The sequence below is a fragment of the Rhinatrema bivittatum genome, chromosome 12 (assembly GCF_901001135.1).
Source record: "Rhinatrema bivittatum chromosome 12, aRhiBiv1.1, whole genome shotgun sequence".
NCBI lineage: Eukaryota > Metazoa > Chordata > Amphibia > Gymnophiona > Rhinatrematidae > Rhinatrema > Rhinatrema bivittatum.
Genome location: NC_042626.1, coordinates 71,389,101 through 71,533,279, shown reverse-complemented (window position 1 = coordinate 71,533,279; position 144,179 = coordinate 71,389,101). Strand labels below are relative to the sequence as shown.

The 144,179-nt window shown below is 47.8% G+C and overlaps 1 protein-coding gene across 3 annotated transcripts; it reads right to left on the bottom strand.

The window, feature by feature from the left end:
* Window positions 1–51,295: 51,295 nt before the first annotated feature.
* Window positions 51,296–141,631, bottom strand: SMARCE1 (SWI/SNF related, matrix associated, actin dependent regulator of chromatin, subfamily e, member 1). Of its 3 annotated transcripts, none has more exons than XM_029572424.1 (11): window positions 141,533–141,631; window positions 138,856–138,906; window positions 123,434–123,477; window positions 97,746–97,850; window positions 91,989–92,069; window positions 91,130–91,259; window positions 90,522–90,695; window positions 88,200–88,372; window positions 61,435–61,536; window positions 60,815–61,025; window positions 51,296–52,301 (listed from the first exon to the last, which is right to left on the bottom strand). In XM_029572424.1, the coding sequence occupies exons 2-11, from the start codon at window positions 138,860–138,862 to the stop codon at window positions 52,057–52,059; spliced, it is 1,272 nt and encodes a 423-aa protein (XP_029428284.1). In that variant the 5' UTR covers window positions 138,863–138,906; window positions 141,533–141,631; the 3' UTR covers window positions 51,296–52,056. The 3 variants fall into 3 exon arrangements, with proteins under 3 accessions (XP_029428284.1, XP_029428283.1, XP_029428285.1); XM_029572423.1 differs by lacking the exon at window positions 141,533–141,631 and adding an exon at window positions 141,240–141,445; XM_029572425.1 differs by lacking the exon at window positions 141,533–141,631 and adding an exon at window positions 141,146–141,235.
* Between the last annotated feature and the right edge of the window lie 2,548 nt (window positions 141,632–144,179).

The window sequence follows — 144,179 nt, the reverse complement described above, 5'->3', positions numbered from 1 at the left end:
GCACCAGCCCGCTCTCCCACCGAAAGAGACAAAGTAACTGTGCCCTGCATCCCGCAGGGAGCACAGAAGAGAAGGCCTGAAGAAAAATCACACGAATGTGATGCAGCTGACAAGGAAGGTACACTCCCTGCGCAGAGGCTAGGGAGAAAGACGAGGGGACCACTGCCAGGCATGCACCTGTGCACTGATGGGAAAGAGGGAAGGAGGGAGGGGAAACCGTAACCCTGCCAGCCAGCAGGGGCCTATTTCAGACCGTACGAAAGTGCCTGGGAGAGGGGCACCAGCCCGCTCTCCCGCCGAAAGAGACAAAATAACTGTGCCCTGCATCCCGCAGGGAGCACAGAAGAGAAGGCCTGAAGAAAAATCACACGAATGTGATGCAGCTGACAAGGAAGGTACACTCCCTGCGCAGAGGCTAGGGAGAAAGACGAGGGGACCACTGCCAGGCATGCACCTGTGCACTGATGGGAAAGAGGGAAGGAGGGAGGGGAAACCGTAACCCTGGCGGGGGGGCTGTGGGGTTGCTCCCGGTTGCCCAAGCGGGACCCCGAGGCTGCCAGCCAGCAGGGGCCTATTTCAGACCGTACGAAAGTGCCCGGGAGAGGGGCACCAGCCCGCTCTCCCACCGAAAGAGACAAAGTAACTGTGCCCTGCATCCCGCAGGGAGCACAGAAGAGAAGGCCTGAAGAAAAATCACACGAATGTGATGCAGCTGACAAGGAAGGTACACTCCCTGCGCAGAGGCTAGGGAGAAAGACGAGGGGGGGGGGGAGGAGGGGACCACTGCCAGGCATGCACCTGTGCACTGATGGGAAAGAGGGAAGGAGGGAGGGGAAACCGTAACCCTGGCGGGGGGGCTGTGGGGTTGCTCCCGGTTGCCCAAGCGGGACCCCGAGGCTGCCAGCCAGCAGGGGCCTATTTCAGACCCTACGAAAGTGCCTGGGAGAGGGGCACCAGCCCGCTCTCCCACCGAAAGAGACAAAGTAACTGTGCCCTGCATCCCGCAGGGAGCACAGAAGAGAAGGCCTGAAGAAAAATCACACGAATGTGATGCAGCTGACAAGGAAGGTACACTCCCTGCGCAGAGGCTAGGGAGAAAGACGAGGGGGGGGAGGGGACCACTGCCAGGCATGCACCTGTGCACTGATGGGAAAGAGGGAAGGAGGGAGGGGAAACCGTAACCCTGGCGGGGGGGCTGGGGGGTTGCTCCCGGTTGCCCAAGCGGGACCCCGAGGCTGCCAGCCAGCAGGGCCTATTTCAGACCGTACGAAAGTGCCCGGGAGAGGGGCACCAGCCCGCTCTCCCACCGAAAGAGACAAAGTAACTGTGCCCTGCATCCCGCAGGGAGCACAGAAGAGAAGGCCTGAAGAAAAATCACACGAATGTGATGCAGCTGACAAGGAAGGCACACTCCCTGCTCAGAGGCTAGGGAGAAAGACGAGGGGACCACTGCCAGGCATGCACCTGTGCACTGATGGGAAAGAGGGAAGGAGGGAGGGGAAACCGTAACCCTGCCAGCCAGCAGGGGCCTATTTCAGACCGTACGAAAGTGCCCGGGAGAGGGGCACCAGCCCGCTGTCCCACCGAAAGAGACAAAGTAACTGTGCCCTGCATCCCGCAGGGAGCACAGAAGAGAAGGCCTGAAGAAAAATCACACGAATGTGATGCAGCTGACAAGGAAGGTACACTCCCTGCGCAGAGGCTAGGGAGAAAGACGAGGGGGGGGAGGAGGGGACCACTGCCAGGCATGCACCTGTGCACTGATGGGAAAGAGGGAAGGAGGGAGGGGAAACCGTAACCCTGCCAGCCAGCAGGGGCCTATTTCAGACCGTACGAAAGTGCCCGGGAGAGGGGCACCAGCCCGCTCTCCCACCGAAAGAGACAAAGTAACTGTGCCCTGCATCCCGCAGGGAGCACAGAAGAGAAGGCCTGAAGAAAAATCACACGAATGTGATGCAGCTGACAAGGAAGGTACACTCCCTGCGCAGAGGCTAGGGAGAAAGACGAGGGGGGGGAGGAGGGGACCACTGCCAGGCATGCACCTGTGCACTGATGGGAAAGAGGGAAGGAGGGAGGGGAAACCGTAACCCTGCCAGCCAGCAGGGGCCTATTTCAGACCGTACGAAAGTGCCCGGGAGAGGGGCACCAGCCCGCTCTCCCACCGAAAGAGACAAAGTAACTGTGCCCTGCATCCCGCAGGGAGCACAGAAGAGAAGGCCTGAAGAAAAATCACACGAATGTGATGCAGCTGACAAGGAAGGTACACTCCCTGCGCAGAGGCTAGGGAGAAAGACGAGGGGACCACTGCCAGGCATGCACCTGTGCACTGATGGGAAAGAGGGAAGGAGGGAGGGGAAACCGTAACCCTGCCAGCCAGCAGGGGCCTATTTCAGACCGTACGAAAGTGCCTGGGAGAAGGGCACCAGCCCGCTCTCCCGCCGAAAGAGACAAAATAACTGTGCCCTGCATCCCGCAGGGAGCACAGAAGAGAAGGCCTGAAGAAAAATCACACGAATGTGATGCAGCTGACAAGGAAGGTACACTCCCTGCGCAGAGGCTAGGGAGAAAGACGAGGGGACCACTGCCAGGCATGCACCTGTGCACTGATGGGAAAGAGGGAAGGAGGGAGGGGAAACCGTAACCCTGGCGGGGGGGCTGTGGGGTTGCTCCCGGTTGCCCAAGCGGGACCCCGAGGCTGCCAGCCAGCAGGGGCCTATTTCAGACCGTACGAAAGTGCCCGGGAGAGGGGCACCAGCCCGCTCTCCCACCGAAAGAGACAAAATAACTGTGCCCTGCATCCATCCAGCAGGGGGCCTATTTCAGTCCGTACGAAAGTGCCCGGGAGAGGGGCACCAGCCCGCTCTCCCACCGAAAGAGACAAAGTAACTGTGCCCTGCATCCCGCAGGGAGCACAGAAGAGAAGGCCTGAAGAACAATCACACGAATGTGATGCAGCTGACAAGGAAGGTACACTCCCTGCGCAGAGGCTAGGGAGAAAGACGAGGGGGGGGAGGAGGGGACCACTGCCAGGCATGCACCTGTGCACTGATGGGAAAGAGGGAAGGAGGGAGGGGAAACCGTAACCCTGCCAGGCAGCAGGGGCCTATTTCAGACCGTACGAAAGTGCCCGGGAGAGGGGCACCAGCCCGCTCTCCCACCGAAAGAGACAAAGTAACTGTGCCCTGCATCCCGCAGGGAGCACAGAAGAGAAGGCCTGAAGAAAAATCACACGAATGTGATGCAGCTGACAAGGAAGGTACACTCCCTGCGCAGAGGCTAGGGAGAAAGACGAGGGGACCACTGCCAGGCATGCACCTGTGCACTGATGGGAAAGAGGGAAGGAGGGAGGGGAAACCGTAACCCTGCCAGCCAGCAGGGGCCTATTTCAGACCGTACGAAAGTGCCCGGGAGAGGGGCACCAGCCCGCTCTCCCACCGAAAGAGACAAAGTAACTGTGCCCTGCATCCCGCAGGGAGCACAGAAGAGAAGGCCTGAAGAAAAATCACACGAATGTGATGCAGCTGACAAGGAAGGTACACTCCCTGCGCAGAGGCTAGGGAGAAAGACGAGGGGACCACTGCCAGGCATGCACCTGTGCACTGATGGGAAAGAGGGAAGGAGGGAGGGGAAACCGTAACCCTGCCAGCCAGCAGGGGCCTATTTCAGACCGTACGAAAGTGCCCGGGAGAGGGGCACCAGCCCGCTCTCCCACCGAAAGAGACAAAGTAACTGTGCCCTGCATCCCGCAGGGAGCACAGAAGAGAAGGCCTGAAGAAAAATCACACGAATGTGATGCAGCTGACAAGGAAGGTACACTCCCTGCGCAGAGGCTAGGGAGAAAGACGAGGGGACCACTGCCAGGCATGCACCTGTGCACTGATGGGAAAGAGGGAAGGAGGGAGGGGAAACCGTAACCCTGCCAGCCAGCAGGGGCCTATTTCAGACCGTACGAAAGTGCCCGGGAGAGGGGCACCAGCCCGCTCTCCCACCGAAAGAGACAAAGTAACTGTGCCCTGCATCCCGCAGGGAGCACAGAAGAGAAGGCCTGAAGAAAAATCACACGAATGTGATGCAGCTGACAAGGAAGGTACACTCCCTGCGCAGAGGCTAGGGAGAAAGACGAGGGGACCACTGCCAGGCATGCACCTGTGCACTGATGGGAAAGAGGGAAGGAGGGAGGGGAAACCGTAACCCTGCCAGCCAGCAGGGGCCTATTTCAGACCGTACGAAAGTGCCCAGGAGAGGGGCACCAGCCCGCTCTCCCACCGAAAGAGTCAAATAACTGTGCCCTGCATCCCGCAGGGAGCACAGAAGAGAAGGCCTGAAGAAAATCACACGGATGTGATGCAGCTGACAAGGAAGGTACACTCCCTGCGCAGAGGCTAGGGAGAAAGACGAAGGGACCACTGCCAGGCATGCACCTGTGCACTGATGGGAAAGAGGGAAGGAGGGAGGGGAAACCGTAACCCTGCCAGCCAGCAGGGGCCTATTTCAGACCGTACGAAAGTGCCCGGGAGAGGGGCACCAGCCCGCTCTCCCACCGAAAGAGACAAAGTAACTGTGCCCTGCATCCCGCAGGGAGCACAGAAGAGAAGGCCTGAAGAAAAATCACACGAATGTGATGCAGCTGACAAGGAAGGTACACTCCCTGCGCAGAGGCTAGGGAGAAAGACGAGGGGACCACTGCCAGGCATGCACCTGTGCACTGATGGGAAAGAGGGAAGGAGGGAGGGGAAACCGTAACCCTGCCAGCCAGCAGGGGCCTATTTCAGACCGTACGAAAGTGCCCGGGAGAGGGGCACCAGCCCGCTCTCCCACCGAAAGAGACAAAATAACTGTGCCCTGCATCCCGCAGGGAGCACAGAAGAGAAGGCCTGAAGAAAAATCACACGAATGTGATGCAGCTGACAAGGAAGGTACACTCCCTGCGCAGAGGCTAGGGAGAAAGACGAGGGGACCACTGCCAGGCATGCACCTGTGCACTGATGGGAAAGAGGGAAGGAGGGAGGGGAAACCGTAACCCTGCCAGCCAGCAGGGGCCTATTTCAGACCGTACGAAAGTGCCCGGGAGAGGGGCACCAGCCCGCTCTCCCGCCGAAAGAGACAAAATAACTGTGCCCTGCATCCCGCAGGGAGCACAGAAGAGAAGGCCTGAAGAAAAATCACACGAATGTGATGCAGCTGACAAGGAAGGTACACTCCCTGCGCAGAGGCTAGGGAGAAAGACGAGGGGACCACTGCCAGGCATGCACCTGTGCACTGATGGGAAAGAGGGAAGGAGGGAGGGGAAACCGTAACCCTGCCAGCCAGCAGGGGCCTATTTCAGACCGTACGAAAGTGCCCGGGAGAGGGGCACCAGCCCGCTCTCCCACCGAAAGAGACAAACTAACTGTGCCCTGCATCCCGCAGGGAGCACAGAAGAGAAGGCCTGAAGAAAAATCACACGAATGTGATGCAGCTGACAAGGAAGGTACACTCCCTGCGCAGAGGCCAGGGAGAAAGACGAGGGGGAGGAGGGGACCACTGCCAGGCATGCACCTGTGCACTGATGGGAAAGAGGGAAGGAGGGAGGGGAAACCGTAACCCTGGCGGGGGGTGCTGTGGGGTTGCTCCCGGTTGCAGCCAACAGGGGGCCTATTTCAGACCGTACGAAAGTGCCCGGGAGAGGGGCACCAGTCCGCTCTCCCACCGAAAGAGACAAAATAACTGTGCCCTGCATCCCGCAGGGAGCACAGAAGAGAAGGGCAGCCAGCAGGGGGAGCCTATTTCAGACCGTACGAAAGTGCCCGGGAGAGGGGCACCAGCCCGCTCTCCCACCGAAAGAGACAAAGTAACTGTGCCCTGCATCCCGCAGGGAGCACAGAAGAGAAGGGCAGCCAGCAGGGGGAGCCTATTTCAGACCGTACGAAAGTGCCCGGGAGAGGGGCACCAGCCCGCTCTCCCACCGAAAGAGACAAATAACTGTGCCCTGCATCCCGCAGGGAGCACAGAAGAGAAGGCCTGAAGAAAAATCACACGAATGTGATGCAGCTGACAAGGAAGGTACACTCCCTGCGCAGAGGCTAGGGAGAAAGACGAGGGGACCACTGCCAGGCATGCACCTGTGCACTGATGGGAAAGAGGGAAGGAGGGAGGGGAAACCGTAACCCTGCCGGCCAGCAGGGGCCTATTTCAGACCGTACGAAAGTGCCCGGGAGAGGGGCACCAGCCCGCTCTCCCACCGAAAGAGACAAAATAACTGTGCCCTGCATCCCGCAGGGAGCACAGAAGAGAAGGGCAGCCAGCAGGGGGAGCCTATTTCAGACCGTACGAAAGTGCCCGGGAGAGGGGCACCAGCCCGCTCTCCCACCGAAAGAGACAAAGTAACTGTGCCCTGCATCCCGCAGGGAGCACAGAAGAGAAGGGCAGCCAGCAGGGGGAGCCTATTTCAGACCGTACGAAAGTGCCCGGGAGAGGGGCACCAGCCCGCTCTCCCACCGAAAGAGACAAATAACTGTGCCCTGCATCCCGCAGGGAGCACAGAAGAGAAGGGCAGCCAGCAGGCGGAGCCTATTTCAGACCGTACGAAAGTGCCCGGGAGAGGGGCACCAGCCCGCTCTCCCACCGAAAGAGACAAAGTAACTGTGCCCTGCATCCCGCAGGGAGCACAGAAGAGAAGGGCAGCCAGCAGGGGGAGCCTATTTCAGACCGTACGAAAGTGCCCGGGAGAGGGGCACCAGCCCGCTCTCCCACCGAAAGAGACAAAGTAACTGTGCCCTGCATCCCGCAGGGAGCACAGAAGAGAAGGGCAGCCAGCAGGGGGAGCAGGTGAAGGCGGAAAAAAAACTACAAATCCCAGGTTCCTAGAACCACCTCCTGACCTGTAGGGAGAGCCTGGAGGTGAGCAGGTGTCAGACTCTGACACTAATGAGTCACACAGGTGAGCCTGGGGAGCTAGAGGAAGAGGGCGGGCCTAGGTAGCGGCAGTGGCCAGAAAAAGCCAGTGCCAGGAAGGAAAGGAGAAAGGAAATGGAGGTAGGTTCTGGGGGATAGGAATCCTCCAGCTGTCTCAGGGGCACAGCCTAGCCTGAAAAGGGAAACAGAGAACCTGTACCCTAAGGGAAGTTAGGGCAGGGGTGTTTGCTGGTGAACTGGAGAGCCGAGGGGGGGCTCAAACAGTACCTTTGCTCCAGCACCTGTGTTAAGGGGTTAGACTGCTGGAGAGCGGGGGCAGGGTCATTTGTGCAGCTCCTGAGGTGACGGAGCAAATGTACTAGACTCAGCTACTTTGCTTTATAAAAATACTTTGAGGAACCTCTCTCTCTCTGTGTTATCTTTGGGGGTTGGGTGACTGCTTCAACCCCACGCCATACAAAGAGAACCCAGAAGCCCAGCACAACCAGGGCCGGCGGAGACCTGAACCCAGGGAGTCCTGTGAGACTGAGGGACTCCAGGGATATCCAGGACTCGCGAGGGGCCTGAACCGGAGGCAGCGGAGCGGCACCCAGGGCAGCACGGGCGGTGAGCCTTCACAGAATATATCAAAGAAAGGCGAGTCCAAATCGGGGTCGCTTCTATACTATTGGATGAATACAGCTATTTGAAGATTAGAAAAATGATTTTCTGATGATTGCCCTGGGAGTGCCACGGAACAAGCATGGAAATCTCGTCCCTTGAAGCAGGATGTTAAGAGTGGGGGTCTGAAACGCGATCGTGTTGGGTATTGCAGATGAGTATCACTGCGGAATTACTTTGCTCTGCATTGGGATTGAAAAAGTGACTTTGCTACTTAGCTGACTTTAAATTTGAATATGTCTTTTGGAGCTCTCATCAGTTGAACGGAAAGAAAAATTTATGATAATATTGAAAAATTATAGAAATTCATAAAAAAAATATAAAGTAAAATGGACCTGAAACCACAAAGAGAGTCTGGTATGATACCCTGACCCTATGAGTAGTGGTCTTACAAAATTATACTGTTCTATATAGTATGATAGCTGGAACAGGGTATCTAAAGGAGAAACCAGGTATACCAGCATTTTGATATATTGTTTACATTTTGGTTCCTGGAATACACACGGTGTGTGAGAGCCGTTGGGTGTGATCAATATTTCCAAAGACCATGCTAGAAGCGTCCTTCTCACATGCCCAGGCTTTAGGAATGGGGATTTTCCATGACCCCCAAAGGCAGCAAGCAACTGGTGCTGAGTATCTGTGATGAGCTGCTAGCATCGCTCAATCACTCAGAAGCAAAGAGCTGAGGGGCGCTATGCAGGGCAAGGGGTTTTGTGTTTACTCCATGCAGCAGAGAAAAGCCACATCAAAAAATGCACTGAAGGTGGAAAAGCAGACGTGCGCACGGTGAGAAGCTGTGTCTTAGAAACAGGGCTCATCTGAAAAGGCAGAGAATGCCGCCCCAGGAAGGTTGGGAGCATTAGATACAAGACGAGATGGGTCACTCAGTCCCTGCAGTGGCTGGACTGAGAGCGCCTGGATTCACCACCGACTGCCAGTTTAGAGCACTTGGCTTCCAAGATTGCCTTGCGGCTACACCAAGCTATTTCTTGGCTGACAGATACTGAATGTGTGAGCAGCTGTTAGCAGGTGAAAAATACCCTGCCTGATGCCGGTCTGATCTGACCAGTGTCACCATATTAAGCAAAATAAGAACATAAGAAGTGCTGTGCTGGGTCAGACCAAGGTCCATGGAGCCCAGCATCCTCCGGCCAATTTTAAAAGGCCCATGTGCGTAAACATCAGGGGTTACGCACGTGGCCGGGCCCTGCGCGCTCCATACGTATTTTACATATTTTATGCCTGGCCACGCGCGTAACCCCGATATGTGCTGAAGTGCTGGGCCAGAAGAAAGGGGCGGGAGGGGGCAAGGGGCGGGCCAGAGCAGCGCCATTAGATGCTGTCCCGGGACAGCGCGTGCTGGCAGCCGCCTGGCGCATGGAAGATACTTCTGCTCCGGTGGAGTAGTAAGTATGAAAACAAAAAAAAAATAGAGGATAGTTAGGTTTAGGTTAAGGGTCGGGGAGGAGAGGAGAGGAGAGGGGAAAAGTTAGGAAGGGGACTGGACTAGACCCGATCGTGTCACTGCTCATACTTAATAAAATCCCCCCCCCCCCCCACGCCAGTTGCGGGCCCCTGCACATGCGTGCACGGATGTTAAAATCCGGCATGCATGTGTGTACGGATATCACATTTTATAACGTGCTCGTGGCGACACGTGCATGTTATAAAATTGGCACGTCCATGTGCGCGCCAGGAACCACGTGCATAAGGATGTGCATGCGCTGCTTTTAAAATTGATCCCTCTGTCTCCATCACTGGCCAATCTAGGTCACAAGTACCCAGCAGATCCCCAAAGCTGATCTGTTTCTTGTATCTCCCTCCCAGGGATAAGCGTTGGCTTTTCCAAGTCTTGTTTGTGGATTTTTCCTTCAGGAACTTGTCCAGCCCTCTTTTGACCCTCTGATTCTGCGCCGAGTGAAAAAATACTTCCTACAGTTTAAATCTGCCGGTTGCTAGTTTCATGGGTGTCCCCTAGTCTTTGTGTTGTTTGAAAGCTTAAATAACCACTTCCTATTTACCCGTTCCACCCCACTCCTGATTTTATAAATCTCAATCCTATCCCCTCGCAATCATCTTTCTTCCAAGCTAAAGAGCCCTAATCTGTTTACTCTTTCTCCATTAGGGAACCTTCCACCCCCTTCTCTGTCTCATTTCTCTGTCTTTGAGATTTGGTGACAGAACTGCCCCCATTACTCAAGGTGCAGTCGCACCGTGGATCCATCCAAAGGCATTGGGAGATTCTCAGTTCTGCTCTCTATTCCTTCCCAAATTATTCCTAACATTCTATTTGCCTTTTTGGCTGCTGCTGCACACTAAGCCGAAGATTTCAAGGTATTATCCGCAAGGACTCTGAGATCCTTTTCCTGGGTGGTGACTCTTAACATGGAACCCAGCATCGTATATCTGTAGTTGTGAATCTTTTTCTTACGTGCATTACTTTGCCCTTATCCAGATTAAATTGCATCTGCCATTAAAAAAACCCATTCTCTTAGTCTCGCAAGGTCCTTCTACAGCTCTTTACAATCCGCTGCTGTTTTAATGACTCAAAACAGTTTTGTGTCAACTGCAAATTTGGTCCCCTCACTTGTTCCTTTCTCCAGAACATTTATAAATATGCTGCTAAGTAGCACAGTCCCAGTGCAGACCTCTGGGGCATTCCACTAATGACCCTTCCCCATTTTGAAAAATCCATCAGGTCTAGAGGACGCGTATAAAGAGCAGGCAGCAAAACACTGCACGGAGTGGCAGTAGCCACAGAGGCATTCACGGAGCGGGATGCCAGTGGCCAGTGGTTGGTGTTCCACCTTCACGGAGCAGAAGGATGGAGGGCTGCCATCTCCCAATTAAAAAAAGAAAAAAAAACAAACAAAAAACAAAACAAAACAGGGATGGGTTCATGGGCTATAGGTATTACCAATTATTAGGCTTATTCAATTACCAATTATTAGGCTTTTCAATATTTGATGATAGTTAATGTGACTTTCAAGGCATACTTCACTTTCAATGCATATCCAGCATAGCTCCCTGCTTCAACGGCAGGGGAGAAGAAAAACTGATACTTCACGCATATCCAGCACAGCTCTCTGCTTCAACGGCAGGGGAGAAGAAAAACTGATACTTCACGCATATCCAGCACAGCTCTCTGCTTCAACGGCAGGGGAGAAGAAAAACTGATACTTCAAGCATATCCAGCATAGCTCTCTGCTTCAACGGCAGGAGAGAAGAAAAACTGATACTTCACGCATAACCAGCACAGCTCTCTGCTTCAATGGCAGGGGAGAAGAAAAACTGATACTTCACGCATATCCAATATAGCTCTCTGCTTCAACGGCAGGGGAGAAGAAAAACTAATACTTCACACATATCTCTGCTTCAACGGCAGAGAGCTATACTACCGCTTACCCAACTAATCAAACTGCTCTCTGCATTAATGGTGGGGGTGAAAGGGAAATAGAACCAAAGGATATTAAGAGCCAAGAGAAACAGATAAGTATGAAAGGAAAGAAGAGTGAAGCTTGCTGGGCAGACTGAATGGGCCGATTGGTCTTCTTCTGCCGTCATTTCTATGTTTCTATGACTATTCTTAACCTGGAATGTCCTCCCAGAAGAGGTGGTGAGGACAAAAAAAGTAAATGACTTCAAAAAGGCAGGTGATAGACACTGCAGAGCCCTAAATACTACATGTTGGAAATGAAAAAAGGGGAGCAGGGGGGAAACCTGTATGGAGCTGCAATTACTACTCTTAACAGAAAGCATGAGAGTAACCTGCACAGAGCGGCTGTTACTACCCTTAACGGTAACATGAGAGTAACCTGCACAGAGTGGCTGTTGCTACCCTTAACGGTAACAGGGGGTGACCTGCACAGAGCGGCTGTTAAAGAGAGCGGCTGTTACTACCCTTAACAGAAAGATGAGAGTAACCTGCACAGAGAGGCTGTTATTATCCTTAACGGTAACATGGAGTGACAAGCACAGAGTGCCTGTTACTACCCTTAAAGGTTACATGAGAGTAACCTGCACAGAGCGGCTGTTACTACCCTTAATGGTAACATGGAGTAACCTGCACAGAGCGTCTATTATTACCCTTACCATTAACATGAGAGTAACCTGCACAGAGCAGCTGTTACTACTCTTAACAGTAACATGGGGGTAACCTGCACAGAGCAGCTGTTACTACTCTTAATAGTAACATGGGGGGTAACCTGCACAGAGCGGCTGTTACTACCCTTAACGGTAACAGAGGTTGACCTGCACAGAGCGGCTGTTAAAGAGAGCGGCTCTTACTACTGTTAACAGTAAGATGAGAGTAACCTGCACAGAGAGGCTGTTATTATCCTTAACAGTAACATGGGGGTAACCTGCACAGAGCAGCTGTTACTACCCTTAACGGTAACATGGGGTGACATGCACAGAGTAGCTGTTACTACCCTTAAAGGTAACATGAGAGTAACCTGCACAGAGCAGCTGTTACTACTCTTAACAGTAACATGGGGGTAACCTGCACAGAGCAGCTGTTACTACTCTTAACAGTAACATGGGGGGTAACCTGCACAGAGCGGCTGTTACTACCCTTAACGGTAACATGGGGGTACCCTGCACAGAGTGGCTGTTACTACCGTTAACAGTAACATGAGAGTAACCTGCACAGAGCGGCTGTTACTACCCTTAACAGTAAGATGGGGTAACCTGCACAGAGCGGCTGTTACTACCCTTAACGGTAACATGGGGGTACCCTGCACAGAGTGGCTGTTACTACCGTTAACAGTAACATGAGAGTAACCTGCACAGAGCGGCTGTTACTACCCTTAACAGTAAGATGGGGTAACCTGCACAGAGTGGCTGTTACTACCTTTAACAGTAACCTGGGAGTAACCTGCACAAAGAGGCTGTTACTACCCTTAACTGTAACATGGGGGTAACCAGCACAGAGAGGCTGTTACTACCCTTAATGGGAACATGGGGTAATCTGCACAGAGTGGCTGTTACTACCCTTAACAGTAACATGAGAGTTACCTGCACAGAGCGGCTGTTACTACCCTTAATGGTAACATGGGAGTAACTTGCACAGAGAGGCGATTACTACCCTTAACAGTAACATGGGGGTAACCTGCACAGAGAGGCGATTACTACCCTTAACAGTAACATGGGGATAACCTGCACAGAGCGGCTGTTACTACCCTTAACGGTAACATGGGGGTAAACCTGCAAAGAGCGGCTGTTACTACCCTTAATGGGAACATGGGGTAACCTGCACAGAGCGGCTGTTACTACCTTTAACAGTAAGATGGGGTAACCTGCACAGAGCGGCTGTTACTACTCTTAACAGTAACCTGGGAATAACCTGCACAAAGAGGCTGTTACTAACCTTAATGGTAACATGGTGATAACCTGCACAGAGTGGCTGTTACTACCCTTAACAGTAACATGGGGGTAACCGGCACAGAGCGGCTGTTACTACCCTTAACGGTAACATGGAGTAACCTGCACAGAGCAACAGTTACTACCCTTAACAGTAACATGGGGTAACCTGCACAGAGCCGATGTTACTACCCTTAATGGTAACATGGGGTAACCTACACAGAACGGCTGTTACTATCCTTAACGGTAACATGGGGGTAACCTTCATGGAGTGGCAATTAATACCTTAATAGAATGCTTGTGGGTAATCTACTAACATAGAACATAAGAACATAAGAACTTAAGAACATAAGATATGTCATACTGGGTCAGACCAAGCCTCCATCAAGCCCAGTATCCTGTTTCCAACAGAGGCTAATCCAAGTCACAAGTACCTGGCAAGTAACCAAACAGAAAGATCACAAGCTACTATTGAAATTAATTACCATCATAGCAGTTTATGGATTTATCCTCTAGGAACTTAACCAAACCTTTTTTATATCCAGTTACACTAACTGCTGTAACCACATCCTCTGGCAGTGAATTCCAGAGCTTAAATGTGCGCTGAGTGAAAAATAATTTCTTCAATTTGTTTTAAATGAGCTACTTGCAAACTTCATGGAGTGCCCCCTGGTCCTTCTATTATCCGAGAGAAGTAAATAACCAATTTACATTAACTTGTTCAAGTCCTTTTATGATTTTGTAGACTTCTATCATATCGTCAATCGTGGGATAAACACTGTGGATCCATGAAGTGTAGAGGACGTGAATGAAGAGTGGGTGGCTCGCAGGAATGACGGCTACTGCCTGGAGATAATACCCTTATTCAATAAACATACACACGGTTAATGCAACTTCAACATTGCTCCAAGCTTCAATGGCAAGAGGAAATGTGGAAAAAGATTTGCATTCACAAAAAACGGGGAGTAGCTTGCTTGTTATGGCAGTTACTACCCCAAACCAAATAAGCCTGATACTTCACTTTCAATGCATAACCAGCATAGCTCTCTGCTTCAACGGCAGGGGAGAAAGTCTGATACTTCATGCATATCCAGCATAGCTCTCTGCTTCAACGGCAGGGGACAAAGTCTGATACTACGTGCATATCCAGCATAGCTCTCCGCTTCAACGGCAGGGGACAAAGTCTGATACTTCTTGCATATCCAGCATAGCTCTCTGCTTCAACGGCAGGGGGAATGAAGAAAAGTGGATCTATATACAGACAACAACCAACAAGGACTGAATTACATAGTCTGGGTAAACAAATAAGCATGGGTGTAGCTTGATTATTGCGGCGGTTACTACCCCTAACTAAGCTAGATATTTCACTTAGATGCAGTTCCAACACTGCTCTTTGCATTAATGGTGGGGGTGGAAGGGAAATAGAACCAAAGAGTTACTAAGAGCCAAGAGTAACAGAAAAGTATGAGAAAAAAAAAGTGCGAAGCTTGCTGGGCAGACTGGATGGGCCATTTGGTCTTCTGCCGTCATTTCTATGTTTCTATATGTTTCTATGTTTCTATGTCTCTTCTCCAAACTGAACAGCTCTAACTTCTTTAGCCTTTCCTCATAGGGCAGCTGTTCTGTGCTTCTTATCAATTTTTTCTCCAGTGCAGCTGTATCCTTTTTGAGATGCGGTGACAAGAACTGCACACAGTGTTCAAGGTGCGGTCTCACCATGGAGCGATACAGAGGCATTATGACATTTTCCGTTTTATTCACCATTCCCTTCCTAATAATTCCTAACATTCTGTTTGCTTTTTTGAATGCCACAGTACACTGAGCTGACGATTTCAATGTGTTATCCACTATGATGCCTAGATCTCTTTCCTGGATGGTAATTCCTAAGATATAACCTAACATTGTGTAACTACAACAAGGGTTATTTTTCCCTATATGCATCACTTTGCACTTGTCCATATTAAATTTCAACTGCCATTTGGAAGCCCAATCTTCCAATCTTGCAAGGTCCTCCTGCAATTCATCACTATCTGCTTGAGATTTAATTACTCTGCATAATTTTGTGTCATCTGCCTCACTCACTGTACCCTTTTCCAGATCATTTATAAATATATTAAAAAGCACCGGTCCAAGTAGAGATCCCTGAGGCACTCTACTGATTACCATTTTTCTACATGGAACAGCACTTACTATCCTTAACAGAATGCAGGTGGTAACCTTCATGGAGCAGCAGTTATTACCCTTAACGGAATGCATGGGGGCAACCTGCACGGAGCGGCAGTTACTATTAACAGAACGCATGGTGGTAACCTACACAGAATGGCAGTTATTACCCTTAACAGAATGCATGGAGATAACCTGCATGGAAAGGCAGTTACTACCTTAACAGAATATATGGGGGCAACCTACACGGAGTGGCAGTTACTACCCTTAACAGAACGCATGGGGGTAACCTACACAGAGAGGCCGTTACTACTTTAACAGAATGCATGGGGGCAACTTGCACAGAGTGGCAGTTACTACCTTAACAGAATATATGGGGGCAACTTGCATGGAGTGGCAGTTACTACCTTAACACAATGCATGGGGGAAACTTGAACGGAGTGGCAGTTACTACCTTAACAGAATATATGGGGGCAACCTGCATGGAGTGTCAGTTACTACCTTAACAGAATGCATGGGGGCAACCTGCACAGAGTGGCAGTTACTACCTTAACAGAATGCATGGGGGCAACTTGAACGGAGTGGCAGTTACTACTTTAACAGAATATATGGGGGCAACCTGCACGGAGTGGCAGTTACTACCTTAACAGAACTCATGGGGGCAACCTGTACAGAGTGGCAGTTACTACCTTAACAGAACTCATGGAGGTAACCTACACAGAGAGGCCATTACTACCTTAACAGAACACATGGGGGTAACCTACACAGAGAGGCCATTACTACCTTAACAGAATGCATGGGGGCAACCTGCATGGAGTGGCAGTTACTACCATAAGAGAACTCATGGGGGCAACCTGCACGGAGTGTGTGTTCTACCGAACTTTCAATAGGAACGAAAAATTGAATATCGTCAGCATAAAAGAAAAACGTAACAGCTAGTTCATTAAGAAAGTGACATATCGGTAAAACAGATAAAACGTAACACCCAGTCCATTAAGAAAGTGACATATCAGTAAAACAGATAAAACGTAACAGCTAGTCCATTAAGAAAGTGACATATCGGTAAAACAGATAAAGCGTAACACCCAGTCCATTAAGAAAGTGACATATCGGTAAAACAGATAAAGCGTAACACCCAGTCCATTAAGAAAGTGACATATCGGTAAAACAGATAAAGTGTAATACCCAGTCCATTAAGAATGTGACATTTATTTATTTATTTATTTATAACTTTTATATACCGAGGTTCAATTAACAAGATTAATTATCACTTCGGTTTACATTACAACCAGCAAAATAACATAGACAAAGTCTTGTTTTACAATGAACAGGGAAGAATAACATGGATAAAACAATGAACAGGGTAGAAATAACCTCGAAAACATAAAATGGGTGAAGCAAGTATAGAGAATAGGTTTGTATAACTTGGACGGAAACCAAGGAAATTAAAGACGGGAACACCCAGTCCATTAAGAAAGTGACATATCGGTAAAACAGATAAAGCGTAACACCCAATCCATTAAGAAAGTGACATATCGGTAAAACATAAATATTAGAGAGCGTAGCAGACAAAGTTGAACCTTGGGGTACTCCTGTATGAAGGGGTATTTTATTGGACATAGAGGCTATAACAGTAAATAAGATGAATTCCATTTGTTTCCAATTCTGTTTAATTGCGTAAGTGAATTTAACAGAAGACCAGGCATCAGGTTCAGACTACCAAAACTTGCTTGGCTTGAAGTGACCAAGGCATGTAAGGCTTAGTGACTCCAGAGAGAGGCTTTTTATGGTAAATCTGTTTTTATTGTTTATCATATAACAATGAACATTACCAAAGCATAACATTTGGTACATAATATACATCCTATTACATCCTATTATATAAATAATTCCTTACCTCTACCCAATGTCTTACCCCCCCTCCCCTAATCCTTCCTCCCTCCCATCCCTCCCTGCACCGAAGAAGATCAACTAAAGTACCATAAGGTCCATATTTCAGATATCTATACGATTAAGAAATAGACTTTTCGAATCATGTGGCAATGTTTCAATGAAGGGAAGCCATACTGCGTTTATTGCTCTTTTTGTCTTGATCGACAGATGCTTATTAGCCAAGGTTTCCAAGGTTAGTAGATTTATTATAGAGGAACGCCAGAGAGGATCTTCATTTTAGATTACAGCTTTTCCTTGCTGAATGAGATGCGGTTTGTTTCCTAAAGACATTGGGGCGGATTTTAAAACCCCTGCGCGCGTAAATCCTTCTGGATTTACGTGCACAGGGCCCTCGTGCGCCGACGCGCCTATTTTGCATAGGCCGCCGGCGCGCGCAGAGCCCCGGGACGCGCGTAAGTCCCTGGGCTTCTTGTCGGGATGACGCGGCGTTTAGGGGGTGGGCGTGGCGTTTTGGGGGCGGCGATGGGGGCGTGGTTTCGGCCCGGGGGCGTTGCCGCAGCCTCCAGAACAGCCCCCGGGACCAGACCACGGAGCAGGGCAGCCAGCCGACGCGCGCAAATTTACGCCTGCTTTCAGTAGGCGTAACTTTGCCGACAAAGGTAAGGGGGGGTTTAGATAGAGCCGGGGGGTGGTTTAGGTAGGGGAAGGGAGGGGAAGGTGGTGGAAGGGCGAAGGAAAGTTCCCTCCGAGGCCGCTCCGAAATCGGAGCGGCCTCGGAGGGAACAGGCAGCGCGCGCTGGGCTCAGCGCGCGCAGGTTGCACAAATGTACACCCCCTTGCGCGCGCCGACTCCGGATTTTATAAGATACGCATGGCTACGCGCGTATCTTATAAAATCCAGCGTACTTTTGTTCGCGCCTGCTGCGCGAACAAAAGTACGCACTCGCGCAAGTATTTAAAATCTGCCCCATTGTGAGAAGCTCTGCTTTAGAAATATACCAATGCAGTGAAGCCTGTTCTTGGATATAAAAAATGAATTGTACCATTTACACAGGAGACTGTGTAACATTGATTCTCAAGAGCCCCTGATGCAGCCATAAGGCGGAACTTTGGCCAGAGTCGGGCACTTTCAATATTGCATAATAACATTTTTTCCAAGGCATCGATCTAGCTTTTGTTTTTCTTCACCTTCGTGTCTTTTCTAGACCGTCTACTGTCTTGTTTTGTGGGCAACTTCCCCTAGCGCCTCCTTTTTACCGCAGCAGCCCATTTAAATATTAAATCAGGACCAGGGGGAGGTGGATCGGCGCGTTAGGAGAGCGGCCGCTCAATCATGAGTGCCGGTTTTACGCGCAGCGATATTGCATCGGCCTGATACTGACTGTTCCCTGAAGAAGGACAAGATTGTCCAAAACAACGCACCCATTTCGGGCTAATGTGGCACATCTCGTGCATTTATAAGAAAATGCCAAAACAATGTTTGGCTTGACAAGACTGAGATATGTCCTGTTTCGCCATACATTTAAAAAACTGTTGACATTGCTTTGGACTTGATATTTTATTTGTAACAAAAAAATATATTTTTTTTTTCAATTTTTTGGTAATTTGAAAACCAACAATTAGATATAAGATGGAGAAATAATCTGTGTGCGAACATACATCACACCTATTATGAAGGTCACATAATTCATTATAATTATTCTGCCTAATAGAGGTGGGAAGGAATATTATTATTATGGGTATCTCTCTTGCATCATCCTCAGTGAAGACCGAAGAAAAAAATTAATTTAGTCTCTGTGCTATGGCTTTGTCATCCCTTTTACTCCTTCATCATCTAATGGTCCAACTGACTCCCTCACAAGCTTTTTACTTCCAATAATACCTGAAAATGTTTTTATTATGAGTTTTTGCTTCCACAGCAAGCTTCTTTTCAAATTCCCTGATTGCCTTCCTTATCAATGCTTTGCATCTGACTTGCCAGTGCTTATGCTTATGCTGTTTCCTGTTTTCTTCATTCGGATCCCTTTTCTTTTAGATATTATAGCCTCTCTCACCTCACCTTTTAAGCATGCCAGTAGTTGTTTAGCCTTCCTTTCACCTGTACTAATGCATGGAATACATCTGGTCTGGGCTTCCAAGATGGTATTTTTAAACAACACCCATGCCTGATCTAAACTCTTAACTTTACAATAGCTCCTTTCAGATTTTCCTAACCGTTTTCCTCATTTTAATATAGTCACCTTTTTGAAAGTAAAGTAATATTTTATTTTTAGAGATATAATGTATTAGGCTGTTTTATATTTATTTTTACTGATCTGTTTTTTAGTTTTTATTTATTTGGTTTATGTTTTTAGATTTTTAGTCCAGATTGATTTTGTTATTTGAACTGTATATATAGGACGTTTTTACTGTTTTATTTTAGGATGCTTTATTTAGTGTTGTTTAAGAGCCCCACGACTCCATGAGGGAGTGGGGCACAATGGGGGCGGGGAAGGCAAGGCGGGCGGGAGCCAAGGGAGGGAGTGGGGGAGAGGGGGGGCGGGCCCGGTGAGTCTGGATAAAAAGAAAGTTCAGAGGGTGTAGCTCCCTTTTGGTCCAGGCATCGCCAGATTACCTTTGTTTCCCGCCCACCCTCCCACGAATTTTGTCTTGTTAGCTAGAGTAGTTAGAGTGAGTTAGGAACCTGTCGCAGCCCTTGGCGTTGCGCGTGACGTGGTGACCAGCAAAAGCGACACTCCCACCTTTAGATTTCGTAGGTCATGGCCCGGGGGCCGGTGGCCCTTGGACCACTAGAACAGGTGGCTCCGACAGGAGCCAGTGGCCCAACATGGACCCTCGACACTTCAACGACCAAGAGGGGTGAGGGGTGAGTACTGAGGCGATTGGACCAAATGACCTGACTTCTACGGTCAGGTCACAGGTAATGACGCCATGGCTTCCACAACCAAGGGGTCAGTGGCAGCCCCTGGCTTCTACGGCCGAAGGGGTGTGCATGTGCCTCAGCGAATTATGGGATTAGCACTGGTTAGCAGGGGAGCGCTGTCACTAAGAGTTCAGCTTTAGCTAAGTGAACAAAGTTTTGGGATTGTTTATTATTGATAATGTTGCTTGTTGTTGTATCAATTTATTATTGTCTATTACTTGTGAATGTAATGCTTATGGGCTGCGGCCATTAATTTGTCCAAACTAATAAAACTCTCGTTATCGAATACTGAGCGGCGTGAGTCTTTGGAGAGCCCCTTCGGGGTATGGGAGGGGAAGGGGAGGGGGTTACAGACGCACCTTTCCACTGCCCACATTGTGATAGCGTGAGCAAAAAAATTGTAAACTATTATGTATGTTTTGTTGTAACCCGCCTAACATTTTAAATAGGTGGGATATAAGTTGTATAAATAAATAAATACAATAATGTAGAAGGCCTAATACAAGGAGCAAATGGCTGTTGTCAGCTTGGTGCCTTTTCCAGCCGTGGCAGCCTGTTCGACCTTTGCTAAAGCAGATTTGCTGAGAACTGGAAGGGTGGGAGGCTGTGCCTGCACAGGAGAGAGTTTCTGTTACATACACGCTTCACCCATTTACCGGATACTCGAGGCTGTTTTGCTGTCACCACGTCCTCTCTCATACACATGAAACTCAGAAACGAAAAATTTCAGTGAAACAACAACGCTGAAGAGAAAAAAGCTGGGGAGCTCCAAGAGAACAAAAGCAGATGAGGTGGAGGAAGCTCCTAAAAATCTAACCTCAAGTAATTTAGATGGGCCTTATAAAAGTAAAGCTGGTACTAGACCCCCTCGGACCTGCAGTCACTCGGTCACATTTACACCGTGTAAATGCGCACAAGAGCTTCCGTGATAAAACCTGGGGCTCCAGGACACAACACCCCCATCTCTTTACTGTAGGCACAAAAGTCAACAAACAAGTTGTAGCGGAGACCGTTTTATCAGATTAGCTTTATACATCTGTGACCGGATTTTGAGAGCCTACTTAAGCCGGGGGTCTTCATGGCGAAGGTCATCACAGGATCTTCCATTCGAGTGGGTTAATGCAGCTACCACAGTGCTTTTCTGTACAGCTACACGGGATCACCAATTTATTGCTGCTGGTCCAGGGAATGTTCTGATCCATATGATTTTAGCCAGTTAGGATCCCCTTGTTGCCTTTGATTTTTTGACTTGGGGGATCCTAACTGGCTAAAATTCTGAAAGATTTTTTTTTATTTTGCCTTCAACTGGATCTCTTTAAACAGATTATCCAATGGCAGGTAGCTGAATAGAGGTTAAACAGCCCATGAGTTAGTCTATGCCAGCAGTGCCAGAACCCAATAAACGGCTTAAGCTGATATTACCATGCACAGGCCATCAGCAGGAACCCTAAGGCCACAGACGACAGTGCTCTGTAACCAGCACTGGCGTGCTCAGACAGAGGAAGGCGGTGCTTTCCGGCTGCTGATGTGAGATTCTTGGGTAGATTATGGGTCAGGTGAAAGTGGGTCCAGTGGCAGTAGATGCACGTCTGTGGTGAGAGTGGTGGCGTCTTCTTCATGGCACTGTCACAGCAGAGTGTGCACGCAGCATTTCGGCCCAGCATTGCTGGAAGTGCCTCCAATTCCTTGCTGCAGCTGCTGTGCAGCTTCAGGGCTTTGGCTGTGGTCACAGGTGCCAGCTGCATCCCTCAAAGCTTAGCTTGTCTGCTTCTTTACTGCCAGTAATTCTTTTTTTGAATGTTGCTGCCAAGTCTGCTTTTTTTGTACATTACATTTTTTTTAAATTAAAGGTACGCCACTTTTATAATGACTACACCTTCATTTAAAAAAATCTCTTGACTCCACTTTTAGTTGTCCATGTTGTATTCCTGCTGTATGTGTATCAGTGTGATGCTGACCTGCTCTTCAGCTGTCCGTGCTGTATTCATGCTTTACCATATATCAGTGTGATGTCTGTGTGGGGATCTGATGACAGGGAGCACAGGAATGCTTGTTTTGCTGAGATTCACAAATAATTAAGTGGGAGGAGCTTTCAGAAAGGAACATGGAAATCTGAACAAAAAGGGGAGGGGCTTAATTATTTTGCTGATTTAATTTGTTAAATAAATTATGGGTTTTTTTAGAAGCTACCGATGATGTTTCTTTAAGAGTGTTTCTAATTCTGGGACTGAGAAGTTATGAAAAGTGACAGCATGTGACATAAAAAGCAGTGCCATCCAAACCTAATGCCATGCCAGCATGATGATTTTAATCCAGTCCTGGTTTTACAGAATCCCATGTCCCAATAGTTCTGACAATTAGCCTTTTCTGGGTTTGGATATAAAATAATGGAATATCTTACTGAAAGTTCTTCAACAAATGCAGATATAGTTGATTTAAAAGAAAGGCATATTTAAAAAAGGAATAATGAATGAGAGGCAAAACCACGGAGAAGGGAAGTGAGACAGAGGTGATTCACATTCACATCCACCCTATACGGTGCATGCAGACCTGAGAAATCCACCCACTGATCTCCCGAATCAGCACATGACCACCTATCGAATCTCCATGCGGGCAAAGAACAGAAGAAGTGCCATGCTGGGGGAGCCCAGTGATCCACCGAGCCCAGCATCGTGCTCCTGCTGTGGATGGCTTTCAATATTCTACTTGACTAATAATGTGTTATGGACTTTTCCTGCAGGAACTTGTCCAAACCTCTTTTAAACCCCGCTATGCTTGTCGCATTGACCACATCCTCTGGCAACAGAATCCACAGCTTGATCGTGCACTGAATGAAAAAGCACTTTCTACGATCTGTTCTGAATCTGCTGGCTGTTAGTTTCATGGAGGGTCCCCTTGTTTTTAGTATCATTTGAAAGGATAACAGCCGTCCTCTATTTACCCGTTCCACCCCACTCATGATTTTATAAACTTCTATCCTGTCCCCTCTCAGCCGTCTCTTTTCCTAGCCTGCATAGCCTCTTATCACAGGGAGCCATTCTATCCCCTTTACCATTTTTGGCATCCATCTATGTACATTTTCTAGTTCTGCTATATGTTTTTTTAGATGGAACGACCAGAACTACACACTAATTTCCTCCACAGGTTCCCAAATCTCTCCCCATTGAAGCCTATTTTTCAGGGTATCCAAATTAAGCAAATTAACTTAATTCATAGATAAAACAAATGCTCTATTGAGCTAGAGACAGTTCCATTTGGCGCCATCAGATGATGTCACCCACACATCGTGGTTAATTTAGCCCTGCTTGTCAATGGAGATTACTTACTAGCAGGCCGGTGGAGCGCACTGTTAACCGGCATTTGGACGCACGTTTTCGACGCGCTAGCTTTACCCCTTATTCAGTAAGGGGTAATAGAACGTCGAAAATGCGCGTCCAACCCCCCCGAGACTAATAGTGCCCACAACATGCAAATGCATGTTGATGGCCCTATTAGTCATTCCCGCGCGATACAGTAAGTAAAATGTGCAGCCAAGCTGCACATTTTACTTTAAGAAATTAACGCCTGCCCAAAGGTTGGCATTAATTTCTGCCGGCGCTGGGGAAGTGCACAGAAGTGCACAGAAAAGCAGTAAAAACTGCTTTTCTGTGCACCCTCCAACTTAATATCATGGCGATATTAAGTTGGTGGTCCCAAAAGTTAAAAAAAAGTTAAAAATTTAAAAGCAGCCTGTGGCTTGCGGGTTGAAAACTGGACGCTCAATTTTGCTGGCGTCCAGTTTCCGAACCCATGACTGTCAGCGGGTTTGAGAACCGACGCCGGAAAAATTGAGCGTCGGCTGTCAAACTCGCTGACAGCCGCCGCTCCTATCCAAAAAGAGGCACTAGGGACGCGCTAGTGTCCCTAGTGCCTCTTTTTACCGTGGGCCCTAATTTAAATAAATTAAGTTACTGAATCGTGCGCACAGGAGAGTGGCCTGTGCACGTGTCGGGAGAGCGGGCACTCGCCTGCTCTCCCACGATTTTTACTATATTGGCCCGTAGGTTAATTTATGTATAGTGCTGTCAGCATATCCAGTGATTTATGGATTAATTTAATGTGCTCACTAAAATCCTGAAGGACTTGATAACAGGGAGATTAAGTGACTGGCTCAAGGATACATAGCAAGTGATGGAGATAGGATTAGAACCTGCTTCTCAAAGTCTGCCGCTCAGTGCTGACATTTGTCAGCTGTTTAGTACACAGAAAGTGCTTGTGACTACAAAAAGCTTCTGTAGACAGTGGTAAGGCAGCTCCCATCCATCAGCAACTAACCTTATAGTACAATAACCAGAAAAGACATGTCAACCAATCACCTCAATGACTCAAAACAGGATCAGCCTAATTAAAAGAAGTATAAAACAAATACAAGGAAATAAGAACAGTTGTTTATTTTGGGATTACAGTCAGAGCCTTAGGCCTGTGGTACATTTGGCAGGAGGTGAGCTAAGGCTGCAAGTTATAGCAGATGCTGTTTCATAAGGATAATCCACAGGCCTTGTGATTACATGACAAGCGACATCTGGATACTCTGCATCTGGGGCTACCTGTGAACAGCGGCTGCCGAGCCTGCCAGAACTGTTAGCTTCAGACAAACTGTTATGCCTGATGGGAAATAGAAATGACTTTTTATGTGCTAAAAGTCTTACACCCAGCACCTGCTGACAGAGACCGGAGTCTGAATGCAAGTGTTAAGAAGCTATTCTACTATACTGGCAGCTTGGGGTCACTCTCTGTTCTCCCCCTTGGGAGACTCAGCTCTCTTTTTGAGTTGGGAAAAATGACCATGATCTGCTTTCCTTCCAGCTTAATCCATGTCAGTAGTGTAGAGAAGGGATGATGAGTGTGTCTTCTTGTACAAGCTGAGGGATGGATCTGCTGAGCATTCACTCTCAAAGTCTTATTCAACCTTAGAACTGTGTGTGCACAAACTCTCTATTTGGAAGTGCACATCCTGAGCTCATGTAATTTCATCTATGAAGTAATTGAGTGTAGCTAGAGTGGTCTTGGTCCTGCACATGACCCATCTGTAGCCAGGACCTCCCTAGCTGAGAAGGCTCATATAGATCATTAGCTCTATGTCAGCATCATCAAAGATAATACATTATGTGAAGGAACTAGTATTTGCAAATAAACCGACCGATGTGAGATGATAGTCCCAAAGCTGTCACAGTGGTGCCGATAGGTAGAACCAGGGAGAGAACAGACTATATGAGCTAGGCATTTTTGATCTGTTTGCTTGCTCATTTTTTGAGAGGGTAATCAAATTAGATTATGGCAGAAGTTAATGCAATGTGTATCCAATGCTCCAAAACCAAGCCAATGGTTGGAAAATTTAGCTAAATTGTAAGGGTTGAAGACATGAAGAATTATAAAGTAGCCAACTATGGTCCTCAAGAGCCACCAACAGGCTGGGTTTTCAGGATATCCACAATGAATATGCATGAAATAATTTATATGCACTGTCTCCATTGTATTCAAATCTTATCTCTTGACAACTAAGTTCATTTTTGGCTTGAGGACCAGTATTGGCCAACTCTGTTGAACGGAAGGGAAGCTCTGGCAATACATTAATCTGTGCTTCTTAACTGTCAGGTTTTCAGGATATTCACAATGAATGTGCATATAAGAGATTTACATAAGAACATAAGAAGATGCCATACTGGGTCAGACCAAGGGTCCATCAAGCCCAGCATCCTGTTTCCAACAGTGGCCAATCCAGGCCATAAGAACCTGGCAAGTACCCAAAAACTAAGTCTATTCCATGTTACCATTGCTAATGGCAGTGGCTATTCTCTAAGTGAACTTAATAGCAGGTAATGGACTTTTCCTCCAGAACTTATCCAATCCTTTTTTAAACACAGCTATACTAACTGCACTAACCACATCATCTGGCAACAAATTCCAGAGTTTAATTGTGCGTTGAGTAAAAAAAGAACTTTCTCTGATTAGTTTTAAATGTGCCACATGCTAACTTCATGGAGTGCTCCCTAGTCTTTCTATTATCCGAAAGAGTAAATAACCGATTCACATCTACCCGTTCTAGACCTCTCATGATTTTAAACATCTCTATCATATCCTCCCTCAGCTGTCTCTTCTCCAAGCTGAAAAGTCCTAACCTCTTTAGTCTTTCCTCATAGGGGAGCTGTTCCATTCCCTTATCATTTTGGTAGCCCTTCTCTGTACCTTCTCCATCGCAATTATATCTTTTTTGAGATGCGGCGACCAGAATTGTACACAGTATTCAAGGTGCGGTCTCATCATGGAGCGATACAGAGGCATTATGATATTTTTTCTGTTTTATTCACCATGCCCTTTCTAATAATTCCCAACATTCTGTTTGCTTTTTTGACTGCCACAGCACACTGAACCAACGATTTCAATGTGTTATCCACTATGACGCTTAGATCTCTTTCTTGGGTTGTAGCACCTAATATGGAACCCAACATTGTGTAATTATAGCATGGGTTATTTTTCCCTATATGCATCACCTTGCACTTATCCACATTAAATTTAATCTGCCATTTGGATGCCCAATTTTCCAGTCTCACAAGGTCTTCCTGCAATTTATCACAATCTGCTTGTGATTTAACTACTCTGAACAATTTTGTGTCATCTGCAAATTTGATTATCTCACTCATCCTGTTTCTTTCCAGATCATTTATAAATATATTGAAAAGTAAGGGTCCCAATACAGATCCCTAAGGCACTCCACTGGCCACTCCTTTCCACTGAGAAAATTGTCCATTTAATCCTACTCTCTGTTTCCTGTCTTTTAGCCAGTTTGCAATCCACGAAAGGAAATCGCCACCTATTCCATGACTTTTTACTTTTCCTAGAAGCCTCTCATGAGGAACTTTGTCGAACGCCTTCTGAAAATCCAAGTATACTATATCTACCGGTTCACCTTTATCCACGTGTTTATTAACTCCTTCAAAAAAGTGAAGCAGATTTGTGAGGCAAGACTTGCCTTGGGTAAAGCCATGCTGATTTTGTTCCATTAAACCATGTACTGCTTCCATTGTATGTAACTCTCAGGCATAATCATTGTGGAAATACTGAAAACCTGACTGTATTTCCTGAATACTGGGTTGAGATCTTCTGGCTTTAACCTGTCCTTCTGCTCTTTGATGGAAGAACCCAATGAATCTTGAGGATTTGTATGTCAGTCCAGGGGTCCCCCTCCAAACCAGTCAGTTCTTCAAGAGATCTCTATTGAATATAGGAAAATTGGTTATTACCTTCTAATTTTCATTCCTGGAATACCATAGATCAGTCCAGATGCATGAGTTTTGCCTCCCAACTAGAGGTGGAGACAGAGAAGAAAAGGATTACTGCCATAATGCTACTTAAAACAGCATGCCACCTGTAGTTCATCAGTATGACCTGTACGCAAGCCAAGATGAGATGAAGCCATAAACCAACTCCCCTCTCCAAACTGAGAAAAGGAAAGATCAAGCCCTTTAAACTGCAGCCCTTTGTCCTAAAAAAGAATTGAAAATTCCCAAACCAAAACAAGCAACTGCTTTATAATCTCCGCACTGAAAACAGAGCGGTCTTTTCAGAGAGGGCAGGACTGTGGATTGATCGGTGGTATTCCAGGAACGAAAATTAGCGGTTAGAACCAATTTTCCATTCCTGTTCATAACCTAGATCAGTCCATATGCATGAGATGTACCCAACCTCCCTTAAACTGGGCGGGAACCTGAAAGACTTGTTCACAGTGTTAAGGCCGCCAGCCGCGGCAGCCCGCGACCGGGGCCGACTGTCATGGCCGCCGGCCGCGGCAGTCCGCAGCCAGGACCAAACACTCACCCGCAGCATCGGGTCACTGCGGAGGCTCCTGTAGGAGCAGGGAGCCTCCACTGGCGTTCTCCTCGCGGCCATGGCCGCTGCTTGGCCAGCCACGGGGCTCTGCTCAACGCTAGGACTCCGCCCCCTTCTCAGCTGCATTAGAGCCGCGCGTGCGGCTGAAGACAGGATTTAAAGGGGCCACGACAGGAAGTGTCGTGGCTCCCTTCTGAAGCACCTCCCTCAGGTTCAGGTATTTAAAGGCAAGATCTGCTCCTCAGACCTTGCCTTGGTATTGAGGTTTGATCCTGGATCCTGTGTTGGTGTCCCTGGTCTCCGTTCCAGATCTTCGTCCCGCTCCTGTTCTCCTTCCTCGTTGGATTGATTCTTGGCTCCTGACCTCTGGACTGGCTTTCGTTCATCTCTCGGCTTGACCTTGGACTGGCTGCGGACTCTTCTCCTGGATTGCGTTTAGACTGGCTGCGGACCCTTCTCCTGGATTGCATTTGGACTGGCTGCTGACCCTTCTTCTGGCTTCGACCCTCGGAACGGCCTTCGACTACTCTTCAGCTTCTACTCCTGGACTGTCTCGACCTGCTGGAGGCGCCAGCCGTCTGGAACCTACGACCTGCAGGAGGCACCTGAATCCAGACGTATCTTCAGTTTTCAGGGAGTCTCCTAAGTCCCAGCGGCCGGGTTCCTATGGGCTCCTCCTTGGGGAACCGCGAGCTTCCAGGGCGAAGTATCCAACCGACAGGAGAGTGTTCAAGCCTTGCCCTCGTTGGTAGGGACCAGAGAGGGTTTAACCCCTCTTTGGCAGTGCTAACCCTGCCTTGGAACAGGGGTCCACTTCCGGTTTCGCAACACACAGCACACTCTCTCCAAAACTGGCCACTTCTGGAACCTGAACATCCAAGTCCATAATATGTTGTGAAATTGTGTATAGAAGACCAGGTCGCCACTCGACAGATCTCCTGTGGAGATACCACTGGCACTCAACTCAAGATTCTGCCTGCACCCTAACAAGAATGGGTCTGACGCCCTTCTGGAACCAACACTCCTTGCAAATATGAGCTGATACAATGGCCTCCTATAGCACTTGAGCAAACGTGGCTTTCAAAGCATTGTTCTCTTTATTTGTTCTCTCAAACTGAACAAAATAATAAAGGATTTTACCCAACAAGTGAAGCTCCCTCGCATGTGGAACAGAAGGGTCCAAATTCTGAAAACAAGGGAAGTTCCACTGTCTGCCTAAGGTGGACGTCTGAGACTACCTTCAGTAAAAAGGAAGGCACCGTGCAAAGACACCACATCCTCTGGAAACTGAAGGAAAGGGTCCCTACAAGACAACACTTGCATCTCCTAAATCCTCTCGGGCCAAAAAAACTTTCACTAGGAAGACCACATGAAATGTAAGGTCCTTCAATGATGCCCTCAATGGCTTGAATGAAGAGCCACAAAGAATCCGCAACACCAGATTAAGGTTCCACAAGAAAAACACTCTTTTTGCCAGAGGACACAAATGTTTCACTGCTAGAAGAGAACAGACCACATCCTGATGCAAAGCCAGTGTATTACCATGCACCTTACCTCAGAAAAAGCTCAAGGCTGCTACCTAGACTCTTAGGGAATTGAATGCCAGTCCCTTTCATTAAACCGTTCTTCAAATAAAAACCAGAATATGAGACACCAATGCCCGAAGTGGTACAAGCCCTTCTCCAAGGCACCATGTATCAAACACCTTCCACACCCAAACATAGGCAACAGAAGTGGAAGATCTCTTAGTCTGCAATGGAGTGGTACTGACTTCCTCTAAATAACCTCTCAATCGCCAACAGTTCCTTTAAAAAGTCAGGCCATGAGACGCTGCCTGATCCAAGATTAGTGTGTGATGGAGTAACTTGGAAAAATGCCAGAGCCTTAGAGGATGGTCTACTGACAGAATTACCAATCTCGGTGGGTGCAGCTACTCTGGAGGCACCAGGATTATGATCACTCTTCCAGGATGCATCGCAATAAGCCTTAGTACCCTTCCTATTTGTAGCCAAGGAGGGAAGATGTACAACAGAACCCTGCAGGGGGCATTGGAGAACCAGTGCGTCAAGTCCCTCTGCTCAGACCTCCCACTTCTGACTTAAAAAGTGGGTTGTTTTGGCACTCCGTGTCAATACCATCATGTCCAGCTGCGGAATGCTTCACCTGGAGCAAATGAGCACCATTGCCTCCTTCCGCCAGCTCCCATTCTCCAGGGTCTAGCCCTTGTTGACTTAGAAAGTCTGCCTGACATTGTCCACTTCGGCACCATGAGACACCATCAGCGCCATAAACTATTGTTCCGCCCATCAGAATTCCCAGGTCTTCCGAAAACCATAAGACCCCTGATCCCCCTTGGAGATAAACAAATGTATGTTGCTGCATTGTCTGATAGAACTCTCACAACACGACCACACAACCATGGAAGAAAAGAGTGTTGTGAACCACCCCCAACTCCCAATAAATGCTAGACTATGCCTCCTCCATTGACCACCAGCCTTATGCTGCTTGACCAGGGCAATTGGCTCCCCAGCCTTTCAGACTGGCCTCTGTAGACACTACCACCCAATGCGGGTTCTCCAATTTGACATCCAGTTCCCTGTGCGTACCCAAATCAGTCCAGACTCCTGGGTTTTGCCTCCCTTCCAGCAGATGGAGACAGAGAACGTTTCACAGGCACTGCCTCTTAACCTGGTGTGCCACCTGCATCTCCTCAGTATTTCTCTGTCTCCAGCAGATGGAGGTGGTGAGAAAACCTGCAGTTCTGTACTTGAGCAAAAAAAAAAAAAAAGCACAAAGGAAGATTTCCTCCCAGGAGCTTGTCAGGTCCTGGTGTGAATGAGCAGGAGATGGGAACCCCAATTTTGGCACGAACCTCGGGGGCGTCCCCCGAAGATGATGTCACCCGCGACGGATATTTAAGGTCTTGGAATTTGCTAACACATCGAGTTAGCAAGGACAAGGATTGACAACGGACTCGCTTTGTCTGTATAAGCTACTCTGCCTCCTCGGACTTACCAGAGGTACCTGCTCCTCGGGGGCCTTGCTCTCTCCTTGTTTTTTCAGGTGACAGTCTGGAACCGGTACTCGCTCCTCAAGGGCCCTCATCCCAGACTTACTTCGTATACTCTCTGCCTGGAAGTCTTCACTATCAACTATCTCAGCTACATCAGTGAGTTACCATCGTTCTCTTTGAGCTTTCCCTGGAACCAGGTACTCGCTCCTTGAGGCCTATACATTCCAGCTCCTGGGCTTCATTGGGACATTGTGTGAGTGTTACATCTGCATAACCTGCCTACTCACTATATCTCAGTCTCTCTTCAGCTCAGCCTCCAGGGATCGCTGTTCCAGTATCTGAGGGACTACAGCCCAGCCGGGCTTGCTAGCTCACTACTGCCATCTCTGGTGGTTCAGTATACTGTCTAATAAAGAACTAGGGTGTGTTTGTCTCCTAACTCTGAGCCTGACTGGTGGTCCCTCTTGGGATCATTCCCCGGGGGCATGGTCATCTGCCACTGGTCCAAGGATCCACCCTCAACTATCTGATTGCTCTTCCCATCAGGCATCAGATCAATAACAGATTGCTAACTCCTCACGGAGAATAATAACACAGAGGCTACAAGGGTTCGTACGGTCAGAGCTCCAGTGGTACAAAGAGCTGCAGATGACTTTTCCTCTGAAGAGTTCAACCAGGGACTACCCTCTGGGGAACTGCCTCTCGGTGACCTTCCTCCCCACAATGGCCTAGATCAGGAGGAGCTGGGGAAGGTTCCCACTAGGTTGGGTGACGACCTGAAGTTTGTGCGCCTGTTTCAGACATAGGAACTGGGTTCTCTGATCCCACATGTCCTGGTGGAGTTGGGAATAGTGGTTCCATAGGAGGAGCCAGTCCAGGAAACAGTGGATCCGGTCATGGCTGATTTGAGGAGCATGGCTAGGACTTTTCCTTTTCATAGAATGGTTAAGCAGTTGATGGTCAGGGAGTGAGACACTCCAGAGACTGCTCTAAAGGTTAGCAGGGCTATGGACAAGCTTTATCCCTTGCCTGAGGAGACCCTGGAGTTCTTGAAGGTGCCGAAGGTGGACACTTCTTTGTCGGCGGTTACCAAGAGAACCACCATTCCAGTAGCTGGGGTGGCAGCTCTGAAGGATCTACAGGACAGAAAGCTCAAGGTGCACCTCAAAAAGATTTCAGTCTCTGCCCTGGCTATCCGTGCTGCGGTGTGCAGCAATTTTATGTTAGGGCAAGCCTGAGATGGGTGCAGCAGCTACAGGGTGCCAGGGATCTCTCACCCCAGGAATCCGAGCAAGCAGAGCTCTTAGAAGCAGCGGTAGCCTACGGAGCCGATGCTTTGTATGATCTTATTCGCACCTCTTCTAGGACAATGGTCTCTGCGGTATAAGCTAGAAGACATTTGTGGTTGTGGAATTGGTCAGTGGACATTTCGTCAAAGGTTCAGTTTGGAGTGCTTCCCTTTAAGGGCAAGCTCCTTTTTGGAGAGGACTTGGAGCAGTTGATAAAGCAGCTCAGAGATAATAAGGTGCACAAGCTACCAGAAGACAAGCCTAAAGGGCCAAAGGGGTTTCTGCCGGTTTGCTCTCATTTTCGAGGCCAAAGGCATTTCCATCAGAGCAGGGCTCTGGGCACAGACCAGAGGCAGACCTTGGGGAGGTTCCAGTCCTGGTCTCAGTCCTTTTGTGGACTCAGAGCGAACTGAGAGGGCTCCAGCCAAGGGTCTAGCGATGCAAAATCCATGCAATGAAGTGAGGCTGACCCACTCCTCAGTTCCAGCCATCAGGGGTTGGTTGACTTTTTTTTTTTTTTTTTTTTTTTACGAGGAGTGGGTCAAGATCACGTTGGACCAGTGGGTTCTAAGCATCATAGAACAAGGCTACACTTTAGAATTTGCGTGGCTGCTAAGAAGCCTGTTCATGGTATCCCCCTGTGCTTCTCCTGCAAAGAAATTTGTTGTCCAACAGACCATCCAAAGGCTAAGAATGCTGGGGGCCATCATTCCTGACCCATCAGGAGGAGAGGGGGGACAGGAAGGTATTCCATTTATTATTTTGTGGTACCAAAGAAGGAAGGGAGATTTCACCCAGTCTTACACTTGAAGAAGGTGAATGCGGCCCTTGAGGTCCCCCGTTTCAGGATGAAGACTCTCAGGACTGTCATAGCAGCGGTGCAAAGCGGGGAGTTTTTGGCTTCCCTGGATCTCATGGAGACGTGTTTGCATATTGGGATACGCCAAGATCATCAGAGGTATCTCAGGTTCATGATCCTCGGGAAGCATTTTCAGTTTTGTGCTCTCCCGTTCAGTCTAGCCACTGCTTCGAGGACTTTCACAAAGGTAATGGTGGTGGTAGCAGCAGCCCTCAGAAAGGAGGGGGTGTTGGTGCATCCATATCTGGACAATTGGCTCATTTGAGGGAAGTCGGAGGACCTTTGCAGACAGATAGTAGAAGTGGTATTGCACCGCTTGAGATCCTAGCAAAGAGTCACCGCTCCCCTTCACAGGTTCTGGATTTCTTGGGCACACGATTCGATACCCGTGTGGGCAAGGTCTTTCTCATGAAGGAGCGGATTCTCAAGCTACAAATGCAAATTTGGAACCTGTTGGAGACCTAAGTGCCCAGGGTCTGGGATTACTTGCAGGTCCTCAGCTCCATGGCCTTGACCTTGGAGTTGGTCCCGAGGGCTTTTGCTCATATGAGGCCTCTACAGAAAGCATTGCTATCCCGCTGGGATCCGATTTCAGAGCAGTTTCATCTTCTGCTACCGCTTACAGAGTTCGCCAGGTCCAGTCTTTTGTGGTGGCTTGCCCAGGACAACTTGTGCCATGGGGTGGACCTTGAGGTGCCTCATAGGATGGTAGTGACTACCGACACTAGCTTGACCGGTTGGGGGATGTGTGTCAGACCTAGTTGGTGCAGAGTCAATGGTTAGCGGAGGAAGCGACCTAGTCCATCAATCGCCTGGAAATGAGGGCAGTGTGGCTGGCTCTCAAGGCGTTTCTGCCCCTTCTGCGGAACCGAGCAGTCCGAGTTCTGTCAGACAATGCGACAAAGGTGGTTTACATCAACTGTCAGGGAGGTACCAAGAGTCGAGCAATTGCTCTGGAAGCAGAGTTGCTGATGTCCTGGGCAGGGCTGGTGCAAGGGTATTAGGCGCCCTAGGCGAAACGTCAGCTATGCCGCCCCCCCCCCCCCCCCCGCCTCCACACACAATTAACTTACATTGTGCATTAATGAAAATAACGAAGTCTGTATTTATAACAGAACACTTATTTGACATTTTTATGCCATGTAAACCATTGAGATGATGTCTTATCGACGGTATAGAAACTTTTATAAATAAATAAATAAAAATAAATAAAATAAACATAAACCAAAGCTATACTTGTTGCTCAAACAAAAAAAGCAGACACATCACATAATATTAAATAATTAAAATGGCAGTCAATCAAGAAAAATAAACTTAAAAAGCCATCTTTACTTACCCCCTCCAGCAGCTCTCCTACTCCCCTTCCCTGCAGGCCGTGGCACACACCAGAAGCAGCAGTAGTGGCTAAGCTCTATACTCATGGTCCTCTTCCTTAAGGCCCATGTCTCTCACACACACACCATATCAGTCATGCCCCCATGACCAGTTTCTGTCTCTCACACACCAATCATCTCCCAAACAGTCTTTGACAAACACACCAGTCACCTTCCTGAACAGTTTCTCTCATGCCATACACACACAGGCTTCCCACTCCCGTGTTCCACTTACATATATGGGCTTCTCACTCTCATAATCACTTTCTCTTTCTCACACACACTCACCAGTCTCTCACTCTCATGCTTGTTCTCTCCACATGCACAGGCTTCTCATTCCCATAATCACTTTCTTTCTCTCACACACATACACAAACACACACACCAGTCACCTGATCTCTCTCATGCATACACACACACAGGCTTCCCACTCCCATGTTCTCTTTCAGATATACAGGCTTCTCACTCCCATGCTGTATCTCACACACTCCCAGCTTTCTCACTCCCATGCTCACTCTTCACATGCACAGGCTTCTCATTCCCATAATCACTTTCTTTCTCTCTCTCACATACACACAAACACACACCAGTCACCTGTTCTGTCTTACATATACAGGCTTCTCCCTCCCATGCTGTGTCTCACACACACCCAGGTTCTCACTCCCATGCTCACTCTCTTCACATGCACAGACTTCTCATTCCCATAATCACTTTCTCTCTGTTACACACACACACACACATACACCAGTCTCTCTCTCATTTCCATGCTCGCTCTCCAGGTGCACAGGCTTCTCATTCCCTGAATCACATTCTCTCTCTCTCACATTCACATACACACCAGTCACACCGTCACCTTACCAACCAGTCTCTCTCTCATACATGCACACACACACAGGCTTCCCACTCCCATGCTCTCTCTCACATAATCAGGCTTCTCACTCCAATGCTTTCTTTCACATACACCCCCACAACACCAGGCTTCTTACTCCCATGCTTTCTCACATACCCAGAGTTCTCACTTCCATGCTTTTTCTCTCTTTCACTTTCACACACACACACACACACACACACACACACACACACACATCAGTCACATCCCTGACTGTCTCACACTCTCACACATCAGTCATCTCCTTGAGCAGTCACTTTCATTGTCTCTCACATATACACATACATCAGCTCTCTGACCAGTTTCTCTCAATCACACACACATGCTCTCGATCAAATACATTCTCTCACTTACACACAGGCTCTCAATCACACACACATTCTCTCAATCACACACAGGCAGGCTGGCTGCTTCTCTCTCTTTCTCTCACTCACTCCCCCCCCCCCCCCCCAGCACAAATGGTAGCTGCAACAGCCTCCTCCTCCAGCCCCCGCAGGCCAAAAAGGAAGAATCCCATCGGCCGCGGGAGGCTCATGCTGCTGACTCCTTTCCCGATTACCGGCTGCTTCAATTGCTCGGGGGCCGATGCTGCTGTCGCCGCTATTTTTTTCATTCGGCACTGCTCTTTCTCCTTCCCGCGCATCACTTCCTGTTCCAGGTCAGGGGGGGGCGGGAGGAAGAAAAGGGCAGCCGCGGATGCCACAGCTTTTTTTTTTTTTTTTGCACTGCTGCCGTTCCCGCTGGGCTTGAACGTGTTGATAGCCCGGCGGCAACGGCAGCAGGGAAGAAAGAGCAGCGGGAGAGACCGGGCGCACGCGAACCACTGGGGGAGGTCAGATGGGTCTTTTGGGGTGGGCTGCCGGCAGCGGCTCTTTTATTTTTATCGGGGGGGGGGGGGGGGGGCGGCGGCTTAATGCAGCTCTTTTCATTTTACCGGGGCAGCGGCTGAGCGCGGCTCTCTTAATTTTACCGGGGCAGTGCCGCCCCTGGGAAGCTGGCACCCTAGGCGACCGCCTAGTTCGCCTAGTGCTTCTGCCGGCCCTGGTCCTGGGCGGAACAGAATTTGGCCTTGATAATTGCGTCGCACATAGCAGGGGCAGACACCGTGCAAGCAGATTTTCTCAGCCGTCTACAGTTGGATCCAGGAGAATGGGAGCTTTCGGAGCAAGCGATGTCCCTCATTATTCACATGTGGGGCATGCCTCATATAGACCTGATGGCAACCCCAAGGAATGCCAAGGCACCTCGTTTCTTCAGTCGCAGAAGAGAACACAGAGTGGAAGGGGTTTGATGTTCTAGTGCTGCCTTGGCTGCATGATGTTCTAATTTATGTTTTTCCCCCTGGTGGGCAAGGTCCTAAGAAGAATAGAGGCCCACCAAGGGAGGGTGATTCTCATGGCTCCCGAATGGCCACGATGGCCTTGGTTTGTGGATCTGGTCAATCTAGAAGTGGATGGTCCCTCGAGGCTGGGCTATCTACAGAATCTTCTACGACAAGGCCCTATATTTTCAGCTCAAGCAGATCGCTTTTGTCTAGCAGCTTGGCTTTTGAAAGGAGGCAATTAAGGAAGAAGGAATATCTGGAGGATGTCATTTCTACTCTGCTGCAATCTCTTAAGACTTTTACTTCCTTGGTGTATGTCTGGGTTTGGAGAGTCTTTGAGTTTGGTGTGCGGATTAGGGGGTCAATCCTCAGCAAACTTCAGTAGCGCAGATTCTGTCTTTTTTACAGAAAGGCCTAACCAAAGGTTGTCCTTTAGCTCCCTTAGAGTGCAGGTGTCGACCTTGGGCTGCTTGCGGGGCAAGGTACATGGAGCAAATTTGGCAGCGCATTGGACGTGGTACGGTTTCTCCGCAGAGTGAAGCATTTGCTCCCCCCGTACGTAAGGTGTGTCCTTCCTGGAGCCTTAACTTGATCCTCAAGGGCATGTGTGAAGCTCCATTTGAGCCTCTTAAGAGAGCCACCATGAAAGATTTGACTCTGAAGGTAGTTTGCTTGGTTGCCATTTGTTCAGCCAGAAGGGTATCTGAGCTTCAAGCCCTGTGTCATTCTTCAGCATTAATCAAAAATATTAAAGAAGACTGATTGAGCGGACTCTCTAAAACCCCACTCCATTACTGGGCGGGACTCTGAACTGATCTGTGGTACTACAGGAACGAAAATTAACAAGTAAGAACTAATTTTCCTTTCCCTGTACGTACCAGGATCAGTCCAGACTGCTGGGATGTACCCAAGCTGCCCTAAAAGGGGTGGGGCCTGGAGAGTCCGGCGCGGAGCACACTGCTGCCGAAGGAATCCACCTTCGGATCCCGGACATCCAACTGGTAATGTCTAGCAAACGTGTGCAATGATTTCCAAGTAGCTGCCCGGCAAATCTCTTGGGGCGAAACACATTGGCTTTCTGCCCATGATGCTGCTTGTGACCTAAGAGAATGCGCTTTAAGGCCCTCTGGTACTGGGCGCCCGTGACTTATATAAGCAGAAGCAATAGCGTCTTTCAACCAGCGGGCAATAGTAGTCTTAGAAGCTTTAGACCTTTTCTTAGGTCTGCTCCACAACACAACACAACACAACACAACACAGATCAGACAATCTGAACAGATTGGTAACCTCTAGGTACTGTAAAAGGACTCTACAGACATCCAACCTCCGCAGATCCTTATCCTCAACAGAAAATGCTGGCAACTCGATAGACTGGTTGACATGAAATTCTGAGACTACCTTCAGAAGGAATGAGGGCACTGTTCGAATAGAAATCCCCGAATCAGAAATACGCAGAAAAGGCTCCCGACATGACAAGGCTTGGAGCTCCGAAACTCATCTAGCCGAACAGATAGCCACGAGAAACACCATCTTAAGCGTTAAATCCTTCAACATGGCCCGCTTCAAAGGCTCAAAGGGAGACCCGCAAAGGCTACGGAGAACCAAATTTAAACTCCATGATGGACAGATCGCGCGCACTGGAGGCTTCAAGTGTTTGGCCCCTTTCAAGCACCGTGCCACATCTGGGTGAGCCGCAATGGAAGCACCATCAACCTTACCCCGAAAACAGCCCAAGGCTGCTGCCTGCACTCGGAGTAAACTGTACGCCAAGCCCTTCCGTAATCCTTCCTGCAGAAAGGCCAGAATGTGACCAATAGGGGCTTGCCGCGGGGGCAAAGTCAACATATGGCACCAAGAATCAAACACTTTCCATACTCGAATGTAGGCGATAGATGTAGAAGTTTTTCTTGCCTGTAGAAAGGTGGTGGATAACCGCCTCTGAGTAACCCTTCTTTCTTAATTGTATCCTCTCATAAGCCAAGCCGCTAGACAGAAGCTGTCTACCTGATCGAAAAATACTGGACCCTGATGGAGTAGGTTCGGCAGGTGACAGAGGCGCAAAGGACCGTCCACCACTAGATTGACCAGATCCGTGAACCACGGTCTTTATGGCCACTCCAGAGCCACTAGAATCACCGGTCCTTGGTGAGATTCTATGCGTCGTAATACTTTTCCTACCAACAGCCAAGGAGGAAACACATAAAGGAGAATGTGGGATGGCCAAGGAAGTACCAGGGCGTCCACCCCTTCTGATCCGTGATCCCTTCTGCGACTGTAGAAACGGGATGCCTTGGCATTCAGACGAGTCGCCATTAAGTCTAAATGGAGGGTCCCCCATTGGCTTGAGATCAGCCACATCACTTCCTCGGATAGCGCCCATTCTCCGGGATCTAGCCGCTGACGACTGAGAAAGTCCGCCTGAATGTTGTCGACCCCGGCTATGTGAGACGCAGCAATGCGGGCGAGATTGCGTTCCGCCCAGACCATTAACATGTCCGCTTCGTCGGCCACGGGGCGACTTCTTGTGCCCCCGACGGTTTATGTAGGCCACGGTGGTCGCATTGTCGGACAGAATTCGTACTGTCCGGTGACAGATCAGGGGTAGAAATTGCTGCAGTGCCAGATGAACCGCTCTGGTCTCCAAGCGATTGATGGACCACTTGGTCTGTGCCTGTGTCCAAAGACTTTGCGCTGATCTTGACTGACAAACTGCCCCCCCAACCGGAGAGGCTGGCATCAGTCATTACAATTATCCATTGAGGATTCTCCAGGTCCACTCCTCAATGTAAGTGATCTGGAATTAGCCACCAATCCAGACTGGACCTGGCCGGTTCCAGTAGAGGCAATGGAAGTTGAAACTCTTCCGACTTGGGGTCCCAACACGAAAGAAGTGCCCTTTGCAAAGGTCTCATGTGCGCAAAGGCCCAAGGAACCAATTCCAGTGTAGATGCCATAAAACCAAGAACTTGCAAATAGTCCTACACTACGGGTGAGGGAAGAGACAACAGGCGCCGTACCTGAGACATCAACTGGTCCATCTGCACCAGAGGGAGTGAAACCTTGCCGCCAGCGGTATCGAAGCGGGCTCCTAAAAACTCCAACACCTGGGAGGGAACCAATTAGCTCTTGGCACAATTGACCACCCAGCCCAGGGACCGTAGTCAGCGCAATACCGAACGAACCGCTCCCTGCAAAGAATCTCTGACTTTGCTCGTATAAGCCAATCGTCCAGGTAGGGATGTACCAAGATCCCTTCCTGTTGAAGGCTCGCTGCCACTACCACCATAACCTTGGTGATCACGCGGGGAGCTGTCGCTAGCCCGAAAGGTAGGGCACAAAACTGATAATGTTGTCCCATGATCATAAACCTCAGAAACCTCTGATGTTGTGGTTGGATTCCTATGTGGAGGTAGGCCTCCATCAAATCCAAAGAAGCCAAAAATTCGCCTTTGTGGACAGCCGCAATGACCGATCTCAACGTCTCCATGCGAAACCATGGTACTCTCAACGCCCTGTTGACCTGCTTGAGGTCCAATATTGGCCTGAAGAAGCCCTGCTTCTTGGGTACTATGAAATAGATGGAGTAGCGACCAGTCCGGCGTTTGGCTCTGGGAACCAAAACAGTGGCCCCGAGAGCCTTCAACGGGGACAACATTTGGAGGACAACTTGTTGCTTCTGCGGGGGTCCGCAGGGTGATTGTAGGAAGAGATCTCGCAGGGGTCGAGCAAAATCCAAAGCCTAACCATAATTTATAATATCTAGAACCCACTGGTCTGAGGTAATCTTGACCCATTCCTCTCGAAAACGCAAAAGTCGACCCCCGATCCTTGGAACCAAGGAATGGGCCGGCGCCCCTTCAGTTTCCCCCACCCTGCCTCTCACCCCACCAGTCCCCCCCCTCCCCTGCCACTGTACAAAGTTTATTAAACTCTTACTATATTCTGTAAAAAGTTATGCTAATATATATGTTATATTATTATACTATCCTGTAAAAGTTATATGTACTTGATAGTTACTCAATTAAGCTGTTACACTGTATCATGTCATTATAAGGCTAGCCTTAGACATCTTGTTAAATGTAAACCGATGTGATATGTCAAATCGAATGTCAGTATAGAAAAATAAATAAATTGTTGTGGGCAAAGGCATGGGTGGCTGCAGTACACTGAGGCCGTCTGCCATGAAAGGAATACGCCCATGATTGTGCCCGAGTAGCCGATTGTCGAGGATTGTAGGAAGAGGAACCCCTATCAGTCCGGAAATGGTGTTGTCCCCGAAAACGGCCCCTGAGGGCACCAAGTGAGCAGCCCGACCTGGGTTTGTCCTCTGGGAGCTTGTAAACCTTGTTGTCTCCCAAGGCCTTTATAAGCTGTTCGAGTTCATCTCCAAATAACAATTTCCCCCTAAAAGGGAAGGAACCTAGCTGAGACTTGGACGAGGCATCCACCCACCAGTTACGTAGCCATAGAAGTCGCCTGGCAGACACCGCCGAAGACATAGTGCGTGCCGAAGTACGAAGGCATCAGCTGTATAGGCTACCGCCGATTCCATTCGGTTTGCCTGCTCGACTTCCCCCGAGGCAATGTCCTAGGCCGTGAGCATCTGTTGAACCCAACGGAGGGTAGCCCTTTGCATAAGGCTACTACATACTGCGGCTCGTACCCCCAAGGCAGACACTTCAAAAATCTGTTTAAATAACAGCTCCAGTTTCCTATCCTGGAGGTCTTTGAGTGCTGTGCCTCCCATCACAGGGATAGTAGTATGCTTTGCTGTGGCTGTGACCGCCGAATCTACCTTGGGAACCTTAAGGAGGTCGAGCGAATCATTGGGAAGTGGGTAAAGCTTCTCCATAGCCCTGACAACCCTCAATGAGGCCTCAGGTGTCTCCCATTCATGGGTCACGAGCTGGAAAACCTTTGGATGGAACGGAAAAGTTTGGGGTGGAGCCCGAAGACCCCCCCAAAACTGAATCCCCTGGGGAGTTATCCGACACCTCTTGAGGAATAGGGATCTCCAGTTCCTGAAGTTCATGGGAGATTAAAGGGTCCAGTTCCTCTCTGCAGAACAAGCGGAGTACCTGTGGATCATCCCCCTCCACCGGGGGCATTATCTATTCCATCCCCCAGCCTGGGTGGAGGGATCCAGAAGTTCCGGATCCGCTGACCCCACCCCCGGATTCTGCCGTGTAGTGCAAGGTTCAGGCCTCCCCTGATCCTTGGAAGCTCTAAAACGTTTAGCCTAGATAGGAGACTGGAATTCCCCATCAGCCTCAGCTTTCATATATGCCTTGTGTAAAAGGCAAACAAACTGAGAAGAAAAGGGGTGCTGCCGCTTTAAAGGCTCCCCCGAAGGCATAGGCAGAGGCGGAGCCGAGGCATCCTGCAAGCCGCGCGGTCTTTGAGGACTGAGGGCTGGCAGGGACAGAGGGGAAAGATCCTCCCCCTCCTCCGACGAATCTGCTTCCCTGTCGGCTGCAGGCAAGATGGCCGCTGCTCCCGCACTGATCGGGAGCTAGGCAGGTCTCTGCCTGACAGCTGACTGCCGACCACACGGACCCGACAAGGCCACCCCCTGAGCTGAATTTGACCGGGTCAAAGGCCCCTCGCCCCCAGGAGCAGAGGCCTTTGCAGGAGTGCTGGATCCCCGGCTCTCCACATGCTACCACACGACCTCAAGAAACAAGTGCAGCAGCCGGGTGAAATCTCCACCCCCTCCGGAGGCCCGGGAGACTTTGAGCAGGCAACGGCTGACAAAAGGAATCAATCAAAGGTAAAAATAAAGTGTTTGAACCCCGACTTGCTATGTATCTATTTAATTTTATTTTACCTTTTCTAAGTCAGTCTTTTGTGGACAGCCAGGCCATAAATAGAAGACTTAAAACATTTCAGATCTGTCCAGGGAGGGGGAGAGTGACTGGCCCACTGGTAAGTTTCCCCCCTCCGCTGACCGGGTCAGTAATCAATTTTTTTTCCCCGGGAAATTAGTTGCAGGGTAATGCCCTGCCTTGCCTGCCAGAAGATAGCTGCTGCTTCACTGTAAACTCAAAAATGTCCTTTTTTTTAATAGTAAAGTTTGATTTAGTCAAAGGTTGTCGGAAAAAGAGAAATCAAACTTGACGGGAACAAATCCTGGGAATTTTAGACAGAACCAGGACCGCTGGAGTCAAAGAAATAATGAGGGATCACAGTTGGCACACCAGGTTATATGGTGGATGCTTTTCAGCTTTTCTCTGACTCCATCTGCTGGAAAGGAGGCATAACCCAGTAGTCTGGACAGATCCTGGTACGTTCAGGGAATAGTAGTTGCTGTTGGAACTCCTCTGACTGAGGGGTCCAGTGGGACCAACATGTCCTCTGAAGAGGCCTCATATGCACAAATGTCCAGGGAGTTAGACCTAGCATAGACACCATAGAACCCAGGACCTGCAAATAATCCCAGACATTGGGTACTGAACGCTGCAATAACCAGTGAACCTGCGACTGCAACCAGCACCCAGACCTCTGTAAGAAACACTCTGCCTAGTCTAAGTACTCCAGCGACTGGGCCAGAAACAAGTTGCTCTTTGTCAGATTCAACACCCAGGGTCTGTAACATCTGCATGATGAGTGAAACCGCCTGCTGACCTAGTTCCTTTAACTTCGCCTGAATTAGCCAGTTGTCCAGATAAGGATGCACTAAAATTACCTTGGTGAATATCCACAGTGCCGGCACTAACCCAATCAGGAGTACATGAAAATAAACACTCTCCCAGAATCATGAAGCAAAGGAATTCCTGATAGGAATATGTAAATATGCTTCTATGAGAGCGGAGTAGCCAGGAACTCCCCTTTGCGGATGGCTGCAATCACAGAACCTAAAGACTCTATCCAGGAATGTGGCACTCAGAACCACATTCACCTTCCTCAGATCTAGAATGGGCCGATAGGCCCCTTCTGCCTTTGGGATCACGAATTAGATGGAATACCGTCCTCCGCCCTGCTCCTCTGGAGGCACAGGAATAATCATCTCCAGATGATGTAAACAATCTAAGGTGGTGCGAATCGCCTCGTTTGGCATCGGCAGTGCATAGGGAACTCATGTAGTCCTCACAGACCTTCTGAGCAAATTCCAAGGCGTAGCCATCTCTGATAGAAACATAGAAACACAATGGCAGAAAAAAAAACTGTATGACCCATCCAGTCTGCCCATCAATCCAATTAATGACTATGAGGATCCACTGGTTGATTATCTTGATCCTCTCCTCACAAAACAGGGCCAACTGCTACCCCTATGAGCTTTGGAGAACATAAGAACATAAGAAAATGCCATACTGGGTCAGACCAAGGGTCCATCAAGCCCAGTATCCTGTTTCCAACAGTGGCCAATCCAGGCCATAAGAACCTGGCAAGTACCCAAAAACTAAGTCTATTCCATGTAACCATTGCTAATGGCAGTGGCTATTCTCTAAGTGAAATTAATAGCAGGTAATGGAGAAGAGCGAACCAGCCATGCTGCCTTAAGCACACTTACTTTGGCACCAGTACTGAAGCTGCCATGGGAATCCAGAAAGGACTGCGGCATGGCCTGAGAGGAGGATTTCCTGCCTGGCAAATACTTCTTTGGAAGCTTTTGTTCCTCTTGGGCTCAACTGTGGGCAATGGACCCAACCAAGTACCTCTCCAGCTGTTCACCAAAGACTTGCCTGTAAAGGAAAAACTGCTAAGTTGTTACTTGGACCTGAAGAGACTTCTGCTTGAAACAGCGGACCTCAAATTCCAGAATGAAAGTGTGCAGCCAGTCATACAAAGCTTTCACAGTATAGGCTCTCGCAGCCTCCAAACATGCTGTAGGCTTGAACGAAAGAGAGGCTCCTGCCCCTTTTCCTAAAGCTGTTGAAACACAACACAAACAGGCCTGTACCATCACCTTTGTGCCCAAGACCAAAACTTCCCAGCACCTTTTGAAGAGATATTCCCGTGTACACCCTGGCACTAGGATACGCTAGGCTGCAACTCCAAAAACCTCCTGGAGAAGGGCCCCAAGATTTTGTCCCTGGGGATCCTTGAGCCATGCTCTTTTCAAATTGAAGCAGACACCAAGGAATCTCCATGTGACACCTTTTCAAGCAGGGTGTATAGCGTCACCATAGCTTTCTTCCCTTTCTGCTGTGCTCAAAGTAACCTGTTTCACAGAGACCAAGCTTATAGCTGCATTGCGATAAGAAAGAATTTTATGGATCCTCTTACTTTCTCCAAATGGAGATCCACTTCTTCAGATTTTGGCTGTCCCTCCAAATCTTCCCTGTTGACTGTGGTCCCCTAGAATCTGGCTAAACACAGCCAATGACCTATCTTTTCAAAGGAAAGGAGATCTGACTACCTTGTGCCCCCAAAGACCTCCCCTTAGGAGCACCACCTCCAAGATCCTTTCCCATGCCTGATGAAACATTTCAGATAGGATACCACCAAACCCACTCAGGGAGAGAGGAAAATCACTAGAGTTCTCCTGAAGAACCAAAGGAGATCTGGGTCAAGAATAGGAAAATTAGTTTCTTACCTGATAATTTTCGTTCCTGTAGTACCAAGGATCAGTCCAGACTGCTGGGTTATGGCTCCCGTCCAGCAGATGGAGTCAGAGAGAAACTGAAAAGCACCCCCTAGATATACCGGTGTGCCACCTGCGATCCCTCAGTATAATCGATATCAAAGCAGAAGGAACGAAACCAAACCCTCCGCTGAATAAACAAACAATTTAACTCAACCACTGACCAGATCAAGTAGTAACATTGCCCTAAGGACACAAACAAACCTGTCTCCCTATGTAATAAAACAGAAACGAAGTTGAGAACAACTTACCATATAAGATGTAGAGCAGATGTAGAGCATTGTTAAGAAACGAACAACACAGATAGAAATACGAGCAGACTCTCTGGAAAATGACTTGGGCTGGCGTCTGGACTGATCCTTGGTACTACAGGAACGAAAATCATCAGGTAAGAAACTAATTTTCCTTTCCCTGTACGTACCAGGATCAGACCCAAAAAACAGCAGGGTAGGCGATCCAGTGAAGCCGTAAGGAAATAACAAAATGTGGATGCCACAAGAAGTCTTTTTCAAATATTTATTGTAGGAGACGTTAAAATCATATATTGATGCCCGACTCTGGCCGAGTTTCGCCACTGTGGGTGGCTGCCTCAGGGGCTCCCCAAGGACTCATTCGACGGACCACGAACATCTAAGTGATAATGCCGAGCAAACGTATGCAAAGATTTCCAAGTGGCAGCCCTGCAAATATCCTGGCAAGAGACAAACTGACTTTCAGCCCACGAAGTCGCCTGAGAACGCAGGAAGTGAGCCTTAAGCCCATCAGGAACAGACTTACTGCAACCAATGTATGTGGATACGATTGCGCTCTTCAACCATTGGGCGATAGTTGTCTCGGATGCCTGAAGACCCTTCTTGGATCCCTGCCACACACAAAGAGGTGATCCGACCTCCGAAAAACATTAGGGACCTCCAAATACCGCAGGAGTACCTGGACATCCAAACGCCTCAAGTCCCGACCTTGAGAAGAATGGAGCTCCTCCTCCGAAAAGGAAGGCAATTCCACCGTCTGATTAGCATGAAAAGCCGATACCACCTTTGGCAAGAAGGAAGGTACTGTGCGCAAAGACACTCCAGACTCAGACATACGCAAGAACGGTTCCCTACATGAAAGAGCCTGCAGCTCCGAAACATAACGCGCTGACGAAATCGCCACTAGGAATCCCGTTTTGAGAGTTAAATCCTTCAAAGAGGCCCTCTTAATAGGCTCAAAAGGGGCCGTGCATAGACCACAGAGCACCAAGTTCAAGTTCCAGGAAGGACAGGGAACCCTCACCGGAAGACGCAAGTTCCTAACTCCACGCAAGAAACGAGCAACATCTGGGTGACACGCAAGAGAGGAACCTTCAACCGTACCCCTCAGGCAACCCAGAGCCGCCACCTGAACCCTAAGAGAACTGTAGGCCAACCCCTATTCAAACCAACCTGCATAAAACGTAAGGATATGCCCTACAGGAGTCTGTCGGGGCGAAATCTTTAAGTCACCGCATCCAGAGTCAAAGACCTTCCATACTCTAGCATAAGTAAGAGTAGTCGAGGATCTGCGCGCCCGAAGGAGGGTAGAAATATCCGCTTCTGGATAACCTTTCATCCTCAACTGTCTCCGCTCATAAGCCAAGCCGCCAGACAAAAGCGATCCGCCAGATCGAAAAATACCGGACCCTGGCGAAGGAGCTTCAGAAGATGGTCTAGATGCAATGGCCCGTCCACCGCCAGATTGACGAGATCCGCGAACCGCGGGCGCCTTGGCCACTCCGGAGCCATGAGAATAACCAGACCCCGATGGGATTCTATACGCCTTAACACCTTTCCCACTAGGGGCCACGGAGGAAACACATAGAGGAGGACATGAAGAGGCCACGGAAGCCCAAGCGCATCCATCCCTTCCGATCCGTGTTCCTGCCTTCGGCTGAAGAAACGCGCCACCTTTGCATTTAGCCGAGTCGTCATCAAGTCCAGGTGCGACAACCCCCAACGCTGGGTTATGAGATACATCTCTTCAGCCGACAGCTCCCATTCTTCTGGGTCTAGGTGTTGCCGACTGAGATAATCCGCCTGAACATTGTCCACTCCTGCAATATAGGTGGCAGCGATATGGGATAAATGACGTTCCGCCCAGGCCATCAACAATGACGCTTCAGCCACCACTGGACGACTTTTTGTGCCCCCTTGCCGGTTTATATATATGCCACAGCGGTCACGTTGTCCGATAGAACTCGCACCGCCCGACCGTGTACCCTCGGGAGGAGGTGACGCAAGGCCAGACGGACCGCTCTGGTCTCCCGACGATCAATGGACCAAGTGGCCTGGCGAGACCACGCCCCCTGCACCGCTCAGGACTGACACACAGCCCCCCAGCCGGATAGATTGGCCTCCGTCGTCACGACTATCCAAGGTGGAGGTTCTAGGTCCACCCCTTGCAGAAGATGGTCCAGGGTCAACCACCAAGCGAGACTGGACCGGGCCGGTTCCAGCAATGGTAACCCCATGTTGTAATCCTCGGACCTGGGATCCCAACGAGAAAGAAGCGCTCTTTGTAAAGGCCACATATATGCAAAGGCCCCTGGTACCATCTCCAGAGTAGAAGCCATATGTCCAATGACTTGTAAATAATCCCAGGCCGTAGGTAACGGGAGATCCAACAGGTTCTGCAATTGTGCCATCAGATTGACCATTCGCTGATGCGGCAGGAACACTTTGCCTACCAAAGTATTGAATCGGGCTCCCAAGAACTCCAAGTGTTGGGTCGGTGTTAGCTGGCTCTTCACGAAGTTGACTACCCAACCTAGCGTCTGAAGTTGCTCCACCACCAACCGAACCGCCCGTTTGCACAATGCTTCCGACTTTGCCCGGATGAGCCAAATGTCGAGATAGGGATGTACCAGTATTCCTTGACGGCGTAGAAAGACTGCAACGACCAGGAAAACCTTGGTGAACACCCTTAGGGCATTCGCTAACCCGAACGGAAGGGCACAAAACTTTAAATGGTTCCCTAACACCATGAACCTCAGGTATCTCTCATGACGCCCCCGGATTCCAATGTGGAGATAGGCCTCAGTTAGATCCAAGAAGCCAACAATTCTCCCTTGTTGACGGCCGCAATAACAGACCGCAGCGTCTCCACACGAAAACGAGGAACGCGTAAAGCCTTGTTTATCCTCTTTTAATCCAATGTCGGCCTGAACGTGCCTTCCTACTTTGGAACGACGAAGTATATGGAATACCGGCCAGTCCTGCGTTCGACCGGTAGAACTGGTATTACCGCCCCCAGTGTCTGTAACCGGTCCAAGGTTTGGGCAATAACCAGCTACTTTCCGGAGGACCGCATGGCAATATCATAAAAGGATCCCGGAGCAGACGAGCAAAATCCAACTCGTAACCGTGACATACCACGTCAAGGACCCACTGGTCCAAAGTTATCCTGACCCATTCCTCCCAAAACAGGGACAACCGACCCCTGATGCGCGGAATGGAGGAATGGGCCTGCGTGCCTCCGTTGTGTAGCTTTGTTGGGGTTAAAGCCCTGCGAGGATCCCATTCGCTGAGACCGTCTGCCCCGAAAGGAAGGAGTCCAAGATTCCCAAAGGGTCAAGGCTGTCAGGGCTTATCCTGAGGCAACTTATAAATCTTGTGGTCTTGATCCAGCTCGACTCCAAACAACAATTTTTTCCCTGAATGGAAAAGAACCCAATCGTGACTTAGAGGAAACATCCGCCGCCCACAGCATTTGCTGTGGAAGCAGGACACTGAGAAATTATAATGAACAAATAGGAAACCACCTGTGGAGACAGGACCATATGACTTTTTTTTTTTTTTTTGCAAAAATGACATTCTGTGCCTTTAAATCTGCATACAATGCATCGATGCTGTCCTCTGCAGCTAAAATCTGAGTTTTGGAAGCACAGCCTCTTGAGATGGCTGCTGACTTTCTTACTGTGGCAGACAATATCCCCATCAGACACTGTGACACGGATTAGTTGCACGTGCTGAAGTGCCATTTCGCTTGCTAAAACCTTTTCCCTTGCTATTGCAAGGGTCAGCGCAATGCTCTACAACTTAGCTGAGCCAAACAGATAGCAGTGCTCCTAGTTCAACTCTGATTCTGCTTGCAAGGTTGACACATTTGCCCTATGATTTATGGAGGAGATGACAAATGGGCTTGTAGAAATTTCATACATCTTAATGTTTGGCAATGCTGCTGAGATGCAGAAACAAATGATGGCTTTTTTATATATATATATATATATTTTTTTTTTTTTTAACACAGGCAAGAAAATAGCTTGTTTCTATTTAGGGATCTCAAACCTATTGGCTGCCAAAAAGAACGACAGATATTCTGCATAGGAGTCCCAAGCACTGGGCTGTTCCACATCAACATCCTGAATGTGCCCAAGTGTGGACATAGCTGCGGGTGAATGTGTGGCTTTGATTTCAAAGCACGGCTTTGCCCTTCCAGTGTTGGCCGATTGTGCCGGACTCACCGATCAAGCACTGCACGCTCCTGCTGTTACTTGTATACCATAATAGTAGCCGGATCCTACCCTCATCACTAGAAAATAAGAATAAAATCGTAGGAAGGGCGAGCAGATATGTACCAGCTTTTATTATGTATACCTGTCAAGGCTTATCCTCCCTGGAAGGGGGGGGCCCCGAGGGGCATCGCAATCGGGCGAATTGTGCGAGCTGAAGGCAGGCGGAGATAATGGAGGGGAATCTTCCGCCTCCGATGCTGCTCCCACCGTCGGCAACGCGTGCAAAATGGCCGCCGCCTCCTCTATGGGAGGCAGGGCTGCCGATCGAGAGCAGAGCACTCCCCAATGCCGCGCTGGACAGGCAGGAGAAGAAACGCTGCGGGCAGCGCTCGGCCCCCGAGAGGGTCCCTCGCCCCCGGGAAGGCATCGGGAGCAGAGACCCTCTCGGGAGAGTCGCGCCCCCGCCCCCCGCAGGCCGAAGAGAGCGGCATGCCGAGCAGCGCCGGAAAGACACACGGCTAGAAAATCGCACCAAAAAAAGAAACTCTACCTCCTAAATAAAGCAACGCGCCGGGTGAACCAGCCACCCCCTCCGAGTCCCAGGGCTGAACCGCGGCAGACCAGGGCTGCAAGAATAAGCCCACTGCCTGCCCCCAACAGGACTTAAGCGGCTTTTTTTTTTTTTTTAAAGAATGTGTCTGCACCTAAAAGCCCCCTTCAGAGGAAAACCTCTGGAATACTGCTAATGTGGGGGGAGGGTGACCGGCCCACCAGTAATCTTTCCCCCGAGATCCACTGGGACTAACTAGCTCCGGGCAAATGGTGTGAGGGCATTGCCCTCTGAAGCCTGCCGCAAACCTGCCTCCTCGCTGCGCGGGAAATCCAACAAAGGAACGAGAGACTAACGCGTCCTAAAACTTCCTACTTCTCATTTTATTTTATATTATTTTAAAAGTATAACAAACTAGTTGATCTAGTCAGGGATAGTATAATAACCAAACCTGGATAACCAATTAGAAAATATAGAAGGACCAGGACCAGATTGCCTCTCAATCTGCTGGAGTCAGAGAAAATACTGAGGGATCGCAGGTGGCACACCGGTATATCTAGGGGGTGCTTTTCAGTTTCTCTGACTCCATCTGCTGGACGGGAGGCATAACCCAGCAGTCTGGACTGATCCTGGTACGTACAGGGAATCTGCATTTTTTTTTTTAAACAAGAATGTATCAGATACTGAAACTACAAGCTCCAAAGAAACAAGCCCCGGAGGCTTTCTTAAGCAGAAAACAGGGGTCGCTGAGGGCGTAGGCTCAGTCACATGTCTCACCACTTGCAATAGAATGTGTTGGGGGGGGTAGAGGGGGGATGTGCAGTTTCAAAATGACAGGATGCAGCCCTCGCAATGCACTGCAAAAAGAAGTAAAATGAAAATGTGAGGACAACTATATAGCCCTAGGAAACCAGAATCCAGGAGTCTCTGAAGTTTCTATCAGTTTCAGGCACATGCTGTGTGTCAGCCTGAGGCCCTGCAGGCACAGCTGGGGGCACCGAGGCAGAGGTTGTGCTGAGCAGGGTGCCATGTGTCTGAAGAGAACAGCTTTATTGGGTGGGTATCAAATTGTTTTTAATACTGTATTTGTAAAGTTTTATGTTTTACACCACTCTGAGCGTGCTCTAGTACGAAAAAATGAGAAGTACCAATTAGTTTAGTGTTCACAGTAAAGATACAAACAATCATTTCATGGTTACTTTTATTTTATTTAAAAAAATGAACAGTTTCATCATGTTGTCTTTTATATTTTTATTTTAAGAACATATCACCCATGCTGCAATAAGAAACTCCAGCACAGCTTCCCTGTAACCTGAGTGGTTAGGTATCTGCCTCCTTCTCTGGGTTTCAGAACAGTTAGACAATGCAAGGTATTAGCATATTCCAGAAAGAAAAGCACAGCTCTTCATGAAGACTCAGTGTTACCATCTAAAAATGTCAATCTCATGCTAGTATCTGGACCCAAACAGTCTTGGATGTGTGCATGCAGGCTAAGTACCCAGGGCAGGAGTATAACATAACATTTCTGCAAGTTTTAATTAACCAATTACATATAAACAAATTTAGAAAGGCCATCAAGGCTTGAAGGCAGCAAAGCCTGAGGAGGTGCAACCAAAGAATGTTTTTTTTTTTGAGGGGAGTTTGTGCTTTTACTATTTTTAATATTAAAACAGGAGTCTAAAATCACCTGACATGCTCAGAGGAAACCCTATCACAATTCTCCTTCTGCACCAGCACTAAGAATAATTCTCTTATGGTGATGGGGAGACAAGCAATGCCACCAGGTTAAAGTCAGATTTCTTTACCGGTTATTATAACAACAGCAGAAATATAGGTACATGCCTCATTCCCTCTTTAGACAATGTAACAAGACAAAATACATAAAACTATTTTGCAGCAAGAACAGTACTGAGCAGGGGTGAACCCTGCATGGAATGGCTGAACTTATTCCTTCTTCTCCGTGTCCTCAGAGGTGGGCTCTGTTGGCAGCTCCTCTGCTATTGCACTGTTGCTATCTGAGCCGGTGTTGCTATCGCTTGTTCCTTCCTCCATCGTGCTGTCCACAGCCTCCTGGCCGCTCTCTTTGTCTTCTGGGGTGGATGTCCCTTCCTCACCATTCTGCTGACTTTCCATTGCTTCCTCTTCAGGAGGTGGAGGGGGAAGATTAGGTGGTGGTGGCCGGGGCTCTTCTGTAATGACAAAACAAGTGGGAAAGAAGGGTGACATTTCTAAGCCCAAAGCAGAACCTCAAACACCTTCACAGAAGAGCTCATGAATACTGAGTTACTTGTAAGGCTTACAGGTTTACTTTTCTCAAAGTCAGACAGCAAGGAAACAGAAGTGAGATCATGGATGCTATGGCTGAATGTCAAAATAAAGCTTATAATGTCTAAAAGACAGAAAGTTGACAAAAGGAATGCCCGTAGCACGTTGTCTTTCTAATTTTGTTTTGTGCAGATGGGTTCAGGAATGCTGCTGGACACGGAACCGGCTGTACCGGCTGCAAATGCTCATTCCTCATGTACACATTGCCTGCTGTTACTAGCCCTGCAGGGAGTACTTACTTGCCTCTGTATCATCCAAATCCTCCAAACTGTAGTCAGGAGTTAGGATAGTCTTTGTCCTAAAATGTAATAGTTTTATTATTTTTGTGGGCTAGAGCTTAGGATCCTTCAAGAGCATGTGTCCATCGAAATATGAGTGTAGGCTTTTATTGAAAACAAGTCATCTACCAAAATATTTCATCTTCGGTTTTCTATTATCAAAAGGTCAGGTTTAACCTCTAGAAGAAACCTGAATGCAAGTGCAGGTTGAAATACTTTTTACATACATTGGAGTAGTTTTGAGCTTAAAGAACCAAGGGAGGGGTTTGTAAGAGTTTTAAACTAGCTGTAAATGCAGTACAACACAACATAATGATTTACTGTACCCTAAAGTCTCCTTTTGCTAATAGTGCCTGAATTAGCACAAATCAAACTTGTGAGCAGTAATGGCACCATTTGAGGCATTAAGCTATGTCACTGTCAAGATCTACCAACTGGGAGTCTGCCTCTGCCAAACCAATGAAGGGCAGCAGGGGGACCCAGGCATACCCTAGACCTAGTCTTGAAGCCCAGTTAATTCTGTGACTGAACGTCTTAATTTCACTTTTCCTATTTGTTTTTGTTTTTTTTTTTTTAAGACCTGGGCTTATACCGTCCTCCTTTTATCAGCCTCTATTGGCTGCAAACAGGTATTCTGAGCCCTGAAGGACAAAGGCCTGTTCCAAATCCACTCTGGTCTACCCAAGTCATGGAGATATAGGAAAATTGGTTCTTACTTGCTAATTTTCGTTCCTGTAGTACCAAGGATCAGTCCAGACCGCTGGGTTATGCCTTCCTTCCAGCAGATGGAGTCAGAGAAAAGCTGAAAAGCACTCCCTAGATATACCGGAGTGCCACCTGCGATTCTTCAGTATAATCAATATCAAAGCAGAATGAAGTTAGTAAATTAACAACCAATGACTAGATCAAGAGAATTTAGCTGAACAACCACCTGTGAAAATTATGTACAGGACAAGAGTACGGATTGAAATGCTTCCATGGATAAGCCTGCTTGAAAATCTTCAGAGAGAAAAAAAACAAAACCAACCGAGCGGACTCTCCTGAACACTATACCCAAAGGCGGGTGTCTAGACTGATCCTTGGTACTACAGGAACGAAAATTAGCAGGTAAGAACCAATTTTCCTTTCCCTGTACGTACCAGGATCAGTCCAGACCGCTGCGATATACCCAAGCTGCCCTAAATGGGGTGGGACACAGAGAGTCCCTCTCGAAGAACACTGCTGCCAAAAGAATAAACATCCGGAGCTAGGACGACCAAATGGTCATGCTTAGCAAACGTATGCAAAGATTACCAAGTAGCTGCCCTGCAAATCTCTTGTGGCGAAACACATTGGCTCTCTGCCCAAGATGCCGCTTGAGATCTGATCGAATGAGCCTTAAGACCATCTGGCACTTGCTGCCCATGACATATGTATGCCAAGACAATAGTGTCCTTCAACCATCGGGCAATAGTAGTCTTTGAAGCCTTACACCCTTTCTTAGGACCGCTCAATAAGACAAAAAGATGATCTGACAATCGAAAAGCATTAGTCACTTCCAAGTACCGCAGAAGTATCCTGCAGACGTCCAGTCTCCTCAAATCCTGAGCCTGAGGAGAATTCCTATCCAAATCTGGAAAAGCTGGTAACTCAACTGACTGATTTACATGAAACACCGATACAACCTTCGGCAAAAAAGAAGGCACCGTCCGAAACACCAGAGTCCGAGATTCGCAAGAATGGTTCTCTGCAGGACAACACTTGAATCTCCGATATTCGTCTGGCCGAAAAGATAGCCACGAGGAACACCGCCTTCAATGTTACATTTTTCAACGTAGTCCGCTTGATAGGCTCAAAGGGAGGACTACAGAGCCCATGGAGAACCAAATTTAAACTCCACGAAGGACACACTGCATGCATCGGCGGGTATATATGTTTGGCTCCCTTCAAAAAACGCACCACATCCGGATGTCCTGCAATGGATGTACCATCAACTTTACCTCTTAGCCTAACGCTGCTGCCTGAACCCGGAGCGAGCTATACGCCAGTCCTTTCTTTAAGCCTTCCTGCAAGAACGTGAGAATGTGCACAATAGTGGCCTGGCGCGGGGACACCTTCATCCCACTGCACCAGGAATTGAAAACCTTCCACACCCGAACGTAGGTGAGAGAAGTAGAGGTCTTTCGTGCGCATATTAGAGTGGTAATCACAGCATCTGGATAGCCCTTCTTTCTCAACTGTCTTCTCTCATAAGCCAAGCCGCTAGACAAAAGTGAGCCGCCTGATCGAAAAATACTGGACCCTGTCGGAGTAAATTCGGTAGGTGACAGACGCAAGGGACCGTCTACCGCCAAGTTGATCAGGTCTGCGAATCACGGCCTCCGCGGCCACTCAGGAACTACGAGAATAACAGGCTCCCGGTGGGACTCTATTCGCCTTAAGACCTTCCCCACCAATGGCCAAGGAGGAAACACAGAGGAGTACGTCGTGAGGCCACGGAAGGACCAGGGCATCCACCCCTTCCAACTCGTGCTCCCTTCTGCGACTGAAGAAAAGAGCCGCTTTCGCATTCAGCAGAACCGCCTTCAAATCCAGCCGGAGGACTCCCCACCGGCGAGTCAAGAGCCGCATCGCCTCCTCGGACAGTTCCCATTTGCCGGGATCTAGCCTTTGTCGACTGAGAAAATCTGCCTGGACGTTGTCCACTCCGGCTATGTGCGACGCCGCCAACCGAAGCAGATTGCGTTCCGTCCAGACCATCAACTTGTCCGCCTCTGTGGCCACCGGCTGACTTTTTGTTCCCCCCTGACGATTTATGTAAGCCACGGTTGTCGCATAGGATCCTTACCGAACAATGCTGGATTAGCGGGAGAAAACGGTGCAACGCTAGACGAACTGCCCTTGTCTCCAACCGATTTATGGACCACTTGGACTCCTGCGCTATCCATTGACCTTGTGCTGATCGTGACTGACAGACTGCCCTCAACTGGAAAGGCTGGCATCCGTTGTCACAATCATCCACTGTGGATTCTCTAGATCCATTCCCTGCTGTAAGTGATCAGGGATCAACCACCATTCTAGACTGGCCTTGGCTGGATCCAGAAGGGGCAAGGGCAAGTGGAACTCCTCGGACTTGGGGTCCCAATGGGAAAGTAACACCCTTTGCAAAGGCCTCATATGAGCAAACACCCAGGGAACCAACTCCAGAGTAGACACCATAGAACCAAGAACTTGCAAATAGTCCCATACCTTGGGCAACTGAAGGGCCAAAAGATGTCGAACCTGAGACAATAGTTTGCCCATCCTCTCCCGAGGCAGGAAAACCTTGCCCACATACGTATCGAACCGTGCTCCCAGAAATTCCAACATCTGGGACAGTATCAATTGGCTTTTGGAGAAATTGACAACCCATCCGAGCGAATGGAGGCGATGAAAAACCGACTGCACCGCCACCTTGCAGAGCTCTTCCGATCTCGCCCGAATGAGCCAGTCGTCCAGATAGTGATGAACTAAGATCCCCTCCCGCCGCAGACACGCTGCCACTACCACCATCACCTTGGTGAAGACGTGGGGAGCCGTCGCTAAACCGAACGGCAGCGCATGAAACTGGTAATGCTCGCCCAAAACCATGAACCACAGAAACCTTTGATGATGCTCTCGGATTCCTATGTGAAGGTAAGCCTCCGTCAGATCCAAAGAAGCCAAAAATTCACCTTTGTGAACGGCTGCAATGACTGACCTCAACGCCTTCATTCAATAACGAGGGACCCGTAGAGCTCTGCTGACTTTTTTTTAAGTCCAATATCGGCCGGAAGGAGCCCTCCTTCTTGGGGACTACGAAATAAATGGAGTACCTGCCGGTCCGACATTGTTCAGTAACACCGGGACAACCACTCCCAAAGCCTTGAGCCGAGACAGGGTTTGGAATATGACCTGTTGCTTTGCCTGAGACCCGCAAGGAGACACCAGGAACAGATCCCAAAGCGGGCGAGCAAAATCCAAAGCGTAACCATGTTCTATGATATCTAGAACTCACTGGTCAGACGTAATCTTGACCCGTTCCTCGCGAAACAGGGAGACGAGACCCCCGATCTCGGGAACAGAGGAATGGGCTGGCGTACCTTCATTGGGAAGCCTTGTTGGAGGAAAATCCTTGGGAGGATCCGTCGCACTGAGGCCGTCTACCACGAAAGGAATGAGCCCAAGCCTGAGACCTTTGCGACAACTGCCAAGGGGCAAAAGACGAGCCCCTACCCATACGAAAATGGCGCTGACCCCGAAAACGACTCCGGGTCGCACCAAAAGGGCGAGACGGCCTGGGCTTGTAAACCTTATTGTCCCCTAAGGATTGAACCAGTTGTTCCAGATCATCTCCAAATAATAGCTTGCCTCTAAACGGAAAGGCGCCCAGCTGAGACTTAGAAGAGACATCAGCCAACCAACTGCGGAGCCAAAGAAGCCACCTTGCCGAAAATGTCGAGGACATCATGCGCGCAGAAGTACGAAGAAGATCGTAAAAGGCGTCCGCTGTATAAGCAACCGCTGCTTCCATGCGGTCGGCCTGTTCTGCCTCCGCTGGAGGGAGCTCTTGAGTTGTGAGTAATTGCTGAACCCATCTAAGGGTAGTTCTCTGCATAAGACTACTACTGACAGCCGCCCTAACTCAGAGGGCCAATACTTCAAATATCCTCTTGAGTAGAACCTCCAGCTTTCTATCCTGGAGGTCCTTGAGAGCTGCTCCTCCCATTACTGGAACCGTGCTGCGCTTAGCGATGGCAGACACGGCCACATCCACCTTAGGGATCTTGAGAAGATCCAAGAACTAGTCCAGCAGTGGGTAAAGTTTTTCCCATGGCCCTACCAATCCTTAGGGTGGGCTTCAGGCACATCCCATTCCCGGATCATAAGCTGTAAAAGCATCGGGTGGAAAGGAAAAGTTCTAGGAGGGGCCCGCAGGCCCGACAAAACAGGATCCGTCACCGGCCGCGGAGCCTGAATATCTAGTTCCTGTAGCACATGAGGAATCAAAGGGTCTAGCTCCTCCTTATGAAATAACAGGAGCACCCGTGGATCATCCCCCTCTACCGGAGCGGCATTGTCAACATCATCGCTCATATCCACTAGGGAGGGGTCCAGAAGCACGGACCCCGGAGGAGTGGAAGGCGCCGGTACCTCAGCATTAGGAGTGGGATGGGAAGGCCAGGTCCTAGGAGCCCCTTGATCCTCGACAGGCCTGGGGATCTTAGCAGGAGGAGAATATTGCCCTTCCAAGTCTGCCTCAGCCTCCAAATAAGCTTTGTGAAGCAGTAAAATAAACTGAGAAGAAAATGGGTGCTGTCTCTTTAAGGCCCTCCCCCCCCCCCCCCCCCCCCCACCGAGGCACGGCAGGAGGAGGAGAATCATGTCCCAAATCGTGAGGCCTTTGGGGGCTTAACGTAGGCGGAGAAATCGGCGGGAAATCCCCTCCCCCTGCGCAGCATCAGGGCCCGAATCAGGCAAAATGGCTGCCGTTCCTGCGCTTGTCGGGGACGGGGCAGGCCTCTCCTTGTGAACTGTAATTGCGGCCTAAGCCATGCGATCGCGAGCTCTTTCACAGATCCTCCTATTATTATTATTATTTTTTTTTTAAATATGAGCCATCTAAAGAAAGAAAATATTAAGAAAATCTATTAAGATTACAGGGGGACCGCAAGTGCCACTTTCATCTGCTGGAGTCAGAGTAATACTGAAGGGACCAGAGGGCGCTCCAACCTATAAGAAGCCGTCCTTACAATTTTGCTCTGACTCCATCTGCTGGAAGGGGGACATAACCCACTGTCTGGACTGATCCGGGTATATACAGGGAACTGTCTGACTGCAGCCTAAGCCGCGTGATCGCGGCAATGCTGATTCTTTTCCCTGCAATCGGCAGCTGTGAAGGCCCCTCGACCCCGGGGATACAGCGGGAGCAGAGGCCTTCACGAGAGAGCCGCACTGCTGGCTCTCCATACGCTACACATCGCGATCCTCACGGCATGGTAATCTAAGCCGTAAGTAGAAAATCAGGTGAGTGAAGCAATTCACCCCCTCCGGAGCCCCGGGAGATTTCAGCAGGCTCGCTCTGTATAAAGGCTTATCCTTTGTCTTATGTATTTATTTTTTCTTTTTCAGAGCTACTCAACCAGGGGAATGTACGTCCCTGGGCTTAATATGCAATTTGTAGCTCCCACCAGAGGAATTAAGACATCTCTGGCACTGTATTGGGGGGGGGGGGGGACACTGGCCTACCGGTAAATCCCCCCCCAACTCACCGGGCTGTGTCAATATTCTCCGGGTATTAAGGCCAAGGGCAGAAGCCCAGCCTTGCCTGCTATTACAAAGTGATCTCAGTCTTCCCCCCCCCCTTTTTTTTTTTACTACTACTTACTACAAGTTGATCTAGTCAAAGGTGCAGTACTAAGGTTAGGATACCCCCTTCACTTATTAATCAATCAAATAGGAAAATTAGTTCTTACCTGATAATTTTCGTTCCTGTAGTACACGGATCAGTCCAGACACCTGGGTTGTGACTCCGCACCAGCAGGTGGAGACAGAGTAAAACTTGTCGGGCTCCCTACATATAGTAAGGTGCCACCCACAGCCCCTCAGTCGCACGTAATGTCAAAGCCAGATAAAGCCAAAACTAGCTAACTAGAAAAAAACCCCAAACATGAGGCCAATTCACAACAGCCCCTGGGGCGCGCCACGCGCCAGCCGCTTGTCCTTCGGGGGCACCGACATGTCTCTAGGGCGGGCCGACCTCTTCCGGGAGCGAGACCGTCCATCTGCATCTCCTGGCACCTTCCCGTGCCTGCGCCGCTCCCTCTGATACTTCGCCAACTTTTTTAATAAAAAATTAAAATCCTCCGAAAAGGACTCCTCCGAGTCCGAGTGCCCCTCCCCCGAACCCCAGTCAGCCGCATCGGAGGCACCCCGAGGTGCCCCCGACGCGGCCCGAGGCTGGGGAGAGAGCGGAGGGGGCTGGAAGTCATGTTCCATGGCTCTCCTGGTCGCCTCGTGGACGGTCGACAAAATGGCCGCCGCTCCCGCGCTAAGCGGGAACGGATCCGGCCCCCCCTCCTGGACTGAAACAACGCGTGGCGGCGAACGAGATGCCCGGGTCCGACCCCCCCGATCGCCCCCGGACGGTCCCTCGCCTCTGGCGAGGCAACTAGAGCACATGCCGACCCTCGAGACTCGCGTGCGCGCGGAACCGCACGCGCAGCAGGCGGCCCCGACGGGCATTCCGGCCGAGAACTAAATCAACGAAAACGCCGCCGCCCTAAGGAAAAAAACGCCCCCCCCCCCCCCCCCGAACGAAACCGTCGCGCGAGAGAGAGCCGGCGCAAAAATAAAAGAAACTTTTTTTTTTATTTTTTTTTACTTCGATCGCTGACCAGGGTGCTGAAGGCCTCCGGGCTCCACTGGGGGTGAGTGAACCGGGCTCCCCGGTGTCACCCCCAACGCTGCTGCCAGAGGGGCCGGGTCCTCGACCCCAGCAGCGGCCTCTACCAGGGGAGGATGATCCCCTCAGGATCTGGCAACCCCCCTGGGAGACACTTCCACCGGGAGCTTCCTGGCCAAAACTTTCTAATTAATTTTCTTTTTGTTTTTTTTTTTACTATGAATTAAAATAAAAAAGGGAATCCGCTATCCTCTTTTTTCCTGTTTTTTTTTTTTTTTCTATCCCTGACTGGCTAACTCCAACCCCAGGGATCCCAGAGACTGTGGGTGGACCTGCCCCATCTGCTGGAGACAGAGAAAGACTGAGGGGCTGTGGGTGGCACCTTACTATATGTAGGGAGCCCGACAAGTTTTACTCTGTCTCCACCTGCTGGTGCGGAGTCACAACCCAGGTGTCTGGACTGATCCGGTACGTACAGGGAAAAAGAATTTTGCAAAGGATCAGGACTGCAGGTTATGCCATCCTACATCTGCTGGAGTCAGAGAAATACTGAAGGATCGCAGGTGGCACACCGGGTTATCTGGGGGTGTTTTTCAGCTTTTCTCTAACTCCATCTGCTGGAAGAGAGGCATAACCCAGTGGTCTGGACTGATCCTGGTACATACAGGAAACTAATCTGAGCATATACTGTGTGTACCTGTCTCTACAGGAGTGCTTTCCTCTTCACTCTTTTCCTCTGTCTTGTTGGCTGCCTGCTCTTCCTCAGCAGCAGCTGCATTCTGCTTGCGCTCGGCCTGCTCCGTGGCTTCTTTTTCCCTTTCCTCCTGCCGTTTGCGGGCCTGTTCTTCTGCTTGGGCAATCTCACATGCAATCTTCTCCATGTCCACTTCTACTTTCAAGCTGCACAGCTGCCAAGCACAAGCAAAAGCCAGTTTAACAGCTTACTGGTTTCCTTTTAATGGTAATGCACCTCTCAAAAGACACTGCTTCCACTGGCCTCAAAGTGACTGCTTCTCAGCCTTGTGGCTAAGATCTAGTGCAGGGTTAGTTATAACAAGAGGATGGTCTCTTCTTGCCCTTTTGTTCAAGACTGAGAACCTGTTTGGTATCGGACATTCAAGCCCTGGCACCCAACCCCACTAGGGACAAGATTACATTATGACCGCTGCTAAAACAGGAAGATTCAACTTCCTATTACACCCCTAAACCCCACAAATACCAGTTCTACAACAAGTAACTGCATTTGGGAGCCCCTGCTTCAAACAATGTGTGGAGCAAATGATTGGAAATGGAGATTTTAGGGGCAGCAGTCCATACCCGTTTCAGTTCATTGTTAAATGATTCGGTACTCTCTAAGAACTTTCTCTTCTTCTCCTGGTGACGCTCCTCGATCTGCAGGAGCTCTGCTTCTAACTTTCGCTGAAATACATACACCAGCAAGATTTTATTAAATGAAATTAAAAAAAAATATAACATTTCACAAAGGTGAACATTTTAAAGCCTGAATATGTATATGTAGTCTAAGATCATTCTGGCACAGTGCAGCATGTCCGCTTGTATAAGTAAATACATTCCCCCCCCCTTACACATTTAACTATGAGCTTACCTGATCCCACTCTTTATGACAACTTTTGAAACTATTTTCTTTATTTTGAATAGAAAAGAAAATAGGTTCTTACCTAATTTTCGTTCTTGAAGTACCAGAGATCACTCCAGACAAGTGGGATTTGCCTCCCTACCAGCAGATGGAGGCAGAGAACCAAAGAGTTTGAGGCACAGTTACATAACCTAGCATGCCACCTACAGTCCCTCAGTATTGACCTGTACCCAGCCAGATTAGAAATCAACCACCCCAACTATTGTGAAATTAAGCAGAAAACACTGAACTTGAACAGGCAAACCCCTGAACATAGCATGACTGCCAAAAGTCCAAAGGAGAACCAAGCAACCAGGCCATCGTCTGAAGGCTCTTACTATGTACAACCTGACAGTTCTTCTCATAAATGTGACCTAACATGGACATGACACCACGGTCTTGAGCAAAATGTACACCAGGATGGGTCTATAGACTGATCTGTGGTACTTCAGGAACAAAAATTATCAGGTAAGAACCAATTTTTCTTTCCTATTCATACGCTAGATCAGTCCAGCAAGTGAGATGTACCAAAACACCCCTACACTGGGCAGGTCCGCAAAAGACCCCCACATAACACACTATCGCCAAAAGACACTTCACCTGGAGCCTGAACATCCAACCAGTAATGGCAAGAAAAAGTGTGCAAAGACGACCACGTTGCTGCTCCACAAATCTCCTGCAGCGAAACCAACTGACACTCGGCCCAAGAAGCCGCCTGCGCTCTAGTAGAATGTGCACACAATCTATCCGGAACCTGCTTTCCTTTGCAAATGTAGGCCGAGACAATAGCTTCCTTCAGCCAATGGGATATTGTGACCTCGGAGATCTTGCAACCCTTTCTTGCCCCTCCAAATATCATGAACAAATGATCCGACTGCCGAAAACTGTTGGTGATTTTTAAATAACGCAACAAAACCCAATGAGCATCCAAAAGATGGAGCTCCCAGGATTCAGACAATTCTTCCAACCAATTCGGAAAAGCAAGCAGCTCCACTGTGATTCAGATGGAAGGCAAAAACCACCTTAGGCAAGAATGAGGGAACCGTACACAATGAAACCCCATTTGAGATTCTCGGAAAGGGCTTCCTACAGGATAAATCCTGCAACTCCGAAATTCTTCGAGTTGAACAAATCACCACCAGAAAAACTACCTTCAGAATGAGATCCTTCAATGAAGCCTTTTTCAACGGCTCAAATGGAGGACCATAAAGCACCTGCAATACTAAATTCGAACTCCATGCTGGGCACAACGCCTACGCGCCAGAGGACGCAGATACTTAATTGCCTTGAGAAACCTCACCACTTCCGGATGCGAGGCCAATGTCCTTCCTCGCAACCTGCCTTGGAGATAACCCAAGGCCGCCACCTGAACCCACAGCGAATTGTAAGCCAGACCCTTCGAAAGGCCGTGCTGCAGAAAGGCCAACACCTGAAGAATATCTACCCGCAACAGGTCAATGCCTTCCTCTACGCACCAGTTGTTGAACATTCGCCACACACGGACATACGCCATAGACGTGGCCGGCTGCGTGGCCTGAAGGAAAGTGGAAATCACTGGTTCAGAGTAACCTTTCAACCGCAAACCGCCTCTCAAAAGCCAGGCTGTGAAACAGAAGTGATCTGCTTGATCAGAGAAAACAGGACCTTGCCTTAAGAGCTTCTTTAGATCAGCCAATCTCAGAGGCCCTCCCACTGCGAGGTGAATCAGATCTGTGAATCACAGACAACGCTGCCACTCTGGCGCAACCAACACCACTCGGCCCGTATGTTTCTTGACGCGATGTAACACCCAGCCTATAAGAGACCATGGCGGAAAACATACAGAAGAATCCCTGTGGGCTACAGAAGAACCAAAGCATCTATGCCCTCGGCTCTGAACTCTCGCCTGCCACTGGAGAACTGACACGTTGGCATTGTTCTTGGTCACCATCAGATCCAGACCTGGATTGCCCCACTGGGACTGGATAAGATTGAAGGCTTCCACCGACAGTTCCCCTTCTCCCGGGTCCAACTGCTGTCGGCTGAGATAGTCCATAAGAACATGCCATACTGGGTCAGACCAAAGGTCCATCAAGCCCAGCATCCTGTTTCCAACAGTGGCCAATCCAGGCCATAAGAACCTGTCCATGTTACCATTGCTAGTAATAGCAGTGGCTATTTTCTAAGTCAACTTAATTAATAGCAGGTAATGGACTTCTCCTCCAAGAACTTATCCAATCCTTTTTTAAACACAGTTATACTAACTGCACTAACCACATCCTCTGGCAACAAATTCCAGAGTTTAATTGTGCGTTGAGTAAAAAGAACTTTCTCCGATTAGTTTTAAATGTGCCACATGCTAACTTCATGGAGTGCCCTCTAGTCTTTCTATTACGGGGCACATTTAAAACTAATCGGAGAAAGTTCTTTTTTACTCAACGCACAATTAAACTCTGGAATTTGTTGCCAGAGGATGTGGTTAGTGCAGTTAGTATAACTGTGTTTAAAAAAGGATTGGATAAGTTCTTGTTCACTTAGAGAACAGCCACTGCCATTAGCAATGGTACCATGGAATAGACTTAGGTTTTGGGTACTTGCCAGGTTCTTGTGGCCTGGATTGGCCACTGTTGGAAACAGGATACTGGGCTTGATGGACCCTTGGTCTGACCCAGTATGGCATTTTCTTATGTTCTTATTACTGAAAGAGTAAATAACCGATTCACATCTACCCGTTCTAGACCTCTCATGATTTTAAACACCTCTATCATATCCCCCCTCAGCCGTCTCTTCTCCAAGCTGAAAAGTCCTAATCTCTTTAGTCTTTCCTCATAGGGGAGTTGTTCCATTCCCCCTTATCATTTTGGTCGCCCTTCTCTGTACCTTCTCCATTGCAATTATATCTTTTTTGAGATGCGGCTACCAGAATTGTACACAGTATTCAAGGTGCGGTCTCACCATGGAGCGATACAGAGGCATTGTGACATTTTTCGTTTTATTCACCATTCCCTTTCTAATCATTCCCAACATTCTGTTTGCTTTCTTGACTGCCGCAGCACACTGTCCTCTCCAGACACATGAGAAGTGGCTATTCCCTTCAAATGCAGCTCTGTCCAGACAAACAGCTCCAGAGCCTCCTGGGCCACTGTATGGCTCTTCGTTCCCTCCTGCCAATTGATATATGCCACTGTAGTGGCATTGTCTGAAAATACTCGGACCATCTGACCTTGAATCAATGGAAGGAACTCCACCAACGCTCTGCAGACCTCTCTCATCTTCAACTGGTTGACTGACCAAGTCGCTTCTGTTGGTAACCACAGACCTTGTGCTGACCACCCTGGCAGACTACTCCCCAACCCTTGAGGCTGGTATCTGTGGTCACCACGACCCAGCTCAGGATCTCCAGATCCATTCCCTTTTCCAAATTTGGCTGAAACAGCCACTACATGAGACTGGGCCCGGAGGTTCCTAGAAACGGAACAATCAATGAAACTCCTCCGACAATGGATTCCATTGTGAGCACAGCGCCCTCTGGACTGGACACACGTGAGCAAAGGCCCAAGGCACCAAATCCAAGGTAGACACCATTGACCCCAGCACAATAAGATAATACCAAGCCCTGGGGACTGCCATCCTCAGAAAGCATTGCCCCTGAGCCTGCAGAATCCTCTCGGAAGTGAGAAAAAAACTTTCCCAACACGAGTATCGAATCTCGCCCCCAGGAACTGAAGAGTTTGGGTGGGACACAAATGGCTCTCTGCCCAATTGATCACCCAGCCCAAGGTCTGCAATCGATCCAACACCCTCCTCCACTGACTGTGGACATTCTTCTTCCAATTTTCCTCTAATCAGTGAGTCAACCAGGTACGGTTGAACTAAGATCCCCTCCCTGCGGAGGGCTGCCGCTACCACTACCATCACCTTCGTGAACGTGCACGGCGCTGTTGCCAGTCCAAATGAAAAGGCCCTAAACTGAAAAAACGGGGCACTCGAGGTAATACATTCATCTTTTGCAAATCGAGAATGGGACGAAAGACCCGTCCTTCTTTGGTACATAGTCCCGCTGCTGGCACCGGGACTATGGGGCCCAGGCCCTGCAGAAGCTCCAATGTTGCTCAAATCGCTTGCAGTCTGGGGGCCTGACCTGTGAGGAAGGAAGGAGCCGACCTGACCTGCCCGGCACAGTGGAGTGGTGAGGAGCTGACATCGCCTGCACCTGCGGGACTCCTGCCCCCTGACGTCATCGGCCGGAGACCGCGAGCTGAAAAGCCCGCGGGACAGAGTGGAGTTTGGGGCCTGACCTGTGAGGAAGGAAGGAGCCGACTTGACCTGCCCGGCACAGCGGAGTGGTGAGGAGCTGACATCGCCTGCACCTGTGGGACTCCTGCCCCCTGACGTGATCGGCCGGAGACCGTGAGCTGAAAAGCCCGCGGGACAGCGGCGCACCGTAGCCGCCGGCGCAGCGTCTAAGCTGCGCACGTCCAAGGGGCGTACGCGACTTAGATAGACTTGGATTAGCTTGGATTGTTTTTGAGAATTATTAGGCTTTTTATGGGGCGTAAAAGGAAGGCGAAATTTGTCACCTTGTCTCCAGCCTTACACGGATTCGGACCGATGGACGCCCATGTACGTAGGATTTCGCCACAAAGGGACTGCACTAGAGACTCTTATGAGGCCTCGTTGAGTCCTGGCACAGGCCCAACACCTCTACAACCCCTACCCGGAAAATCAGGAGGAGAATCCAATTTGCAAGATCAAGCAAGAGTAAGTGATTTGGAAAATATTTCTCAATCGCTGAATGTTGCAGAGACCTCCCAGTCTGATCTAGACAGGGTATGGGTGAAGATCCTCCAGTATTTAACATTGAGAGTGCAAGGTTAGATACCGTTGACACAAACAATGTGACGTTGGGGGATATATGGAGGATGATGGTTAAATTGGACTCTAACATGCAAAAGATGAATATATCTCTAGGAGCAATTGTAAATCGTAATAAGATCTTAATACAGGAACAGGGGAAGAAGTTAAATGGGATTGAAACTACTATGTCCAATTTATCTATAGAAGTAGATAATGTTAAGAAAATGGAAGATTTACATACGGCAGATAATGTTATATTACATGCAAATATGGAAAATTTGGAAAATTTTATGCGAATAAAAAATCTCCGTATTGTCAACTTCCCTATTACCAGATTATTGTCACTATTAGAGATGTTTTCGAAATATGTAAGAGAAATTTTAGTATGTGAAGAGGTTCCAGCTATTTCGAAAATTTATTACTTCCCACGCCAATTAGATACTGCACCAGGGAGAGAAGTAGAAGACTCTCCAAGTGTATCTACCTTCTTGGAGGAATCAATAGATTTAATAACTAAGAGGACAACCCTGTTTGTTTCCTTTGCCTTAGAGAGAGATAAGGAGAAGATTATGGAAAAATTCTTTAAGAATAAAGATATATTGTTTTGTGGACAGAAGGTTTTCATTTTTCCTGATGTCTCCAAACCAACACAGGTTAGGAGGAGGCAGTTTTTAGCCCTAAAAAAAGCAACACTAGAGCTGGGAGCTACTTTCTTTTTAAAGTACCCCAGCAAATGCTGCATTAATTATCAGGGGAAAAAATTTATTTTTTCACAACCCTCACATTTGGAGAATTTTTTGGTTGATAAAACTCAAGCAAAGTTAGAGAATGAAGTATCACCATCGTTGAGCCAAACATAATGAATAATAGTTAGAGCTCCTGCTTCCTTGATAAATTATTATTTGGAATGTATGATATATCCTTAATAGGCCCCCATGTTATAAGGTTTGAATATAGCAGTGGTTTTTTTTATGTATGGAAAATTTCTTTTCTTTAGATATTTGTGAATTATTGCTGTTATAGGAAAATTAGGACTTACCTGATAATTTTCATTCCTGTAGTACCGAGGATCAGTCCAGACTGCTGGGTTATGCCTCCCGTCCAGCAGATGGAGTCAGAGAGAAACTGAAAAGGCACCACTGATATACCCTGGTGCGCCCCCTGCGATCCTCCAGTATAATCCATAACAAAGCATTATGAAATTAGAAAACAATGGCAAATTCTGTGACTAGCTCAAGATAAAGATGAAACGTATATGAATATGTGGAAAAATGAGGAAACCATGAAAACAACCAAGTGCCCGTAAAAAAACGGAACCCGAAAAACACGAAAAACAACCGTTGCGGGACTCTACACTCTTCACTGACATGGGCGGGCGTCTGGACTGATCCTCGGTACTACAGGAATGAAAATTATCAGGTAAGTCCTAATTTTCCTTTCCCTGTACGTACCAGGATCAGTCCAGACTGCTGGGAAGTACCCAAGCTGCCCTAAACGGGGTGGGACCCTGACAGTCCCGCACGAAGCACACCACTGCCGAATGAGTCCACCGTCGGAGCGCGCACGTCCAATCGGTAATGTCTAGCAAAAGTGTGCAACGACTTCCAAGTAGCCGCTCGGCAAATTTCCTGCGAGGAAATAAACCCACTCTCTGCCCACGACGCCGCCTGGGAGCGCAGAGAATGAGCCTTAAGACCCTCCGGAACGGCGCGACCTTGGGAAATGTAAGTAGACACAATCGCCTCTTTCAACCAGCGTGCGATCGTAGTTTTTGAAGCTTTATTTCCCTTCTTGGGACCACCCCACAAGACAAACAGATGATCAGACAACCGAAAGGTGTTGGTAACGTCCAGGTACCGCAAGAGCGTCCTTCGAACATCCAACTTGCGAAGTTCCGGTTGCCGCGACGCTTCAACCCCGTCCACCGCAAAGGCCGGTAGGTCCACCGTCTGGTTGACGTGAAAAGCGGAAACTACCTTAGGCAAAAACGAAGGAACGGTACGTAGAGAAACCCCCGAATTAGAAATACGGAGAAAAGGTTCCCTACAAGACAACGCCTGAAGTTCCGAGATTCGGCGAGCCAAACAAATAGCGACGAGAAAAACAGCTTTGAGAGTGAGATCCTTGAGAGTAGCTCTTCGTAGGGGTTCAAACGGAGAAGTACAAAGGCCCCGGAGAACCAATTTTAAACTCCAAGAAGGACAGATAGGTCGCACCGGGGGACGCAAATGTTTAACTCCTTTTAAAAATCGTGCAACATCCGGATGCATGGCAATGGAAAATCCGTCAAGTTTACCGCGGTAACAGCCTAAGGCTGCTACCTGCACACGCAGAGAATTATAGGATAAACCCTTCTTCAGACCCTCTTGCAAAAAAGTCAGAATATGAGACACCGTTGCCTTCCGCGCCGGCACTTCCAGACCCTGACACCAGGAGTCAAAAACCTTCCATACCCTGACATAAGCAACCGAGGTAGAGGGCTTACGAGCCTGCAGAAGAGTAGTAATGACCGACTCGGAATATCCCTTCTTTCTCAATTGCCGCCTCTCATAAGCCAAGCCGCTAGACAAAAGCGATCGGCCTGGTCGAAAAATACTGGACCCTGCCGAAGGAGTCGAGGCAGATGACAGAGCCGCAAGGGGCCGTCCACCGCTAGATTGATGAGGTCGGCGAACCACGGCCTCCTCGGCCACTCCGGAGCTACGAGAACGACGGGTCCCGTGTGGGATTCTATGCGACGCAATATTTTCCCCACCAACGGCCACGGTGGAAACACATACAGAAGAATGTGCGCGGGCCAGGGAAGAACTAGCGCGTCCACGCCCTCCGACCCGTGTTCCCTTCTGCGACTGAAGAAGCGAGCTGCCTTGGCATTCAAACGAGTTGCCATGAGGTCCAACCGGGGAGTTCCCCACCGGCGACAGATGAGTCTGAGTGCCTCGGGAGATAGTTCCCACTCTCCCGGGTCTAGTCGTTGCCGGCTGAGAGAGTCTGCTTGAACGTTGTCGACTCCTGCGATGTGAGACGCCGCAATCCGAGACAGGTGCTGCTCTGCCCACACCATCAATTGGCTGGCTTCGGTTGCTACCGGTAGACTCCGTGTACCGCCTTGCCGATTTATATACGCTACCGTGGTTGCGTTGTCGGACAAAACCTGAACTGCTCTGTCCCGAATCAAAGGCAGAAAGTGCTGTAACGCTAGGCGAACCGCCCTTGTCTCCAAACGATTGATCGACCACTTTGTCTGAGGAGGCGTCCAACGTCCCTGAGCGGACTGAGACTGACAGACTGCTCCCCAGCCCGTCAGACTGGCATCGGTCGTGACAATGATCCATTGAGGTGGCTCCAAATCGGTGCCTTTGAGCAAGTGGACCGGATCCAACCACCATTGTAGACTGGTCCTTGCTGGGGGTAAGAGTGGCAAAGGTATCTGAAACTCTTCCGATTTGGGGTCCCAACGAGACAGAAGCGCCCTCTGTAGCGGCCGCATATGCGCAAACGACCACGGAACCAAATCCAGTGTGGACGCCATATATCCAAGAACCTGTAAGTAATCCCATACCACAGGCAGGGGAAGGGCGAGGAGACGGCGAACGTGCACCATCAGACGCTCCATCCTTGCCTGTGGGAGAAAAGCCTTTCCCACTGTCGTATCGAACGAGGCGCCCAGAAATTCCAAATTCTGGGAGGGGATCAGATGGCTCTTGGGGTAATTGACAATCCACCCCAAGGAGTGGAGCCGGTGAAGGACTGCCTGAATCGCATCTTCGCAGAGACGTCGCGATTTTGCTCGGATGAGCCAGTCGTCCAAATACGGGTGTACCAACACTCCGTCTCTCCGAAGACTCGCCGCCACCACCACCATTACCTTGGTGAACACCCTCGGAGCTGTCGCCAGACCGAACGGAAGAGCACAAAACTGGAAGTGAGACCCCAGGACCATAAAGCGCAGAAATCTTTGATGGAACTCTTGTATTCCTATGTGCAAGTAAGCCTCCATGAGATCTAAGGAAGCCAAATACTCGCCTTTGTGTACCGCAGCGATGACCGAGCGCAGGGTCTCCATCCGAAACCGCGGTATGCGCAACGCCCTGTTGACTCGCTTGAGATCCAGAATTGGCCGAAATGTGCCCTCCTTCTTGGGAACGATGAAATAAATGGAATAACGGCCCGTGCGTTGTTCGGCGGGCGGCACTGGAACTATTGCTCCCAGCGCTTGCAACTGCTCCAGGGTCTGAGCAATCCGCTGTTGCTTTACCAGAGAACCGCTGGGAGAGATAAGGAACAAATCGCGCAGGGGCCTTGCAAAATCCAAGGCGTAGCCGTGAGATATAATGTCGAGGACCCATTGGTCTGAGGTAATTGTGGCCCATTCCTCCCGAAAGTAAGAGAGTCGTCCTCCTACCTCCGGGACGGAGGAATGGACCGGCGTCCCTTCATTGAGCCGCCTTAGAGGTGGCGAAGGTATGAGACGCCCCTGCGCGTGCCGGCCTTCTACCACGAAAGGAAGGAGTCCATGACTGGGAACGCGTAGACGGCTGTTGTGTAGCAAAAGAGGACCCCCTTCCCGATCGAAAACGGCGTTGCCTGCGAAATCGTCTGTGGAAGGTACCCGAAGGGCGAAAAAATCTAGGCTTGTCCTCTGGCAACTTGAACACCTTATTCTCCCCCAAAGATCGAATAAGGTCTTCTAACTCGGTGCCAAATAACAATTTACCCCGAAAGGGAAAGGAACCGAGTTGGGCCTTGGAGGAAGAGTCTGCTGCCCAGTGACGCAGCCAGAGTAACCTCCGTGCCGACACAGCCGAAGACATAGACCGGGCCGAAGTGCGGAGGAGGTCATAAAAGGCATCCGCGGCGTAAGCCACCGCGGATTCAAGATCTGCCTCCGGATGAAGCAGAGCAAGCGGTTTGCTTGCTCTGCTTCATCCGGAGGCAGATCTTGAGATGTCAACATCTGTTGTACCCAGCGAAGGGTAGCCCTTTGTACCATGCAGCTGCAAACGGCCGCCCGTACCCCCAAAGCTGAAACCTCAAAGATGCGCTTAAGCAACGTTTCCAGCTTCCGATCCTGAAGATCCTTAAGGGCCGTACCCCCTGTTACGGGAATGGTGGTATGTTTAGCCATGGCAGTGACCGCCGAATCCACCCTTGGCACCCTAAGGAGCTCCAAGGAATCAGCTGGGAGAGGGTAAAGCTTATCCATAGCGCGGCTGACTCTAAGAGTTGCCTCCGGATTATCCCATTCCCGGGATACAAGCTGAAACAGTTTATTGTGAAAAGGAAAAGCATGCGCAGGCGTGCGGAGCCCGTCTAATTCAAAATCCCCTGGCTGGGAATTGGAGTCAACCTGGGGTACTGGAATCTTTAGTTCCCGAAGGACATGGGCAATCAAAGGATCCAGTTCTGCCTTATGAAATAACCGGAGTATCTGAGGATCATCCCCCTCAACCGGGTCCGTACCCCCTACATCCATATCAGGATCCGGCGTGGACGGATCCTGTGAAAGGGGGACCGGAGCCACATGCCGAGGGGGTTTTGGAGGGGGAGCCGAAGGAGCTGGAGCAGCCTGCTGCGGAGGTTTAGGAGGAGCCGGGGCTGCATCCCCCAAGCCAAAGAGACCAGTAGAAATTCTCCCCCGTTTATCTGGGGCAGGAGTACCCTGTTCCCATTCCGTTTCGGCCTCCATATAAGCCTTGTGGAGCAAAAGTACAAATTGTGAGGTAAAAGGATGAGGCCTCTTTAAAGAACCTCCTTTTGCTCCCCCAGGTGGCAAATTAATAGGCCCTGGTAACCCGCGGGGGCTAAGGTCCGGTGGGGACAGGGGGGGGAGGTCCTCCCCTTCGTCCGACGAAACCGCGTCGCGATCTGAATCATTTAAAATGGCCGCCGAATTCTCCAAAATGGCCACCGCCCCCAGTATCGGCAGCGCGGACTGCCGAGGTTTGGCCGACGCTGCCCTTGCCCCAAGCCGCGGGGAAGAGGAGCTCCCGGCCGCGGCTGACCCCCGCGAGGAACCCTCACCCCCGGGAAGGCACCTGGAGCAAAGGCCCTCGCGGGAGAGCCGACGGCCCGGCTCCCCACATGCCGTACAAACAGTTCCTCGGGGCATGCTTTTTAAATTATTTTTATTATTTATTTATTTTTTTAAACCAAAAAACGGCGCGAAAAACGGCGCGAAAAACGGCGCGAGCGGGGGCTGGGTGACAAGCCACCCCTTCCGGAGACCATAGTGAGGAACGCAGGCAGTGGACACAATTACCTCGTTTTTTGTTTTTTTTTTTAAATCGCTGCCACCGGCAGCTAAGATTACCTCATAGACAATTTGCTTGTGGAGCCTGCAGGGGGTGTAGCACACCCGATTAAACTTACTTCTCCGAGGAATTAAACTTCTCAGGAGGCGGATAGGGAGAGTGACCGGCCCACCGATTAATCCTCCCCTCCTCTCACTGGGTAAGGCTGAAAAAACCCCGGGAAAAGGCTGTAGGGCAGTGCCCTGCCTTGCCTGCTACGGCTCCACTTATTAGTACCAAATTAGGTACAAACCATCAATTGATCTAGTCACAGGATTTCTCCTCTATATTAAATCAAACCTGATAGGGAAACCCCTTCACAAATCAATTTACAGGAGATCAGGACCGCAAGGTTATGCTCTCTCATCTGCTGGAGTCAGAGATATACTGGAGGATCGCAGGGGGCGCACCAGGGTATATCAGTGGTGCCTTTTCAGTTTCTCTCTGACTCCATCTGCTGGACGGGAGGCATAACCCAGCAGTCTGGACTGATCCTGGTACGTACAGGGAAATTCAATTTACTTGATTTATGCTTGTATAATGCAAGAATTGTTGTTAAGCTTTTTTGAAAATTTAATAAAGAATAAATTGAAAAAAAAATCGCTTGCAGTCTTCCTCCTGAACTGCAGCGAGAAATCACAAATGCCTCCCTGAGAGACATAGAAATTTCTAAAAGCATAGGGGAAAATTAGTTCTTCCCTGCTAATTTTCGGGTCAAGGGCTTCAGGGAGCTCCGATAAAGAAACCGGAGAAAAACCCAAAATGTTCGCCGTTCCCGTGGTTTGATGGCCCGGGAACGGCAGGGGAAAAAGTTTTGGCGGCTTGGTCTGGGTCCCGGAGGGCATCAGGAACTCAGAGGAACCTTCCCCCCCCCCCCCCACCTGGTAGGCAGTGTGAACAGAGCCCCTCCCGCGAAAGCCTGACCGAGGAATCCCAGCAGGCTAAACATCAGAGATCGTGGCATGGCTGCTGGGTGGGGGAGGGGCAGCACTAAAATAAGCTGAGCTGCCAGTGCTGAAGGAGCGGAGGCACAGAATGAACTGTGCACGCTCTCAATTCACTCTCTCAAGCTGCAAAAGTGAGTAGGAAAGCAAGAGCCTTCTGTTAAACTTATCAGGGACTCCTCTGGGTAAAATCACCTTTTATTTAGTCTGGTTTTTTTTTTTTTACAAAGGTCCCTGTCAGCAGCTACAAAACCATGGATCCCATTGAAGGGAGAGCAGTACAGAAGAGAAGGAGAGAGGGAACTGAACAGGGAGGTTGAGTGGCTGGCACCACCAAATTTCACCCCTGTAGCCGAGGATCACCAGGAAAAGGGAGCCTAGGCTATATAAAACAAGGGGCCAAGCCCCCCTAGGCCCCAGCAAGAGTGAGGAGACAGGGATCCACAGAGTTCACACTTTTTTTTTTTTTTTTAAACAATAACTCAGAAATACTTGCTTGATCCAAACACGATAGACACACAGAAGGAAAAAACGCCCAGAAGGGACAAATAGAAGTTAACAGGGAACCACAGGGTGAGCTGTTCTACCTGCTGGAGACAGACAAATACTGAAGGGCTACAGGGTAGGCTCTGTCCTCATATAGGATACCCTTTTCAGTTTTGGTCTGTCTCCACCTGCTGGAAAGGAGGCTCAACCCATGGTCTGGACCGATCTGGGTACATACAGGGAACAATCTTTTATTACCTCTAGGACCCATTGATCTGAGGCAATCCTGGTCCACTGCTTGTAGAACAATGATAGACGGCATCCCATTGCTACACAGAGAGTGAACCTCACTGGCCTCATTGAGAGGACTTACCCCAGGCCCCTTGGCTGGAGCTCTCTCTGGGATTACTACAAGCTCCTCGAAAGGACTGCTGCCACCTGGCCCCCCTGCCTCTGCCCCCCAACTGGTGCAGAGCTCTTCAGGGAATGAAAATGGTGACCCTCCCAAAACGGGAATGAGACAGAAAGGTTTTCTGAACCACCTTCCTGTCCTCCAGCAGCTTATGGCCCTTTGATTCTCCCAGCACTTTGATCAACTGCTCCAAGTCCTGCCAAACAGCAATTTTCCCCTATAGGGAAGATTACAGACTTGCAACTCGGACCACATAACAGCCGACCAATTCTTCAGCCATAACAAGTGGCTGAGACCACCGCAACCATGCTCCTGGCCGAAGTCTGGATCAAATAATAAAGCGCATCCGCCACATACGCAATTCTGGCCTCCACCTGGACTGCCTATCAGTGCCAGCTGTGGCTGAAGACTTCTCTTGCACTTTCTGGACCCAGCGCAAAAATTCTCTTCTATGAGACTACTACAGATCGCAGCTTGTAGACAAAGCCGAGACTTCGAACATCTGTTTCAGAAGAATCTCCAGCTTATGATTCTGCCAGTCCTTTAAGGCCATCAACTCTGCCACCGGGATAATTGTCTTCTTGGTGACTGCCAACACCAAGGCATCCACCTTGGGCAATTCCAACAGCGGAAGCACGTCCTCAGTCAGAGGGTACAACTTTGCCATAGCTCTGGCCACCTTCAGGCCAGCCTCTGAGAGATCCCACTCCCAGCTTACCTTCTTTGGGAGCAGAAAAGCCGTAGGCAGCCCCCGGAGACCATCCAAGACCAGGTTCACACCCCATTGACCAACTCCTCTTGGATCAGTTTAATCCCATGGTGCAAATCAGTCAGTGGCGCCATCTTGAAAACCACATACGGTTGGGTCTGCACCTCACCATGGCGAGCGGGAAACTAAGGGAACATGGGAAAATAAGAGAAAAACTGGCTGCTCAGCCCCGACTCCCTGAGCCGGTTTCTGCGACGCCACCTACCCAGATCTGGCCTGCCCTGGCTTGCCACGAAACAGACGCACGCTGCCGCTCAGCTGCTCCTCTTTTTTTTTTTTTAATAAACCTCTTAAAGAGGCAGGAGCAGCCCAGCCATCAAGGAAACCCACAGCAGAACAAACAGCAAAAAAACCCTTAAGGATACTTTCCTACTGCTGGAATCTGGGAAGAAGCCTTCAGGGTTGCAAAAGGAATCAGGACCCCTGGCTATCACCTCCCTGGAACCAATGTGGGTCAAGCTGCTCAGGGACTGCGAACCCCCAGCTTGCCCGGCTCAACCTGAGGGATGGCCCTCGAAGGAACCTAACACCTCAGGGAGAATCTGCTCTTCTCTAAACCACCTTAAAAGTTTTGTTTTTTTGCCCCTAAACTCCAGACTGCAGGTTTGCACCGCTACCACGTGGCTGGAGACATAGAAATACCGAGGGACTGCAGGTGGCATTCTAGGTTATGTAGCTGTGCCTCAAACTCTTTGGTTCTCTTCCTCCATCTGCTGGTAGGGATGCAAAACCCACTTGTCTGGACTGATCCGGGTTATGAACAGGAACCTGGATTTAAAAAAAAAAAAAAAATTCAGTCTTTACAACTATCCTAACGACTGAACAACCCCCTTCTTTTCAATAATGTTTTATCTACATTATAGCCCACCCTACCAATCGTTCAAGGCAGGTTATAGCAACATAAAAATATGACAAACCTAAAGAAATCAAAAGCAGTAAAATAATAAAATGCAAACAAACACAAAAGTAAACTCATATGAAGCAGAGAGTCACAGTTTATATAGTAAGATATAGAAACATTGGTTCTTACCTGCTAATTTTTGTTTCTGTAATACCACAGATCAATCCTGACAAGTGGGTTTTGCATCCCTACCAGCAGATGGAGTCAGAGAAACAAAAATTTGAGGCACTGCTACATATCAGAGAGTGCCACTTACAGCCTCTTCAGTATTGACCTGTACCCAAACCAAGATGTATCCCTTAAAGCCCCTCTCGGGTGAAAAGGGAAACCAATAGGGTTGGAAACCTCCCAAAACTGGAGCCCAAAACATTCCCAAAAAATTAAATTTGAAACACCCAAACCATGATGAACTGCCTACATATTCTGAAAAGCAAACAACCTGAACCACCAGTTGACAAAAAACACACAGTCTTTCAGCAGTGACGGGATGGGTCTCTGGACTGATCTGTGATATTACAGGAACGAAAATTAGCAGGTAAGAACCAATTTTCCTTTCCTGAACATACCCAGATCAGTCCAGACAAGTGGGATGTACCAAAGCACCCCTAGACTGGGCGGGAACCTGAAAAACCCACATGCAGAACCACTCACCAAAAGACATTTCTTCCCGCACCTGCACATCCAAGCAGTAATGTCTGGTGAAAGTATGAAATGAGGACCACACCGCTGCCCTACAAATCTCCTAAGGTGACAGTAACTGACATTCTGCCCAGGAAGTGGCCAGCAGCCTTGTGGAATGTGCCTTCAGCCCCGCTGGAACTTGACGGCCCATACAAATATAGGCCTGGCAAATAGCCTCCTTCAACCTATGGGAAATGGTAGCCTTAAGAGGCCTTCTCTCCCTTCTTCCTGCCCCCCATACAGGACAAAAAAGGTTATCAGAGCATCAGAAACTATTTGTCACCTCCAGATAACGTAACAGAGTACTCCTCACATCCAAAAGATGTAGCTCCTTGTCCCTTGGGGTATCCCGGAAGGTCTACCGATTGATCAACATAAAAGGAGACCACCACCTTAGGCAAAAAGGAGGGGATTGTCCGCACAGAAACCCAGTCAATGGAAATCCGCAGAAAGGGATCCCTGCAAGACAGAGCCTGTAACTCCAAAACTTGTCTGGCCGAACAGATGGCCACCAGGAGCACTGCCTTCAGAATCAAGTCCTTCAGTGTTGCTGTCCGCAAAAGCTCAAACGGAGTCCCACACAAAACATACAAGACCAGATTAAGGCTCCAATCTGGGCATAACTTCCAGACCAGAGGTCGCAAATGCTTGACCCCTTTTAAATAAACAAACCACATCCGGAAGCAAAGCCAAGAACCTCAATCACCCTTTGCCCTGAAGAGCGCCCAATGCAGACACTTGAATGCGAATGGAACTATAGGCAAGACCCTTAGACAAGCCCTGTTGCAAAAATTCCAAGATAAGAGGACCCTCTACTGACAGGGGATCCATCTGTCTCTGAAGGCACCAAGACTCAAATGCCCTCTAGACCCGAACAAACGCCAAGGAAGTGGCAGGTTGGCGAGCCTGGAAAAGCATGGGGATAAACTGATCCGAATAACCTTTCAGGCGCAGCCGACGCTTCTCAAAAGCCAAGCCGCGAGACAAAAGTTATCCTCTTGATCTGAAAATTTGGGACCATGACGCAGCAACTTTGGCAGATGAGCTAGCCAACGGGGTCCGTCCACTACCAGATGCACTAAATCTGCAAACCACGGATGCTGCAGCCACTCGGGCGCTACCAGCACCACAGAACCGGGATGCACCTATATTTGCCTCAGAATTTGACCGACCAGAGGCCAAGGAGGAAACACATACAGCAGGATCCCGGTCAAGGGCACAATAGAGGCATCAGACACACCGAACCGACCTGTGACTGAAAAACTTCTGTCTGTGCGTTGACCCACGTCGCCATGAGATCCAGCTGGGGAACACTCCACCTGGCACAAATGCGGTTCCAAGCCTCGAGGGACAACTCCCACTCCCCAGGGTCTAGCTGCTGCTTGCTGAGAAAATCTTCCTGTACGTTTTCTGGCCCTGTGACATGCAATCCGCTATGCCCTTGAGATGGCGGTCTGCCCACATGAACAAATGCTGTGCCTCCAGAGCTACCGCATGAATCTTCGTCCTGCCTTGACAGTTGATGTACGCCACCATTACTGCATTGTCCGACAACACACAAACCATTCGCCCTGACCAGGGGAAGAAAAACCTGCAGGGCTAGACGAACCACCCTTGTCTCGAGGTGACTGATGGACCAGATTCTCTCTCTTGGCGACCACAGACCTTTGCAGACCGCCGCTACCACCGTGTGCAGTGTCTCCATATGAAAATGCGGCACCCGAATGGCCCTATTCACCTTCTGCAGGTCAAGAATGGGACAAAAGGTACCCTCCTTCTTGGGAACCATGAATTAAATGGAGCACCTGCCCTGCCAGTGGTCCTCCTGTGGCACGGGCGCTATGGCACGCAAAATCAGTAGCTTTTGCCGCGTCCCCCAAGCAGCCTCTCGCTTGCTTCGAGAAACCACTAGACTCGAGAAAGGCCTCCCTGACCAAGCACAAAAACTCGAGAGCGTAGCCGTCTCTTAAGACCTCTAGTACCCAATGGTCCAAGGTAATATTGACCAACTCCTCGTAAAGGCTGGACATTCTGCCCCCTACAGCTTCTACGCAGGAGTGGGGGCCATGACTTAATTGCGCTGACTTTCCACCACCAGCCCCTTGACCGGCACCATCTCTGGAACCTCTGCGGCCTCCACGAAAGGACTGTTGGTGACCTCTGGCTGACTTCAAGGGAGTGTTGGAAGCGGTTTTGCCTGAACAAAACCTCCACAAATCCCTAAACCTCGACTGAAAGGGGAAGGGCCTTCTTACTGGTCCACTTATCCTCAGGCAACCTGTTATCCTTCAATTCTCCCAATGTCTTCATCAACTTATCAAAATCCTCCCCAAACAGAAGCTTCCCTCTAAAGGGGAGGTTACACAGCTGAGCTTTATAACACATGTCCGCTGACCAATTGCGCAACTAAAGAAGCCTGCGCACTGCCACCGCCAAAACCATATTCTTGGCCGACAACCGAACCCAAATGTGCAGAGCATCCACTACATATGTGACTCTGCACCCAACACAGGCAGGCCCTCTGCACCAGGATGGCACACACCGTCGCCTATACACTTAGCGTGGAAACCTCAAACACATGCTTGAGTTGAATCTCCAACTTGCGGTCTTGCACATCCTTCAAAGCGGCCGCACCTGCCAGCGGGATGGCTGTCTTCTTAGTGACCACCAAAACTGCAGCATCCACCTTCGCACCCGAAAGATCTCCAAAGTCTTCTCCATCAGGGAGTATAGCTTCGCCATAGCTTTGCCCACCTTGAGGCCCACCTCTGGGAAGTCCCACTCTCAGTTTACCAACTTCCAGACCTTCTTAGACAATGGAAAAGCACTCAGAGGGCCCCGTAGTCCATCCAGGACTGGACTAATGCCCTTATTATCCAACTCCTCTTGAGTCACCTTAACCCCCAATTCCTCCAACACCTGGGGACTAAGAGGGCGCAGTTCCACCTTCTTAAATAGACTAACCACTCTGGAACCGGGAAACCATCCTGATCTGGGTAATCCTTAACCATATCGGGCTCCATCCCGGGTGCCACTGTCCCATCAGCATTCGAATCCACCCCTTGACGGACCCAAAGGGTTATCCTGTGGATCATCCGAATCCTTTCTGTCACTGGGGTACAATGCAGGCTCTGTATGACGCAGACCCAAGCGCTGCAGCAAATCCCCGGGCCCTTGTGTCCCCTCCTAGAAGTCTTCGGGATGGGGGGGAAGGCCTATCTCACTACTTATCCTATGCCCCCTTCCTTACCAGGAAAGCTTTGTGCATCAGAAACACAAATTCCAGCAAAATATCATCTAGACCATCAGGCCCCTGTCCTAGACTGTTCTCCTCTCTACCTGGACTCTCCTGATCCACTGGAGACAGAGGAGGGGGAGAGTCTCTAGGCTCCCCTGCCGAAGAGAATGCCCGTCAATGGCCCCCTGCGGGCCCAGCCACAACATGCCCTCCCCCCCCCCGACTCCTTGGCAGTTGCCATCCCTGGAGGTCGGGGGAGATGACTCAGTTGTTTAATGCCCGCTGAGGAACCCTACTTGCTCCAATGTGTCCCACTGTCTGCCCCAGTCAGCAGCCCCTGCTTAAAGGCTCCTGCACCGCTGCAGGCCATGCCATCTGTCCCCCAGCTCTCAAGCTGTTTGCCCCCGCCCTGAAACTTTACCTGCTGGCAAAAACAACCAAAAACCAAGCAGGGATACTTTCCTGGATCTGGGGCCTGGCAGACAGGGGCTTTGGCAGTCTTGAGGGAACCAGTCTCCTGGCTATCAAAATCACTGGCATACAGGCGAGCAATTGACAGGGGTTTCCAACCCCCCCCCCCCGGGACGCTCGACTAGACCTGAGGCAAGGTCCACGAAGGAGTCTAGCATCTCAGGGAGCTTCTTCTGAATTTTCTACTAGCCTTCTCTTCCTAATATAATTTTTTTTTTCAAACTGCAGGTTTGCTCCTTTACCATCTGCTGGAGTAAGAGAAATACTGAAGAGGCTGCAGGTGGCACTCTCTATTATGTAGCAGTGCCTCAAAGTTTTGTTTCTATGACTCCATCTGCTGGTAGGGAGGCAAAACCCACTTGTCTGGACTGATCTGGGTATGTTCAGGAACTAAAAGCTAAAATAAAACCCGCAGATTAAGTCACAATGTACAGCAAGTGCCCATTTGATTTTGGTCCAACAAACTGCTGCATGAAGAGACTTGGTTGTAGAAGATGGGTGACACAGGTGTCTAATGATTTGCAAATAATCAGAGGGTTTAATGTTCACAGGAAATGGAAGTCATAATTCAGCATAATCAAGCATGACTGATGATCCACATAAGCTGTGGAACTTTACATGTTAAATACATATTGCAAAACCATGGCTAAGAAATTGTTTTCTATTAGGTAAAAAGACTTTTTTTTTGTCTTGGAGGTTCTCTGATGCCTGTAGCTTTATGTTCTGGATGAATGCTCTATCATTCTGGCTACTATGGAGACAATGCATGCTAAGTGATCCTCCACCTAAATGTAAAGCAGAGTTTTTACAAATTTGGCTACCCTTCCTGGATTCTCCTTCTCCAAGAGCATGAAGCCAGATCTCCAGATCTTAAATAATCTGGGTTAAAGGAGTTTTCCCCTCTTCATCCTTTTGTCTGTTCGTGTACAGATGGGTGCTTCTCTTGTTATTCCTTCAGCTGAATAGTGGTGGTGGTGGTTCTTATGATTTGTTTTTTTTGACTGTATGTTTGTATATTGCATTGGAAATTGAAAAGTTTGACATGAGGTGTTCAGAACTCACCACTTCCATGTAAATTTTGTTGTTGCAATCAATAAAGGAAAACTAGTTCTTACCTGTTAATTTTCATTCCTGTAGTACCAAGGTTCAGTCCAGACTGCTGGGTTATGCCTTCCTTCCAGCAGATGGAGTCAGAGAGAAAACTGAAAAGCACCACCCATATAACCCGGGGTGCCACCTGCGATCCCTCAGTATTATTGATAAAGCAGAATAAAGAACAATTGTCAACAAAAAGGCTTGTGTAAGATAAAAACTTAAATACACTTTTGCAACCAGTGACTAGATCAAGTTAAAACTAAACCTGCTCAATAAATGAAGCAACATGAACTCGCAAGGATAACCATGTAGACCTCTGAAGATAAGAAATGGACCTGCAGTACGACCTGTCAAGAAATTATGAACAGCTGATTGGACTCTCCTGTGTATGGGCGGGCGTCTGGACTGATCCTTGGTACTAAAGGAACGAAAATTAACAGGTAAGAACTAATTTTCCTTTCCCTGTAGGTACCAAGATCAGTCCAGACTGCTGGGATGTACCCAAGCTGCCTAAATGGGGTGGGACCTGGAGAGTCCCGCGCGAAGTACACTACCGCCAAAGGAATCCACCCTTGGATCCCTCACATTCCAACCGGTAATGTTTAGCAAACGTGTGTAAGGACTTCCACGTGGCCATCTGACAAATCTCTTGTGGCGAGAGACACACTGGCTTTCTGCCCATGAAGCCGCCTGAGACTGAAGAGAATGCGCCTTAAGACCTTCCGAGCACTGGGCGCCCGCAACATATGTAAGCGGAAGCAATAGCATCCTTCAACCATCGGGCAATAGTAGTCTTAGAGGCCTGAGCCCCTTCTTAGGACTGCTCCATAAAATGAAGAGGTGATCTGAGAATCGAAATGGATTAGTAACCTCTAAATATCGCAATAGGACCCTATGGACATCCAACCTCCATAGATCCTTATCTTCCTCAGAAAAGGCTGGTAACACGACGGATTGATTAACATGAAAGCTGAGACTACCTTGGGCAAAAAGGAAGGTACTGTGCGAAGAGAGATACCCGAATCAGAAATACGCAGAAAAGGACTCTCGACAGGACAGAGCTTGAAGCTCGGAGATGCGCCTAGCTGAACAAATAGCCACGAGAAACACTGCTTTAAGCGTCAAGTCTTTAAGTGTCGCTCGCTTTAATGGCTCAAAAGGTGATCCGCAGAGAGATCGGAGAACCAAGTTTAAACTCCAAGATGGACAAACCGCTCGCACCGTCTGTTTCAAGTGCTTAGCCCCCTTCAAAAACTGCATCACATCTGGGTGAACCGCTATGGAACGACCATCAATTTTACCACGGAGGCTGCCCAAGGCCGAAACCTGAACACGGAGCGAACTGTAAGACAGGCCCTTTCGTAACCCATCCTGTAAGAACGACAGAATGTCAACGATAGTGGCCCGTCAAGGGGACAAACAGAACTCACGGCACCAGGAATCAAAGACTTTCCAAACTCGGATATAGGTAAGCGACGTAGAAGTTTTCCGAGCTCGGCGAAGCGTAGAAATAACTGCCTCCGAGTAACCCTTTCTTCTTAACCGCCTCCTTTCATAAGCCAAGCCGCTAGACAGAATCGATGTGTCTGCTCTAAACATACTGGACCCTGCCGCAGCAGGTTGGGTAGGTGACTGAAACGCAGTGGACCGTCCACCACAAGGTTGATCAGATCGGCAAACCATGGCCTTTGGGCCCACTCGGGAGCCACTAGAATTACTGGTCCCTGGTGAGACTCTATGCGACGTAAAACCTTTCCGATGAGTGGCCATGGAGGAAACATATAGAGAAGGATGTGCGGCGGCCAGGGAAGAACCAGAGCATCCACTCCTTCGGACCCGTGGTCTCATCTGCGACTGAAGAAGTGAGTCGCCATCAGGTCCAGGTGTGGGGTCCCCCATCGCCTTAATATCATGCTCATCGCTTCCTCCGACAGTTCCCATTCCCCAGGATCCAACTGTTGTTGGCTGAGGAAGTCCACCTGAACGTTGTCGACGCCGGCGATGTGAGACGCTGCAATCCAGTCGAGGTGACGCTCCGCCCATCTCATCAGCATGTCGGCTTAGTCGGACACGGGTCGACTTCTGGTGCCTCCTTGCCTGTTTATGTAGGCCACGGCGGTCGCATTGTCTGAGAGAATCCGTACCGCCTTGTTGTGTAGCAGTGGCAAGAAGTGTTGTAGAGCTAGCCGGCCCGCTCTGGTCTCCAACCTGTTGATGGACCACTGTGCCTGCCACAGAGTCCAAAGGCCCTGAGCCGACTTCGACTGGCACACTGCTCCCCAACCGGAGAGGCTGGCATCTGTAGTTACCACTATCCATTGGGGGCTCTCGAGGTAGACCCCCTTCAGGAGGTGATCCGGATTGAGCCACCAGGACAGACTGGACCGGGCCGGTTCGACCAGAGACAGGGGGATCTGGTACTTCTCCGACTTGGGGTCCCAACGCAAGAGCAGCGCCCTCTGCAATGGTCTTAAATGCGCAAAGGCCCAAGGGTAGACGCCATATATCCAAGAACCTGCAAATAATCCCACACCACTGGGGAGGAGAGAGAAAGCAGACTCCGCACCTGGAACATCAACCATGTCCATGTGATCGAGGGGGTAAGGAGACTCTGCCCGTCAACGTATCGAATCGAGCCCCCAAGAACTCTATTACCTGAGTGGGTATCAGTTGGCTTTTGGCATAGTTGACAACCCAGCCCAGGGACTGTAGACGACTCACAACCGAACGGACCGCCTGCAGCGACAGAGTTGCTCCAATTTCGCCCGAATAAGCCAATCGTCCAGGTATGGATGCACCAGAATTCCTTCCCGACGTAAGCTCGCCGCCTACGACCACCAACACCTTGGTGAATACGCGAGGAGCAGGTCGCCAGGCCAAAGGGTAGGGCACAAAACTGATAGTGCTTGATCCAGAATCATGACCCTGAGAAACCGCTGGTGGTGTTCCTGGATCCCTATGTGAAGATATGCCTCCGTCAGATCCAAAGAAGCCAAAAACTCTCCTTTGTGTACCGCCGCAATGACCGACCGCAACGTTTCCATACGAAAGCGAGGCACTTGCAAGGCTTTGTTGACCTGCTCTAGGTCCAAAATCGTGCGAAAGGTCCCATCCTTCTTTGGTACCACAAAGTAGATGGAGTATCGACCGGTCCGGTGCGCTGACGGAGGAACCGGCGTAATAGCTCCCAGAGCCCTCAAGCGCTCCAGTGTCTGAAGGACCACCTGTTGCTTGTGCGGTGGCCCGCAAGGTGACATCAGGAAAAGATCCCGGAGGGAACGAGCAAAATCCAAAGCGTAACTGTGACTTATAATATCTAGTACCCACTGATCGGAAGTAATTCGGACCCATTCCTCGTAAAAATGGGACAGCCGACCCCTGATGTTCGGAATGGATCGGCGTCCCTTCATTGTGCAGGCTTGCTGTTGCTGGCAAAGGCATGGGTTCTGGCTCGCTGAGGCCGCCTGCCTTGAAAGGAAGACGGCCAAGACTGTGCCCTCAAAGCTGACTTATCGAGGGGCATAGCTCGAAGTCCCCCTATTTGACCGAAAGCGACGCTGACCCCTGAAACGGCCTCGGAAGTTACCAGGAGAGCAGGCCGCCCTGGGCTTGTCCTCTGGCAACTTGTACACCTTGTTGTCACCCAAGGCCTTGATAAGTTGTTCCAGCTCATCCCCAAACAACAACTTACCCCGAAAAGGGAAGGATCCGAGTTGGGATTTGGAGGAGGCATCTGCAGACCAGTTCTGGAGCCACAGCAGGCGACGCGCAGATACCCCCGAAGACATAGTGCGTGCCGAAGTCCGAAGGAGATCATAAAGGGCATCAGCCGTATAGGTGACAGCTGATTCCATGCGGGCCGCCTGCTCAGCCTCTCCAGGGGGAAGATCCTGGGCCGTCAACATTTGCTGGACCCATCGAAGCAAGGCCCGCTGCATAAGGCTACTGCATACTGCAGCATGGACACCCAAGGCAGATACTTAAAAAATGGGCTTAAGCAACACTTCCAGCTTCCGATCCTGAAGGTCCTTCAGCGCTGTGCCCCCAGTCACCGGAATAGTAGTGTGCTTGGCTATGGCCGTTACTGTGGAATCCACTTTGGGAACCTTAAGGAGGTCAAGCGTCTCAACAGGGAGCAGATATAATTTTTCCATAGCTCTGGTGACCTGCAAGGAAGCCTCTAGGGTCTCCCACTCCCGTGACACAATCTGTGAAAGGTTTTGGGTGGAAAAGGGAAGCGTCTGTGGCGGAGCCCGAAGCCCCGCCAACGCGCTGCATCCCCCGTAGACACCTCCAAGGCGTCCTGGGATAGGGGGAGCTCCAGTTCCTGCAGCACATGTAAAATTAAATGGTCAATTCCTCCCTATGGAACAGCCGCAGGATCTGTGGATCATCCACCCTCCACCGGCGTGACGATCTCTCCCTTGTCGTCCAGAGAGGAAGGGATCCTGGGAACCCAGATCCACCGGATCAGCAACCTAACTGGTAACTTACCCCCCGAGTCCCTTGGGACCTTGGCTGGGAGAGGAGACTGAGTATCCCACTCAGACTCTGCCTCTAAAAAAGCCTTATGCATCGACAATATAAATTTCGATGAGAAAGGCTGCCGCCACTTTAAGGCCCCCCCTTCCGCCTTGCCCGAGGAGCTGGCTCTGCCGGCAAACCGCGCGGTCTGTGCGGCGGGGGATAGTGGAGGAGGGAGCTCCCCTCCCTCTTCCGAGTCATTGGCATCCACGTTGGAGGCAGACAAAATGGCCACCGCTCCTGCGATAATCGGGAGCAAGCTCGGCCCCTGCCTCGTGGTCATCCCGCGGCTGCCTGCGCCGCGAAATGGATGCCCCCCCCCCCACGGCGAATCGCTGTGCTGCGAAGGCCCCTCGCCCCCGGGGAGACACCGGGAGCAGAGGCCTTCGTGGGAGAGCCGGAGCCGCAGGAGCTGCATGCCGTCCCCCGAGGCATGGTCTGCAGCCAGGTGGAGAACTCCACCCCCTCCGGAGGCCCGGGAGTGATGGCAGGCCTGCTGAGAAAGAGGACACTAGTCCCAGAAAAAGCTAAGTCTTTTAAATCTCCCTTTTTCTTTACTGTTTTTTTTTTTTTTTTTTTTAACTCAGCCCACGGGGAACGGCACTGGGAGGGGGCCAGAGGAATGGAGTGTCTCTGAGGGAGGGGGAGAGTGACCGGCCCACCGGCAAATCCTCCCCTTCTGCTCACCGGGCCAACTGAGACCTTCCGGGAAAAAGAAGCAGGACAAAGCCCTGCCGAGCCTGCCTGTAGTTGGCTGCTTGAACAAGCTAGAGAGGAAAAAATAAATTGCTGTAGTTCTTACTATTTTTTTTTTTAATGACCCAGTCAAAGGTGCTGAAGCTGTACTGTAGCTTTTTTTTTTTTTTTTAAGGGATTCAAAACCTGGTGCGGCAGGGCCCCAAGGGAACAGAGATCAGGACCGAGATCAAGGACTGGTATGTCCTCTCATCTGCTGGAGTCAGAGAAAATACTGAGGGATCGCAGGTGGCACCCCGGGTTATATGGGTGGTGCTTTTCAGTTTTCTCTCTGACTCCATCTGCTGGAAGGGAGGCATAAACCCAGCAGTCTGGACTGATCCTGGTATGTACAGAGAAATATATTTAAACAATACATACTGCAGAGGTTTGACCAAAAAACAATGTTTTGTCACACCATATCATAGAGGTGTGTAATTTTTCCCCTTGTACCCTCTTAATATGTGGCCAGTTTCTCACACTTTTTGGTTTTTTAAATGACTCCAGCAAGTGTGACGAGGGTTTCTAGAATATGGTTATTGCACACAATTTCTCTGAACACATTACAGTAGAAAGCAGTTCATGGGCACAGAAGCGATGTCAAAGCTGCCTATGAGCGCTATGCAACAAACATTCATCACCCACCATATTTCAGCCCCTGCATTACTTAATTCTCTCAGTGCCTTCTTTATTTCTTGAAAGCAGTAGGGAATTTTTCTGCTGTTTTGCTCCTTAATACTGCACTGCCAATGTGGTGATGCTCAGTGCTGCTGATGATATTTCCTGTAGAAGATTACAGAGTTTCTCTAATGGTTTTGGCAGCGCATACCCATCAAGCAGCCTTAAACCATGCTACCAATTCCCAAGCAAGCTGTCAGGATTCAGCAGCACCCCACCCTGCCTGACAGCCTCTCCCAAGAGCTTGGGTGAGGTTAGTTTCAATGCAGAGAATTAAAAACATGTTCCTGCAAGCAGGCACACTTATCTGGGTCACACCAGCCTTTGAAGTGCAACGCTAACATAGCCCTATGAAATACTAAAGGCAATCTACCGGTCTTTACCTGGTGAACCATTAGGGACTGGACCTGGCGTTTGAGGACCTGCATTCTGGCAGTTGTGACAACTGAGCGGACATCTGGTACCACACTTTCGCTTAGTATCTCACTGATCAGCCTGTGATTTCTCTGGAAACGGGCGGTAGCCGCGTGTTTCATTGAAAATCCATCGTCGTAATCTACAACAAAAATGTAAAAAGGCCATTGATGGGGAGGGAGTCATCAATGGGGCAATGTACCATTCAGAAAGATAGCCAAAACTAGTACAAGAATAAAACTTGTGGACAGAAACCCAAGGCTTCCATGCCTAATTCATAACCTGTAAGCTCTTTGGGGCACCAGCTATAATAGCTTACTGTCCCCTCTTTTGTTCGCACTGGGAGGGAGGCACACTTGCATTTTGTATTTCAGTGGTTATCCATAGAACTTGTGATTTTGGTTAAGTCTCAGAAATCTGTAGCTCTTTTCTTTTTCTTCTCATGGAAGAAGACTGGGGTCCCTTTAGCTGTCCACCGTTCTTGTCCTTATTAGCCCTCAAATCTTCTCCCCCACATTAGCTCTTCTGTGATCCCCTCAGTTAACTTCCCCTTCCCAAACCTACACGTAACCTGTCTTCGGTACCACTTTGCTAACTGGGAACTCTTTGTGGCAGGGCATTTTAGCAAGTGTCTCCTGTTCACCACAAGACATTATCTCATACTCTCCGCTGCCCTCCTTTAGGAAAGGAGATGTTAGCATGCTGCGACGACAAATCATGGTTTATGCAGTCACATTTTACAACTCATCTGGTCTGTAGAACCAGAATTAAGTAGGACTAAATTGGCTCATTGTTATTCATAATCTAGCTAAATGCAATTTTACTTTACCTGTTCTGGGACATTAAAATTGTGATTGTATCATTTAAAATTCATTTCATTACTATGCTGCAAGAGCATAAGAAATCTGACTGATTTCATGCCAGTTCTCTAAGCCTTAATAAACCACTCTTTGAAAAACATTGATAGAAAGAAAAAAAAAACAAAACAGCTTGTAATCTGCAGTTGATTACTGTTTAATGTTGCAATGAAATGCCAGAGGGTTTGCAATGCACGCCAGGACAGGTTGTGGCTACAAGCCTACCATGAACACTTGTTTTTCCTTTTGCTTGTAAAAGATTATCCTAAATAAATTATCTCTCAATGGAAGAGTTTCTGTGTGTCTGTTCATTTACTACTTCTGCACTGATCAAGCAAAGTGAGTAACAATTCTCAAAAACTAGTCACCAAAGTATTAGGGCAAGCCAGTAAAAAGGCACTGCCTGCATCTTGTCTAAGGAGTAAGTGGCATAGCAGATGGCGACACCAGGGGGCAGCAACAGTAGGTGAATGTATTCTTACTAGCCTAAAAGTTGCAAAAGTGGTAGTTCCAGCCTTTGTGTCTGTAGCCTGAAAGGGGGGAAATTGCAGCATTCAAGCTATTAAAACTAGCACAGAACATTTATCTGATGGAGGAGAGGGTCCTGCTCGGCTCAAGCAGATTAAAAAGGAAGAGACTCCTGAGAAAGGCAGATACCATCTCCTAGCTCAGCATCTCTCGTTGGGGGTATAAGGTAAAATCCTGCTGTGATTTGCCCTCTCAAACTTTTGGGACAAGCAGTTATCTATAACAGTGTACCTTTTCCCATCATTACTTTTGGTACAGGAAGCACAGCACACACAATGCAAATGGTATCCAAAGGAGACATCGGACACCCAACCCTGAAATTGTTCTGCTGAGTCCCATCCACCCTGAGTCTCTTTCGGCTTATAATTACTTTGTTAAATACTTGGCAGATAAGGAGTTGCCTAGTGGTTAGAGCAAATGGGCTAAGAGCTAAGAAACCACAATTCAAATTCTACTCTCTACTCCCCCATTGATGTGCCTTGTAACTTTGGGTACATTATCTTCTATTGCCTTAGGCACCCACCTAGATCGTAAGCTCTTTGAAGAAGGAACTTATTGTAACTGAATTATTAATAATGCTGTAAGCCCCTTGAACATCTGGAAAGGCTAGCTAAAAATTCCCAAATTAATAATTCTTTCTTCTTCTCCTCCCATAATATTTCATTATACTTTGGAAGCAATCTTGTCTGTGGCAGAGGTATTTTGGGACAGGGTGTCTCCCCTCATAATCTTTTGCCAAACAAGTTTCAGAGTAATACCACCTCCCATGATACGTGGAGGTGGGTGATGGCAAGTGACTAATTTCTCTCTCAGGGTAAAGTTTGAGCTGATCTGGAGTACTGAAGAGATTTTCAATTTGCTAGACCAAATTTTATCTAATTTCTCCTCAGCACCTATGACACTAACCATCAGGGTCTTCTGCTGGCTGTATGCTCATGTAGGGCTCTCCTTTCTCCATGCGTGATTGCCTCTGTCGGCTTTCCTCCTCCAGTGCAGCCTCTGCTCTGCTTTTAGCATTGATGTAGGCGAGGTAGGCAGGAGAGTTGTGGTAGGCCTTCATGGATTCGTTATACTCTATCTGAAAATTCACATTAGAAAACTCCTTTACCACATCCATGTGCTGGGTATTCTGTGCAACTCATTCCTCATTTTGCTATTTACATGACCAATTAGCCACTCAGGGAAAAAACTCTCACCCAGCCAGATAACACAATTTAGAATAAAAGAAAATAGTGCCAAAATTAACTTGCTTTTTGGCTTCCAGCTTTCACTACTGGAAGCAAATCACTCTAACACAGCAGAAGCCAAGTGATCAATTTCCCTCCCCAGTCCATACGCTGAGTCTTATGTACTCTACTTCTGTATCAAAACAGATGCTCTTAACCACAAAGAATGCAAGCTAGCTCCAGACCCATTTTAGATCTCAAACACTGTCTAGCCTGGGAGGCATTTCCATCTTGAATTTTGAGGCACTCCCAGTTAAAGTTCAAATGCAGGAGGTCCTTTGTTATACCTTTCAGCTTCGTATTCATTCAAATATTCCTGCTTTTCCTCATCTGTGAGGTCTCTCCACATCCCACCAATAATCTTTCCAATCTCCCACAACTTCAGGTCAGGGTTGGAGGCCTTCACTTGGTCCCAGACCTGGGGGAGGGGGGGGGGGGGGGGGGAGAAAAAAAAAAAAAAAAAGACAGCTTGACCTTTAGTTTTATTACTGTGACACTTGAATTTCACATTGGTATTTAGCAAAATTCTTCAGTGTGATGTCCAATGTAGCTTCCTATAAAAGCAACTCCTACTCATGCAGTTCTTATGTTGATGCGCCAGGCTGGCACCCTAGTGCCGCACCTTGAACATGTGGACCTGGCATTAACAGATGGCAGAGTCATCGATCATGCAGAGGATCAGAAGTACACCAACAGAATTTAGAGGAAACCCTGAGATTCTTACATAAATTTAGTTTTCAAATAGAAAAATTCAATTAGCCTTTAGCAGGTCATTTATCAATTGATTTCAGGCTGTTCTAGCAGCCAATCAGCAATGCAATTCAAAGTCTGTTCTTCTGAAGAGCAAATTTTGTTTAAAATAGAGAGTTACAATTTTGTTCAGAACTAGAAAAGAGCTATAGCTCCCTTAGCAAATTTCACATTTGAAATCTTCACTCTGAAACAAACATCTCGAGTTTAAAAAAACAAAAGTATAATTTGCTGACTGTACAAACTGTGCATGATTACATGAAATTAAATATGGTGGAGATAGCAAACGGATGTGTTGCATAACCTGCTTCCCCCTTCCAAAACTGTAACAAGATGCAATCATGCTTTTATTCCTGGGGAACAAACTTTGCAGTGCAAATAAGCAGCTGTTCAGTACCTTCCTGCTGTACCTCATGTAGGGCATCAGAGGCTTATCTGGAGGCTTGGGGGGCTTTGGGATGGTGATGCCGGAAGAAGCCTGTAAGGGAAGCAGAGAGAAGGCCAAGTGCTAGTGACCAGCGACAGAAGCATGTGTGTCTCTCCATCACAGTGGTACTGTTACTGACTTTTGTGCAAGTGGTGATGGGGGTGGGGTGGCTTGGTTGTAAGAAAAAGTCATCTGGAACAACAAAGAATCTGCTCAAAGCTGGCATTTTATTTAGGCAATACAGACCTCTGAATAAGACTGAGCAGGAAAAAGACCTTTGGCTAAACTCTTCCAGGGCATTTCACTGACTGCAGACATATGGAGGAGTAATGCATCCTTTGGTTTCAATTTAACAAAAATGCTCTTTTCTTTGAGTTCTAGTATGCTTTAAAGATACATAGGCTGCAGGCATTAAACAAGCAGGGCACTAAACTAATGCACCAGGGTCAGCGATCTGAGCTGCAACTCCCACCTCAATCCTCTGATTTCCTTGCCAGGCAGCTGATATATATTCCATTGAAAAATAAAACAAACAAAAAAAAAATGTGTAAACAAACTGGGCTGCAGAATAAAGTCAAATCCTACTCAAACAGTTTGGTCCTTTGTTTGCAACACCACGGATACATTCCAAATACAACAGCAGCTGAATGCCCAGCTGTGGACTGGCCCTTATGCTTACTTTATCTCAAAATGTACAGATGAGGTAATGCATACATACTTGTGCAGACATGTAACATGACATACATACAGCGCGTATGCATTATATGCACACAGACTTGGAACATAGTGGCTGATGCTCTGCCTAACGGGTTTCTGTAAGAGAGATTTGTAAAATCATAAAAGGGGCCTCTCTATACGCACACAGGGGGCTGCTGTAGAGAGTTCAAATTCTCAAGAACTAGTTCATGGTAGCGAGGTGGCCCAATGTGTTCATGTAACTGGGGTGTCACACTGCTGCTCGCTATGTCCGGAATCAGGAATACAAAAGATCCTGTTCCAGCACGTTAAATCGAAACTTGAACATAATCAACCTGTGCCAAGCAGGATTGATTTTATTAGTACCCACAACTGTCGTGTTTGGGGGTGGGGTGGGGTCTTGCTGCCAAGTTTGATTCCACCTGTTCCTCAAAAAACCCAAGCACAGAAAAATTCTATCCTTGAATACATCTGGGGATGTCAAGCTCAGAGAAGGAACGCGTCTCTCTCAAACTGTAATATGCAAGTGTCTCATGCAGAATTGTGAGAATGCCAGCACAATGCACATTACACCAAGGGATGGCAACAAACCAAGCAGAACTCTGTGACCACTCCACTCAGAACTCACAGTGTGAGCCAATTCATTCCTTTACCAGTTTGGGAGGGGGCTCTCCTGTCTTCATGGATCTAGACAAATACAACAGACCTGCTACACACACCTCAAAAAAGTATCTATTCACGGTTTGTTAGGGGACACTGGAAATGGGAAAATTAGTTCTTACCTGCTAATTTTCATTCCTGAAGTACCATGGATCAGTCCAGATAAGTGAGTTTTGCATCCCTACCAGCAGATGGAGACAGAACAAAAGCTTTGAAGCACTGCTTCATATACAAGAAAGAGTGCCTCCTGCAGTCCCTCAGTATTGACCTGTACCCAAGCCAAATAGAGTGAACACTTCTGAACTATCCCCTGCTTTCCCAGGGCAAACGTCAAGACCAAGGGTTGGAGCTCACTGAACTGGATGAATCCTAAGGAATAACCAAACTTGGAAACCCTTTTTAGGCTCTGACTATATACATACTAAATGCTCTAGAAAATAGCAACACAAGTTAAATTGGTCTTTTGTAAATCAGGGGCAGGGTCTCTGAACTGATCTGTGGTACTTCAGGAATGAAAATTAGCAGCAAGAACCAATTTTCCTTTCCTATACATACCCCGGATCAGTCCAGATGTGGGATGTACAAAGCAACTCTACAGTGGGCGGGCATACAAAAGACCCGCTCTCAATACACCCACTCCAAAACTCGGCTGTCCCGGCACCTAAACATCCAACCAGTAATGCCAAGAGAAAGTGTGCAATGAATACCATGCAGCCGCCCATCAAATCTCTTGTGGTGACACCAACTGATAGTCAACCCAAGAAGCCACCTGCACCCTAACAGAATGCGCTCGCAGCCCATCTGGAACCTTTCTGCCCTTGCAAAGATAAGCCAAAATAGATTCCTTCAACTAATGAGCAATAGTGCCTTTACGCAGCCTTACATCGCTTCTTTGCCTCACCAAACAATATAAACAGGTGATCCAACCTCTGGAAACTGTTGTTGACCTTAAGAAACCACAATAGCACCTGACGAATATGTAGTTCCCTTGCTTCTGGCACCTCAGAAGACCAATTCGGAAATGCAGGAAGCTCCACCATCTGATTGAGGTGAAAAGAGGAAACCACCTTAGGTAGGAACAAGGGCACCGTGCACAAAAACACTCCATCCTCCTTAATTCTTAAAAACGGCTCCCTACAGGACAAAGTCTGCAACTGCGAAATCCTTCTGGCTGAGTAAATCGCCACCAGAAAAACCACCTTCAGGGTAAGGTCCTTTAGAGACACCTTACACAATGCACTCGCAGATCTGAGGTCAAACTCCATGCCAGACACACTCTGTGCCCTGGCAACCGCAAATGCTTGATCCTCTTAAAAAAATAAAAATAAAAAATTGCTCCACATCCAGATGAGACGCCAAAGACCTCCCTTGTAGTTTATCCCTGAGGCAGGGAAGGGAATTGTAGGCCAAGACCTTGCACAATCTTTGTTGTAAAAAAGGTCAAAATATGTGGTATCCCTACCAGTTAATGGATCTAGACTGTCCTCCAAACACCAAATCTCAAAGACCTTCCACACCCAGACATAAGCCATAGACGTGGATGGCCTTCTGACCTGAAGCAAGGTGTTGATAACCGGTTCTGAGTAACCCTGTTGCCTCTCAAAAGCCAAGCCGTGAGACAAAAGTGATCCGCCTGATCCGAGAAGATAAGGACTTTGCCTTAACAAACCCTGAAGATGAACCAATCTGAGGGGCCCCGTCTACTGCCAGATGAATCAGATCTGCGAACCACGGATGCCGCAGCCACTTCAGCGCCACAAGAAACATCCCTTCTGAATGTCTCTCGAAGCGTGTTAACACACAGCCTATTAACAGCCATGGAGGAAAGATGTACAGCAGGAACACTACCAGCCACGGAATAAGGAGAATATCTAGTCTCTCGACTCAGTTTCTTCTGCGACTGAAAAAAACGTGCCGCTTTGGCATTGCTCCACGACGACATCAGATCCAGCTGGGGGCTGTCTCAGCAAACTTGAATCAGATCGAAGGTCTCCACTGACTACTTCCATTCTCCCACATCCAATTGTTGCCTGCTGAGATTGTCCGCATGCACATTCTTCATTCCAGCCACATGTGAATCTAATCCCTCCAAATGTCACTCCAGCTAGACAAAAATAAATCTCCTAGACCTCTCGAGCCACCCTGCTGATTGATATATGCCATTGTCATAGCATTGTCCGAGAAAACTATGACCTAAGGAAGGAAAAATATCAGTGCCCTGCGAACCGTCCTTGTTTCCAAATGATTGATAGACCAGCGGCTTCCATGGGTGACCACCAACCTTGAGTTGTCCGTATGAAACAGAATGCCCCCCAGCTACTGAGGCTGGCATCTGTGTTCACCATTACTCAATCTGGAGACTCCAGATCCACCCCCTTCTCCAGATTGTGGCGAGACAACCACCACGAAAGACGGGATCTGGATTAACCCTGCAGTGGTAAAGGTCACTGTTACTCCTCTGACAATGAACTCCAATGGGACAGTAGAACATGTTAGAAGGGTGGAAGATGGGCAAGCCCAAGGCCCCAAATCCAGCATAGACTCCATAGAACCTAGTTCTTGCAACTAATCCTAGGCCTTGGGAACTGGCATTCTCAAGAAACACCCTATCTGAGCTTTCTTCGTGAGTGTCTCCGGGATAAGGAAGACACTGTCCACCCAGGTATCGAAATGCATTCCCAGATAGTCCAACGACTGGGTTGGCACCAGATGACTTTTGGCCAAGTTTATCCCCCTACTCAAGCAACTGTAACAACTCCATCACTCTGATGCACTGCCTGACAACATTCCCTTTCAGAATTTGCTCACACTAGCCAGTCGTCCACATAAGGGAGAACCAGAAACCCCTCCCTCCTTAGCGCAGCTGCCGCCGTCACCACGACCACGACTTTTGTGAACGTCCATGAAGCAGTGTCCAACCCGAAGGGCTCGAAACTGAAAATGCTGCCCCAGCACCATGAACCTCAAAACGTCTGGTATGTTAGCCGAATGGGGATATGCATATAGGCCTCAGATAGATCCAGGGCCACTAGAAATTTCTGAACCACAACGATTACCATCCACAGCATCTCCATCTGGAACCACAAAATAAAATTAGTACGTTTCAGTTCCCTTTTCCAAAGGTGGAAACGGTGTAATAGCTTCCAGGCTTTGTAAATGCAGCAAAGTATTCTGTACTGCCTCTCACTTGGCTCGAGCTATGCAAAGGTATGCCAAGACTACATCCCATACCGGATGCAAAAACTTTAAGGCATAATTTTCTCTTATCACCTCTAGAACCCACTGGTCCAAAGTGATCCTTGTCTATTCCTCGTAAAATAGAGATAATCTTCCTCCTAGAACTTCAACCAAAGAGCGAACCGGCCTGACTTCATTGCAAAGTCTTACCACCACAGGCCTCCTTTACAGGCCTCTTTCCTGGAGGTGCTGGGAGAACCCTGAAAGGACTGCTGTCGACCAATGGCCTGCTTCTACCCCGCATTTGAGGTCATCTTGCCCGACCGAAAACAGGCCCACAGCGGAAAGGTCTTCTTGACAGCCTTCTTATCCTCCGGCAACTTGTTCCTTTTGGACTACCCCCAGTATCTTCATCAATTGCTCCAGGTCCTCACCTGTGTCGGGTGCTTTTACACACCACTCCCCCAAGTAATCCCGGCTCAGCAGCTTACCCGGTCTGCTCGCTATTGAGCCCAGCCTTAGCAGCATGTCTTTTTTTTTTTTTTTATACTTTACTACACAAGCAATCAATCAATCAAAAAAAAAAAAAAGACAAATACTTTCCTGCTGGAGCCTGCAACCCAGGGAGAAGCCTTCCATGCAGATGAGGGAACCAGGACCCCTGCTTATCAATCCCTGGGTAGATGCAGACAGAGACAGTCAGGGACTACCAACTCCCTGCTGGCCCGGCTCCACCTGCGGATGTCCCACGATGGTGCCTAACACCTCAGGGAGCGGAATCTTCTCTTCCCAATCTGTCTTCCAAACTACTTTTTTTTTTTTTTTTTTTTTTTTTAATTCTCACTTAAGACTGCAGGTCTGCACCTCTACCATCTGCTGGAGTCAGAGAGATACTGAGGGACTGCAGGTGGCACTCTCAGATATGTGGCAGTGCCTCAAAGTTTTTGTTCTCTGCCTCCATCTGCTGGTAGGGATGCAAAACCTACTTATCTGAACTGATCTGGGGTACGAACAGGAACTATGCTTTACCCAAACATTTTGTCAACAAGGATTCACATCAGAAGGGTACACACAAAGTGTTGTGTGCGTTGGGGGAGGGGGGAGTGGTAAATTTGAATGCAGCTAACATGAAGGAGAACCTAAACCCTGCTTCAGCTAGGTAACGCCTGATGATGTAATAGTTGATTTGCCTACCGTGACCCGGCTGTTGCTGCCTGGGTTCCCTCCCAGCCTGTAGTTGTTGTAGGCCAGATGGCTGTATGGATTGTATCCCACAAACCCTGGGGTGCTGGGCATTTGCTGATGGAAACAAATGAGACAAAAACACAAATGAGAAATGAACTCAAAACGAGGAAAACAGAGAAATGAAAAATGGTTTGCATGTGTGGTATGCAGAAGCAGTGAGGAATCACCTGAGCCATGGTGAGTTACCCTGATTTCTTTGCCAGGGTATAATCCCTTCAGTAAAATCCTTCCAGGCCAACAGGCTTTTTCCTTGCATGAAACAAACAGCAACCTCACTACAAATGCAGAATGCTCATGTTGTGCTCTTTAACCATCAAACATGGCTACATGATTCTAAGCAAGTGTGGCTGAAAGACATTTTAGAAACACACAAATGAAAAAAAATGTATACAAATTTTAAAAGGGCTGCTCTCTGCCTTAGTTTTCTCACCTATCATTAAATTCCCATTCTATTCAATTACTGGGGCTGGGCCCAGTTTTGGTATTTAAATTTGTGACAGTGTTCAGTACCAGAAACTGATGAGCATGGCTCTTTCTAGGGTTATAAGCTTATTAAATGTGCAGTGATCTTCCTGCTAGGATCTTAAAATCTCCTGATATATCTAGGCAAAATGCCAAAATATCTTAAAAGATTAAAAATGTAATCATGGTTAGGAATTATATTAATGGAAAATAAATTATCCTATGCAATTACTAATTGGAGCCTACATCAGGGCTTGACAAACTCTGGGCATTAAGTCACCATCGTGACCAGAAAATGCAACTCAACACCTACAGCATACAGGGCCCAAGAAGCAGAGTTGGTGTCACTGAACCCATGCCAGCAGACCGCACCTGGCTGGTACGTCATTAGGCCAAAGCAGAGGACCAGCTACAGCCCTCGCAGAGCTGCAGTGGGCAACGGAGAAGAGCTGCTACCTATTGAGTAAACAGATGACTACTGAAGCTGAGGGCCGGAGGCTGCTGCTAGTGTGGGGTTGAGAAAAATTGCTGGGAAGAAAAGAACAAGGGAGACTGGTGGGGACATTGGTGGTGGGGGAGGGCAGTGGATGAAGATGAAAGGAAGACTGCACCTCAGGTGCAGTTAGAGGTGGGGGTGCTCCTGCTGGCATCATGCCAACAGTGTGTTGAAGGAGCTACAGACAACCTCAAAAGAGGATGCCCATCTTCTCACTCTTCATCTTCAGTAGGATTAAGGAGAGCTGGAGCTCTCAGCTATTGGTTCCTAGATACAAAGGGGTAGATCTTAAAAGCCCTGCGTGCCTATTTTGCATAGGCCGCTGGCGCGCACAAAGCCCCAGGATGCACGTAAGTCCTGGGGCTCCGTAAAAGGGGCGGGAGGGGGCATGTCCAAGGGGGTGTCGGCCGGCCAGGGGCGGGCTTGGAGGCTGCAGTGCCCGGGGATGCCGAGGTGGCACGCACAAGTTACGCTTGCCTCAAACAGGCGTAACTTGTACAGCAAAGGTGGGGGGGGGACACGGACGCAGAAGGAAAGTTCCCTCCGAGGCCGTTCCGATTTCAGAGCGGTCTCGGAGGGAACGGAGGCAGGCTGCGTGGCTCGGCGCACGCAGGCTGCTGATTTTGCGCGAACAAAAGTACGCGCGTGCGTAGGCTGCTGATTTTGCGCGTACTTTTTAAAGATCTACCTCAGCGAAAATATAAAAAGCCTTGGCCTACGTTATTTTTAACTTGGTGTCAAAAATGTCTAACATTTTCAGGAGTATTAGGAGAATAAAGGGCTACCTAGGTATCATCTAATTACCTAGGACTGACAAAGATGATGAGTAGGCAGGAAAAGGGAAAACCAACTACTCAAGAAGAGCAGAGGTGAAAATAATGCTCCCTCACAAGATTTTCAATGGAATTACAACAACTGTGGCTATACAGATTGGAAAGGAAAAATCCATCACTTTCTCTAGCCTCCTGTACCACAGGATTCTTAAATGGGTCAAATACTATACCATACAGTTTCCAGATGAAAGTTTACTCCTATGTGCAGAGTGCCGACATACTGCCATATACGGCATATGAGAGACTATACAAGACAAAAAAAAAAAAGACAATGCAAACAAATAACTAGTGCACACAATAAAAAATTTCAAGTACTCCTACTCAAAACAAAGTTATGTTAACTCAGTATTAGCAATTATCACTAAAGAAGAGAAATACCACAAAAGGCCATATACAAATACTTCATAAAATTTGAGAGTTTTGTAAGCTTTCAATTTTCAAACACAGATTCAATCAATGGATGCATTCAGCTGGTGCACAGGCTCTAAAGGCTACTCTGCTGTGCAGTGGTTTTGCACAAGAACCAAGTGAAAGCTTGCCAAGGAGCACGTAAGAACTTGGTGAGAGGCCCATTTACAGAATCATTTTCTAACACTGAGAGTAACTCATACAGCATACACAAAGAAATGACACCTGCTAAAACATTAACACAAATTTTCCTCAAAACTTACTGGTGAAAATCAAAGACTGAAGTCTAAACCCCTCCCCAGGAATGCAGTCCAGACATATGAGGGCAAGTTTTCCTGCACAAACTCCAGGCCATTTATAACAAGACAGTTTTACCCATAAAAATGCTTTCGAAAATTACCCCTTCACTAATAGGCTTCTCAGTACACATTCACAGCAGCACTCAGGTCGCTACTCCTGGGCACATAAGAAAAGCTGCCTCAAGTTTCCAACTTTTGAACTTCGCAGTATATAATTGAAAGTTAGCTGTGGTAATCTGGCATTACAATAAATTGTGTCAGTGATTGCCAGTGTAACACTGTCTTATTACTTACCATGCTACAGAAAAAGGACTTGTTTAGACTATGTTAAAATTGTAGCTGTATGCCTGGTGGCATCGGAGATTCTGGGAATGGCATGTGGCCTCTTGGAAGAAGATTGCTAGATATATTCACTGGTCCTGTACATGGTGCTGGTTCAGGCCTCCCATTACCCTTGTAAGCAGGAGCAGTGCTACATTACCTTGTAAAAGTTTTCATATTTTTGCTGTCTAAAAATACAAATCAAAATTATAGAAATATTCCAATTGTAATAAGAAATAAATTAAAAAAACAAAGTCTTGATGCCATGAAAGTTTCTACACCCTTTGTTATAGGAAATCCAAACTCACTCTAGTTCAAAAAATTGTCTTAACAAGGTTCATAATAAATGTCTAGTCACAGGAACTGAGTTGCTTTGAATACTCCTGGATGAAAAATTGAGCTGTTTCTTTTGTCTGACGTGAATTTAAAAAAAAACACTGGCAATTATATCAATATATATCACAAAACCAAACAAATTATATAGAAATAGTTTTAATAAAACATTGTTACAATATTTTCTTTTCTTTGGATTCACAGAGTAGACATACATTCCAAAAAACAACACATCACTTAAAACAAACATTCATACATTCATACTCTGTGTATCCAAAGAAAATATTGTAACAATGTTTTATTAAAATATTTTTTATAAAATAAAGATTACAATTGATTTGTATGTCACTATTTCTATATAATTTGAAGTGAATTTAAAGCAAAGGTCAAAACATGTTGAACAAGGAACTGCTGAAAGAACTTCGGGATAATGTTATTCTAAGGCAGTGGTTCTCAACCTTTTTCCCATCGTGATAACACCTGACAGACCACGCTCACATGTGTGACACTGCTCATTACAATTCACGGCGGAAATAAAAAATAAAGACTGTATTATTTTTATTGTTAAGAATGACACAAGGGAAAGATACATATACTGTCTGAACAGAAACTGCATAAATAGTAAACATCCCACAGCAAAACAGCACCAATTTCCAGCACTTAAACAGTAACCACCTTACCTAAGAAAAGGCAACACTGAAAATATTACACCAGGCCTTAAGACACCAATACATCTCCTAATAGGGAAAACGGATCAAGTCAGGCTGCTATAGAGCCCTACACAGAAACTACACGCCAGCAGAAAACCTCACCTGAATCTCATGTGCTGATCCTCACCTAACAAAGAATAAAGAGACCAAAACGCATAACTAGAAGCACGCAGACAAAACCTGAATTGGAAACCGCAACAAGCCAGAGTCTCTGTATGCAGTGTAATAAAGGAAAAAAATAAACATCACCAGTCCTTATAAAACAAATCAAGAAAAATAAAATCAGTATCAGTAGATTATTTCAAAACAGCTGATGAATGGAATATCCAATAATTAAAAACTCATACCAAAACTTTCTAGTTGCCAATAAAATATTTCTAAATAGCAGACATAAAGGCCCAATAATGAAAAATAATAAGGATACAAAAAATGTTTTGCTCTGCATACCTGGGAACGTTTGATATCCAGGTGCCCTAAGATTGTTTTGAATTAGCAGGAGAAGGGATGGTTTGCTTGCAACTTTCTCCTCTCTCTCTCACACTGGCTCTCAATCGCTCACATACGCACGTGCTTTTTCTCTCTCACTTAGATAGGCTCTTAATTACACATTTACACACATGCTGTCTGTCTTTTCACGCTTACACATACAGGCTTTCAATCACACACATACATGCTGTCTCTCTCACACACAGACTCTCATTCACAAGCTTACAAACATGCTCTCTCTCTTTCTCTCATTTACACACAGGATCTCAATCACATGCTCCCTCACCTAAACCAGCTCTCAATCACACAGACACACATGATCTCTCTCTTACTTATACACACAGGCTCTTAATTATACATACACATGATCTCTCTCACACACAAAGGATCTCAATCACACATGCATACACTTTCACAAAAACAGGTTTTCAATCACAAACTTACACATACAGGTTATCAGTCATACACTTCCATTCATGCTCTCTCTCACACACAGGCTCTCAATCACACACATACTCTTCTTTCACATATACAGGCCTCAATCATTGACATACATGCTGTCTCTCTCTCGCACGCACACACACAGCACCTCAAACACATGCTTGCTCATTCATTCACTCACTCTCTCCCCCCCCCCCCCCAACTAGCGACAGCAGCAGCCTCTTCCACTTCCAACCCTAAAGGCAGCAGCAACCTCCTTCACTTTCAGCCCTTGCGGAGAAAGGAGTCTCACCGGCCACGGGGGCTTGACTTGGTCTTCGTTTTTCTCCGAGCCGCGCTGCTCATTCCTCAGGCCGCGCCTCACTTCTGTTCTTCGGGCCGATGCTGCCCGCACTAGCATGGTCTCTTCTTCCCTCGCACACACCCACTGCTCACCACTTCCTCTTCCAGGCCGCCGGGGGGGGGGGGGGGGGGGAGGGAGGGGCGGGAAGAAGAGAGCATGCCGGTGCCGCTGACTCCAGCTCCCCTGTGTCTAAATAATTGTAGCTTGCGCTGATGCTATATGTAAATTGCAGTCACATGTGCCAGGTATTCCAATTATATTACATACTTCTCATGCAGTTAAAACACTTATGGGAGATACTCATATTTCTTTTTCTGCTTCTAGGCTTGGGAAATATTCAGCCATATTATTGAATTCTACAGTGTTACATAGGACTATTACAAATGCATCTAAATTCAATTTTCTCCAGGATCTGCTAGAGCAGGGGTCAGGAACCTTTTTGGCTGAGAGAGCCATAAACGCCACATATTTTAAAATGTAATTCCATGAGAGCCGTACAATATGTTTAAAACTAAATACAAGTAAATATGTGCATTTTATGTAAGATCACACTTTTAATGTACAATAAGTCTCTGAAAATATTACACCAGGCCTTAAGACACCAATACATCTCCTATTAGGAAAACGGACCAAGTAAGGCTGCTATAGAGTCCTACACAGAAACAACACGCCAGCAGAAAACCTCACCTGAATCACGTGCTGTCCCTCACCTAACATAGAATAAAGAGACCAAAACGCATAACAAGAAGCATGCAGAAAAAACTGAATTGGAAACTGCAACAAGCCAGAGTCTCTGTATGCAGTGTAACAAAGGAAAAAAGAAACATCACCCATCCTTATAAAACAAATCAAGAAATATAAAATCATCAGCAGTAAAACTGTACTAACAAAAAGAACATATTTCGAAACAGCTGATGAGTGGAATATCCAATAATTAAAAACTCATATAAAACATTTCCAGATACCAACAAAATATTTCAAAATAGCAGACACAAAGATCCAGTAATGAAAAATAATAAGGATACAAAAATGTTTTTGCTCTGCATACCTGGGAACGTTTGATATCCAGGTGTCCTGAGATTGTTCTGAATTAGCAGGAGGTGGGGTGGTTTGCTTGGAACTTTCTCCTCTCTCAGTCACATACCAGCACTCTCTCTCACACTGGCTCTCAATGACACACCTATACACACATGCTCTCAGTACTCACATATACACATGTTGTTTCTCTCTCATATAGGCTCTTAATTACACATTTACACATATGCTGTCTATCTTTTCACGCTTACACACACACACAGGCTTTCAATCACATAAATACATGCTGTCTTTTTCTCTCACACACAGACTCTCATTCACATGCTTACAAACATGTCCTCTCTTTCTCTCATTTACACACAGGCTCTCAATCACATACTCACATGCTCCATCACCTAAATCAGCTCTCAATCACACACAGACACACATGGTCTCTCTCTCTCATTGAAACACAGGCTCTCAATCACATACTCCATCACCTAAAGCAGCTCTCAATCACACACAGACACACATGATCTCTCTCTTACTTATACACACAGGCTCTTAATCATACATACACATGATTTCTCTCACACACAAAGGATCTCAATCATACACACATATTCTTTCACACAAACAGGTTTTCAATCACAAACTTACACATACAGGTTCCCAATGGTAAACTTACATTCATGCTCTCTCTCTCACAGGCAGGCTCTCAATCACAGACATACTCTCTTTCACATATACAGGCTCTCAATCATTCACATACATGCAGTCTCTCACTCACACACACAGGATCTCAAACACACATGCTTGCTCGCTCATTCACTCTCCCTCCCCCACCCCCACCCCGGGAACTCGCGGCAGCAGCAGCCTCCTCCCAATGCTAACCTCCTTCATTTTCAGCAAGAGACCACGCTAGTGTGGTCTCTTCTTCCCGCGCAGGCACCCGATGCTCTCCACTTCCTCTTCCGGGCCGCGGGGGGGGGGGGAGAAGAGAGCACGCCGGTGCCGCTGACTCCAGCTGTCCTGCCGCGTTCCGCCCGGGCTGACAGCATTTTAAGCCCGGGCGGCGGAGGACCGGGGAGCAGCTGGGTCAGCGGGGAACCGCGAAGTGTGGCGACACTTGTCCGCGAGCCAGATGCAGCCCTCAAAAGAGCCATATCTGGCTCGCCAGCCATGGGTTCCCGACCCCTGTGCTAGAGGGAGCAGTTGTGCTTCCACACACTTGTGGAATCACGGCTTTGCCTTTACCTGATAAAGTTGTTCTATCTAATGAACCTCTAGTTGAAGGAGATTTTTGGTTTACAGATGGGTCCTGTACAAAAGCAAGTCCAGGGTTTGCTGCTATTCAATACAACTCAGATGATCAAGTTCTCAGATGTGAGCAGTTTGCATTACCAATAGAATTGTCTGCACAAGGAGCTGAACTCTGTGCAGTTTCATGGGTATTGCTGCATTGTGCAGAAGTGCCTGTGACTTTTTACAGATTCACATTATATATTTTCATCTGTTAATGAGCATCTGAGAAAATGGAATAGGAGAGGATTTATTTCGGCTTCTGGAGAACCTCTTTCACATGTGCAGTTATGGGAATTAATTTTATCACGCCGCATTCCGTCCGGGCTATCAGCGTTTTAAGCCCGGGTGGAGGACCTATTTTGCTCGGGGAGCAGCTGGGTCAGCGGGGGACCGGGAAGTGTGGCGACACACCTGCATGTGCTTGGCGACACACTGGTGTGTCGCGACACACCGGTTGAGAACCTCTGTTCTAAGGTACAGATGGGGAAAGACTATAAGAAAATTTCAATGTATTTGAATACCCCTGGGAGCACTGTCAGAGATATCTTTGTAAACTGTTAACAGGCACCTCAGAGACATTACTGTGAGCAGGCCGACCCTTCCAAAGTCAATAACTGCTGGTTAAGGAAACTGCTGTAGAATGTCACTATGAGGCCTAAAATTACTTTAAAAGAACTTCAGTGGTGTTTGGCTGCGGAAAACTGAGAAATTTCAAGATTACTCTACAAACAAGGCCTGTATGGGAGAGTGGCAAGGAGGAAGACACTGATGAAGGACAACCATATTATTTGCTGCGCAGTGTTTGTAAACAAATACTTTGGGGGGGGGGGGGGGGGGGGGGACGGACAGCATACATTTGGGAGAAGAGTTTGTAGTCTGATGAGACCAAAGTGGAACTTTCTGGTCTTGATGCTAAGTGACATGTGAGCGTTTCAGAATGAGAAAGTATTGGGAATAATATCCTGAACTAATTTTGTTCTTTGGAACTAACTGGATTGCTTGTTGCTGAAATAAAATCTGTATTTCCTGCTCTAGTAGATGTAGATTGGAAATACCCTTCATCACTGTAGTGAGGCGAGGAAGGGGAGGGTTGGAAAAGGAAATTTAGATGGTAATCCTCGTGGACGATTCAAAGTACTCATGGATCTGTATTGATTCTGTTCCACTCCGAAAAATGACTCTGAATTCTTTCTGCTACTGGGGAACCCGGCTCGGCTGAGACATCTTCAAAAAGATGGTGAAGACTTTTGAAGAGAGGTCTGGGATGGATTTTGCTGTTTTATGTCTCTTTAGCGAGGTCTAGTTTGAGCCTGTGAGAGTGGTAATTGATATGACTGAAATTGCTGTGCTCTATATGGTAAGAAACTCTTATATGCTTTTCATTGGTAGTAAAACGGTTTCTGTTGGTAATAATGTCTTACTGACATTTGAGGATCTAAGGATCCCGAGAGGGGCTGAACTGCTACATTTATTCTCCGAATAAATTATCTCCTACGCAAGGAAGTTTAGTCAGTTTTTATGGACGATTTCTCTGATAGAGCTAGAACAGAGCCATGCTATGCTCGGAGCCACAATGGCCATGGCCGAAGTCCTGGAAGAAGTCTCAAAGGATTCATATACAGTTCTGAGCAAACGTCTTGGACCTTCCTCCATGTCATAAAAAGGGTGGGGTGTAATTGGTTGTCTGGTCTCTGAACAAAGAAAAGGTTTTAACTGTTGTAGGGACGCAGAGGTACTGAATATATAAAATTTATGCTGTTGTGTACGAGAAATTAGCATCGCGCTTTGAAAAGACTTTTTGGTGTATTCATCGAGAATCCTGTGGTCCTTTATTGGGGGAGTCGATGAATGTAGCTTAGTTTTCTTTGCCCGATTTATTGCTGACCCACCACTATGGATGCCTGGGCAAGCTGAACTACTCCATAGGACGTAGACTTCTGCAACCTGAATTTCAAATCAAGCTTCTTAGAAACAGGAGGAATTGACTGAGGTGACTCCCAAGCTTTTGAGAGAACAGAGTCCAACAGTTTGTGCGACGGAAGAGCCGATGGTTCCACAGGGACATCCAGTATTTTCAGAATTCTGAATACTTCTTCCCTATGGTCAGGGTAGTTTTCGGATCTCTACTCTCAGAGTGTTGCCTAGATTCTCAATGAATTGTGAATAAGTGAGGTCTTCAGGAGGAGGAACGGTCAGGAAGTTTCTTCGGTAGATCAGACAGTATACCAGTTGAGCTGTCAGGAGAATGGTCACCCGGGGAAACTAGAGGTATCGATTGAGGGGAATGATGTTCTGTGCCCCATGTTTCTTCTGGAGTAGGAGAGGAAAACGACTTAGGGACTGTGTGGTGGTGCATCCCCTGCTGGTCCTGGAATATGAGATGGTGATACCAGAGGATATAAGGATGAGAACAGGTTCGTTCTAATTGAAGAAATTTGATTTATGGCCTCTCGTGAATAAGATGTGTTCACATCTTCATAATGTTTCAGCCGATATGGTCTCATTGGTGGAGGATGGCTTTCCCCGGTGTATTCCGGTTAGTATTTCTGAAGAAGATTGAGATGCCCAAGAACCCTGTTCCTCTAGAGGAGGAACCTGTTTTGGAGAACGCTCTTCTTGGAGAATTATTTTGTCCAGGTGAGAGTGAGAAGATAACCCTGAACAGTTACTCTGTGAAGAACTGAGCTAATAGAGGCTTCGCAGGGGACACCCAAGGAGGTGGTAAGCTGCTATAGCACTTAAATGCACTCTGAGGGAGGCCATGGCTAGGCCTTCACTGTAGAGAAGATGGAGGTATGTCAGAAGGTGCTCTGGTGGGCAGGTGATTCGGTCCATGCACGCCGTTGAACACCAGGAAGCATAGAGAGACCACTTTCTTTGGTAGTTGAGTCTGGTCAATGGTTTTCTAGAGGAGACTAGTATGTCCTGAAGAGAAGGAGGAATGGGGTTTTTTTTTTTTTTTTATTTTCAATATATTTTTATTGAGTGATTGCACAAACAAAATACAAAGGTGAACTGTGGAGTGTGACTCACATAGAAACACTATCAAACCTCAATAAAGTTCCATGAAAACTGAACACTCTTTGCAGAGAAATCCCCACTGTCCCATCTGTTCCCATCAATTCCCATTCTCCCACCCCTCACCTCCCCCCGTTTCCCCCTTCCCCCTCTCCCAGAGACCTAAGATCAGCTCAAAACTGTCCAGACATTCCCAAAAGTCACTGTGAATCATTAAGAGCCAAACTACGTGCACTGTGGGGCAGAGATTGCAGATACGGCTCCCACGTAAGCAGAAAAAACTTCCGTCGTTTGGGTGAGGTCCGAGCATGAAACGCCTCCATCTGCATGAGTTTATGGAAATGAATCCTCCACGTCCAGAAGGTAGGTGGGGCCGGTTCACACCAATGCAGCAAAAGGATCTTCTTTCCCACCAGACCCGCCTTCTGAAGCAACATCCGTGGACCAGGCTGAGCCACCAAGAAGCGAGAAATACAATGTAGTAACCATAGATACGGCGACAACAGTAAGGAAACCCCCACCAGCCCCCCCAAATACATAGCGATTTGCCTCCAATAAGTCACTGTTTTGGGACAGCCCCAAAAAACATGAGCCATGGTCCCCAGCCCCACCCGGCAGCGTACGCATCGATCCGTGCTGACGAAGGAGGAATGTTTAAGTTTTGGTACACAAGTCTTTCAATCTCCATGCCATGAGGTGCAAGCAGGAGTGAAGAGGATTAAGTAGTGATCCGTTCTCCTGGGTAAGGAGCTGAGGGCTGTTGCCCAGGGGAATTGGTTTGTGAACTGATAGCTGTATGAGGTAGCTGTACCATGGTTGTCTTGGCCATGCTGGCACAATTAAAATCAGATCTGCCTGGTTGTCAATGCATCTCGTGTGAGAGATGAGTGATATCGGAGGGAACGCATACAGTAGATCGTGAGACCAGCTTATGAGGGATGCGTCTTGAGCTAGTCTGAGTGGGCTCGGGTAAACCAAGCAAACATTCTCCACTTTCCTGTTGCGTTCTGTCGCGAACAGATCGATGGAAGGAAGGCCCCAAGTGGGACTATGCAATGCGCGACCTCTTGATATAGTTCCCATTTGTAGGGGTGAAATATTCTGCTGAGTTTGTCTGCTCTGAAATTGCTGATTCCGGGCAAGTAAGTGCTTGCAGAGAGATGGATCTGTGGTGGGCCCACTCTAGTATCTGGACTGTTTCCTTGCAGAGGTTCCAAGAACTGGACCCTCCTTCCTTGTTTATGTAGAACATTGTAACTTATTGTCTATGTAAACCATCACTGTTTTCCCCTGTAGGGTTTTTCGAAGGCTCGAAGGACGTTTCTGACCGCTCTGAGTTCTAGAAGATTTGTGTGTAGCATGCGTTCCTTTGTGGACCATAGTCCTTGAGTTTGAAGATGGTCTAAGTATGCTCCCCATCCCTTGGGAGAGGCGTCTGTGGCGAGTATTATCTGATGTCGAGGGAGTCGTAGAGGTGATCCTGTTAGTAATGTCGATGGGCGTAGCCACCATTGCAGGTCTCTTTTCATGCTGATGGTTAAGGTGATGGGAGTCAACAATGGATGGAGGAACTGGATCCACTGATTCTTTAGACCCCATTGTAAGCGCCGCATGTGTAGTCACATATGTGGGACTGCGTAGATGGATGCTGCCATGTATCCTAGAACTGTTAGGATTTGGTGGGCCAGAACAGTCGTACTGCGAAGCAGAACTGAAGACAGTGTGGAGAGAGCTAATGCTCACGGGTGTGGCAGGAATGCTTTGTCTTGGACAGTGTTGATGTAGGCTCTGATGAATTGTAAGGTTTGCGTTGGCTGTAGATTTGAGTTTTCGTAGTTGATTAAGAGACCTAGATTGTCTAGACAAGAAATAGTTTGAAGTAGATTGTCCCCTAAGAGTCTGATTGGGTGCTACTATAAGCCAATCATCCAGATAAGGAAATATTTGAACCCCCTGTCGGCAGAGGTGTGCCATCACTACTGCTAGACATTTGGGGGTAGATTTTTAAAAAAAGTACGCTGGATTTTATAAGATACGCGCATAGCCGCGCGTATCTTATAAAATCCTGGATCGGCGCACGCAAGGCTGCCGATTTTGGGCAGCCGGCGCGCGCCGAGCCGCGCAGCCTGTCTCCGTTCCCTCCGAGGCTGCTCCGAAATCGAGCGGCCTCGGAGGGAACTCTCTTTCGCCCTCCCCTCACCTTCCCTTCCTCTACCTAACCCACCCCCCTGGCCCTATCTAATACCCCCCTTACCTTTGTCCGTAGATTTACGCCTGCGAGAAGCAGACGTAAATTTACGCGCGCCAGCGGAGTGCTGGTGCGCCGTGCTCCGACCCGGGGGCTGGTCCGAAGGCCTGGACCACGCCCCGTGCCGGGACCACGCCCCGTGCCGGTGCCACGCCCCCGAAACGCCATGTCATCGGGTCCCGCCCCCGACACGCCCCCTTCTGAAAACCCTGGGACCTACGCGCGTCCCGGGGTTCTGCGCGCGCCGGCGGCCTATGGAAAATAGGCACGCCGGCGAGCAGGGCTTTGAAAATCGCCCGTTGGTGAAGACTCTGGGGGCAGAGGAGAGGCCAAATGGCAGAACTTTGTACTGGAAGTGTTGGTTGTCCGTCTGGACACCAGGAGTTGGGATGCACTGGTATGTGAGCATATGCATCCTTCAAGTCCAGTGAACACATCCAATTGTTGGGTCGAAGGAAGCGAAGAATGGACTTGAGAGAAGTCCTTTTTAACTTCTCTTTGTGAAGGTGTCTGTTGAGTGAGCGTAGGTCCAAGTTGGGATGCAGCCCCCCCACACTTCTTGGAAATAAGGAAGTATTGTGAGTAGAACTCAGAATTAAGAACACTTAAACAAAACCTCCAACATATAAAGAGCAACAATGGCGGAAGAATCCCACCAACACTGCACGGCCTCCTACAAAACCACGATGAGCTACTATAGGGCCACTATACTTCGTACCAAAAGAGACTTGTACGCCAAAAAAGATACACGGCTTCCTATACGACCCAAAAACACTCTTCTCATATGTTGCCACACTCACCACCCCTATTCCTCCAATCATCCCGGAAGAAGCAGCACAAAACAAATCCACCGAGCTGGCAGTTTTCTTCGACAACAAAATAAAAAATCTCCTTATCCCGCTAATATCTTCTAACCCCTCTCCTAACCCCACTCATAACTCCCAGCCTCCACCTGACCAAAACCACACCCCATCGACACACAAACGGTCTCTAGAATCTTTTGATACTACATCATCCCTGGAAATAGAATCTATCATCAAGAAAATAAAGCCCTCATCGCACCCAATAGACCAAATCCCGACCAAACTCCTTCTCACAATTCCTAGCATCATCGCCAAACCTTTGGCAGACATCATAAACTGTTCACTCACAAACGGAACAGTCCCGGACGCTTTAAAAACAGCCTCGCTGAAACCTTTACTAAAAAAACCCAACTTGGACCCATCCAACTCCACAAATTTTCGCCCTATCGCTAACCTACCTTTCATAGCCAAGCTAATGGAAAAACTGGTCAATACTAGACTCACAGACTACCTCGAATCCCACGACATTCTATATCCATCGCAATTTGGTTTCAGGAAACGCAGAAATACAGCAGCTCTCCTACTCTCATTAACTGACAACACCCTGTTGGGTCTCGACAAAGGTCAATCATACCTACTAGCTCTGCTAGACATATCGGCAGCGTTCGACACAGTTAACCACACAATCCTCATCAACCGTCTGATGGAAATAGGCATCTCAGGTGCTGCACTCCTCTGGTTAAAATCCTTTCTAAGCGACAGATACTATAAAGTAAAAATAATCAACAAAGAGTCTCACCCTGTAGCTGCCAAACAAGGAGTTCCCCAGGGTTCCTCGCTCTCGCCGACCCTATTCAACATATATCTTCTCCCCCTATGCCAACTCCTCAATAATCTCAACCTCACATACTTCATCTATGCAGACGACGTGCAGATCCTTATCCCCATCAAAGAACCCATCTCCGACACTCTAAACTACTGGAATAGCTGCCTCCACGCCATCAACCTCCTTCTCACAAGTCTCTGCCTCGTTCTCAATACATCCAAGACCGAACTGCTAGTCATTTCCCTAATGATAATAACCCGCTAGCCATCAATACTAACCCACCTCTAGTAAATCAAGTGAGAAACCTCGGGGCCTTCCTAGACTCTAGAATGAACTTTAAAAAATGCATCAACACCACCACCAAAGAAGGCTTTTACAAACTACAGGTATTAAAACAGTTAAGACCTCTCCTACATTTCCACGACTACCGTTCGGTCCTTCAAGCCATACTATTCTCAAAGATTGATTATTGTAATGCGCTGTTGCTTGGTCTCCCGGCCTCTTCTACCAAACCTCTTCAAATGCTGCAAAACGCTGCAGCCAGGATCCTCTCAAACTCCCGCCGCATGGACCACATCACCCCGATTCTAAAAATACTTCACTGGCTACCCATTCGCTACAGAATTCTCTTCAAGACACTTACTATTATCCACAAAACCTTATTTCAGGAATCCTTGCTCCAACTTACCATACCCCTCAAACCACACTCCTCTGCAAGACCCACCAGATCTGCATACAGAGATTCCCTCCAGGTTCCCCCAAAAAAATCCGTTCTGCACAACACTATTGAAAAACGAGCACTATCAACTGCTGGGCCGCATCACTGGAACTCTCTCCCGCCAGATCTCCGCCAGGAACATTGCCATATCACTTTCAGAAAAAAATTAAAAACTTGGCTGTTTGCCCAAGCATTCTCTTGAAGAAGCCTCAGGGTCACCCACACAGTCACATACCCCACGGTTGCTTCCCTTTCCGCAACTCAAAGGAACTGTTTTTCACCGTATTGCACTTTGATAAAAATTGCTTAATCGTATACACAATGTAAATTTGTATATAATTCCTACCTTGTAAGCACTTTCTCCTGCTTATATGCCCTTCTCTCCAGTTAGGAATTGTTTAACCTATCGTTCTTTTCTAACAGCCTAGTTCCACTTTCCCTGTTATAATGTAACTTTTTGCTTTCATTGTTAACTGGTTCCCCCTAGTTTATTGTAAACCGGTACGATAAGACCTTGTCTTGAGCATCGGTATAATAAAAGAATTTAAATAAATAAATAGAACCCTTGATGAAATTGTTGAGAAAGCAATTTCCAAATGCACTTGTTCCAGAGGAGCATTTTGAGTTCCCGAAGGACAGATTCTCGATGTGCTTTTTGATGTTTTTGAGGAACTAAGTGTGGGAGGGTTGGGAGGGATGCAAAATGTTCTATTATTGTCAGGGACCATTGATCGGACGTGATGTGGTTCCAGGTAGAAGGAACTGAGACAATTTGCCCCCAACTAGAGGTGTCTGCAGCGGTGGCAATAGCTGGGTCTTTGATGGTTGAGGGTCAGCTTGTTGATGAGGGGTTCTGGAACATTGGCGAGGTGCCTGGTGTTGATAAGGCTGTTGCCTGGAAGGTTGATAGGGTTGGAGGCTTATAGAATGAGTACAGCTTATAGGCTCAGAAGTTGGTTCTTCTGTAAATAGTAGAAAAAGAATATTGACGCCTGGATGTGGAAGGTTGATGAGGGGATGTGAGTGAAAGAACCTCTGTTTTTTGTTCTTTGAGTTTTATGACTGTGTCTGTAAATTTATCCACAAATAGATTATCGGGACGGCATGGAAAATTCGCTAACTTATCATGTACGTCGTCCCTGATGGCACTGGATCTCAACCATGCCAGGAGTCTTGCTGCTATGGCGTTTGCAGAGGCTTTAGAGGAAATCTCAAATCCCTCGTAAATCGACCGAAGGAGGTGTCGCAGACCTTCTAGATTGTGGTATTCTGAAGGCAAATTGGCCTCCAGGGATCCCTGTTGCAAATGTGGTTTCAGAGCCTGTAAGTTTTCAAATAGATATTGTGCTATGTAGAATTGATGGTTCTGTATGCGTGTATTGAGCATACTAGATTGAAATTACTTTTTTGCGTAGTCATCGAGAGATTTATTATCTCGAGCTGGTGGTGTGTTTGAGTTAAGTCGCAACTTCCTTGCCTTCTGCATAGCAGACTCGACCACTATCGAATTATGAGGTAGTTGAACTACCGAATGGAAGGGGGAGTCCTTCATGCGGTATTTTAGGTCTATTTTTCATGATGTTGGTGGAGTAGATAGCGAGATATCCCATGCCTTCTCCATTAATGCAGTCAATACCGAATGTTGCGGGAGTGCTACTGGCTCATTTGGAGTATCTAAGATTTTTTAAATCCCTAACATTTCTGTCGTGTATCTGGGATTTTCTTTGTCTCTACATTGAGCATTTGACCTACTTTCTCCAGAAACTGGGAATAAGTGAGTTCTTCTGGTGGAGAGGCGGGTTCAGGCGGGACCTCGGCTGGGTCGGACGGATAGCCCGTCGATGAGCCTGATGAAGAATCCATATCTAGAAGTTCTTCAATTGGCGAGGAAGGCCTCCTCGGCAGGTCTTTTGGAGCTGGACCAGGAATAGCAGGGTATTCTGGAGCAGAAGTTGATACGGCTGGAATATGTCGACGTGGCAAATGTGACTGTTCCACTGACTGTAGAAACTGAGATAGTATGGAAGTAATCTGGGACATAGCTTGATTGGCTAATCCAGAGGTAGACGGCATAAGAGGTGGGTCCGCTGCAGGTGGTAGGACAACCCTGAGTATCTGCCTGTGTGCCGTTAGTGCGTGGAACCTTCTCTGGAGGTCTGATAGGTCGAGGCATAGGTTCTGGTTGGTCAGAGGTGGTACGGCCGATGGACACTGAAGAGAAGCCTGATAGTGTCCCTGGGGAAGATGATGCGCTGTCAGACAATTGAGGAGGAGGAGAGATATCCGAAATAGTGTTTCTTATATAGAAAATCCCAGTAATGCACCTCCTGCACATATTATTTTAGGCAAGGATACCATTGCAATTATTAAATTAGCACGGAACCTAGGAGTTTTGATGGATTCCAATTTATCATTATCTCAGCACATTTCAAAAATAGTTAAAAATTCCTTTTTTAAATTACATATTTTAAAATGATTGCGTCCATTACTCTTTTTTCGTGACTATCAATCAGTGCTTCAAGCATTGATATTCTCAGGTTTAGACTTTTGTAATGATCTATACTTGGATCTGCCTGAAACTGTTATCAAACCATTGCATTAAGAGTTTTACAGTTCAAAAACACAGACTTTGAGGAAATGGGGAAGTACCTAGAGGAAGAACTAAATGGATGGGAAAATGAGAGAGATGTGGATCAACAGTGGACCAATCTAAAAGGAGCAATCGCCAAGGCAACTGCTCTATATGTTAGAAATGTAAAGAAAAGCAAAAGAAAAATGAAACCTATCTGGTTCTCAAAGGAGGTGGCTGACAAAATTAAAGCTAAAAGAACTGCATACAAGAAATACAAAAGATCCCAAAGGGAGGAGCACAAAGAAGAATATCTGATTCAACCGAGGGAGACTAAGAAATTAATCAAGTTGGCAAAAAGTCAAGCAGAAGAGAGGATTGCCAAGGAGATAAAATATGGTGACAAAACATTTTTCAGATACATCAGCGAAAAGAGAAAAGTCCAAAGTGGTATAGTGAAATTGAAAGGTGGAAATGATCAATGTGTGGAGAGAGACGAAGAAATGGCAGAAATATTAAACGAATACTTCAGCTCTGTGTTCACTAAAGACGACCCTGGAGAAGGACCATCTCTACACAACAAGAAACTGGAGGGAAGCAGAACAGAGGAAAATCCATTTACAGTAGATAATGTATGGGAAGAGCTAAAGAATCTGAAAGTGGACAAAGCCATGGGGCCTGATGGGATTCATCCAAGGATACTGAGGGAGCTCAGAGATGTGCTGGCGGGACCGCTGTGCGACCTGTTCAATAGATCCCTAGAAACAGGAGTGGTGCCGAGTGATTGGAGAAGAGCGGTGGTTGTCCCTCTTCACAAGAGTGGGAACAGAGAGGAGGCTGGTAACTACAGACCAGTTAGCCTCACTTCAGTGGTGGGAAAAGTAATGGAGTCACTGTTGAAAGAGAGAATAGTGAACTATCTACAGTCCGGAGAACTGATGGACCAGAGGCAGCATGGATTCACCAGAGGAAGATCCTGTCAGACAAATCTGATTGACTTTTTTGACTGGGTAACCAAGGAATTGGATAGAGGAAGAGCACTCGATATCATATACTTGGATTTCAGCAAAGCTTTTGATACGGTTCCGCACAGGAGACTGGTGAATAAAACGAGAAGCTTGGGAGTGAGTGCCGAGGTGGTGACCTGGATTGCAAATTGGTTGACGGACAGAAGACAATGTGTGATGGTAAATGGAACCTTCTCTGAAGAGAGAGCGGTTTTAAGTGGTGTACCGCAAGGATCGGTGTTGGGACCGGTCCTGTTCAATATCTTTGTGAGCGACATTGCGGACGGGATAGAAGGTAAGGTTTGTCTTTTTGCGGATGACACTAAGATCTGCAACAGAGTGGACACGCCGGAAGGAGTGGAGAGAATGAGACGGGATCTAAGGAAACTGGAAGAGTGGTCGAAGATATGGCAGCTGAGATTCAATGTGGATAACTCTCAATCCCCACACCTCTTAATGTAAACAATTTATCTTGCGCATTCCTAATAGACCATCATAATAGGCGTCATTGTGTGGCAATCCATGCCTGTCAATCACTCTGCCTTATGTTTAATCATAGGTCAGTCCGTAATACTTTTTTTTAAGGATTTTATAGTGCTGTAGTGCTCCGTGTATTTAAAATACTTAAAATGTCCACTGTGCTATTAACACCTTTAACCAAGCATATTCTATCTTCTTAGTTCTTAATACTCAGTGCTTTGGTACTTAGCTTTTAGTTGCACAATCACAACTTCTGCCCAAATTACTCCAATCGGATGATCCAGCAATGTGACCGATACCACATTACTGAGTCTGTGCCCAACGCTGTACAGGTTTCGGACGATGTCGTCCTTCCTCAAGGGCAAAATTCGTTACTGCATCAACATGGCTCTCGGCGTTTTTTCATACTTCTCGTATGAAGTATGAAAAAACGCTGAGAGCCATGTTGATGCAGTAACGAATTTTGCCCTTGAGGAAGGACGACATCGTCCGAAACCTGTACAGCGTTGGGCACAGACTCAGTAATGTGGTATCGGTCACATTGCTGGATCATCCGATTGGAGTAATTTGGGCAGAAGTTGTGATTGTGCAACTAAAAGCTAAGTACCAAAGCACTGAGTATTAAGAACTAAGAAGATAGAATATGCTTGGTTAAAGGTGTTAATAGCACAGTGGACATTTTAAGTATTTTAAATACACGGAGCACTACAGCACTATAAAATCCTTAAAAAAAAGTATTACGGACTGACCTATGATTAAACATAAGGCAGAGTGATTGACAGGCATGGATTGCCACACAATGACGCCTATTATGATGGTCTATTAGGAATGCGCAAGATAAATTGTTTACATTAAGAGGTGTGGGGATTGAGAGTTATCCACATAAGTTACACTGGTTCCCTTCTCAAAATAAAAAGTTAGAGGACGACATTAGGGGTCTTTTGTTCAGCTGAGATTCAATGCCAAGAAGTGCAAAGTCATGCATATGGGGAGTGGAAATCCAAATGAACTGTATTCGATGGGGGGGGAAAGGCTGATGTGCACGGAGCAGGAGAGGGACCTTGGGGTGATGGTGTCTAATGATCTGAAGTCGGCGAAACAATGCGACAAGGCAATAGCTAAAGCCAGAAGAATGCTGGGCTGCATAGAGAGAGGAATATCGAGTAAGAAAAGGGAAGTGATTATTCCCTTGTACAGGTCCTTGGTGAGGCCTCACCTGGAGTACTGTGTTCAGTTCTGGAGACCGTACCTTCAAAAAGACAAAGACAAGATGGAGGCGGTACAGAGAAGGGCGACCAGGAAGGTGGAGGATCTTCATCGGATGACGTACGAGGAGAGATTGAAGAATCTAAATATGTACACCCTGGAGGAAAGGAGGAGCAGAGGTGATATGATACAGACTTTCAGATACTTGAAAGGTGTTAATGATCAAAAGACAACGACAAACCTTTTCCGAAGGGAAAAAATCAGCAGAACCAGGGGTCACGATTTGAAGCTCCAGGGAGGAAGATTCAGAACCAATGTCAGGAAGTATTTCTTCACGGAGAGGGTGGTGGATGCCTGGAATGCCCTTCCGGAGGATGTGGTGAAGACCAGAACTGTGAAGGACTTCAAAGGGGCGTGGGATAAACACTGTGGATCCATAAAGTCAAGAGGCTGCCAATGAAGAGTGGGTGACTCGCCAGAATGATGGCTACTGCCTGGAGTCAATACCCTTATTAAATAAACATACACAGGCTTACTGTGACTCCAACATCGCTCTAAGCTTCAACAGCAAGAGGAAATGTGGAAAAAAGGATTCACACTCACAAAGAGGGGAGTAGCTGGCTTGTTACGGCGGTTACTACCCCAAATCAAATAAGCCTGATACTTCACTTTCAATGCATATACAGCAAAGTTCTCTGCTTCAACGGCAGGGGAGAAGAAAAGAGGGTTCGCACTCACAAAGCGGGGAGTAGCTGGCTTGTTACGGCGGTTACTACCCCAAACCAAATGTGCCTGATACTTCACTTTCGATGCACATCCAGCATGGCTCTCTGCTTCAACGGCATGGGAGAAGACTTATACGTCACGCATATCCAGCATAGCTCCCTGCTTCAACGGCAGGGGAGAAGAAAAACAACCAATAAGGGCTAATAACATAGTCTGGGTAAAACAATTAAGCATGGGTGCAGCTTGCTTATTGCGGCGGCTACTACCCCTAACGAATCAAGCTAGATATTTCACTTGGATGCAGCTCCATCACTGCTCTCTACATTAAAGGTGGGGGTGGAAGGGAAATAGAACAAAGAGCTAAGAGAAACAGATAAGTATGAGAGAAAATATGTGTGAAGCTTGCTGGGCAGACTAGATGGGCCATTTGGTCTTCTTCTGCCGTCATTTCTATGTTTCTATAATCCAAAACTCTGCTGCAAGAGTTCTTACCGGTACTGCTATGGAACATCACATCTTGTCTATTTTGCAAAAATTACATTGGCTGCCAAATACAGAATTCGGTATAAAATTGCAATGATAATACACTGCTTATTAAATAACTCAGATTCTATTTGGCTATGCTCGACCTTATGAGTATACAAGCCTACAAGAGAGCTCAGATACGCTACAAAAAATCTATTAGAGATATCGTCTGAAAGAATGGCCGGTTTAAATGTTACTAGACAAAGAGCCTTCTCAGTGGCTGGTCCTATCTTGTGGAACTCCCTGCCTAACCCTTTAAGGCAAATAGCAAGTAGGAATGACTTTAAGAAAGCACTAAAAACATATCTTTTTATAGAAGCGTTGAAATAGCGGACTCTCACAGCAGCTTTTCAATCTATAAGTAATGGCATCCCTAGTGTTGGTATCATGCCTATAAGCTTTCCTGATAGGATTTTACATATTAATTTCTAGCTGTTCTATTTTTGTTAAAATAATAATTATTTTTAGCACTGTTACTTTTGATATAGTTTTAAACTTATTTTATATTGATCATGAATTAGACTATTTTTTTTCTATGTTTATTTTTTATTCTGCTATCGTTAGTTATTATTTGGAAAGGGTTTTGATATATTATGATCTTTTATTTTTAATATTGTAAATCGTTTTGGTCAACATTGTATTGGTAAGACGGTATATAAATACTTTAAATAAATAAATATCTGGGACAGAGTCAATGACCAGTAGAGGTGATACCTCCCGATGTCTTTTATAACCGGTGGTGTGCTTCTTGGGCTTAGGCTACGTTGGCAGTGTCAGGAGAAAGATCTGCACTGGTGTGCATCGACTGTGTCAGTCAGACGTGGATGTGACTTACAGCTGTCTTTGCGTCGAGGCGCCGGTACATCGTCTTTCGGAAGGTGCGTCAATGCCTCGGTGAAGAGTCAGTGTGTTGGTGTGTCGAGGGCATCGATGTAGCATGCGGCCGTGATGCTACCAAAGCATCATGCCCTGTGCCAATTTTTGGTGGGGCTTCGACTGCGGGTGTTCTGACCGGGGGAGGTCGACTGAAGAAGCCCTTCTGTGAGAAGGGGACTTCTTTCTCCTCTTCGGGCCTGGGGAGGATCTTGTGGAGGCCTCCAAAGGGGCATAAGAGCCCGATGGTCTTGATTTTAGTTGTTCGATCTTGGCAGCTCGCTGACGCTGCGCTCTCGGGGACATGCGGCCGCAGTCATGATCTGAACCCAGGCATAAATAACAAGATATGTGGCCATCAGTGACCGACATAATCTTGCCACAGGCACAGAATTTAAACCCTGGTCGAGGCATCCTGACTGGATTGGCCCTCCTGTGGTTTTTGATTTTTTTTTTTTTTACCTCACAGTAAATTTCCTCTCAGGAGAAAAGAGCTCTGCATGCGAACAGTCGTGCGGAAAAAAACGGACTGAGGAGCCTCAGGCAAGCGCAGGAAGATACACGAGGGAGCACCTAGCTGAAAGACTTTACTAATCTTAGAGAGCTCCGCCACCTAGTGGCATGGAAGACATACCCAGACAGCATGGCTAGTTCAGCTGCTTATCTACGTGAAAATAAAACCATGCTGAAGGGCTTACAGCAATATGGGAACAAGTTCACTGGGTGTTAAAATTTACAGCCTGCTTAATTTATACTATGACACCTAAGTGGAGTACAACATGTGAATGTTTAAATGAATCATACCTAGTTTAGTAAAAGCTTCAAAAGATGTAATCTTTATTATTGTAAGAATGATCTCATGTACTTTTCCATGATGAATGCTGGAAATATATAAACAATGCAACAAAGAATACCCCTGCACCTTTCACAGAAGGATTAATATACACAGTGGTGATTCTTTCTTTTTTTTTTTTTTTTTAAAAGGGTACTAGGGAAGGGTCAGGTTTTCATCAATAAATAGCAGATAAACACAAATTGGAGGATGTTGGTTAGGCCATGGGGATAAGCGTGGGTACCAGAGGAAAAACTTTGAAAATTATCAGCATAGCCTTCCTGAGCCTTTTATATGTGTGCCTATGAACTGTGGCAACTTCGCTTTTAACGACTACAGTGCTTTCCTGTGCAGTGTATGAAGGGGAAAATCAAAAGGTCACGTAAAAAAATAAAATAAAAGCTTGAAGGGCAATAATTGCTAGCTTCACATCAAGCAACAAATAAAACTAGATACTTACTTGTAAAGCACTTTAAATAGTAACAAATATACAGGCCGATACAGTACCTGCATTTGGATGCGCGTTTTCGACACGCTAGCTTTACCCCTTATTCAGTAAGGGGTAATAGTGCGTCGAAAATGCGCGTCCAACCCCCCCCCCCCCCCGAAACTAATAGTGCCCGCAACATGCAAATGCATGTTGATGGCCCTATTAGTTATTCCAGCGCGATTCAGTAAGTAAAATGTGCAGCCAAGCCACACATTTTACTTTCGGAAATTAGCGTTAATTTCTCTCAGCACTGCTGGATTGGGGACATAACCCACTGTCTGGACTGATCCAGGTACGTACAGGGAATAAGGTGATATTAAGTCGGAGGTCCCAAAAGTTAAAAATAATTAAAAATTTTAAAAAATAAAATTTTAAAATCGGCCCGTGGGTTGAAAACTGGACGCTCAATTTTGCCAGCGTCCGGTTTCCGAACCCGTGGCTGTCAGCGGGTTTGAGAACAGACGCTGGCAAAATTGAACGTTGGCCGTCAAACTCGCTGATGGCCGCCGTTCCTGTCAAAAAAAGAGGCGCTAGGGACGCGCTAGTGTCCCTAGCGCCTCTTTTTTACTGTGGGCCCTAATTTGAATAATTTTATTTACTGAATCGCACACACAGGAGAGTAGTCTGTATGCACGCCGGGAGAGCGGGTGCTCGCCCGCAATTTTTACTGTATCAGTCTGATAGTAAAACAAGAAAAAAAAAAAAAGATTAGGTTGTTTCACTTCTCTTAATGTGAGTCATAAGCCTCCATGTTCCAGATCTCTTCTCATTCTGGATCAAAAAATTAAAGTGCTTCTCCCTTTCAAGTCTCTTCATTCCCTCTTCCATTTTAGTCCTGCCAATGGCCTAATTTCTCTTCCCTCCTGCATGGCTGGCTTAGAATTCTATGATACCCATACTCTCCTGCATCTCACCAAGCACTGACAGAGCAGCAGAGGATTGTGTGTCATGCACTGCTAAAAAATCCAAGATTGTCTCACTGATCAGAGCTGCTGCCACTGAAGTCTCAATGACAGGCAACAAAAACAAAGCATGATCACCAGATGTTCAGCTGTCAGCTAGAGCTTCGGTACAGCTCCAGATTAACTTTGCTGAAGTGCAAGGACTGGAACGGGGTCTGAAGTGCCAGTACAGAGTTTTAAAAACATTGGTCTACACCACAGGTCAGAGAGGTTTTGAGCTGATACCCCGACAGAAAATCTGCACTGAATGCAATATTGTAAATCAGTTTTCATAAAATGGAAAGGATAACTTAGTATGTAAATGTATAACATATTTTGCATTTTTCTATCCTTATCTAGTTATCAGTTTGACATGTGTGCATGAACTATTCTTACTGAGAAGTCAAATGGAGATCACCTTACTAGCCAACAGCTTTATTCTAATTGATGAATGGCAACATAAATGGTGTTTAATGAGGACTGCGTTCTAAATTAGCCCAAGTTAAATCAATCCTTATGTACAATATCGCCTCCCACCTTAAAAATAAAAACAAAACTATACAACTTCAGAACAAAGTAAAATAGTCAGCACAAGGTGAAAATAAATCCAGCCAAAGGATTCAGAAAACAGAGCTCAAGCTATTGCCAAAGAAGCAAACTGATACTAAATATAGATACGAGTACATGCAATACAGAAGAGTATGCACCTGAATAAGTAATATGCATCTTTGGTTACCTGCCCTGTTTTCTCTATAATGTTTATAACACAAATAACCATAACCCAGGAGCGTGACTCTCCACAGAAGTAAATGATAAAGTTTCTAAACATCAGAAGCCTTGTGCAAGGCCAGGCCTGCTGGACACAATTCCCATCTTGCAGAAGTGATGATTTTGTTAACCAAGTAGGAAAGTCAATATACTCACTGTTGTGGGAGCTGGGATTGGAGATGGGGCATAAGATGGTCTTTCTGTTTAAAAAATAAAGTAAATACACTTGATCTAAACAATTCAAAAATAACATTACGATGTGTTGAAGGTACCGATCACCCTGACTTGCCAGTTTATTTAAACCTAGTCAAAGAACAAATGAACATTTGCTATAGGAAAATTTTTTACCTGCTAATTTCCGTTCCCCTAGAACCACGGATCAGTCCAGACTCCTGGGTTTATTCATTCATGCCAGCAGATGGAGACAGAGAAAGTAAAACCGACACTGCTTCAAATACCCTGGTGCCACCTGCAGTTCCTCAGTATTGACCTGTACTCAAGCTGCCATACCAAGACAGGCATTCAAAACCTTGTATAGCAAAACTTGTATAAAACTAGTATAAAAAAGCTTTGTAAAGCACTCTTCTGCTATGCCAAAAACACAACAGCTGAGCGGACGACTCTCCACCTCCATAAACTGGGTGGCCTCTGGACTGAGCCGTGGTACTATAAGAATGGAAATTAGCAGGTAAGAACCAATTTTCCTTTCCCTGTTTGTACCCGGATCAGTCCAGACTCCTGGCATGTACCAAAGCTCCCTAACCAGGGTGGGACCTGGAGAGTCCTGCTCGCAAGACACTCTCACCAAAAGATCAAGCCTCTGGATCCCTCACATCTAGCAGATAGTGTCTCGCAAAAGTATGCAGCGACTTCCAAGTCGCCTTGCTACAAATTTCCTGAGGAGAAACCAACTGAGTTTCTGCCCAAGAGGTCGCCTGCGATTGAGTAGAGTGAGCTCTCAAACCTTCTGGCACTTGTCGACCCTTGAGAATGTATGCAGAGCCAATGGCTTCCTTAAGCCACCTCATAATGGAAGTCTTGGAAGCTTGGGGACCCTTCTTCGGACCACTCCACAAAATGAAAAGGTCATCAGACCTCCTAAAATCATTCCTGACCTTGCGATATTGCAACAAAGCTCTACGGACGTCTAACTTCCGAAGTTCCCGTGCATTAGGCTCAGCAACACAAGTCCAGAAAGGCCGGCAGCTCCACTGTCTGACTGAGATGAAATGTGGAAACCGCCTTCGGAAAAAAGGATGGCACTGTCTGCAATGCTTCCAAAATCTGAAGAAATGGATCGAGACACAATAAAGCTTGCAACTCAGAAATTCTTTTCGCAGCACAGATAGCTACCATGAAAAACAACCTTCAAAGTCAAATACTTGAGGGTCGCTCTGCGAATAGGTTCGAAAGGAGCCTCACACAAAGCCCTAAGAACAAGATTGAGATTCCAAGGAGGACAAATCCTCCATACAGGAGGATGCAAATTTTTGACTCCTCGAATAAATCTGACCACATCAGGGTGAGAAAACAGCTGGTATCTGTCCACCTTCCCTCGTAAGGAAGCCAAGGCCACCACTTGCACTCTTAGCGAGTTGAAAACGAGGCCCTTGACTAACCCATCCTGGAGGAACTACAAGATGTGAGAGAGAAGAACGCAAAGCTTGAACTCCCTTAGACACACACCAGGACTCAAAAATCTTCCAGACTCACACATAGGATAAGGAGGTGGACTTTCGTCTCCCTTGGAGAAGGGTAGTAATCACCACTTCCGGATACCTCCTGCTCCTCAAAATGCTTCCTCTCAAAAGCCAAGCCGCTAGACAAAAGCGATCTGCCTGGTCGAAAAATATGGGGCCCTGCCGCAGAAGACAAGGGAGATGACTGAACCGCAAAGGGCTCTCGACTGCTAGGTTGACTAGATCTGCGAACCACAGCCGGCGAGGCCACTCCGGGGCCACCAGTACCACCTCCTCTGGATGCCTCTCTATGCGCCACAATACCTTGTCTACCAACGGCTACAGAGGGAAAACGTATAGAAGAACTCCCCGAGGCCAAGGCACCACTAAAGCGTCTATGCCCTTGGCCCAGTGTTCCCTCCATCTGCTGAAGAAACAGGGAGCTTTTGCACTGTGTCGAGTCGCCATCAGATCTACGTGTGGATGTCCCACTTCCTGCAAATGAGCCACATCTGACAATTCCCATTCTCCTGGATCGAGAAAACTGCAACTGAGAAAATCTGCTTGGACATTTTTGACCCCTGCGATATGCAAAGCAGATATCTGAACCAGATGTTGTTCCGCCCAGAAGACCAACTCCTGAGCCTCCTGTGCTAATGCCTTGTCGGTTGTTGTAAGCTACGGTCGTCGCATTGTCTGACTGCCCGTACGGACCGGCATCGAACCAAAGGCAGAAATGCAAGTAAAGCTAAACGTACCGCCCTAGTCTCCCAACTGATCGACAGACCAAGAAGCCTCCTTCGCCGACCAGGTGCCCTGAGCTGCTTGTCCCTGGCAACTTGCTCCCCAACCAGACAGACTGGCATCGGTAGTAAGTATGATCCAGTCCGGAACTTCCAACGCAACCCCCCGCACCAGGTTGGGAGTTTGAAGCCACCAGGACAGGTTGTCCCCGGCAGGAGGAGTGAGAGACACAGGTTGATGGAATGCCTCTGATAACGGGCTCCACTGTGCTGGAAGAGCTTTCTGAAGTGGCCTCATATGAGCGAAGGCCCATGGTACCAGCTCCAAGGTTAAAGACATTTCAGCCAAGGACCTGCAAGAAGTCCCAGGCTCTGGGGGTGCGCAACTTTGACAAGCACCGAACTTGACTTTGTAACTTGTTCACTCTCTCCTCCGGCAGGAACACCCTGCCCTGCAGCATGGCGAAAAAGCTCCCAAGTAAACATCCTGCATGAGACTAAATACAAAATTGAATCTTTATGGGTAGAAATCCCTTGTGTATCAGGGAAGACTACAGTGATAGGGGTATACTACCGTCCACCTGGTCAAGATGGTGAGATGGACAGTGAAATGCTAAGAGAAATTAGGGAAGCTAACCAAATTGGTAGTGCAGTAATAATGGGAGACTTCAATTACCCCAATATAGACTGGGTAAATGTATCATCGGGTCACGCTAGAGAGATAACGTTCCTGGATGGAATAAATGATAGCTTTATGGAGCAATTGGTTCAGGAACCAACGAGAGAGGGAGCAATTTTAGATCTAATTCTCAGTGGAGCACAGGACTTGGTGAGAGAGGTAACGGTGGTGGGGCCGCTTGGCAATAGTGATCATAATATGATCAAATTTGATTTAATGACTGGAAAAGGAACAGTGTGCAAATCCAAGGCTCTCGTGCTAAACTTTCAAAAGGGAAACTTTGATAAAATGAGAAAAATTGTTAGAAAAAAACTGAAAGGAGCAGCTACAAAAGTAAAAAATGTCCAAGAGGCGTGGTCATTGTTAAAAAAATACCATTCTAGAAGCACAGTCCAGATGTATTCCACACATTAAGAAAGGTGGAAAGAAGGCAAAACGATTACCGGCATGGTTAAAAGGGGAGGTGAAAGAAGCTATTTTAGCCAAAAGATCTTCATTCAAAAATTGGAAGAAGGATCCAACAGAAGAAAATAGGATAAAGCATAAACATTGGCAAGTTAAATGTAAGACATTGATAAGACAGGCTAAGAGAGAATTTGAAAAGAAGTTGGCTGTAGAGGCAAAAACTCACAGTAAAAACTTTTTTAAATATATCCGAAGCAGAAAGCCTGTGAGGGAGTCAGTTGGACCGTTAGATGATCGAGGGGTTAAAGGGGCACTTAGAGAAGATAAGGCCATCGCGGAAAGATTAAATGATTTCTTTGCTTCGGTGTTTACTGTAGAGGATGTTGGGGAGGTACCCGTAATGGAGAAGGTTTTCATGGGTAATGATTCAGATGGACTGAATCAAATCACGGTGAACCTAGAAGATGTGCTAGGCCTGATTGACAAACTGAAGAGTAGTAAATCACCTGGACCGGATGGTATACACCCCAGAGTTCTGAAGGAACTAAAAAATGAAATTTCAGACCTATTAGTAAAAATTTGTAACTTATCATTAAAATCATCCATTGTACCTGAAGACTGGAGGATAGCAAATGTAACCCCAATATTTAAAAAGGGCTCCAGGGGCGATCCGGGAAACTACAGACCGGTTAGCCTGACTTCAGTGCCAGGAAAAATAGTGGAAAGTGTTCTAAACATCAAAATCACAGAACATATAGAAAGACATGGTTTAATGGAACAAAGTCAGCATGGCTTTACCCAGGGCAAGTCTTGCCTCACAAATCTGCTTCACTTTTTTGAAGGAGTTAATAAACATGTGGATAAAGGTGAACCGGTAGATATAGTATACTTGGATTTTCAGAAGGCGTTTGACAAAGTTCCTCATGAGAGGCTTCTAGGAAAAGTAAAAAGTCATGGGATAGGTGGCGATGTCCTTTCGTGGATTGCAAACTGGCTAAAAGACAGGAAACAGAGAGTAGGATTAAATGGGCAATTTTCTCAGTGGAAGGGAGTGGACAGTGGAGTGCCTCAGGGATCTGTATTGGGACCCTTACTGTTCAATATATTTATAAATGATCTGGAAAGAAATACGACGAGTGAGATAATCAAATTTGCAGATGACACAAAATTGTTCAGAGTAGTTAAATCACAAGCAGATTGTGATAAATTGCAGGAAGACCTTGTGAGACTGGAAAATTGGGCATCCAAATGGCAGATGAAATTTAATGTGGATAAGTGCAAGGTGATGCATATAGGGAAAAATAACCCATGCTATAATTACACGATGTTGGGTTCCATATTAGGTGCTACAACCCAAGAAAGAGATCTAGGTGTCATAGTGGATAACACATTGAAATCGTCGGTTCAGTGTGCTGCGGCAGTCAAAAAAGCAAACAGAATGTTGGGAATTATTAGAAAAGGAATGATGAATAAAACGGAAAATGTCATAATGCCTCTGTATCGCTCCATGGTGAGACCGCACCTTGAATACTGTGTACAATTCTGGTCGCCGCATCTCAAAAAAGATATAATTGCGATGGAGAAGGTACAGAGAAGGGCTACCAAAATGATAAGGGGAATGGAACAACTCCCCTATGAGGAAAGACTAAAGAGGTTAGGACTTTTCAGCTTGGAGAAGAGACGACTGAGGGGGGATATGATAGAGGTGTTTAAAATCATGAGAGGTCTAGAACGGGTAGATGTGAATCGGTTATTTACTCTTTCGGATAGTAGAAAGACTAGGGGACACTCCATGAAGTTAGCATGGGGCACATTTAAAACTAATCGGAGAAAGTTCTTTTTTACTCAACGCACAATTAAACTCTGGAATTTGTTGCCAGAGAATGTGGTTCGTGCAGTAAGTATAGCTGTGTTTAAAAAAGGATTGGATAAGTTCTTGGAGGAGAAGTCCATTACCTGCTATTAAGTTCACTTAGAGAATAGCCACTGCCATTAGCAATGGTTACATGGAATAGACTTAGTTTTTGGGTACTTGCCAGGTTCTTATGGCCTGGATTGGCCACTGTTGGAAACAGGATGCTGGGCTTGATGGACCCTTGGTCTGACCCAGTATGGCATTTTCTTATGTTCTTATGTTCTTAAGTACTCCAGAGTTTGAGATGAGATTAAGGGACTCTTGACTAGATTCACTACTCAGCCTAGAGGTTAAAGAGTCTGGAGTACTATCTATCGGCAGAGTGACAACTGCTCTCTGGCTTTGCCCGTATGAACCAATCATCGAGATAAGGATGTACCAAGACACCCTGACACCGTAAAGTCGCTACCACGACCACCATGACCTTGGTGAAGGTACGGGGTGCCATGGCCAGTCCAAAAGGGAGAGCTTGAAATTGGAAATGCTGCCCCAAGACCAGAAACCACAGGTAGTACTGATGATCTCGCCAAATCGGAATGTGCAGGTATGCTTCCATCAAGTCCAGAGATGCCAGGAACTCCTGAGCACATACGGCCGCAATCACCAAGTGCAAAGTTTCCATGCAAACACGGGGGATCGTCTACGCTGCATTCACTCACTTCAAATCCAGAATGGGGCAAAAGATCCCTTCCTTCTTTGGGATGACAAAGTAAATGGAATACCAACCCATGCAGATCTCACCCTGAGGCACTGGGACCACAGCCCCCACGTGCTGCAACCTGTCTACAGTCTCCCGCACCACCCAGGGCTTTTGCAATGAGCCATAGGGGGAGACAAGAAACAGATTGCGCACAGGACGAGCAAATTCTAACGCGTATCTGTCTCTTATTACACTGAGGACCCACTGATCTTGGGTGACTTTGGCCTACTCCTCGTAAAAGCGAGTCAAACGACCCCCTATAAAAGGAATGACGGAGTGGACTGGCCTCACCTCATTGTGCAGATTTGGATCTCAAGGATCCACCCGCAATGGGGGCTCTGAAGGGCCGACGACCTCCATGTAAGGACCTTCCCCTGACATGAACCCAAGAAGAAAAGGGACTCTGCGCCACATATGCCCTGCTTACCTGGTGAGCTCTCAGATTGTCCCGAAAATGCAGACGCAATGGAAAGGTGAGTTTGCCCTTCGGTCTGTCTTCAGGCAATTTATGCTCTTTATTGTCACTTAACTGCTTCATTAGGTGCTCCAGTTTCTCCCCAAATAAGAGGCTTCCTTTAAAAGGCAAAGAAGCCAGCTGGGACTTAGAGGAAACGTCCGTGGACCAGTTACGGAGCCACAAGAGACGCTGTGTGGAAAGCGCAGCCCCCATAATACGGGAAGAGGTCCGGACAAAATCATACAAGGCATCTGCCACATAAGTTACCGAAGCTTCCAAGCTTTCTGCCTGTCCACCTTGGGAATCAACTGTCCATCCTGGAGACGCAGCACCTAGCGCATGCAAGCTCTCTGCATAAAACTGGAGCAAATGGTTGCCCGGAGACTCAGAGCTGCAACCTCAAAACTTTGCTTGAGAAGGACCTCCAGCTTCTGGTCCTGAACATCCTTCAACGCTGCAGCTCCCGCCACAGGAATAGTCATCTTTTTTGTGATGGCCGAGACAGCCACATCCACACTGGGGAGTGTAAAAAGCTCCAAAGTCTCTTCCGGCAAGGAGTAAAGCTTTGCCACTGCCCTGGCGACGTGCAAACCAGCATCCGGGGTGCCCCATTCATGATCCACCACTTTCTTAATGGATGCATGATACAGGAACATAGAGGGAGGGTTTCATATAAACCGGATCCGCCCCATCTTTGATAGGCTCGTCCTGTGGGGCCTGGAGTCCAAGCTCCTCCAGCACCTGGGGGATGAGCAGGGCAAGTTCTCCCTGTGGAACAAACGGCGGATTTTGGGGTCATCCCCCTCCGACGCAGGGACGAGGTCCGAATCATCCCCTTGGGCGGCGTCCATAGCCCCTGGGTCCAACCCTGGCTCTCCTGACAGCATCGCCCCCAGATCTGAGACCTCATTCCATGGAGCAGGTCAGGCCAAAAATACCACCCTGGAGCCTGAGGCGTCCCGCAACGTCCCAGGCCCAACCGGCTCGTTGGCCGGTTCAGGGGCCAAAACGGGAGGGATCTGACCCCCCCCCCCCCCGTTGTAAAGGAAGGCCTTCCTGCTGTGCCAAAAAAGCCTGGTGCAACAGCAGGATAAATTCCGGTGAGAAAGTCTGAGGGGCCCCAGGAAAAGCCTGCCAGTGCAACTCCACCCCACCCATAGGTGGGGGACCCTGACCAGGGCACCCTCTGAGTCCCCCCCAACAGGACCCGGGTGGACTGTGGAAAGCTGGGGAGGGAAATCCCCATCCTGCCCCAAAAGTGCGGGCATGCCTGCAGGGGATCCCAAAATGGCCACCGTTCCCACGGTTAAAGGAACGGGAGGCTGCACGTGGCCCACAGTGTCTACGTGCGCTGAAATCGGCAAGGCCGCACTAGCAACAGCTCTCCTCTTCGCGAGCAGCAGGAGCTTGGAGGGGCTGCCCCCCCCCCCGAGATACATGCCGCACACAGGCTGCAGTGATTTAGCCTCCCTGGAGCTGCACCACATGTGCGGCAAGCCGACCCACGCACCATTGCACCGTGGGAGATAAGAGAAAAAAAGAAAAAGACAAAGAAAAGAACCCCGAAGGAGTGGTGGTGGGGGGGGGGGGGGGGGGGGGAGGGGAGGGGAGGGAGTCATCCTTACCACTGCCTTCTGCCTGTTAACGTTAACGTCCCCTGCCTTTTTTTTTTTTTTTTAAACTTTAATGAAGCTTACAGCCGGTCCCCTCTCCTAAAGCTGAAGAGAGCTGTCCAGCTCAATCCAGAAAATTAAGGAATGGAGAGGGGAAAAACAAATAACAGAGCCAAAAGAGCGAAAGTCACCGAAGTGACCTCGTAAGGGGAGGGATCTGGACCACCAGATGTGCACCCCATGGCTACTCCGGGACCGGGCGTATAAAAGGGTCACCAACCCCCAGCCCGTCCGCCTCAACCAAACAGGGTAGGGATCCCTAATAAGGAACCCCGATCCCTGGAGAAAGGCTCAAAGGAACAAAAAAAAACTAGGAAAAAAATCCTGGGCACACTGAAGAAACTGCAGGTCTATTCACCAGCCACCATCTGCTAGAGACAGAGAAATACTGGAGGAACTGCAGGTGGCACCAGGGTATCTGAAGCAGTGTCAGTTTTACTTTCTCTGTCTACATCTGCTGGCACGGATGAATAAACCCAGGAGTCTGGACTGATCCGGGTACGTACAGGGATCACTAACTTCCTTTGTACATGGAACAGACTCAAAGGTTCCTGTATCACAGAAAACTCCATTGGCAGTGGACTTTCAGTTACTAATAGTTACTTTGGAGGTTATAATAATGAATTGGCCCATGTATTTATACTTAGATATCATGTGCGGGACCCTTATGGCAACAATCATTTTCATCCACATATTATGATTAGAAACAGCAATATTTCATTCTTGACTTGCTGTTTTCTCTTGCTGCAAGATCACAAACTGGTCCTCTGTTAAACTCAGATTTTCTCTAGCTTTTAAATGTCAGTACCACCAGCCTGCCATGAGCTATGGAGGTAAATTAGGTTGGTCAGAATTTATCTTATGTCTGAAGTATAAAAATCTGCAATAGGCACTGTTTTGGCAAACAGCATGAAACAAGGTGGAAGTTACTTTGCAATTGTATGAAACTGATGTCAATCCAAGAATTCTTAACTGGCCAGTTTACACATTGTGGGACACTGAACAAAGCCATTACAGATTTAAAAGTTCTTGTTACAGATGATTAAAAAGAAATCACTGCTTCAGAAATTCACTAGTGGAAATAAACCAGAATCCACCTTCATGAAAACAAAAATGACTGAGATGGCATTTGGATCACTTTCCAGCAGTACTCAATATTTAGTAAGTTTCTCCTTATAAAAGCCTATGGTACCTGGCAACCCCCTGGGAGGTTTAAAATATAAGAAATTTATACCTCACCTGCTAATTTTCATTCCTGTAGTACCAAGGATCAGTCCAGACGGTGGGTTATGTCCCCTGTCCAGAACTTCTGAGGGCGATGCCATATAAGACAGCATACCAAGTGTCCCTCTTCAGTAAATAGACTATCAAAGCCATACCAAACGAGGAAAGCGTGAGGAATCAAGTGAAAAACATGTACCAATAACTATGAACTAGAACTGAACAAAAGGCAACTTGCCAAGAGAACTATAAACTGCAGACACAGAAAAGATCAATGACAGTACATCGAGCAGGAGCAACCCCCAATGAAAATATCAACGAAACAGAGTGAGGGCGTCTGGACTGATCCTTGGTACTACAGGAACGAAAATTAGCAGGTGAGGAATAATTTTCTTTTCCCTGTACGTACCAGAATCAGTCCAGACTGTAGGATGTACCAAAGCTTCCCTACTGAGGGTGGGCCTTAGATAGCCCTGCTCGAATGACATTTTGACCAAAGGACCCGAAAGTTGGTGACTGTACGTCCAAGCGATAGTGACGTGCAAAAGTATATAGCGACTTCCAGGTGGCCGCTCTACATATCTCCTGAGTGGAAACGGATTGACTCTCCGCCCAGGAGGTTGCTTGAGAACGAAGAGAGTGGGCTTTGACGCCCACCGGCGGTGTCTTTCCTGCGCCAATGTACGCCGCCTCAATTGCCGCCTTCAACCAGCGGGCAATCGTCGTCTTGGAAGCCTTGGACCCCTTCTTGGGCCCCGACCAGAGTACAAACAGGTGGTCCGAGAGACGAAAATCATTGGTGACCTCCAGGTACTTCATCAGACAACGCTTGGCATCTAGCTTGCGTAACTCCGAAGGGTCGCTCGCGAAAAAGGAAGGAAGCTCTACCGTCTGATTCAGATGGCACGTGGAGACCACCTTTGGAAGGAACGAGGGAACCGTGCGCAAGGTAACCCCCAAGTCCGTGAACCGCAAATAAGGTTCCCTGCAGGAGAGTGCCTGGAGCTCGGAAACACGCCGGGCTGAACAAATGGCCACCAGAAACATTGTCTTGAGAGTCCGATCTTTGAGCGGGGCGGTACGTATTGGCTCGAAAGGTGGTTCCCCCAGGATCCAAAGAACCAAGTTGAGCTTCCAAGGCGGACAAGGTGCTTGCAGTGGTGGTTTCAAATGCTTTACTCCCCTGAGGAAGCGGATAACGTCCGGATGGGAAGAAAGCAGAATTTTCTCCTCTCGTCGGAGGAGAGCCTCTAGCGATGCTACCTGTAGCCTGAGAGAGTTATAGGCTAAGCCCTTCTCTAAGCCCGCCTGCAGGAAAGAAAGGATCTGAGATATGGAAGCATGTCCGGGTAGCGTTGCATGTGCCGAACACCATGACTCGAAGACCTTCCAGACCCGAACGTAGGCAACCGAAGTGGAGGTCTTGCGTGCCTGGAGGAGGGTCGAGATCACAGCTTCCGGATAACCACGGTGCCTCAGTTTGCGCCTCTCAAAAGCCAAGCCACAAGACAGAAGCGATCTGCCTGGACAAAAAATATTGGGCCCTGTCGAAGCAAGTGGGGTAGGTGACAGAGGCATAGGGGTCCATCTACCGCTAGATTGAGTAGATCCGCGAACCATGGTCTTCGGGGCCACTTCGGCGCCACCAGAATGACGGTGCCCGGATGACACTCAATTCTTCGTAGAACCTTTCCCACCAGTGGCCAAGGTGGGAATATTTAAAGTAGAATCTGGTGGGGCCATGGCAGCACTAGGGCATCTACGCCCTCCGCGCCCCTTTCCCTTCTGCGGCTGAAGAATCGAGGAGCCTTTGCGTTGTGAGCTATCGCCATGAGTTCTAAGTGGGGGGTCCCCCAACGTTGCATCAGGAGGCGCATTGCGTCTTCGGAGAGCTCCCACTCTCCCGAGTCTAGATGTTGCCGGCTTAAGAAGTCCGCTTGAATGTTGTCCACTCCCGCAATGTGCAATGCCGCCAGGCGAGCTAGGTGGAGTTCCACCCACTGCATGAGCTTGTCCGTTTCTAGTGAAACGTGTTGACTTCTTGTACCCCCCTGGCGATTTATGTATGCCAACGTGGTCGCGTTGTCCGAGAGTATCCTGACCGACTGATGGCGAACGAGAGGGAGGAAAGCCTTCAGCGCTAGACGGACCGCTCTGGTCTCCAGGCGGTTGATCGGCCACTGCGCTTGCGATTTCATCCACTGCCCCTGCAGGGACCTCGACTGGCATACTGCACCCCATCCAGAGAGGTTGGCATCGGTGGTGACTACTGTCCGGAACGTCCAAAAGCATACCCTGGGCCAGATGGGAAGGGTCCAACCACCAAAGAAAACTGGTCTCTGCCGAGTGCGGTAGCGGAAGGATGGCCTGGAAGTCTCGTGACACTGGTTTCCAGCGGGATAGCAATGCTCTCTGGAGTGGCCGCAGATGCGCGAAAGCCCATGGTACAAGATCGATAGTGGACGCCATGGAACCCAGGACTTGGAGATAATCCCAGGCTGTTGGCAAGGGAAGGCCAGAGAAGTTCAGAATTTGGTCCCGTAACGCCTGGGGCCCAGTCCGGCCGTAGGAAGACTTTGCCTGCCACCGTGTCGAAGCGCGCTCCTAAGAAATCCAAACGACTGGGATGGCGTAAGCTTGCTCTTGGTATAAGTTGACAACCCAGCCAAGTGACTGGAGAAGCCGCACCACTCTGTCGACCGTCTGGTAGCCTTGTCTCAAGGATTTCGCTTGAATGAGCCAGTCGTCCAGCTAGGGATGGACCAAAATCTCCTCCCGGAGGGCCGCCGCCACAACCACCAAGACCTTTGTGAAGACTCGTGGGGCGGTCGCTAGGCCGAAGGGGAGGGCCTGGAACTGAAAGTGCTGTCCCAAGATCTTGAACCGGAGGAATCGTTGATGGGCTTGAAGATCGGTATGTGCAGGTATGCCTCCGTGAGATCCAGGGAAGCCAGGAACTCTCCTAGGTGAACAGCCACGATGACAAGAGCGCAGGGTCTCCATCCGGAAGCATGGGACCTTGAGAGCCTGGTTGACCGACTTGAGGTCCAGAATTGGCCGGAAGGTGCCGTCCTTCTTGGGGACCATGAAGTAAATGGAATAGTGGCCCTGGCCTATTTCTGAGGGGGGAACTGGAACAATCGCCCCCAGCGTGAGGAGATGGTCTAGAGTCTGGCGAACGATGATCTGTTTTTGTGGGGACCCACAGGGGGTGAAGAGAAACCTGTCTTTTGGAACCCGAGCAAAATCCAATGCGTAGCCGTGCTTTAGAACATCTAGGACCCACTGATCCGATGTGATCTGGAGCCACTCCTCGTAGAAGAGGGAGATCCGGCCCCCGATCCTTGGAATCGGAGAGTGGGTCGGCCTGGCATCATTGGAGGGGCTTAGAGGACGTCCCCTGGGGCATCCCTTCCTTGGCAGATCTGCGGCCACGAAATGGCCGTGTCCAGGAATGCGAGCGGGATGAGGGAGGCCGTGGTGTCTGCTGCCTCGTAGTCCAAAAACGGCATTGATTGTGAAAACGACTTCTGGATGAAGTGAACGATCTGGAGGAACGTGGGCGGTCCTCCGGTAGCCTGTGGACTGCATTTTCTCTGAGCAACTTAATGATCTGATCCAGATCCTCACCAAAGAGGAATTTGCCCTTAAAAGGAAGGGATCCCAGACGAGTCTTGGAAGAGGAGTCTGCCAACCAGTTACAGAGCTAGAGTAGTCGCTGAGCCGAGACCGCCGCCACCATTGATCTGGCTAGGACTCTCAGGAGATCATACAGGGCATCCACCCCGTATGCAATGACGGCCTCCAAACGGTCTGCCTGACGAATCTCCTCAAAGGGCAGGTCCGGAGAGGTAAGAAGTTGTTGCACCCAGCAGAGACCCGCTTGTTGTGCTAGCGAACTGCAGATGGCGGCCCGAACACCTAGCGCCGAGACTTTGAAAACCCGCTTCAGGTACACCTCCAACTTTCTGTCCTGAAGATCCCGTAGCACCGTGCCTCCTGTCACTGGTTTGGTGACCGCCGAGACAGCGGAATCGACTGTCGGCACCCGGCATATCTCCAAGAAATCCTCAGGGAGCGGGTAGAGTTTCTCCATGGCTCTAGTGACCTTAAGGGTTGCCTTTGGCGAATCCTATTCCCTGGATAACAACTGGAGAAAGGTTGGATGGGTGGGAAAAGCCTTCGCTGGCGGCCGGAGCCCAGCTAGCAAGGGGTCCCCCTTCTTCACCAGGGGTGCAGGCTCCTGGGGATCTGGAGGAGGATCAATATCAAGTTCCTGCAAGATATGAGGAATCAGGTGCTCCAACTCCTCCCGTTGAAAAATGCAGAGGGCCCTGGGGTCATCCACTTCCATCTGGGCTGCCAGGAGGGGATCGTCAGTGGGCGAGTCTGGCCTCTTGTGCCCCACGTCCCCGGGGGGGACCCACACCATGCCGGCCTGGTGGAACAGGAGCTGCGCCCCCTGCCTCCCCCAGGAAGCGGATCCGCTCTGGCAAGCTTGGGGGGTGGGGGGGGGGGGGCCGGGGAGAGAGATCCGGAGGATTGGACATCCTGGCCAGGTATGCATTATGCATTAGTAATATAAAGTCCGAAGTAAACGGCAGTGGTCCTGGAGGGGCCCGAGATGGAGCCTCCCCTGGTAGGGGCCCCTCCTCCAGGGGCTGCACAGGGACCAGGGATGGCGGAAAAACTGAAAAAGGTGCCTCTGTCTCGTCCTCCGAAGATCTGGAATCCATAGCATGCTGTAACAAAATGGCTGCCATTCCCGAGTTCCGCGGGATCGGGGCCTGTCACTGTCCCTCAGCCCGGTCCTGATCGCGCGACGCTGAAGCGGTCATCCCCTGCAAGCTGCCCTCCCCGCCGGGGAGGCAGGCAGTGCAAACGCCATCCTGGGACAGCCGGGACCTGGGCCGCCCACATGTGGTGCATGCCGCTGCTCTCGGCATTCCGCCGAGGGGGGGGGGGGAGGAGGGAGGAGGGAGGGAGCGCGGGAAAGCAGTGTCCTGCTGCGCCGAGGTGCTCCGAAAGACGGAGAGGCTGCTGCTGACACCCCACCGACCCGATTCCAAGGCCACGCCGGGCAATGCGACCTCCCGGCTGGCAGTGGCCCCAGGGAATGAGCGTCGCGGGGCCGCGGGTCGGACTGTGTGCGAGGGGGGGGGGGGGGGGGAGAAAGAGGATGGAGCCCTCCAATTTGCACTCCTCCCCCGCGATAAAAAGAAGCAGAGAGCCCTGCAAATTAAAGGTAAACAAATCACTTACCCCAATCTTCTACCAGAGGCAGGAAGAGAGAAAGAAATAAACAGCAAGCCCTGCTGGCAAGGCTCTGTGGAGAGCTAGGCTATAGACTCTCCCTCAAAAAGTTATAAGGACACTGTCTCTTTTTTTTTTTTTTAAACTTGATTCCTCACTTCAACAATACCAAAGAAAGAAAGAAGAGACTGAAAAAAAATTACACTAAGATCAGTGTTCCCCTGCTCCTATTTGCTGGAGTCAGAAAGATACTGAAGAGTGACACTTGGTATGCTGTCTTATATGGCAGCGCCCTCAGAAGTTCTTGTCTGACTCCATCTGCTGGACGGGAGACTTAACCCACCGTCTGGACTGATCCTGGTACATACAGGGAACAACCTAATTTTTTTTTCTATCTAATCTTCCACACTAAAATAAGTATCCAAAGATAGAACTACAGTGCCTAACTAACCAAGCCAATTCTAACTAAGCCAGACTCAATGGATTGCACCTCCACCAACTGCTGGAGACAGAGAAATACTGACAGACTCTAGATGACACCTAAGGGGTATAGGACGGAGTCCGTTAAAACCTCTCTGTCTCCATCTGTTGAAGGGGAGGCAAAACCCAAGAGTCTGGACTGATCCGGGTATGTACAGGGTAGGTACTGATAAGCAACTGATCTATTTAGAAAAGGCAACTATATAGCCAGCTTTGTTTCTATTTTATTAGGAGCAGGTAAAGGTGAAATGTCTTCATTTGAGGCTTTGTGACTCTATAGACATGAACAGCCTTGTGGAAGTGATGTTACCAATCTATAAAATCAGAATTTCAAACTTCATTTATAATAAAACAAAATTTGTATATTACTTACTTGACATTTTGAAACCTTAATGTTCAGAGTGATGACACTGGATCTGAAATCCTAAAAAATAAACAAACCATGAGTGCCAACTGAAAGAATTACATTAAATAGATGGATTAAAATGTTTGAGGCACATGAAGAAGAGATCAGGTCCTGAAAGTCTATGCATAATAAAATCCAAGTGTAACTTTATTTTGGTCCAATAACATATTACAACCTTCAAAGTATTCAATTAAATAAAAGGAATTATTTATTTGGACACCTCCAACTACAGAATGTGTCTTGCAAGTTTATAATTTCATCTCATCCTTATTCAGTTCTTAATGTCTTCCCTTCTTATTCAAGCCCACCCCCCCCCAATACACACTTCCGATGGCTATCACCGAATTATAGTTACATAATGCAAGGTTCCACATTAGGAGTCACCACTCAGGAAAAGGATCTAGGCAGCACTGTTGATAACACATTGAAATATTCTGCTCAGTGTGCAGCAGCAACCAAGAAAGCAAATAGAATGCTAGGGATTATTAGGAAAGGAATGGAGAATAAAACAGAATAGTTCCACGGTGCGACCTCATCTTGAATAGTGTGTGCAGTTCTGGTCACATTTCAAAAAAGATATAGCAGAATTAGAAAAGGTACAAAGAATGGTGACCAAAATGATAAAGGGGAGGGAAAGATTCCCCTATGAGGAAAAACTAAAGAGGTTAGGACTCTTCAGCTTAGAGAAGGGATGGCTGAGGAGGAATGATAGAGGTATATAAAATAATGGGAACAAGTAGATGCAAATTGGTTGTTTACTCTTTCAAAGAATACAAAGACTAGGGGGTCACGCAATGAAGTTACTAGGTAATACATTTAAAACTAATAAGAAATATTTTTTACTCAACACATAATTAAGTTCTGGAATTCTTTGCCAGAGGATGTGGTGAAAGCTATTAGCGTAGCTGCATTTAACAAAGGTTTGGACAAGTTACTGGAGGAAAAACGTCCATAAACCACTATTAAGGTTTAGTTGCAAAAATCCACTACTTATTCCTGGGATAAGCCACATGGAATCTGTCTACCCCTTGGGATCATGCCAGGTACTTGTGATCTGGGTTGTCAACTGTTGGAAACAGAATAAAGGGCTTGATGGACCTTTGGTCTGACCCAATATGGCAAATCTTACGCCCTCTCCAAATTCATTGTATAGAATTCAAAGGATCCAGTCATATCTTTTTTTTTTTTTCAAACTGTTGTGAATGTTGGCTGGATGTCATAATGTAGTTTCTCACAACTGTTTCTGTTATTTTGTGTTAATTTTTAGGTGTTCCCTTCCCCAACCTAAAAATCAGTAACTTATTTCTGTCACACTATTAAACATACACAGCCGTGTATAGGTACACATGATAGTTACAGCTTTGTGGAGCTTACAGTCTAGCCAAGATATAGATAAGATGTGATTCTATCACAGTAAACATGATTGAAAAACAAGTCTATGATATGGTGGAGCCAAGGTTTAAGGTTTAGAAGCAGCCTCAAAAGATGCACCAATCCAAGAATCTGATGAAGGCCAATTAGGAGGCAAAGAGCTCACATAATAGTAAAGCATGAGGGACCTTTTACAAAATGTAAAACAACACGCATTTATTTGAAAATAAATGTGCAAATGCAGTTTTCCACCTTCAACCTCAACAACCCCCAGATAAACCCTCTCTCTAACCCACTTAACAACGTGTGAGCAGAAGATAGTTTTCAGATGACCAGTTTACTGGGCAAATAGCTTTGAATTTTTTCTGTTTGTAGATGTTAGCACAATAACTTCATATAGCTTTTATAAAGGCCTCTTCCCACCCCCCCCCCCTGAATGCCTTCAGTGGAGGATTTGATAATAGAGTCAGCTCCAACAAATCATGCACGGAATCGGGAGGCTATTTTTTTTTTTAATACAGCCTATAAGGAAGGAAATCTTCAGTAAAAAGCACGTCCGGTTCCTGGCAGCCGTCAGTAAAACACAAATAATAAAAACTCAGATATACTGCGATTTAGCACACTGCAGGACCACACTCTGCCTCTTTGTCTAAGATATAAGCGAATGATCTGAGCTTTCAGCAGAGGACGGTGCCTTCTCGGCCTTTTGGCTAAAAGCGCGACTCGGGCTATGGGTGTGTATGGAGAGGTAGGCAATGACCCGACCCGACCCTCCAAAAAACACAATGAAGTTCCCATTACTGCCGAAGAAGCAACATTAAACCCCGTTTTATTGATGTGGCGGTTTTCAAAACAAAGCGCATAGGGAGTGTCTGGCGCGTAGTACCAGCGGGGAGGACAGAGAACGCGGGCCGGTAGCGTAGAAGAGTAAGGGGATGGCGGGGGCAGAGATCGCCCCCGGGCCGCGAGCGCTCACTCACCGGCTGCCGCCGAGTTCCCTCTGTGGCCGCCGTAGGAACAACCGCGCTGAGCATCCGGGCCCGCACATTCCAACGGCCCCCCTCCATACAACCACCCGCCCACTCTTTTCCAACACTCTGCCTTTTTGGAGGGGGGTAAAAATTAATTGTACACTTCCCTCACGTCTTTCTTTCAGAGCCGGCTATTAACGACTGCACGACGAAGCAGTTTTTTAAGACACGCCCACGGGGATTTTTTTTTGTATATTTTCTTTCTTTCTTTTCTTTTTTTTAAATAAGAAGCCGGTTAGTACCGGAGATGGAGATCCGCTTTTCGGTTAAGCAGCGAACCGCAGCGGTGGCGAATCTGCGGAGGCCGCGTGCGCATGCGCGAGGGATGGACCGTTGGTGGTCACGTGGCTGACTTTTTGGGCTCCTTTTTGCTTGAGGAGACGACGGCGGTTTGAAACTTGCGTCAGTTTTTTTTTTATTAATTATTAATATTTAGACTATAGTAATTTTTTTTTCTTTTTACAAATTGTACTTTTTATTGATGATGCACAGAAAATTACAGTACAAACATAATAAAGATTCAAAAGCCAGAGTAAGAACATAAGAAAATGCCATACTGGGTCAGACCAAGGGTCCATCAAGTCCAGCATCCTGTTTCCAACAGTGGCCAATCCAGGTCATAAGAACCTGGCAAGTACCCAAAAACTTTGCACTTGTTATAGTTCTCTGAGTTCGCTGTATATTGCACACCCTGTTAAATGTAAACCGGTTTGATGTGATACCTGTCATGAAAGCCGGTATAATAAAAACAATAAATAAAGAATAGTAGTGGCTGTTTTCTAAGTCAACTTAATTAATAGCAGGTAATGGACTTCTCCTCCAAGAACTTATCCAATCCTTTTTTAAACCCAGCTACACTAACTGCACTAACCACATCCTCTGGCAACAAATTCCAGAGTTTGTGCTTTGAGTGAAAAAACTTTCCCTGATTAGTTTTAAAATGTGCCACATGCACATGGAATGCCCCCTAGTCCTTTTATTATCCGAAAGAGCAAATGATTCACATTACCCATTCTAGACCTCTCATGATTTTAAACACCTCTATCATATCCCTCCTCAGCCGTTTCTTCTCCAAGCTGAAAAGTCCTAACCTCTTTAGCCTCTTCATAAGGGAACTGTTCCACCCCCTTTATCATTTTGGTTGCCCTTCTCTATACCTTCTCCATCGCAACTATATCTTTTTTGAGATGCGGCGACCAGAATTGTACACAGTATTCAAGGTGCGGTCTCACCATGGAGCGATACAGAGGCATTATGACATTTTCCGTTTTATTCACCATTCCTTTTCTAATAATTCCTAACATTCTGTTTACTTTTTTGACTGCCGCAGCACACTGAGCCAACGATTTCAATGTGTTATCCACTATGACGCCTAGATCTCTTTCTTGGGTTATAGCACCTAATATGGAACCTAACATTGTGTAACTATAGCATGGGTTATTTTTCCCTATATGCATCACCTTGCACTTATCCACATTACATTTCATCTGCTATTTGGATGCCCAATTTTCCAGTCTCACAAGGTCTTCCTGCAATTTATCACAATCTGCTTGTGATTTAACTACTTTGAATAATTTTGTATCATCTGCAAATTTGATTACCTCACTCGTATTTCTTTCCAGATCATTTATAAATATCACTCTAAGAGATCGTGCCACCTCCACTGCTGGCCCTTCTCTGTGGAATTCCATTCCCACAGATCTCAGACTGGAACCTTGCCTCTTAACTTTTAGGAAAGGACTTAAGACTTGGTTATTCAAGCAAGCTTTCCTAAGACACAATCTAATATCACGTCATAGATACAAACCAAGGACTTCAAATTTTCAGCCATTAATCATGCCATTTTTACATAGCATTTAATTTATTTGTATACCGTTCAACCGTTTATTCTTTCCTATCTCTTCCTTCTTATCCAAGTTCTGCTACCCTTGTTATTTGTAACTGCTCCTTCGATCACCACAGTTCTAGTTGATGTATTTAATGCACTCCCGTTTCATGTAAACCAGCAAGATATGTGCTCATGATTGCCGGTATATAAAAACCTTAAATAAATTAAATAAATAAATAAATAAATAAATATATTGAAAAGTATGGGTCCCAATATAGATCCTTGAGGCACTCCCCTGCCCATTCCCTTCCACTGAGAAAATTGTCCATTTAATCCCTCTCTCTGTTTCCTGTCTTTTAGCCAGTTTGTAATCCACGAAAGGACATTGCCATCTATCCCATGACTTTTTACTTTTCCTAGAAGCCTCTCATGAGGAACTTTGTCAAATGCCTTCTGAAAATCCAAATACACTACATCTACTGGTTCACCTTTATCCACATGTTTAACAACTCCTTCAAAAAAGTGAAGCAGATTTGTGAGGCAAGACTTGCCTTGGGTAAAGCCATGCTGACTTTGTTCCATTAAACCATGTCTTTCTATATGTTCTGTGATTTTGATATTTAGAACACTATTTTTCCTGGCACTGAAGTCAGGCTAACTGGTCTGTAGTTTCCCGGATCGCCCCTGGAGCCCTTTTTAAATATTGGGCTTATATTAGCCACCCTCCAGTCTTCAGGTACAATAGATGATTTTAATGATAGGTTACAAATTTTTACTGATAGATCTGAAATTTCATTTTTGAGTTCCTTCAGAACCCTGGGGTATATACCATCCGGTCCAGGTGATTTACTACTCTTCAGTTTGTCAATCAGGCCTACCACATCTTCTAGGTTAACCATGATTTGATTTAGTCCATCTGAATTATTACCAATGAAAACCTTCTCCAGATTGGGTATCTCCAACATCCTCTTCAGTAAACACCGAAGCAAAGAAATAATTTAATCTTTCTGCGATGGCCTTATCTTCTCTAAGTGCCCCTTTAACCCCTCGATCATCTAACG

Bases quoted from the DNA above. Each gene is read 5' to 3' on its own strand.
- SMARCE1 (XM_029572424.1), bottom strand. The intron at 91,260-91,988 runs GTACTGAACAGC...CCCCTCCCCCAG, and splicing joins ACATGAGGTACAGCAGGAAG to GTCTGGGACCAAGTGAAGGC. The intron at 52,302-60,814 runs GTACACACAGTA...TTGTCATTACAG, and splicing joins AAGCACTCCTGTAGAGACAG to AAGAGCCCCGGCCACCACCA.